The sequence below is a fragment of the Eumetopias jubatus genome, unplaced genomic scaffold (genome assembly GCF_037043125.1).
Source record: "Eumetopias jubatus isolate StellerSeaLion01/CBP00866 unplaced genomic scaffold, mEumJub1_p1.0 scaffold_12, whole genome shotgun sequence".
NCBI lineage: Eukaryota > Metazoa > Chordata > Mammalia > Carnivora > Otariidae > Eumetopias > Eumetopias jubatus.
Window position 1 is genome coordinate 105329581 of NW_028274818.1, and position 111156 is coordinate 105440736.

Sequence of the window (111156 nt, forward strand, 5' to 3'; positions counted from 1 at the left end):
CTTTTAGTTCTACCCTGCAACTCTGGGGGGAGGGGAAATATTAGCTTTAGTTAAACTGCAAATCTGGGAGGGTAAGTGCTAGCAGAAAGCGGGGAAACAAGGCCGTAAAGCTGCCTTTTTGTTGGTTTGAATTGTGTGCAGATTGGATAACAAACATCTACCTCTCAACTTTATCCCTCTCTACCAGCGTGTTTTACCTTGTCCATGTATGGCACTTCCAGCCATTCTGGCAACTCTGTCACGGGTCAATAGAGCGCACTAGTTGCACAGAACACACCTAGGGGACTTTGTGTCTTTGAGGTGTCTCCGTTGAAATTGCATTCTCTAAGAAAAAAAAAAAAGTGTTGCATGACTATTTGCGCAAGGTTCTTGGTGTGCAGTTACGGGCCTTATAACCTCTCTTCAATAGCTATCGGGGGCCCAGGGGCTTGAAAGAGACCTGGAAAATCAATTCCGTCCGCATCTGCAGACCCGTTCCCGTGGGGAATGTTAAGACCCAGGGCGACGGTTCGCGGGCCCAAACGGGGCCCCGCACGCTCGCTTCCCCTTCCGCGGGCCTCCAGGGCGTGCTCCGTTTCCAAGCCGGGATCTCCCGCGCCCGGCACCCGGCGGGAGGACGCGCGAAGCCCCGGCCACAGGTTCCAATCCCCGCGCGCCCCAACCCGGGCCGGCAACGTAGCCCCGCGGCGCGCCCCGCCCCGCCCCGCCCCGACGTGTCCGCGGGCGCGCGCACGCACGCAGGCGCGGGGGCGCACAGCGCGAGCACGCGCAGGGCCGGGCCGGCACGGCGGCGGGAGCGCGCGCGGCTCCGGGAGGCGGCGGCGGCGGCGGAAGCGGCGAGGGCGGCGGGCGTCCGGCTCTGAGGAGGTGGTGGTGGCGGCGACGGAGGAGGAGGCGGAGGCGGCGGCTCCGGACTGGGCTCGGCTGGGAGCGGGCAAGGGTCGGGGACGCCGGGTCGAGCGCCGATCCCCCGGGTCGACCATCCTCCCGCCGCCCGGACGCCTGGGCCGCGGAGTTTGTGTCCCGGCTCGGACCCCGGCGCCCAGCCCGGAGCCGTAACCTTGAGGCGGCGGCGGCGGCGGCGGGGCCGGGCCGGGCCGGGCCGGGGGGCGGCGGCGCTGGATCCGCGGCTGCCCGATCGTTGGCGGGAGATGTCGAACCCCGGGACGCGCAGGAACGGCTCCAGCATCAAGATCCGTCTGACAGGTACGGCCGGCGGGAGGCCCACCCGTCTCCCCCCAGGCGCCCCCCCCCCACGGCCCTGCGCCCGCTGGCGCCCCGCACGGCCCCCCAGCAGCCCCGGAATTTCCCGCAGAGCGCCCCGGTGGAGTGGCCCTCCCCCACGCCGGCCGTTGTCCCAGGACCTCGTCACCCCCCTCGGCGAGTGCCCCTCGCTCCTCGCTCCCGACCCCGCCCCCTCGCTGCTCCCGGCCCCGCCCCCTCGCTTCTCACCCCCACCCTACGGCCCTCTGGCTCCCCTCCTTCTCTCCCCACCTGACCCGTCGCGTCCCCCCTCCTGGCCCCCCTCCCGTTTTCACCCCCTCCGTCCTGGTCGCTCCCCTCCCTCTCCCCGCCTCGTCCCCTCGTTTCTCCCCTCGTGGCCCCGCCCCCCGCTGCTCAGCCCCCTTCCTCCCCGTCGCTTTCTTCCCTCTCCCCTCACCTGCCTCCTCGCTTTCCCTCCTGGCCCCGCCCCTTGGTCTTGGTCCCGCCCCTCGCTTCTCACCACCTTCCCACCCTCTCTCGCCTTCGGGTCTCTCCTCCGACGTGCCCCGCGCTTCTCCCTTCTGCCCCCCGTTTCTTACCCCCTCCCCCATACTCTCTCCCTTCCTCTCTCTACCCACCCCCAACTTGCCCCCTGGCTTCTCCCCTCCCGGCCCCGCCCCTTTATTCTCCCTTGGCCGCCCTCCCTCACTTTCCCCCTAAGCCCCGCCCCTCATTTTCCACCTAGTCCCGCCCTCGCTTATCTCGCAGCCCCGCCCCCTTGCTTCGGTCTCGCCGTCTCCACCCTTTCCTTCAGCCTCGAATTCCTCAGTCCTATCGTGTCGCTTCTCCCGGTCCTGTTCTCACTTCCCCGCTGGTCCAGACCTCTTCGGTCTAGTCCACTTCCTTTCTGACTCAGGCCAGGCCACTATCTACTCTTGACTGTGCTGCTTCGGTTCTTTTCTGCATTGCACTTTACCAGCCCCGCCCCCCCTCCCCGCAACATCCTTGAGTCCTAAGCAGGGCTTAGGGACCCCCGCCCCCCGCTGGAGGCTTTGGCAGCTGCACTAATGCAGGCTCCTCGATTCACTCGCACTGAGTCTTCAATGAAGTGCCCGTGTCCCCTAGGAGGCTGTGTAGTGCCACCTTCAAGGGGGAGCGCGCAGCTCTGCTGCGGGCCGGCGACGCGGTGGTTTGGGCGAGTGTGGGTGCCAGCTGTCTGCTGGAGGCGCCCCTCGCTAGCCGGCGCCGGAGATCTGCCCCTTCGCGGGCTCGCCTCCAGCTTGAATCATACCTGAGGCCCGATTGGAGGGCTGCAGATTCGGTCCTGCCGGGGGACTTTCCGACCTCGAGTATTTACAGCTCTGGAGGGGAAATAAAAAGTTCAGGCTGATTCCTGTCAGGGGGCTTTCCCTTGGATTTTTCTGTTCAGTGGCCAGTCGGGTGAGGACCCAAAGTCAGATCCTTTCAAAGAGCCAATGAGCATTGTGGACACTTGATGGCAGATGCATAGCCCTAATTCGTCGGTAAAATCCAGGAAAATAACAATAGGTGATTGCTTTCAAACTAAAGTTTCCTTTGAAAGTACGTAGTTGTTGCACGATTATGTTTTTCAAGAAAAGGGGCATATATATTTTTTTCTTTCTTTTTTTTCCTTTTTGGTATAAAGATGTCAGATTAGGTTGCGATAAGATAATATGATCAGATAATGATTTGGACCCAAATCCAGACCCTGGTTTTGTGAAGTAACCGCTATGTATCCCAGGGATCTTTGCTTCTGGCGGAACATAATCCTTTATTCCAGGGCTAGTAGGAAACGCTTCTCACTGTGTAGATACAGTGTATAACATTGTTATTTTTATGGTTACATGAAAGCCATGTTTTTGACTTTGTAATGCTTGTAAAACTTTAATTACTGACAACTTTAATTTGATTCTCATTTACAGTGTAATCTGTAATTGACATCAGATTGGTTTCATTTTTCTTGTTAAAAGCAGAAGTAACTGATTTCATGAGTTTTGGTAGAAATGTGATTAATGTTTCAGAAGGAATAGGTTCTAATTACAATGTTTGTGTCAGGTGTATATATATATTAATCAAACCTAGTTGGCAGGTCTGGGCTTTTCCCTTGTCAAAGGGAGGGCTTGGTCTGTCCTCCCAGATTATTTTTGGATTTAGAAATTTAGATGCCAAAGATATAGAAATGCTTTGAAGAGTTTTGGATGGCATTTGCTATTGAAGGATCAGGTGATGAGTGTTATTTCCAAAGCCCCTTTTCCCTTCACCCCTGTTGGTGTTAATGAGGGTCTGGGATGAGCTGTGAGTGTGGTCATCCCAGCAACAGGATTGAGTTTAGCGGTGATTGCAGACCCCTGTGACCCACGTGTGTTGTCTGTTGAATGTTAATTGATGTTGAGACGCTAGAACCAGATATTTTGTTGTAGATAGAGTAGGTTTTGGTCTCATCTTTGAGGTTGTCAGGAGTTTGAAATCTCTTCATTTCTGGTATGTTGGGTAGCCATCTTTCAAAAGTTGTATACTCTTGTTACAGGTTTCAGAATTTATTACTACAGGTGATATTTGAAAAAAAATTTTTTTTTTTAAACCAAGAGATTTTCTAACCAGTCAGTAGTATCACACAGGGCATAATTCAAGACAACATCTGAAGACATTGGAGTATAAAAGAGCCTTTAGAACTTTGGGGTCCACAGTTGTATTTGGTGGTGAGTAGAGCATTGGATTTAAAATTAAGAGACGTGATTTTGGTCAGACCTGCCATACTGCATGATATGGAACAAATTATGTAACCTTGCTGGGTCTCCGTTTCCTCGTATAAAATGAGATTTCAACTTTAGTGTAACATTCTTTGATTCTTTCTCATTTTGGCTACCTACTTATTCCAGATTTCGTTGGGTACTTATGCTTTCTGTTAATGAGTCTCAATGCTGATTTTCAGAAATTTGTGTTAAAACACAGCACTTGTGTTTGATTTATGCAAAGCGTTCATTTTGTGTATTGGTTGGGATATATTTTTTTCTTCCTGTGGAACCCTTTCTGTTTTTGGAAACTATTGGGTGGTATATGGAACTGCTTTGGAAGACTGGCCTGTGCAGTAAAATGAATATTTGAGTCTTTATATTTAAAAGAATTGAGCTTTAATGAATGTCTTTGTGGTATTTTAACAGGAAAATAGTTTTTAAATAGTTTCAGTAGGTTTGGGGCATAAAATGTGCAAAATCAGGCTTTAAAGAACATTATCTTGCAGACATTTAGAGTTCACTGGCAATCAAACACTTTGGAAACGTTTTTATTTTAAATTCAAGCAAGATTTGCAAAAACTTTGTTCTTATGTGGTACGCAAATGAATCCCAGATACATTATTTAGGCCACTTTGGGTAAAGAATGGGATTTTGAGCTCTAAGGGTTCCACAGTGCTCTTCAAGCAAATTAAATTTTATTCTCATGTTAACCAGTTAGTTGAAATGGCAAATGCCCATAAACTTTTTTTGTGTTTTTATGCCTTGAAATACTCTCAGACCTCCTTGTGTTTTTATAGCTTTTGGAGCGTGACTGCGTGTTGTGAAGAGAGAAACATTCTAATTCCAAGTAGAGGGGGGAAGAGACCTTCCTTGATAGCATGTGGAAATGGAGGCTATTTTTAAAGTTGTAGCACATGGGAAGTAAGGCAGACTTGGGGGGGTTTGGCCATCCAGATGATGCAACTTGGAGAGAAATAGTTGTATTAATAGCTGTTAATAACTCTAATTTATCAATAACAGGTGGCCTAATTGATTTGGGCTAGTTTGGTTTCTCTGAAAGGTTAAGAAAGCTGTTAAGAGTGTTGCCTTTGTCAGGTTATGCCAGCAGGGAACCTCGCTTACGTAAGGCAGGCAGAACTTTTGGTTTTAACAACTGTAACCGGGATAGGATGGAATAAGTCATTGGTGTTTAGCCATGAGCTGCTCCTGAGTTTCTGTAACATTTTCCTCAGGGTCAGCCTCAAGTTTCTGAAGGTACAGTCAAGGCATTTCTTCGAGCTGAATTAGCTAAGGGTGTGGGATGAGCTAAATCTAGTAACTGTTGAAATAAAAACTTCAGTTTTACTCTAAAAGAAATCACATTCTGCCAAACAGAGGTTGTATTACTGATTTTATTTGTGATTTGATCACATTAAGGTTGTCTTAAGGGACAACGTTTTTTCCCTCAAATCCATTTTTTAAAGCTTCTTGATCCACCTAACTGACCTGAGCAATGAAATACTTTATACACTTTGTTTTTTAAAGACTTTATTTATTTATTGACAGAGGGACACAGCAAGAGAGGGAACACAAGCAGGGGGCGTGGGAGAGGGAGAAGCAGGCTTCCCGCGGAGCAGGGCGTCCGATACGGGGCTCGATCCCAGGATCCTGGGATCATGACCTGAGCCAAAGGTAGACGCTTAACCACAGAGCCACCCAGGCGCCCCTATACACTTTATTTTTATCTGTATCTTTATAGCAGTTGTAGTGAAATCCAACTAGAATTTTTGCCTACAAGTTTAACCATTTGAGGTCAAAACTCTGGTTTTTGCAACCATGAAAGTGGTGTCTGAACTTTGAGTTGTTCCTTCTCATCTACAAATTTTCATTTTCTCTGTTTGGTCACGTTGTTGGGTCCTAGTGTGGAACGCTGGGTGTAAGGGGAGGTTCTGGGGGCTGAGTCACTTGGGAAGAAGTCTTTCCTCATGAATAAGAAAAGAAAGACTGACCCATAATATTTCAACATCAGCTCAGTGATCCACTTAACTAGACTGGCTGTTTTGTAACATGTTTGTGCGCACTGGTTAAAAGTTAAAATAGCTGAATTGTGCATTTTAATTGAGTGCCAAGAGCAAAAGGGAAGTTCAAGAACCTTCCGAAATAGATGAAATAATTTAGGATCTTGGCAATGCTCTGATTTTCTGGTTGAGAAACCCTAACTTTTAGAATTCTTATTTGGATCACATTTTTGTAATTTCAAAACTTTTAGAGGTTAAATATTTTTAAACAAATAGAGAATTAAAAGTATGTGGCTATTTTTGTCCCTGGACAACTTAAGTGACTGGTTTGCTTGTTGTTCTGTAAGTGAATTTTATTGAGAGAGCCCCTAATTTAAATTGGCTTGTCGTCCACTGCATGCTCATCCTAGCTGACCACAGTCCCTAAGGCATGCTACTTAGAGATGAGCTGGAGAGCTCTGTTGAAAAACAAAACAAAAGCACCTAGCCATGTGGATCAGGCATATCTTCTTTTTTAAAATGTTAGAATTTCTGTTGTGTCTACAGATGCAGTTTAATCCATTTGGATATTTAAACTAAGGGGAATGTTGTTTCCATACTTCTGGATTAAAGGGGAAAAAAACCCTTTTATTGTTTTAAAACAAGGCGTAAATAATGTACAATCAATGCGTCTGGCAATGCGCCCCACCTAATTCCAGCTGTGTTCACCTCCATCGCAGCTGAAAGGAATTCTAATTGGCTGAGGAATGTCGGCAACACTGTGTATCACTGAGCATGAACCTATTATGCTGGCTGCTGGGTGATGCATTTCAGATGTTTTAAGCTCCTGAGTCCAACTTGGAGGTTGGTTTCAGGAGTCTGGAAGAGAGAACGTTGTGAAGCTGCGGGTTGTAGACGGCAGCCTGCTTTTTTCTTCGTATGTTGGGCATTCGCTAAATTCTCTAAAGGCCATGGTGCTTTCTTGTGGCTTAAACCCTGGGTTGGGAGTCAGAAGGTCTGAATTTGACTTCTAGCTCACAGAAGTGCCACAATGGGGAAAGGGGGTGGGTGGAATTATAATCTTTTAGGGACTCGGTTTGCCTACCTGTGATGCGAGACACCTGCCTTTTCACGTCGCACAAGGACTAGATGTGGATTAAATATTTTGATGAGTAGTTATGAATTATTTATAGAGTAGCATGGTGTAAATACAGAGTCATAGGTTCCTGTTATTTCTTTTTTTTTAAGATTTTTTTTATTTATTTAATGAGAGAGAGAGAAAATGGTAGAGAGAGAGAGCATGAGAGGGAGGAAGGTCAGAGGGAGAAGCAGACTCCCCGCTGAGCAGGGAGCCCAATGCGGGACTCGATCCCGGGACTCCAGGATCATGACCTGAGCCGAAGGCAGTCGCTTTAACCAACTGAGCCACCCAGGCGCCCTGGTTCCTGTTATTTCTTATTCCTAAATAATTATGTAAATGCTAAAGCTAATGGTATACTTTGACACTGAAGAAAATCTATAAAACCTATTGATGAACATGAAAAATGTACTCAAGAACAAACTGTTAAATTCTCTATGCACTCAGAAAGTTCCTTAGAGAAATAGTGTTAGAAGCCAAAGCCAGCATCATCTTTAATTGTGAATCCTTGGAAGCATTCCCATTAAAATCAGGAACAATACAGGGATGTACACTGTCAAAATTGTTATTAATTAGAGAAGGACATCAGAAAGCAAAATTGCTATTTGCAAATGATAAAATTTTATAGTTTTAGAAATCTAAAAGAATCAGCTGATTAACAATTATAAACAATTTTAAAAAGTAGTTGGATAGGAAATTTCTCCATGGAAAAAGAAAATGGATAAAAATTAATATGCAAAGACAAACTAGGAAAGACAATTTGCAATCTATGTGAAAATGAAAGTCTAGCTTCCTTAATATATAAAGAGCTTTCAAAATCAATTAGGAGTAGGCCAATAACCTATTTGCAAAGAATACATTTCACAGAAAAGAAAAAAATGGATTTCAAACATGCGAAAGGATACTCAGCCCTACATAGCAAACAAAATACCAGTTAAAACCAGGAGTGCAACCGTTTTTTCATTTAGCAGACTGACAGAGACCAAAGAGTTTGAAAATATGTTAGGGATGACAAAGGTGTGGAAAAGCAGAAACTCTTTCACACTGTTGGCTGAGAAATGTTAAGTTGACACAATAGGGTAAGGATGGCGGTTTGGTACTATCAGATAATAAATGTATATGCCCTTTGATCAAACAATTCTGCCTCTAGGAATTTTTTTTTCCAGATCCATTCACACATTTGTGTAAAGTCTTACATGCTGCTGGTGCCTGCATGGCTAAGTCGGAAGAGCATGAGACTTTTGATCTTAGGGTTGTAAGTTTGAGCCCCACCCACAATTGGGTGGAGAGATTACTTAAAAATGAATAAGTAAATAAACTTAAAAGTCTTACATGCAAAATTATTGCAGCATTGTTGAGATTATGAAAGACTGAAAACAGCCTAAATGTGCATCAGTAGAGCACTAAAGAAATTATGTTATATCCCCAGGGATGTGTAGCTGCTTAACAGAATAAGACAGTGCTTTATATTCTTTAAAAAAATTTTTTTTTTCAAATTTATTTATTTGAGAGAGAGAGCATGACCAGAGCAGAGGGAGAGGGAGAAGCAGACTCTCCACTGAGCAGGGAACCTGACATGGGACTCAATTCCGGGACCTTGGGATCATGACCTGAGCCAAAGGCAGACGTTCAACTGACTGAGCCACCCAGGTGCCCCAATAGTGCTTTATATTCTGATATGGAACATTTTCTAAGATATATTGTTGAGTGGGGGGAAAAGATTCAAAAGAGTGAATATTTTACATACTGTGTGAGTAATAAAAAATAAAAGGGGATATTTATATAGATCTATTTGTATAGAACGTTACTACAGGGATACCTCTGAAAATACGGATTGTGATTTTCTCTGGGAAGGAGAACCAGGGCCTGAGGATCCAAGTGAGAGGGACATCTTTTCCCTGTATTCCTCTTTGTATTTTTTGATCTGTCTCCCTCTTCCTCCTTGAGAATAGATTGCTTTTCAACAATTACAAATGTTAAAAACTAAGAATCTACAGCTCTTAAGAATTTCTGAGGACAACAAGTACATTAATTGCCAATAGTAATTGTTATCATATGTAGGTGTTCTGAAAATTCATAATAATGGTGCCAAATATATTTTAAAAGGCTTAAATGGCATCTAAAGGCATATATCCATGTTTATGTGCATTTCTTCACAGGAAGATTCCTGGATTCTGGAGATTAAAAAATACTCTGCATACTTTGTAGATCTCAACAAACTTATTTTCCCAGAGAATATGTGTGTTCTGATACTTAGCTCCCCCCCCCCCCCCGCATCGTTCCAGCATTATACTAAGTAAGCCCAAATGATTCTTTCCACATTCAGAAATCAGGTCCTCCTGAAGCCTACTTTCTATAGTGAGTCCTTTGAAAGACTGGGGTGTCTTAATTCTGAATAATAGTACTGGTTTATATCCTTTATTTGGAATGTCATTTGGGGTTATCTCTGACGTAATTTTAGAAAATAACCTCATCTCTAAAGTGGGGGGTAAAAATGCTAACTTGCATAAGGCAGTAACAATAACTTGGTATATTCCCTAAGTATTTATAATCAGTATGTTTGCTTTAGACTTTTTAAAGGGCTACTTTATTAATTTCAGCTGTGCCTAAAAAAGAACTATCTGACTATAAAAGTAGAAAAAGTTGTAATCACCTGTAATTTATTGCCTTCTTGTTCTTCTAAATCTTTGGGATAAAAATTCTAAGTTCTACTGAATTGTGTTTCTGCGTATATTACCTACAAATGGTGGGTTTGAGGAGTGCTCAGTGTCTGCGCATACACCGCAGCGATACTAATGCCTTCTGTCTGTGTGTCCTTGTCCACCTGTCTGTCTCCTCGCTGGGGCCAAGCTCTCGAGCCAAGCTCCAAGAGGCTGGTGTGTTTTGTTTTGTTTTGTATGTGTTTTTATTTCTAGGTTAAAAAAAATAGCATGCAATTTGTTTTACTCTTTTTTTTTAAAGATTTTATTTATTTGAGAGAGAGAGAGAGAGAATGAGAGATAGCACATGAGGGGGGCTAGGGTCAGAGGGAGAAGCAGACCCCCCGCTGAGCAGGGAGCCTGATGGCGGGACGCGATCCCAGGACTCCAGGACCATGACCTGAGCCGAAGGCAGTCGCTTAACCAACTGAGCCACCCAGGCGCCCTCTTTTACTCTTTAAAGGCATATTTTACAGGACAGAAAAGGATAGTTTCTCTTGTCCTAAATGGATAATCATACCATGTGCAGTTACAGAAATACTCAGAAGCACACTTAATCCAACTATAATGAATTCATATGTTCACAATAATCAATAGTCATGTGTAGGAGAAGGCCCACATGTCCTCATGGGACATTGATTTAACTTTTCTTAGCCTTTTTTTCCTCCTTGATTGTGCGAGGTTGAAAAGTTGGCATTCCTCTTCCCAAACACGCCTAGTAGACACCTTAAGCTTAATGTGTCCCAGACAATCTTCCTGATTCCCTCCCCACTAGAAACCTTCCTCGCTTCATTAAGTCCACTCAGTTGCTCAAACCAAAAACCAAGACCTGTTGTCATTCTTCGTACCTGCTTCTAATCCTCCGGCCCTCTTGACTCTGCCGCCACAGTTCATCTGGAGCATGTCTGCTCTTCATGCTCGTTGCCTCCATCCTGGTTAAGCTGTGGCCATCTCTTGCTTGGACAGCTGCTTTGTGCCCTTTTTGATTTAAATGTCACTTGCAACCACAACCCTCCTGCTGCTACAGTATCAGTTATTTCTCTCTTTCAAAGATGCTAAAAGATTAATTCCGAAAGTCCTCATTCTGGCTTATTCTAAAGGGGGAGCTGGAAAGAGATTTGCTAGCATTGCCCTTTCTCCTGGCTAGTGCAGCTCCTTCACCCTCCACTTCTGTGTTCACTGCCTCTAGCTTCAGTTCCAGGAGTATTGGTGAGGATGGCCAGTTGTCTTTGTCAGGGTACGTGGAGCTTCTCATGGTCTGATGATTTAGGGACGGCTGATGACGAGTTTAATTGTGCGCAACCATGGAGGGAAGTCAGGAAGCCAAACTGAAGACTACTATTTGAAAGAGTTGAGAATGGGAAATACACAGTCTTCATGGTTCAGAACACCTTACATTCTCTTGTACAGGAACAACACAGTGGTTGCCTCTGGATAACTCCTGGTTTTTTATCCTCCTCACCCTCTACCTCCCCAGTCATTCCCCCAAGATGCTCTGATCCTTGTCTGCCCCATTTCAGTAAGTGACATCATCGACCAGGGAGGGTGTTCATTGAATTTTACCCTGCCTCCTTTCTTCAGCCAATTTCACATTTTTGCTTCCGTTTCGTATTTACAATACCATACTTCATGATACTGATTTTTTTTATTAGTTAAAAAAAAAAAAACCCAAACAAACCAGGATGTTTTCACGTGTAAGTAGCAGAAAACCTAGCTTAAATTGGTTCAATAGGAAGCATTTTATTCAGTAAGTTAACTGAAAAGTCCAGAAGTAGTTAATAGCATGACAAGGACCCAGTTTCTTTTTGGCACTCAGTGCTGTGACCTCAGAGCCATTCGGGGCTATCTCTTTTTTTCTTATGGTCAAAAGATGGCTATTAGAAGCTCCCATGGCTATTTGCTTCTAGCTTTAACCAGCAGAATGTTCAAAGTCCACTTTACCAACAGCTCATTGCTGGAGTAGAAGTCCTGCAGTTGAATCCTGTTGTTGGGTTGGCCGATTTGGATCATGTGTCCATCTCTGAACCAACCATTGTGGCAAGATGATGGGATGTGCTGGTTGGACAAGTAGGGTCCATCTTGGATCTAGTAACGCTGTTAGTCCCACCCAACACACACAACTGGGACATTTTGAGGGAACAGAAAAATGGATGCTAGGAGGGCAACCAACAAATAACTAGACAATACCATTAAAAAAATTTATAATGCTAGCTTTGTGTATGCTGAGTGTGAGGATGATAAAACTATCATTGACTGAACTTATGAAAAAGAAGTATGCCTTCTTTATAGTAGTGTGAAGCAAAAGATGTATTCTTATAAAGATGCCAAATGTTTTTCCTGAGAGTTGGGATTGGTAGCTTTATATGTAAACTTACCCCAACAGATATCATTGTTGATTTGTATTATAGAATGTTTCTGGATTGCTGTGTAGTGTTGTTTTATTTGGGACTATTTCAAGACTAAGATTTTAAACAAAATTCAGGTACAGATTCTAGAAATTCTTATGTCATTTCTCTAGAGATGGTAGGGTGTTTTTGAGAGGGGAAAAATGCATGTTAATTGTTTGTAAATTGAACTTAGGATGAATAGAAAGAAAAAAATTGGTTTTTATGAGAATGTATAATTTTTTTGATAAGATAGGTGATTACCAACTCTTCTTTATTAGTAAAAGCTTTGGATTAATACCCATTCTTGATACTTGGAGCTCTGTATTTTCTTTGCTATTTTCCTAAAAAAAAAAAAAAACCAAAAAACAAAAAACAGCGAGGGGGGCTTATAAGATGGTTGGCTGAGCTTTGAACCCATGTTCCAAAGAGAATGGTTAGTTCTCTCAGACCTCCAGGTTCTTGCGTCTGGAGTCAGGCAGGTGGGGTGGTTAGGAGCTGGGCTGGAGCCAGCCTGTGCCTTAAGACGAGTGACCTCACCTCTTAGTTTTCTCAGCCAAAAAAAAAAAAAGAAAGGAAAAAAAAGGGTGGGAACTAGTTGGAGCCACTTTAGAGTTTGTAGGTATTAAATAAAATAATCCACATGCAGTGTCTGGTCCATAGTAAGGGTTCAATATATGTTAGCTAATATTAACATTGTTATATTTCAGTGAATCTGAGATGACTTTGGTTGAAAGTCACACCATTGTTTTACGTACCACTAAAAAAGAAACACCAGTAATTACACTACAATGTGATTCATTTGAAGATTTCAGAGATGTTAAAATCAGAAAAAATGTCTTAGAATCAATGATACATGGTATTATGGCCGCCTTTGACTTGCAAGTCCTGGAAATTGTTTGCATACCCACAAATTAATGCCATCTGTCTTCAGTTTAAATATAATGCAGTGTGACCTGAAGTTTCTTTTCTTTCTTTCTTTTTTTTTGTCCTAAAAAAACACCACACCTACGTTGGTGTTGGCCTCCTGTATTGCAATATTGGCAATTTAATAATTGCTAGTTCATTCTGTAGGTTTAATAATACAAGACCCATGGTGGGCTTGGGAACTTTGATGATTTGCTTTTCTTCAGCGATTTAGAAAAAAAAAATTGAGACACATTTTTGGAGATCATTAATATCGGTTGGATAAAGCTATTTGAGATGAAGGGTAGGTGAAATGATAGCACCCAGAACCTTTTAGAACACCCGGGTTGTTGGCAGAAAGCCAGCTTAGGAAAACGCGTTTAATACACCCAAACACATTCAGTTTAGAAGGCATAATATTGATACTTGAAAGCAATACATGGTATTTGATTTTCCACTAAAATTTATTTATTTATTTATTTATTTATTTATTTATTTATTTATTTATTTATTTATCAGAGAGAGAGAGAGAGAGAGACAGACAGACAGAACATAAGCAGGGGGAGAGGCAGGCTCCCTGCCAAGCAAGGAGCCCGATGCGGTACTTGATCCCAGGGCCCTGGGATCATGACCTGAGCCGAAGGCAGCAACTTAACCGACTGAGTCACCCAGGCGCCCCTCCACTAAAACTTAAATGTGAAAGTATATTGTAGGGCTTGAGTGATAGTCACAGGCTACCTAGGTATACACTTAGTGCAGTGAAAAGTCGCCATGTAATATGCTAAGCTGGAATTTAGAGTAAAATCCATAAGGAATAGCACATAGCCTTGATAGCATTCTGTTTCTCTTGGAGCCTGGTATTTCAGGTGTTGTGATGGGAGTAGTATAAGCCTGCTTTGGCTCTTTTTTATTTTTTTTAGACCTGTTTTTGATATTAAGATTGAAATGAATTATGGAAGTCTTTGTGGAGACTTGACCTACCTGTTTACTTATTGCATTATTTATGGCTTGCTTCATCAGCTGAATGTCAGCGGGATTCCACTTTTGTTTAAGGCAACTACACAGGAGAGGAGCAGATGTGCCCTTGGGTTACCTTGTCATAAGCCCCAGAGGCTGTCCCCTGGCACATTTGGCACATACAGCATTTAAATATTATTTAAGGGTGTTGATTATGATTTTTTTTAAAGATTTATTTATTCATGAGAGACAGAGGAGGAGAGAGAGAGAGGGGGAGAGAGAGAGAGAGGGAGAAGCAGGCTCCCAAGGAGCAGGGAGCCCGATGCGGGACTTGATCCCAGAGCCCTGGGATCATGACCTGAGCCGAAGGCAGACGCTTAACCATCTGAGCCACCCAGGCGCCCTGATTATGATTTTTTGAAAAAGACTGTCTCTGTGCATTTCATATTTTAATGCATTCTGAGATAGCAGTGCTGTTTTCTTTTTGGAAACCCAGGTTTGGTTGCTGTATTTTGCATAAGGTTCAGCCTAGCAGTAGAAAAAAAAATACATTTTTATTTCAGAAAAGGAGTTTTACTTTAGGAAATGGTACCTATGTTGAAATAACAGAAATATTATTTCCAAAAGGAAACCGTTTATCAACATAAGCACTTTTCTTATCACTTGCACAGTAGCCCTGTTTATGTTTAGAATAGACAGAAGCCAGTCAAGATCTCTCAGCGAGGCTTTAGAAAAGGATACAATGATGTCAGTGTTACTCCAGGTGTTTAATTTCAGGCAGTATGAGTCAAGGATTTGGTGTTTCTTATATTAGAATAGATGGAACTTTATTCAGAAAAAACAACCCAACTCATTAATTTGAAGTGTATATATCACAGCCTAAAAATTTCAGTGAGAGTTTTTAAATAGATTATGTATGCATATGATATAAAAGGGTATTCATTAAAAATAAGTCTCCTACCCTCCCTGTCCCTTGTCAGCCAGCTTGCCTCTAGAGAAGTAACTATTATTATCATGGCATTGCTAGTTTCTCTTGTATTCTTCCAAAGGTTCTCTGTTCCCTTCCTTTTCTCCCTCTCTCTAATACAGAGGCTATGGGATAGGATATGGATATGCAGCATCTAGGATATGATGTGCGGCATCTTGCTTTTTCACATAATACAGGGATTGCTCCATTTTCATACACCCACAGCTGCCTCTGTAGCAGAAACTTCTCTGCTCTTCAGAAGCCTTGTGGTTAGGTGGGACCACGTGACTAGTTCTGGCTAGTGAACTGTTGAGAAGAGATTTGTCCTATGGTGGGGCTGAAGCAGTAAGAGCCTCCAGCTCTTCTGTGGAGCCCTGGGAACTGTGTGGCATATGGTGGAGGCTTTATCAGCCTGGGTCCCTGAATGATTGTGTGGAGCAGAGAGTCCCCTTCTGCCCTGGCCCACACACCACCCCCTACCACTGCCCTGATGATGACCCAGCCTATATGGTGGATATGTAGTGATAGCAGGGTAAAAACCTGTTATGTTGATTTGTTTCTGCATCATATCAGCATTTCCTGATTGATGTTGCCTATTTCTTTTTAATAGACACCAAATAAACCCAGTTCAGATTATCTGATAGCTTAAGGACAAAAGGGCATCTCACTAAAGAAGAATCATTTTAAAGAAATATCAGAGAAATACATTGTCCCCCAATGTGTTACTACTCAAGTGTAGCATATCTGTCTATTTCTTTAAAGGAATAGATATCTGTTGAAAAATATAAAGGAGAAATAAGCACTGTATTATTTTAGTGACACTTCATTCTTTAACATTATAGTTCATAATTTTTGCATTTGAATTTGATATTAATTTTCTAGTCAGATTATTTCTAAAGGAGAATAAGCACCAAAGTCAATACGCTGCCTTACTCAGGATTGAGCACAATACTTAAGTGTGTTAAGGATGAGAGGAATGTTACAAAAATAGTCTCTACAAGGAACTTAACAGTACAGTAGGGAGTGAGACTGTCACTAGAAACAGTTGAGCATTAAGAAAAAAATTTTTTTTTTTTTTAAAGGTGCCAGATTGAAAAGAGAACTCTTTGTGGGCTACAGAGGTCTAGCTGCTGGGGAGGCCTAATTTGAAGTAGCTCTGGAAAGATCTGCATGGGGAGAGGGACCATGGGGTAATAGCACGTGCAAATATGGAATGGGGCAAGAGTGTGGCCAGACAGGGGCAACAGAGGACCCAGGCTTCAGTGACAGGCTGAGGGGGCTGGGTCGCAGTAGAGACATTCAATAGGGAATTCTGATTTTAGAGGTCTGCCGTGTACGAAGGGGCTCTTTCGTGCCCAGAGGGCAGCACAGGATCCAGTAAATGGAGTTGTGTAGTGGCAAAGAGCCAGGTACGCTGCAGGCCTGTGTTCCACTTCTAGTTTTGCCACTTTCTAGCTGTGGAAAGTGCTAGAAAAAGGGTACACAGGGTAAGTGCTTTGAGGAGGTCAGTTGTGATGCCTCCGGGTCGTGGCTGCCAGGGGAGGGGAGCTTGGTAACAGCAAGAAAGAACTGTCTAACAAGGGACTAAATTTGGCCCCTTTACGAGGTAGTGTTGTGTGTGACTGTGCTTATGCAAAGGCTGGATGATCGACTTTCTAGGGGCTTTACAAGGAATCCTTTGTTGGGGCCAAGTTTAGACTAAATGGTCTACAAAGTTTCTTTTAACAAACATTGATTGAAAAACTACTAAGTGCTAGGTTGCCTATCAAGTAACATACTGGACATCAGGAAGGGGACAGAGATCAGATGAAGGAAAGTACTTGTTATTTACCCAGTCTGTGCATTGTTACAAAGTTAACATCACATTCCTTATTTGGCCCTAGAAAAACCCTTCCAACTAGAAGGGATAAGAAATGTCTGTAAAGCAAGTTAAGTGATGTCGGTACTAAATGGCATTGGACATCCTGAGAAAATGCCGCGGGAAAGCTGCCTTAGCCCTTCCTATGATGTACTCAAGTATCTTGCTGGTTTATTGCAACATGCTTTCTTAAGACCTTCTTAGAAGTTCTAAGTGGAGCCCAGCGATGGCTCCTCCAGTATGAATGATAAGTTGGTATTTGTGTAGTGATTTCCCCCCCCACCCCCACCCCTTTTCCTGGACACTGGGACTACTTCCATTAGTGTTGGGACGTTACTCTTTGGAGTGCCCCTTCTGCCCTTTGGCTCTTTTTATGGAAACTAGGTCAGGTGTACAAACTACATACTGTAGCATTCTGAGGTGAACTCTGTGGTTGACTGTGAGTTTTAGGACACACCTGACCTGGGTTTTCCTGTCCAGCTTTGCTGCTCAGGATTGGGGTCACTGCAGGCAATAATAATGAAGATATTTGTCAATTATCGAGGCTTTTATTACTCACCAGGCAGGCACTATGCTAGGCACCGTTTCATGAATTATCCTCTCAATAAACTTACAAAGTAGGTACTATTCTTGTCCCTGTTTTGGAGACCGTGGAGTCAGTCCACCCAGTTCCACCACATACCGGTGTCTGGGCAAATCACGCATTTTGACTTTAGGCCTCAGACAATACCTACCTCATAAGGTTATTGTCAGGACTAAATGGAGTAATTTGGCACCTATCTGTTTCCCAGCATTTGCTAGGGTGTACATTGCTGGAGGCTTCCCCGAGTATCTCTTGTAAGTGGATTAAAGTTAACCGCTTTTGAAGTTACTTTACTTTGCTTCTTACTTTATAAGTTGGTGTAAACATTGTTTCTGAATCTAGTTCTTTTTTTTTTGTCTCCAAATTAGAATTGTCATTAAACATCATTCAGTTAGGAGCTCTCTTTTTCGATTGACCTTTCCACTTCGAAGGTTGTTTATGGAGGGGGAAAATGGCACTAGCGTTATTGTGACAAAGATAAGTAACAATATAAAAAGGAAAGTGAATACTCTCAAATTTCCACCTCCTCTTACCAATTTAATATTTATTTTTTATTGCTATTTCTGACTTGGCCTACATTCCCATTGATTATTTACTAAAAATCAGAATAAACTGCCTTATTATGTATCACATATATATCACTGAAACATTACTCTGTAATTATAGTTCCACTAAAAAATAAATACAGTTGATCCTTGAACAACATGGGTTTAAACCGCATGGGTCCACTGACAGATTTTTTTTTAAATAAATGCAGTGCAGTACGGTAAATGTATTTTCTCTTATGATTTTAATTTTTCTCTAGCTTTATTGCAAGACTGTAGTATATAATACATAGAACATTACAAAATATGTGTTAATTGACAGTTTATGTTATCAGTAAGCCTTCCAGTCAATAGTGGGCTGTTAGTAGTTATGTTTTGGGGGGGAGTCAGAAGTTATACACAGATTTTCAACTGCACAGGGATGGAGGGGTCAGTGCCCCTACCCCCCAAGCTCCCTGTTGTTCAAGGGTCAACTGTAAAATTTTGGTGACTTCTGAAAATTTAAACTTTTTTTTTAATGAAGTATAATTGACACATAATATTACATTAGTTTCAGGTGGACAACAGTGATTCGACAGCTCTATCCATTATGCTCTGCTCCCCACAAGGGTAGCTACCATCTGTCACCATACAATGCTATCACAGTGACATCGACTATATTCCCTCGACTCCCCTTTTGTCCCCATGACTCACTCATTCCTGTACCTCCCACTCCCTTTCACCCATTTTCCCCCACCCTCACCCCCCTCCCTCTGGTACCCATCAGTTTGTAAAAGTTTGAACATTGTTTAGGCTATCCCTGTGATATTTTTCTATTTGGTTTGGTCCCCAGGCCTCCTCACCACCCACTCTCTGTGAAAGAATTTTATATTCTATTTAATAGTGTCATGAAGCTGGTTGTCACTTTGAGATAGAGCATTCTGTGGTTCCACTTAATCCAGCGTGTGAACTCATGAACCAGGTTGAGGAGAGAATTTGCTAGTATGGATAATTGTTGGGTCTTGGAGACATTTTGAACAGTACCCAACTATAACACCAGCGGTTGTCCTGAAGACTCAAGAGGAATGATCTGAAATTATGGTTATGTAAAAAGAAATACAGTTGCTATCTGTGTGACTGAGTCCTTCTTTTTGGTAGTGCAGGGCTAAGGACATTAACACTTCAAAAATACTAAAAAACGAGTCAATGCAGCTGTTTCTTTATGTCCTGACAGCATCAGGCAGCTACCAAGATGGCACCTCGTCGGAAACATGCTCAGTCAGTGGAGGCTGTTCTCCTGGCTCCCTGATCTCCACAGGGAGTAAGTGCTGTGGGGAGCCCACTGGAACAGTAGTTTCCCCTGAAGTCTGAGGAGCTTGTTCTTGGGTGTGGTGCTTCCCTCCACAACTGTTTAGTTGTCAGGATGCAATGATTTTATCTCTCAGCAATGTTCCAGGAGGTTTTAGTGAAAATATAAAACTGCCTGCCCGCCTCTCAAACAGAGTTTGAAAAGAGGTCTCTTGGGGGAGGACAGACCGAGTCTTCTAAGTGGTCTCTGATCCAAAGCATTTCCTGGGATACGTGTTTATCAAGGCTGAGTTTTACTTCCAAACTAAGCTTGAGAAGAATCTGGGAATGTTTCCCAGCTGATTGGGGGCGGGGAGAAGAGGAGGATGCAAGCCTGAAAGAACAGGGAAATTTCACTCTCGTTTTTATCTTTTTTACACAGTTATCTGCTGAAATCTGTCTACGGATATGGCTTGTAAAATAGGAACTTTCTGGAGTACGAAGTAGGATAGGATGTTGAATGTTAATTTTTATTTTATTTTATTTTAGAGAGAGAGAGAGAGAGAAAGAAAGGGGCAGAGGGAGAAGGAGAGAGAGAATCCTCAAGCGGACTCCCGGCTAAGTGTGGAGCCCGACACCGGGCTCGATCCCAGGACCCTGAGATCATGACCTGAGCGGAAATCAAGAGTCAGACGCTTAACTGACTAAGCCACCCACGTGCCCCTGTTAAATGTTAGTTTGAAAATTATATATAATATTTTTATTTGGGGAATGGAACACTGGGAAGATTAGCTTTTATTTATTTATTTTAAAAGATTTTTATTTATTTGTCAGAGAGAGAGAGAGAGCACAAGTTGGGGGAGAGTCAGAGGGAGAGGGAGAAGCTGACTCCCCAACAAAAAGTGTGCCCGATGCGGAGCTCGATCCCAGGACATAATCCCCGGGGATTATGATGTGAGCTAAAGACAGATGCTTAACCAACTGAGCCACCCAGGCGTCCTGGAAGATCAGCTTTTAAATGGATCAGACTTACTCTTCAAGGTGAAAAAAAAAATGCAGACAAAAGAGCATTATCTCCCTGTTAATTGCTGTTAATCTCGAGTCACCCCAGTGTTTTTGCTGTGACTCTTATCTCAGAGTTCAAGGTCTCAATTGACACATTTGGGAAGAGTGAGGTGTTGGGGAAATAGTGCTAAGTAGATGGTTTTTCCTTCCTGTCTGACTCAGTGTTAGAGAACTGTTTTTAGACAATATGTTGATTTTAATACTTCGATGCTGGGTTTATGTCATTACAGACATTCTGGTATATAGAGTATTTCTTTGCTCTCTTAGTAGAAATCTTCTAAAGAAAACGTGTCTCCCTTATGTCACTGTTTCTTTCCCTATAAGTTTTTGTAGTCACTACTCCTTTTTCGAGAATTCAGATGTTGGTGGTACCAGAAGAAAATTTCTTTGGCCTGAATAATGCCAGCTTCACTTCCCTCAGTGATGACACATTCACATGTATTTTAAATTTGTTGTTTTCCCCTCACTGAGCTGCTGTGTGTGTGGGTTCCCTAGCTGGAGAGTCTGGTATTGGTGGTGAAAGACTTCGATCTAAATTTAGATTCTTTTCAGAGGTTTCATAGAATACTTCCTTAAATTAAGTCACAGACCGCAAAAGCAGCTGCTGTGTGGGGCTTCCAGGTTTGGTGGTGTTTTGTTTTGTTTTGTTTTCCTGCTCTCTATATAAAGAAGATAGGGCAGGAAGGGACAGGCTGTCACTCCCAGCTGCCTGAGGCGGGGTGGGAGAGGTGGTCCTGCCATTGTAGCCAGAATCACTAGCAGCTTCTGGAAGGAATTGAAGGATCAGGGGACAAGGTTTGACGGGTAATCCGACAAAAATGGAAAACAGTCCCCAGTCCGAGGAAGTATGGTTAAAACAAGCACTTTGTTTTGGGTTGTATTGTAGGTGGTAGGTAGTAATGGGTAATGATAGGACTTCCTTTTGTCTGACACCTGTAAATTGACCTGGAAACTTAGAAGCCGTGAATTAAACCAGTACAGTTAATTTTTAGGGAGAGTGATACAGTTGGAAGATCTTCAGAGTCCAGAGAAAGGGTTGAAAGCGGGGTGTTGAGGACAGTCATGGTGTGTTACACAATCTCCCCCTCTATTCTGGAATACATGTTTTCACATCCTTTCAGTATGAACTCCCTTACCTGTCAGTGTCCACAGGCCCTAGACTAGAGAGCTAGATTCTCAAGTGGGAGGCAGGAGGGGCCGGGGAGACTGAGCACTGCCTGCTGGGCAACATATGCAGACAGCCTTCCAGTTTCTACTGTGGCAACGTCACACTATTCATATGCCCTTATATTTGCGAGTGGTGTGATTATATTCTAAAACAGTATTCCAGTACCTTTCATTGTTAAGACACATACATGTAGAATCTCATTCCCACCCAGAGTTTCTCCCCCGGCATGGATCAGCAATCTTCCCATGAGCATATTTTCATTATATAACCACCCCTTTATTTCAGTATTTCCTCTTTTACAAAGGTCAATTTGTTTTTTGTTTTTTGTTTTTTGTTTTTTTTTGGCGTGGGGGGTGGGGAGGTGGGGGTGGGGGAAAGTATCTGTACATGGTGTAACATGTAGACTGGGTAAGGTGACTTCTTTTAAAAAGGAAGTCTTTTCACACCTGCCCCTAGCCTTGAAATTCTCTTCCCCAGAGACATTCCGGTGGTAACACTTTCTTGTTTAGTTTTGCAAAGATGTGTTGGATAAAAATGCTTATATATTCTTCCTTTCCCTACCCCTCTTTTTGAAGGAAAACATAGACTCAGTTCTGTACCTTGCTTTTTTCACCCAATGATGTATCTTTGGAAAGCTTCCATATCTATCAGTATATATAGAATTGCCTCCTCTTTTTTCCCCTAAGATTTTATTTATTTAGAGAGAGCGAGTGTGCGCGCACAAGCAGGGGGTAGGGATGGGGGGAGCAGGGGCAGAGGGCAAGGGAGAGAGAGAATCCCAAGCAGACTCTGCGCTGAGCAAGGAGCTGGACGTGGGGCTCAGTCTCACGACGCTGAGATCATGACCTGAGCTGAAATCAAGAGTTGGGTGCTTAACCAACTGAGCCACCCAGGTGCCCCCTTCTTCTTCTCTTTTTAAAAATCGAGGTAGAAGTTGGAGCACCTGGTTGGTGCAGTCCGTTAAGCATCTGCCTTCGGCTCAGGTCATGATCCCGGGGTCCTGGGATCGAGCCCCATATAAGGCTCCCTGCTCAGCAGGGAGCCTGTTTCTCCCTCTCCCTCTGCTGCTCCCCCTGCTCTTGTGCTCTCGCTTTGGCGCTCTCTCTCTCTCAAATAAATAAATCTTAAAAAAAATAGAGGTAAAAGTTAACTGTGTATAATTCAGTGGCTTTATTATATTCCCAGTGTTGTGTAACCATCATCACTATTTAATTCCAGAATGTTTTCGTTATCCCAAAAAGAAATCCAATACCCACTCGGCCATCACTCTCCATCTCCCCAACCCTAGCCCTGGCAACCGTTAATCTGCTTTCCACTTCAATGAATTTGCCTCTTCTGGGCATTTCATAAAAATGCAACCCTACAATATGTGGCCCTTTTTGTCTGGCTTCTTTCACTTCACATAACGTTTTCAGGGTTCATTCATGTTGTAACATGTATCACTACTTCACTCCTTTTTATGGCTGAATAATACTCCATTGTGTGGATGGACCACATTTATCCAATCAGTTGATGGACACTTGGGTTTGTTCCCACTTTTTGGCTATTATGAATAATGCTGCTATGTGCAGATTTTTGTGTGAACGTGTTTTCAGTGCTCTTGGATATATACCTGAGAGGAGAAATGCTAGGTCATATGGAATTCTATGTTTAAATATTAAGGAACTGCTAAACTGTTTTTCATAGTGGCTGCACACTTTTACCATCCCACCAGCAGTGAAGGAGAGTTCCATTTTCTCCACATCCTAGCCAACGCTTATTTTTTTTCTTTCCTTTCCTTTCCTTTCTTTTTTAGAGTTACTGTTATAGCTGTCCTAATGGATATGAGGTGTTATCTTATTGTGGTTTTGATTTGTATTTCCCCAATGGCTAAAGATTGTTGAGGATCTTTTTGTGTGCTTATTGGCCATTTTTGTATCTACCTTAGAGAAATGTCTACCAATTGGGTTGTCTTTTTGTTTTGAATTCTAAGAGTTTTTATTTATTTTATTTTATTTTTTTAAAAGATTTTATTTATTCATTTGACAGAGACAGAGACACAGTGAGAGAGGGAACACAAGCAGGGGGAGTGGGAGAGGGAGAAGAGGCTTCCCGCGGAGCAGGGAGCCCGATGCGGGGCTCGATCCCAGGACCCTGGGATCATGACCCGAGCTGAAGGCAGACGCTTAACGACCTGAGCCACCCAGGCGCCCTAAGAGTTTTTAAAATACGTTCTGGATACTAGACCCTTATTAGGTATATGATTTCCAAGTATCTTCTTCCAGTCTATAGGTTGTCTTTTCACTCTCCTATAGTGTCGTTTGATGCACAATTTTTTTAAAATTTTGGTAAAGTCATTTATTTTTTATTTGTTATTTTATTGTATATTTATTTTATTGTTAGTGCTTTTGGTGTCATATTTAAGAAACCACTCTAATCCAAAGTAATGAAAAATTTACCCTTATGTTTTCTCAAGAGTTTTGTACTTTTTGCTCTTACAAATAGGTCCTTCATTCATTTTGAAATAATTTTTGTATTATGTTCTGAGATAGGGGTCCAAATGTATCCTTTGCAAGTGGATATCTAATTGTTCCAGCACCACTTGTTGAAAGGACTATTTGTTGAAAACCCCTATTGATTGGACTTGGCACCTTGTCAAAAATCATTTGACCATAAATATATTGCTTTATTTCTGGACTCTCAGTTGTATTCTGTTGATCTAGAATGTCTCTCTCTTTTTCTTTTAATATTTTATTTATTTTTTTAAAGATTTTATTTATTTGACAGGGAGAGACACAGCGAGAGAGGGAACACAAGCAGGGGAAGTGGGAGAGGGAGAAGCAAGCTTCCTGCAGAGCAGGGAGCCCGATGCGGGGCTCGATCCCAGGATCCTGGGATCATGACCTGAGGCGAAGGCAGACGCTTAGTGACTGAGCCACCCCGGTGCCCCTAGAATGTCTCTCTTAATGCCAGTTCCGCACTATATTGATAACTATTGCTGCATAGTACGTTGAAATCGGAAGTGTAAGTCTCTAACTTTGCTCTTCTTAAAATTTTTTTGAAATTTGGGGCGCCTGGGTGGCTCAGTCAGTTAAGCGGCTGCCTTCGGCTCAGGTCATGATCCTGGGGTCCTGGGATCAAGCCCCGCGTCAGGCTCCCTGCTCAGCAGAGAGCCTGCTTCTCCCTCTCTGCCTGCCTCTCTGCTTACTTATGCTCTCTCTCTGTCAAATAAATAAAATAAAATCTTAAAAAAATTTTTTTTGAAATTTTATTTTATTGTTAGTCACCATACATCATTAGTTTTTTAAATTTTTTATTGTTATGTTAATCACCATACATTACATCATTAGTTTTTGAATACATCATTAGTTTTTGATGTAGTGTTCCATGATTCATTGTTTGCGTATAACTCCCAGTGCTCCATTCAGTACGTGCCCTCCTTAATACCCATCACCCGGCTAACCCATCCCCCCACCCCTCTCCCCTCTAAAACTCTGTTTGTTTCTCAGAGTCCATAGTCTCTCATGGTTCGTCTCCCCCTCCGATTCCCCCCCTTCATTTTCAAGATTGTTTTGACTATTCAGCATTCCTTGCAATTCCATATGAATTTTAGGATGAGCTTGGTCATTTCTATAAAAAGGCACTTGGGGTTTTGATAGGAATTGCTTTGGGTCTGTAGATCAATTTGGGGATTGTTGCTATCTTAACGTTATTTAATATTACAATCCATGAACAGGGATAGCTATTTATTTAAGTCTTTTATAGTTTTTTGTAACAACATACTAATAGTTTTCAGTGTATAAGTCTTGTACTTCTTTGGTTAAATTTATTTGTAAGTATTTTGTTCTCTTTGATAGTGTAAAATGGAATTATCTCCTTAACTTTATTTTTGGATTGTTCGTTGCTAGTGTAGAGAAATACAACGATTTTAGTATGCTGATCTTGTATTCTGCAATTTGACAAAGCCCATTTATTAACTTCCATAGTTTTTGTGTGGATTCTTTAGGGGTTTTCTGTAGATAAGATTATGGGGTGTGTGTGTGTGTGTGTGTGTTTTCATTTCCAGTGTGGATGCTTTTTATCAGGCAAGAGCAGACATTCTAATCTTAGTCCTATTATTAGGGGGAAACCATTTAGTCTTTCATCAGTATGATGTTAGCTGTGGGTTTTTCACAGATGCCCTTTATCCAGTTGAAGGAGTTCCCTTCTGTTCCTAGTTTGTTGAGTGGTTTTTGTTTTTTGTTTACCATGAACCAGTATTGGAATTTGTCAAATGCTTTTTCTGCATTAATTCAAATGATATTCCAGTTTTAAGAATTCTATTAATATATTACATTACATGATTTTTTAAATTGTAGAGCTACCCTTGCATTTCTGGGATATAAAACCCACTTGGTCCTATATAGAATCCTTTTAATATGCTATTGTATTCAATTTGCTGGTATTTCATTGAGGATTATTTGCATTTATAGTCATAAGAGATACTGGTCTGTGGTGTCTTTGTCTGACTTTGGTATAAGGGTGATATAGGCCTCACAGAATGAGTTAGGAAGTAGTCCCCCCTCTTCTATTTTTGAAAGAATTTATGAAGGCTTGGGTTAATTTTTATTTAAATGTTTAGTGGAACTCACCAGTGAAGCCATCTGGTCCTGGGACTTTTCTTTTTGGGATGTGTTTTGATTACAGAATCTTTACATGTTTTAGGTTTATTCAGATTTGCTGTTTCTTTTCTAGTCCTCTTTAGTGGTTTCTGTGTTTTTAAGATTTTCTGCATTTCATCTAGGTTACCTAATTTGCTGGCGTACAACAGTTCATAGTGTTCTCTTATGCTTTTCATTTCTGAAGATCAGTAGGAATGACCTCACTTTAATTTCTTATTTTAATTATGAACAGTCTTCCCTTGGTCAGTCTGTCTAAACGTTTGTTGCTTTGTTGATCTCTTCAAAGAACCAACTTTTGGTTTTGAGGATTTTTTGTTTTCTTTTCTACTTCACTTATCTCTGCTCTGATCTTTATTGTTCCATTCTGCCTGCTTTGGGTTTAGTTTTCTCTTCTTTTTCTAGTTCCTTTAGATGGATGGTTAGGTTATTAATTTGAGATTCTCCTCTTTCAGTGTAGGCATTTACAGCTATCAATTTCCCCTCTTTGCACTGCTTTTGCTGCATCTCATACATTTTGATATGTGGTATTTTTATTTTCACTTACCTCAAAAGTATTTTCTATTTGTAATTTTTTTCTTGATCCCGTTTTTTTTTGTGTTTTTTTTTGTTTTTTTAGAGAGAGAGCGCGCACACGTGCGTGTGAGTGTAGAGTTGGGGAGGGGCAGAGGGAGAGAGAGAATCTCAAGAAGGCTCCATGCCCAGCATGGAGCCCCATTTGGGGCTTGAGCTCATGATCCTGAGATCCAGACCTGAGCCAAAATCGGATGCTTAACCGAATGAACCACCCAGGCGCCCCAATGACCCAGTAGTTTTTAAAAGTACATTGTTTAGCTTCAACCTATTTGTGAATTCTGGATTTCCTTCTGTTATTGATTTCCAATTTCATTCCACTGTGGTTGGAGGAGATACTTTGAATTATTGCAGTCTCTTAAAATTTATTAAGACTTTTTTATGGCCTAATGTATGGTTAATACTGGAGAACGTTTCACATGCACTCGGGAAGAATGTGTTTTCTGTTGTGATTGTTCTGAGTGTCTGTGAGGTCTAGTTGGTTTATAGTGTTAAGTCTTCTGTTTCCTTTTTAATCTTCTCGCTAATTGTTCTGTCCATTATTGAAAGTGGGGTGTTGATGCCTCCAACTATTGTTGTGGAACTTTCTATTTCTCCCTTCACTTTTGTCAATTTTTCCTTTATATATTTGGGGCTCCATTGTTAGGTGCATATATATTTATAATAGTTATAGCTTCCTTGTGAATTGACTCTTTTATCATGATATAAGGTCTGTCTTTGTCCCTTGTAACAATTTTTGCCCTAAAGTCTGCTTTGTCTCATGTCAATATAGCCACTTGACCTGTTGTCTTTGGTTGCTGTTAGTGTGGAGTATCTTTTTCTATCTGTTTATTTTCAACCTGTTTGTGTATTTGAATCTAAAATGAATCATTTATAGGCAGCATATAGTTGGATCATGTTTTGTTGTCCATTTTGTTCATCCCTACCTTTTAGTTGAAGAGTTTAACATTTAAATTTATGTATTTGTTGATAAAGACATCTGTCAATATTCCTGGAGCTTTTACATTTGTGTTACATAAGCATTTATACTAAGGAGTCTATAATTAGATGCGGCTTAGGTGCTATTGTTGGGTCCATTGTGAAGAAAATAAAATGCTAATTATTGTCACTAGCAGGAAAAAAAAAAGACTTCTGCCATTTTGATATTTGTTTTCTGTATGTCTTCTGTCCCTTTTTTGGTTACTGTGTTCCTTCATTATTCCTTATTTATATTAAATCACCTGGCCCTCTTTGATGGACATGTAGGGTGTCTATAGTCTTGCACTTTTACACATGATGCTGCAGTGAATATCCTTGAATGTGTGTCATTTTACACATCTGTAAGCGTGTCTGTGGATACATTTCTACATGGAAATTCAGCTGCTGCTGGAATGATGCTGACAGAAATTGGGAAACAGGCAAGAAGTCCCTTTTTCTTCCTCATCTCTCACCCTCTCTCTAGGACTTGCCATTGGCAGCTGTGAACAGGGAGCCAGCCGGCTTGGTGTCTGGGAGCCCTAGCCCCAGTGTCACAGGGTAGAGTATAGCAGAGTGGGGAAGAGGAGAGAGGATGGGCAAATAATTGCATATGAGAAATCATCATATTCTCTTAATATCTTATTTCCAAAAGTGCAGACTGAAGTGAAATTAACTTCTTAATATCAATTAGGAGAAATTAATCTCTTCACATCACAAATTTGTTAATCTTGTAGATTCTGAATTCCATCCATGGTTCTTACTAAGCCTCTCTCTTGACAAGCTGTGCATATTACTTTAGGCTTACAGCTGTGTCTTTAGTGACTGACTTGAAAAAATGGCTCTGCAAAGTGATACCCATCTAACGGACGATTCTGCTGTGTCCTTTTCAAATCTTGGATGAGCAGAAGTATTGTCCGTTTCTGCATTAGTTTATTGGACAGCGTATTTCAGGTCTTTGCCAAATCTTACCTTCCTTTTCCACATGGTTCCTATTGTTCTGCCGTTATCAAATAACATGCCTAAAAGGAGGTGACTAATTGCGTGTTTTGGCATCTATAGAACAGTAGAAATATCTCTTGGAAGTGGGAAAAAAAAGTTTCACTTGGTGGGCATAGTCTAGAGTGACCATATTTTTTGTTTCTGCTTGGAACAATTCTGTTTTAAACCTGTTGTCCTGGCGTAATCAATAATCATATCCTTTCTTTTTCTAAAACGTGCCCTGGTTTGGTTGATATGGTCACTGGATATGAAACTTACCCATCTGACTGATGTTTAAGCCATATTCTCCGGTCTAGTTCTATTCTGAGAAATTCTAAAACTTCTGAGATGTTAGCTGTGTCCCCTTGTGGGCAAGTCATACAGAGAGAGGCTAAAGTCTGGGGTTGAGGTTAACAGAAGGGCCTGTGACTGAAGGCATATGTAGCTCTGTAGGCATAACACGTGAGGATCTTCATTCAACATGTGTGCTGTCACGTGATGTGCATGCATCCTTCCAGATGTGTGTATGTCTCTAAAAAAGATATTTTTCTCTTTTAGGTGTTGTTATACTTTATTAAAGGAATGATTCTTTTCAAGATGAGAGATCCTATTAATCTTTTAAAAATTGAAAGTCTTGAGTGCAAGGGCGTAACAGGGAATGCCTGGTATGGACCAGTTGTTGAGACTCTACACAGCAACAATGGCCAAGTGTTTTTTAGTTTGCGACCAGGGTGAGTTTCACTGTAGTTTGCTTAACTCTGTTCTGTTAGTGCCTTTCACATACTTTAAAGGGATATTCTTAAAACTTTTGAGTTTGGAGATGTCTGTTATGAATGTTTTTTCTTTTTTTAAGAATGACTTTTGAAAGGGTTCTCAGATAGGCAAATTAGATTAATGACCTCACTTTTCCTCCTTGTCACATTTTTGGCATATTTGTCATGTATTTTCTGGGCCAGGTGTAGATAAGTGGAAATAAGTTTGCTGTTGAGGTGGACATTCAAATGTTTCACTACCCTGGTGTTGTTACTAATACTCAGAAGAACAAGTGAGATTTCGTTAAGAGTAACCTCTTCTCAGGAATGTTGAAAAAGAAAAGCAAAACTGGTGGCATCACAATTCCGGACTTCCAGCTCTATTACAAAGCTATAATCATCAAGACGATATGGTACTGGCACAAAAACAGACACATAGATCAATGGAACAGAATAGAGAACCCAGAAATGGACCCTCAACTCTATGGTCAACTAATCTTCGACAAAGCAGGAAAGAATGTCCAGTGGAAAAAAGACAGTCTCTTCAACAAATGGTGTTGGGAAAATTGGACAGCCACATGCAGAAGAATGAAACTGGACCATTTCCTTACACCACACGCAAAAATAGACTCCAAATGGTTGAAAGAACTAAATGTGAGACAGGAGTCCATCTAAATCCTAGAGGAGAACACAGGCAGCCTCTTCGACCTCAGCTGCAGCTACTTCTTTCTAGAAACATCGCCAAAGGCAAGGGAAGCAAGGGCAAAATGAACTATTGGGACCTCATCAAAATAAAAAGGTTTTGCACAGCAAAGGAAATAGTCAACAAAACCAAAAGACAGCCGACAGAATGGGAGAAGGTATTTGCAAATGATATATCAGATAAAGGGCTAGTATCCAAAATCTATAAAGAACTTAACAAACTCAACACCCAAAGAACAACTAATCCAATCAAGAAATGGGCAGAAGACATGAACAGACATTTTTCCAGAGAAGACATCCAAATGGCCAACAGACACGTGAAAAAGTGCTCCACATCGCTCGGCATCAGGGAAATCCAAATCAAAACCTCAATGAGATACCACCTCACACCCGTCAGAATGGCTAAAATTAACAAGTCAGGAAATGAGAGATGTTGGCGGGGATGCGGAGAAAGGGGAACCCTCCTACACTGTTGGTGGGGATGCAAGCTGGTGCAACCCCTCTGGAAAACAGTATGGAGGTTCCTCAAACAGTTGAAAATAGAGCTACCCTAGGATCCAGCAGTTGCACTACTGGGTATTTACCACAAAAATACAAATGTAGGGATCCGAAGGGGTACGTGTACCCCAATGTTTATAGCAGCAATGTCCACAATAGCCAAACTGTGGAAAGAGCCAAGATGCCCATCGACAGATGAATGGATAAAGATATAGATAAAGATACACACACACACACACACACACACACACACACACACACACACACAATGGATATATATATTTATGCAGCCATAAAAAAAAACTGAAATCTTGCCATTTGCAACGACGTGGATGGAACTGGAGGGTATTATGCTAAGCGAAATAAGTCAGAGAAAGACATGTATCGTATGACCTCACTGATATGAGGAATTCTTAATCTCAGGAAACAAACTGAGGGTTGCTGGCGTGGTGGGGGGTGGGAGGGATGGGGTGGCTGGGTGATGGACATTGGGGAGGGTATGTGCTATGGTGAGCGCTGTGAATTGTGCAAGACTGATGAATCACAGACCTGTACCTCTGAGACAATATAAAAAAAAAAAGTAGGAAGGGAAAAATGAAGGGGGGTGGAATCGGAGGGGGAAACGAACCATGAGAGACTATAGACTCTGAGAAATAAACTGAGTGTTCCAAAGGGGAGGGGGTTGGGGGGATGGGTTAGCCTGGTGATGGTTATTAAAGAGGGCACGTATTGAATGGAGCACTGGGTGTTATACACAATGAATCGTGGAGCACTACATCAAAAACTAATGATGTATGTTGATTAACATAACATAATAAAATAAAAGAGTAACCTCTTTTCTTTGGGACTACCATTTGGTGCCACTTTGGAATTGGCTTTGGGAAGGCTGGAACCAGCTTAATATTGCTTGCTTCCTATAACTGTGCTATTTGGCACAGGCAGCCCTGCAAATGGAACAGAAAGATCATTTCCAGTAGGGACTCTTGGAGGTCATGTGTACCCAGATTTCTCTGTATCCGAGAATAGTTGTTTTCCTGTTGTTGTGTTAGGTGCAAGGGATTTCCAGGAACTCTTAATGAGTGTGGATTATAAGGAATCAACCAAGCCCCATCAGAAAGATCTCAATGTAGGTTTTATATTTTTAAAAGCGAGGGGCTCCTGGCTGGCTCAGTCAGTAGAGCATGTGACTCTAGATCTCGGGGTTGTCAGTTTGAGCCCCACATTAGGTGGAGAGATTACTTAAAAATAAAATCTTAAAACAAAGGTAAGGCCTTAGTTTTCTGAAGAGAAAGCGTTCTTGAAGATGTTCCTGCTGGTGAGGGTTCCTCATGATGGCAGAGGAGTTACTGTATCAGGTGGTAAGGATGGATCTCAATTCTCTTCCTACAGATGGCACGGGAGAGCTCCTTCTGTGTTTGATCTGCAGGTGGTGTAGGCAGTGAGTTGCCTTTTTTGTCTTATTTCTTTTGGTGATGCAGGAATATACCTTTCCCCCAAACTTATCATAGAATCTACAGTTTATTAATTCCATTTGGTTAATAATTATAAGTATGCGGATTTCTTCCTACTGTTTTCCACACTTACTTATCCAATATAGGAAAAACACAAGGGGAATATTTCATCTTCACTGCAGCAATGAGCAGGTAACTCAAAAAATGCAAAGAGCTTCTTAGCTTTGATTTAGTCCATAAATCACTTGAGGAAAACCCATAGAAGGAAGACAAGAGCTGCAGAAGGCAATGGAATTCTTAGAGTGAGAGTTGGCCACCTCTCTGATTTACCTGCAGTTAGTCCCCTCACTCCTTGCTATAGGGGCGGCCAGAGTTTAGGCTTTTTCTTCGTGGTTTATGTGACCTTGTGTTCCCAGTATTTACCAAATATTTTAAATAGTTTTCCAAAAAATTTCCTTGTTCATTTCCACAGTGTGCACATTCAGACCATAAAAGGACCTATTGAGATGCATGTTTAAATTACACAAATGGGGGCGCCTGGATGGCTCGGTTGCTAATAAGCGTCTGCCTTTGGCTCAGGTCTTGATCCCGGGGTCCTGGGATCGAGCCCCGCATCGGGCTCCTTGATCGGTGGGGAGCCTGCTTCTCCCTCTCCCACTCCCCCTACTTGTGTTCCCTCTCTCGCTGTGTCTCTCTCTGTCAAATAAATAAATAAAATCTTTAAAAAAATAAAATTAAAATTCCACAAATGATAGTGTCTCTTAATGATAGGTTTTTAGATTTCGATTTACAGGGATTTAGAGTAATGATAGGTTAAATTTTTCTAGATCTTTGATATTTTCCAGTTTGCTTCCTCGGGATAGTCTATCTTGGTAGACTTCAACGCCCTGATTCCCTTCATCTCAGTAGTCATTAATGGAGCAACTAAACTACTTCTTGTGACAACTTTTTTTCTGTATGGTGGAGGATACTAAATAAAAGAAGGGAATTTATGAGATGTAGTCTCTGCTTTCTAGAATCTTACACTGGGAAGAGAAGGATTGGGAGGAAAACTAGCAGATTGCAATACATGCTCTACTGGAGGCAAACAGAATTACAGGAACATGGGGGCAGGCAGAGTCCGTCGTTCCATCTAGATGGGCCTGAGGAAAGTTTGTGGAGGATGTGGTATTTGAGCTTGCCATTGCATTAGTGGATGGAAATAGGCAGACGGGTGATGGGTTTGGAGGGCATTTTAAATAATGGAAATAGCTTGAGTGAAGGCTTAGGAGGGGAACAGCACATGGCATTTGTTGGAGGAGAAAGGGGGATGATACGGGGTTTTGGGTAATGGGATCATAGTCTTAGTGGGAGAAGCTATAGTAGAAGACGAAGTATTTATTGGAGCCCATCTGCTTGGTAAATATCCTCTTGCCATTTACGTATTAATTTTTATATCAATATCATAATGAAAATGTAATTAATATATGATCATAATTTAAAAATCTGTCATGAGACAAAAATCAAGAAGCAGTATATATGGTGGTTGAGAACATAGATTTTGATGTTGGATGGCCTGGGTTCAAATCCCTGAGTAGCTGTGTGATCTTGGGCAAGTTACTCAGTCTCTCTGATGCCTCACTTTCCTTGCATATCACGTGCAGATAACAATAGTACTTACACGTTTATTGCAATGATGAAATAGCTAATAGGTAAATTAGTGCCTGGCATATAGTAGCATGGTATATGAGTATTAGTAATTATTATTCGTAGTAATAACAGTATTAGTTAATACTGAGAAGGATTGGATCAGTGTTTCTGTAGATTATATTCTTGGTGTAATTTTGCATGGTTGAAATTGTAGCATCCCAGGCCTATAAATGCATACAGAGTCTCACAGCAGAATTTTCACTGGAATGAAAAATTCTTTTGGAGAACTTTTGTGCTTTGCGTTATAGCTGTCTGGTTTTACTGACAGCTTCCTGGGATATAGCTGACCTGGGAAGGTTGGTTGGCTGTGTACTTACGTGTGTGTGTGTGTGTGTGTGTGTAATGGAATATTATGGGAGAGAATGAGGTCTTCTAGGGCACCTGGTGGCTCAGTTGGTTAAGCGACTGCCTTCGGCTCAGGTCATGATCCTGGAGTCCCGGGATCGAGTCCTGCATCGGGCTCAGCGGGGAGTCTGCTTCTCCCTCTGACCCTCCCCCCTCTCATGCTCTCTCTATATCATTCTCTCTCTCAAATAAGTAAAATCTTTTTTATAAAAGAGGTCTTCTATATCAGTAAAGCATTTTGGTTACAAGCAACAGAAACGGACTTCAGCTAACATAAGCATAAGGGAATTTATGGAAGGTTGTTGGGAACTCGTAGAATGGCTAGAAGGTTGGGCACCAAACTTGAGAAAAGACAAAAACTAAGGTATCTTGGGTGGCCAGGAGGCACAACAGCCGTCTCCTAGGCTAGTGGCCTGGTCTTGGTGTATGTAGTGTTGTCGTCACTGAGATTTGGGACACCTGCCTCCCAGCCGTTCCTGGTCTCCTTGTGTAAATGCCCTGTTGGAATAGCAAAAAGATTGGCGATGGTTAAAGTGCCTGGCTGTAGGGATCAGAATGCCTTGTGGCACAGCTGAGTAATGAGATGCCTTGTGGCCCTTAAACATTTTATAGAAGGATGTTTAATGACATGGAAACCGTTCACACGTTTTATTAAGCGGAAAAAGGCAGGTAGCAAAACTGTGTGGGTTGGATCATTGTATTTAAGAATTGGATGAAGAGCTACAATTATTCCTCCTGGACAGACAAGCACAGAACTATTGCCTGCTTTGCCCACGGTCACTCAACCAGTAAGTAGAAGAGGCAGGACCTGAAGCTGCAAGTTAGGCTCTAGAAATGGGCCCTTCGCCACTTTGTGGCTCATTTTCTGACATACACAGAAAGGCTCTATATGAAAACAGTAGGAGAGATTATAGCTAGGTGGTGAGATTATGGGCGCTTCTAGTACTTACTCGGATAGCTCTGATGAGCATGTGTTGCTTCTATAGTGACCAAACTGATGAAGTTATTGTAAAAATGGAAAGGTTTGGAATACATTTCTTCCAATAGAAAAGTTGTGACCAGAGGTATTCACTGCAGATTTTTTTTATGTAATAAGAAATCCCAATAATCACCTCCATTAATAGATGAATTTCCTCTGAACTTGTACGTGTTATGCAGTGTATATTTACCATTAATTGGACAAGTGATTACCATCATCAAAACCAGAAAATGTTATGGGGATTTGAAACTGTGGTTGCTGCATTTTCAGGATTACATCAGAGCATTGATAGAAGAGTTTGTGTTTTAAATGGAAGATTTAAATCTGTGAAGCTTTTTAAGATTTGTGTTTGTCACGTCTTGGCATGAGTTTCTCGTTTGTAGTCTAGTTATGAAAAGATTCTGGTTTCCATATGTATACTTAAAATGCTCTGAGTCATGGATCCAGATGAGTAATAGACCTTATATCTGTATTAGATTTCTGCTTTGTCATACCTTCACATGAAGCCAGTGCATTTCTTTTAGTACCTGCAATGGCAAACACGTTGAATGGGCAAAATCGCATTCATTTTAGGTATTCTTCCCAGTGTTTTTTAATTAATTTTCAGAAATGACTGTATTGGAATGCAAATGTATGTTTGATTTCACAGGATGCTTAGGAAAAGGGTCCACATGTGTATGCACACGGGCATGCATGTATATATGGTGCTGTGAGTGGTGTGTGCACATTGATTGTGAGATGCACCGTTATGGGCACCCTTAGAAGAGACGAAATGCTGTAAATTAAACAATGACAGAGCTTTCTTTTTTTTTTTAATTTTTAAATATTTATTTATTTATTTATTTTAAAGATTTTATTTATTTATTTGACAGAGACATGGTGAGAGAGAGAAAACACAAGCAGGGGGAGTGGGAGAGGGAGAAGCAGGCTTTTCCCGCGCAGCAGGGAGCCCGATGCGGGGCTCGATCCCAGGACCCTGGGACCATTACCTGAGCCAAAGGCAGATGCTTAACGACTGAGGTGCCCCCCGCCCACTTTTTAAAAAAATTTTTTTAAGTAGGCTGCACGCCTAGCGTGGAGCCCAACACAGGGCTTGAACTCACAATCCTGAGATCAAGACCTGAATTGAAATCAAGAGTCAGATGCCTAACTGGCTGAGCCACCCAGGTGCCCTAGCAGAGCTTTCTTACTATCTTTCATTTTTATTTATACTCTTGCAAGGGTAACTTATTTAAGTATAGATTTTTATCATGTACTATTCTTGTGCATTATAATGAAAAAGTAAAAGCAAAACAGATGAAAGAATTCTTAAAATATCTTCATATTCAGTGCCCATCTCTCATGAATTAGCTATTTGACTAGAATCAAAAATATTTGTGTATTTCCACATACTGTGTCATAAATAATGTTGACAGTGCACCTTTTTTAGAAGAGTTCGCCATTCTTGGGGTGCCTGGGTGGCTCAGTCATTAAATGTCTGCCTTCGACTCAGGTCATGATCCCAGGGTCCTGGGATCGAGCCCCGCATCGGGCTCCCTGCTCAGCGGGACCGACTCCCCCTGCTTGAGCTCTCTCTTTTGCTGTGTCTCTCTCTGTCAAATAAATAAATAAATAAATAAATAAAATCTTAAAAAAAGAGTGGGCCATTCTTAGCTCTGTAAGTTTTTAAAAACCACTGTATTCAGATACAGTCTACACACCATGCAATTCACCCATTTAAGTGTAAAATTCAGTGGTTTTTTGGTATATTACATTATTAATTTTTAAAAATTGTAAAATATATAACAATTACCATTTTAATCATTTTTAAATATACAATTCAGTAGCATTAATTCTATTCATGATGCTCTTGTAAGTGTCACCACTCTGTATCTCCAAAATGTTTTTTTAATCACCCCAAGTTCTATAACCATTAAGTAATAACCATTAAGTAATAACTGCTCATTTCCCCCTTCCCCAGTCTCCTGGTAGCCTCTCATCTACTTTTTGAATGAATTTGCCTGGTTTAGATATTTCTTAAAAGTGGAATCATACGGTATCTGTCTTTTTGTGTCTGGCTTCTTTCAACTTAGCTTAATGTTTTCGAGGTTCGTTCATGTTGTGGCATGTGTCAGTTTCTTTCTATGTTATGACTGAATACTACTTCATTGCACGGATATACTATAATCTGTTTATCCATTAATCAGTTGACGGACACCTGGGCTCTTTCCACCTTCTGGCTATTATGAATAATGTTGCAATGACATGGCTGCACAAGTATGTATTTGAGCCCCCACTTTCAGTTCCTTTGGGTGTATACCTAGGAGTGGAATTGCTGGGTCATATGGTCATTCTGTGCTTACCTTTTGTTGTCTCTCTGTTTTAATGCTGTTACTTTTGATCTCCACACATGTACAGGCAATGACAGCTAAATCCCACCTGTCATTGGCTGATTGTAAGATGCGTCTTGATTTCAGAGAGGTTAAGACACAGGCCTTAGAATTGATTAAGTATTGTATTTTGGTATTTCATAAAGCTGGATACCTTTAAGGAAGTGGTGGGTCAGCATGCCTCTCTTAGAAGATTTTCAACTGAATATATTCTTAAAAATCATTTGTAAAAAATACAAGTTCTCTGTTATACAGGAATACATCTTGTTCGTATAGTATTTGGGGCAAAACCCATGAAAATATGAAGGAAAAAAATAACTTGCCCATTCTCTCTTTCTCTTAGAAATACTGCTATTAATCTTTACTCTGATTTTGTTTCTCAGTTAGTTTTCCAGGCATACGTGTTTTAGTTTAATTCTTCATCTTTAGGATCCCTGACAAAAGTCATATATATTCAATTTTGAAGTTACAGTAATATTTGCTGTAGAAAGCGAAAGCTGTCTGCTTGTTGCTCCCCCCCCCACCCGCCCCGTGCTCTTGCCCCATTAACCCATAAGGTAACTTGGTATATGAGTTAGAAATAGGAGCCTATAGATTTTGTTCTTTGCCTATATCAACATTTATTACTATCATTTTATTGTCATTATATTCCATTCTCATGGGGTCATACTAACATTTTCTAATTTGTTTTTCAAATTAGAAACAGATCTACTGTATACATAAAGAGAGCTAACGATGTCATTTTATTTTATCCTTAATTAAAATTTTTGTTCTTAAAAATTGAATACCTGCATATGGTAATAAATAAAATAATAAAGCAGTACAGAAGAGATTTGGTTGAAAAATTGACAATACCTTTTCCTGCCTTTCTTCAGGCCCCTGAGTTTCTATCTTTAGTTCCTTCGGTAACTCCAGATAATACAAATATGCTTCTCAGTGTTTACTTAATTTTGCAGAACAACGTGACCCTGCTGTGAGAACTTTCAGGTTTGCCTAGATTCTGTTAAAAGGTAGCTGGCACCTGAGTTCTTATTTTCCATCACTGTCCCCTACCCGCTTTGTTTATACATATCACATCTGCTCGTCAGACCAGCACATAGTCCCTGCTCCATTACTGAATTTCTGCCAGACCTGTTTTTCCCTGTTCCTTGGTTTCTTTCACCAGCGAATCCAGGAATTTACCCACCCTACCCCCTGCCACCATATAGCATGCCTTTGTTATAATATTGATATGGACCGTAGTAGGTAAATTCTCTTTCAAAACTCCTCTAAGAGACAGATGTGTGGGATGTTAGTACTCTGTACAAAGAATAGAAAAATATTGAGATGATTCCATTAAAATGTTAGTGCAATTTTAGAATAAGATCTAAAAATGTCAAGTTCCTGTTTATAGAAAATCATATTTTGCCTGTATTTTGTGCAGAGTATAGATTTAAATGGGATCAAAATTCATAATCCTAATATGTTCCTATAAAAGGAGCTAACTTATGATTCCCTGTCTTTATTTCAAGTACACACCATGAGATACGTAATTTTTATTCCCCTCCACCCTCCCCAGTATCATATTAAAATAGTCCTTAAGATTGTCTAGACATGGGAATGCAAACTAAGAAAAACGAAGTTACTGTATATTTTTGTATATATTATTTTCCCCCTTTAATGTGAGATCAAAATGTTTGGATCTTTAGATGTTGAATTCCCATTTGTATTACAAAAATTGATTGCACATCGTACAATAAATATATCTATTGTGGGGGCACCTGGGTGGCTCAGTCAGTTAAGCATCTGCCTTCGGCTCAGGTCATGATCCCAGGGTCCTGGGATGGAGCCCCACATCGGGCTTCCTGCTTAGCGGGCAGCCTGCTTCTCCCTCTCCCTCTCCCTGCCACTCTGCCTGCTTCTTCTCTCACTGTCTCTCTCTGTCAAATAAGTAAATAAAAATCTAAAAATAAATATATGTATCTATTGTGTTTCAGCTTGAGATTTAATTGTGCATGTCTCCTGTAGTGTATTCATTTGTATGTTTAAACCTCCACTCAAATATGAGCCAGGAACACCATATCTCAGCTTTTAAATTAGTGGAAACGGCATGTTAGCATTGCTGGAACATTCTTATCACTACTTCCCTCCCTGCCTCCTCGCCAGTTTCTTCAGGACATAATAATAGCATTGCTCCTTAGGCAGCTGACTCTTGATTTCAGCTCAGGTCATGATCTCAGGGTCCTGGGATCAAGCCCCATGTTGGGTTCCATGCTTAGTAGAGAGTCTGCTTGAGGATTCTCTCTCTCACCCCCACCCCCTTCCTCTACCCCTCCCCCTGCTCATGCTCACGCTCTCCTTCTCTCTCAAATAAATAAGTAAATCCTAAAAAAAAAAAAAAAAGAATCAGGTTCATAGGTAACTTCTCAGGAGATTGAACTGAGCTCTAAAATGAAAATAGATGGCAGGAAAATTTGAGCACGGTTAAAAATTGGATACCTCTTCATCTAATTATTAAAAAATAAAAAGGTCTAAAAAAATCACTTTTCTAAGTAAAGGGTTCTTTTGCCTGCCAGATTTATCTCGAGCCTTTGTTTCTTGGATTTGGGTTTAAGATTTGATGAGTATTATCTTGTATCTCTCTTTGAATATTCTTTTAAAAAATTTTTAAGATTTTATTTATTTGAGAGAAAGAGTGAGTGAGAGAGAGCACATGAGCAGGGGGAGAGGGAGAAGCAGGCTCCCCACTGAGCAGGGAGCCGGATGTGGGGCTAGATCCCAGGACCCTGAGATCATGATCTGAGCCGAAGGTAGACGCTTAACCGACTGAGCCACCCAGGCGCCCTGACTCTGGATATTCTTGTTGCTTTATGAGTCTATCTACATTTCTTCTCCACTCCACATCCTGTGGTCTTCCTTGTCTACGAGTTCAGTCTCAGTTTGATCATTGATAGAATGTGTCTGGTAGTAACTTATCAACTATTTCTGGGAGCTAATGATTGTCGTTCTAACAAAGATACAAACCTTATTCAAATAAATGTGCTGCTTTTCACACATCACCTGGGAAGGCTGGATATATATTTCTATAATGTTTGGCTCAGAACTTGCAACTGCATTTTTAAATTGAGGTGCTTATTGCTCTCTTCCTTTCTTACTAGATAAAGTACAACATCTTTCCAGCACTAAATTCATAGATATCCTGCCATCTGGCCTGTTGTTAACCTCACTGTTTCTAAGTGAACATTTGAGTACGTTAACCTTAAAAATAAAACAGTCATTTGTTTTACCAGCAAAAATAGTTTTATTTGGTAATAACAGAATTGCAGTTCAGGACAAGCAAGCAATGATAAAACCGTAGGCAAGTCCAACAAAGGACAAGAATGTTATTTTATGGAGAAGAATGAGGAAGTTGAGAGGGGTTGTTTTGGACAAAAGTCCAATGGAGAAAAGCAGGAGTTCAGAGTGATGACAGTTTCTCATTGGCTGAGTTGCCGGGAGGATCCATTTCTTGCAGGGGATGCAATGTTTACATTTCAGTGTCAGGGCCTGTAATTGAGGATTTTTTCCTGTTAAGGTTTCTTCTGTTAAGGGTCTGTAATTGACACTGAGTGGTATGTCTCCACCTTCGAGCCTCCCCTCCTGGCATCCTGAGTCCACTTTAGCCGTGTTTCCCTTTAGTAATTTTCACAAGTATTTATAAACTTCAGTTATTAATAATGATCCTAGACTAGTTGTTTAAAATACAAGGCAGAGACTCATTTAGTTTCAAGCATTGTTTACTTCAGTTCCTCAGAAACCATTCTGGTTCAGTTGTTAAAGCTCACGTTTTCACCATGTACTTTTCCCCCTTTGGTGTTAGCCCACATGCCCAAAGAGCTCTACACTTCATAAAAACAGAGTCTGTTGATCACATTGACGAGATTAACCTGACGGTTTTAAGATCAAAACGATCTTACTGTGTATATTTAGAAAGAGTATAACATGTTAGTATTATTTAAGGGTAAAAATCTTCATAGAGTGGTATCTCTATGCTGTTCATCCCACCCTTGTGACGATGTTTTGATTCAGTATTTTTCTGAATAATTTTTAAGCTGATTGTTAATAGAAGAAAAAATAACCTATGGATGCAGATGCCAATCAGATTGATAAACAGGTAGGTACAGTCTCAAACATATATACGGGTGTAACAGCTTTATTAATATACCACAAAGTTTACCCTGTAAAAGTATCCAATGCAGTGGCTTTTAGTGTATTCACAGTGTTGTGCAACCATCACCACTATCTTATTTTAGAACAACTCTTTCTTAAGTTTTTATTTTAATCACCCAGGGCTCGTCACGACAAGTGCGCTCCTTAATCCCCATCCCCTGTTTCACCCATCTCCCCACCCCCTCCCCTCTGGTAACCATCAGTTCTTTATAGTATAGAGTCTGTTTCTTGGTTTGTCTCTCCCCCCCCCGCCCCTTTGCTCGTTTCTTTCTTAAATTCCACGTATGAGTGAAATCATATGGTATTTGTCTTTCTCTAACTTACTTCACGGAGTGTTATACTCTCTAGGTCCATCCACGTTGTTGCAAATGGCAAGAAAAAAACAGAACGTTTCACAAATGTGCGTGTCATCCTTGTGCAGGGCCATTCCAGTTTCTTTCATTCATTCATTCATTCATTCATTCATTTTTTAGAGAGAGTGAAGGTGCATGGTGGGGGAGAGGGGGAGAGCGAATTTTAACCAGGCTCCACGCCCAGTGCGAGCCCCACTTGGGGCTTGATCTCACAACCCTGAGATCATGACCTGAGCCGAAATCAAGGGTTGGATGCTTAACTGATTGAGCCACCCAGGTACCCCAGTATCGTTCTGATTGTAGTATATATGCTGCTGAAGTAAGCCCGAACATTTTCATTACTCTGAAAAGAAACCCTGTACCCATTAGCAGGCATTCCCCATGCCCCTATCCTGAGCCCCTATAATCACTAATCTAATATTCTGTCTATATGGACATCATCTGTTCTGGACATTTCATAGTAATGGAATCATACAATATGTGGGTTTTTCTTTCACTTAGCATAGTGTTTTCAAGGGTCATCCGTGTTGTGGTATGTATTCGCACTCCATTCCTTTTTATTGCTGAATAATATTCCGTTGTATGGGTACACCCTATTTTGTTCTTTCATCAGTTGATGGACATTTGAATTGTTTCACTTTGGGGCTGTCGTAAATAATGCCACTGATAAAAATTCATGTATCAGTTTTTATGTAGACCTGTGTTTTCAAATCTCTTGGGAATATACCTAAGTGGGGGAATTGCTGGGTCATATGCTGCTCTGTCTTCAACATTTTGATGAACTGCCAAACTATTTTCCAAAGTGGCTGAACCATTTTATAGTCCTACCAGTAAAGCCTAAGTGTTCTGATTTCTCCACATCCTTACCAGTACTTGATATTGTCGTATTTATTTTAATCATCCTAATGGGTGAGAAGTAGCATCTAACTGTGGTTTTGATCTGCGTTTCTCTGATGACTAATGATGTTGAGCATCTTTTCATGTACTTCCCATTTGTATGTTTTCTCTTGAGAAAAATCTCTTCAAATCCTTTGCCCCTTTTTTAATTGATTGCCTTTTATTACTGACTTTTAGGAGTTTTAAAAACATTTTTATTGAAGTATACAATGTTATAGTAGTTTCCGGTGTACAGTAATTCAGTAATTCTGTACGTTACTCATTGCTCACCATGGTAAGTGTAGTCACCAGCTGTCACCAAACAACATTATTATAATATTATTGACTGTATTCTCTCCTGTACTTTAAATCTCTGTGACTTATTTTATAACTAGAAGTTCATACCTCATAATCCCCTTTATCTTTTTAAAAAATTCTTTTTTATTATAAATAAAGATATCTATATCTTGTATCTCTGTAGATAAAAGGGATTGTAGGACTTTTTAATATATTCTGTATACAAGTCCCTTATTAGATATTTTCCAATAATTTTTTTTAAAGATTTTATTTATTTATTTGGCAGAGAGAGACACAGCGAGAGAGGGAACACAAGCAGGGGGAGTGGGAGAGGGAGAAGCGGGCTTCCCGCCGAGCAGGGAGCCCGATGCGGGGCTCGATCCCAGGACCCTGGGATCATGACCTGAGCCGAAGGCAGACACTTAGCGACTGAGCCACCCAGGTGCCCCTATTTTCCAATAATTTTGAAGTATTCTCTAGATTCTTTTTACTTGATAGTATCCTCAGAAACACAAAACTTTTTAATTTTGATGAAGTACAGTTTATATATTCTTTTTTTGTCACTTAGACTTTTGGCATCATATCTAAGTAACCAGTACCAAACCCAAGATCAGAAAGACTCAGGCCTATATATTCTTTCTGTCAGAGTTCTATAGTTTTAACTCTTGCATTAACTTTGCATGATCTATTTTGAATTAACTATTATGTACAGTGTGAGGTAAGGCTCCAAGTTCATTCTTTTGCATGTGGACATTCAGTTGTCCCGGCACCATTTGTTGAACAGACTATTCTTTCATTAAATTATTGTGCACTCTTGTCCACAACCACGTGACACAAATGTAAGGGTTCATTTGTGGACTTCCAGTTGTATTTCATTGACTTACGGATGTCCAGCCTTATGCCAGTCCCACATCATCTTGATTACCTTAGCTTGGTTGTAAGTTTTGAAATTGTAAGTGTGAATCTCCATCTTTGTTCTTTTTCTCTCAAGATTGTTTTGGCTTCGGGGCGCCTGGGTGGCTCAGTCGGTTAAGCGGCTGCCTTCAGCTTAGGTCATGATCCCAGGGTCCTGGGATCGAGCCCCGCGTCGGGCTCCCTGCTCAGTGGAGAGTCTGCTTCTCCCTCTCCCTCTGCCTTCCTTTCTGCCTACTTGTGCTCTCTCTCTCTATCTCTCTGTCAAATAAATAAATAAAATCTTAAAAAAAAAAAAAGATTGTTTTGGCTTCTGGGTCCATTGAATTTCATACAAATTTTAGGATCAGCTTGTCAATTTGGGCAAAACAAAACAAAACAAAAACAACAAGCCCCCCACCCCACCAACAAAACCCCCCCAAAAAAACCCAAACCTGAAAAAAACCCCAAAACCCAGCTGGAACTTTGAAAGGGAATGCATTGGGTAGATGCCATCTTATTTTAAGTAGTCTACTAAGTCTTTACTATTGATTGCATTCAACTTCTGGAACAGGTTGCGGTTATTGGGAGTATGCGTTGAAGATTTTATCTTGGTGGATAAATCAGTGCACTTCCAAAATTAGATTATTTGGAGAAACACTGAACTGGCACAATCTATATATTGAAGCCCTTCCTTGGTTTCATTGTTAAAAAGGTATATGTGGCATCCTCTGGTCAGCATATTGGCTTTGCAGGTTTTTTCAGAACTCTTTCCACCAGTGTTTTGAGATGAGTGAAAATATGATAACATGAAGACAAGGAGAATCTGTGAGAACTCGGGTTCTTCAGGATCTTAGCTGTATATTAGAATGGTGTGAAAGGTACTGGTAGTTTTAGCAGAGGTAACTGGTGTTGTGGCCGCCACTGCCCCCGTCTTGAGGATGGAATTGTCTTCGAAAGCAGGAAAGCCCTTTGTAAGAAATTTAGGTGTTTTCCCGTCAGGTCAGTGCAACATTGTTCTATTGCTATGCATAAGGCACTGAGCTAGCTGCCATGGGGTCGGAAATTAGAATAAGACCTCCTTGGACTATTTCAGCAGCCTCCAGATAGATCAGTCTTCCTGCCTCCTTCCTGCCTCTTCCCATTCCTTCTCACTTTCTACTCCAGTGCCAGAGTTTATAGCTCCCTAAAAAAAGCCAATCTGATCCTGTTTGGCTCCTTATTGCCCACAGGGTAAAGTCCGAATTCCTGAGCAAATGCAGGTGAGACTTTTTCTAGTCTGGCCCTATCTCTTTCTCTTCCTCCTAAACCAAACATCCCGTAGGAGCACACTCTTGGCCCTGAATGCATCATGCCTCTCCAGCATGTCCTTGTCCACGTTCCTTGTCCACATGGAGTGACCTCCCCCAGAGCCTCCTGCTTGGCAGGGGCTAGTCCTCCTTTCTCATCTTCCTATATAGCAGGGTCCGCACAACCTTATTTGTATTCTACGCGTCCTTGTCTTTGCTGCTGCCGAAGGTGAGAGGCAGGGACTCAATCCCCTCTCTCTCTCCAGTGGCCCAGGGCCTGGCCAAAGCAATTCTTAAATGTTATTTTAAATGAATGAGGTAGAATAGCTGCTCAAAGGACCTGATAATCTAATGAGCTGGGAAGACGTTCAAGACTGAAAATCCCTCATACATGACTGGATGGAAAGCCGTGTATTACGCGGCTAAACTGCAGTTTCTCTGGACCGGGTATGGTACAAATAGAGATCTGCCCAGTGTTACTCAGCCACAGAGCTTAGTGTTCCGTGCACTTTCTAGGCACACTGTGTGTGTTTTCTGTGGCTATCCTTTGTTCAGTAAAGCTCCCAGCAGAGTATCTGTGCGACTAGGGGGCTGATGTGTGGTGACACAGGACAGAAATATGCATCAATTAGTGGTGAAAACAAGAAAGTAGACTGTTGTGTATTAGCGGCCCAGTCATGTCCTATCAGGTTTTTAGGAACTATTCCGTCTATGTTGTGAGACCACCCGGCACACCGTGTTTGCTTATTATCTAGTTTTGGTGCACATGTTTATAAACAGGGGGCCTTCTGATGCAGTTGCCCTTTGTAATGACCAAAAGATGTTCATTTGGGACTGAACTAGTATAGTTTCCCTGGCCCCACCTCAGTTTCTTTACCTTACTCAAAATAAGGTAATTATCTGTTACAGTTCAGATCTGAGGATCAGCTTTATCTCCTGAATAGAAGGGGAAGAGGGTAGATTCTTTTCTTTATTCTTATAGTAAATTTAGCTTTATTGTATAATGACTTTATAAAATTCACTGGTTGGAAACGTTTTTGTGTTTTAGTCTATGTATGTTTTAGATAGAGGCGTCTTGTGACGGTAACAATGAAAATTGTACTGGTGGCTAACTCAGGTCTTGTCTGAAGAGACCTTTACTCCATCTTTGTTCTTAAAGGGTACGTTTTGCTGGGTAGAGAGTTCTAGGTTAGCAGTTATTTTCTTGAAGATGTTCTGTTGTCTTCTGACTTCCCCCATTGCTTTTGAGAAGTCCATTGTCAGTGCTTGGAAATGAGTAATCATTCCTTTTTTGTAGCCCCGTGTAAGATTTTTCTTTTTGTTTATTATTTTCTGTGGTGTCACCGTGATATACCCCCATGTGTGTTCCTTTTATTTATTCTGCCTGGGCTTTCCGAATTTATGGGTTGATGTTTCTCATCACTTCTTGAAAATTTCCCAGCCAGAATCTCTCTCATTGCTGCCCTGGCCTCTCTCAACTCTCCTCTCTCTTAGACTCCAGGTAAACTTAACATGGAGTTTCTCACTGTAACTGTTTATTTTGCCCTTTTTCTAATTTCTTAAGGTATAAAGTTGGATTTTTCATGTGCATCTTTTCTAATAAAAATGTGTGTGTGTAACATTTTATGGATAACTATCGTGACCTCTGGTTATTTATTTTAAAAGGTGCAAATTTGTTTTTTGTGTATTTAATCACAAGAAGCTAGCTAATGGAGATTTTTTTTTTTTCAGAATTCCTATTTTATTCAGTCTGATTGGAAACATAGCCTATTAAATAGCTTAAGTTGAAAATTTCAAGCCAGATTGGTTGGGACACCCTTTGGACATTGAGACACACAACAGAAGATACTTCAAACATTCTGTTATAGTTTTTCTTAGTGACTTAGGTTTGTTAGTGATGTTTGAGAAATTGTAGAAGTGCAGCTTAAATTAGAGTTAGTGGGTATTGATTTCTTAATCTTAATGTGTTTACCTAGTGGTGGGTCCCCTGCCCACTTTTACAGTATGGGGTATCAAGTCCCAGAAAGTGACTAAATTTCAGTTTTCAGATATGACCCCACTGTGCCCTTTACTTTAGAAAAATAGAGAAAAAATTTCTAAATATCCTTCTAACTACTGCTTTAGCTGAATTCCACAGATTTTGATATGTTAATTTAAAATTTTTCTTTCAATTCTAAATGTTCTTTAATCTCCCTTAAGACGTTCCCTTTCACCCATGAATTATTTACAAGTGTGGTGTTTACTCTTCACGTGTTTAGCGATTTTCCTGTTGTCTTTTTGTATTGCTTTGTAGTTGAATTCCGTTATGATCAGAGAACATTACACAATTTCAATTCTTTTATATCTGTTATAATTTTTTTATGAAGGTTCCATGTGTGTTGAGAAGGATGAGTCTACTGCTGTGCTTGTGTGGAGTGTTGGAGAAATGTCAGTTTGATACAGTTAGTTGATGGCACTCGGTCCTTTCTGTCTACCAGTTCTGTCGATTACTGGGAGAAGTGCTGAAGTCTCCAGCTGTAATTTTGGATTTTTCTCTTTTTCTTTTCAATTCTGTCAGTTTTTGCTCCCATGTGTTTTTGAAGCTCTGTTGTGAGATGCATACATATTGAGGATTGTTATGTCTTCTTGGCAAATTAACCCTTTTATCATTCTGGAATGTCCCTTTTTATCCCCTCTGGTTTTCTTTGTTCTGAAGTCCACTTGTCGAATATTAATGGAGCCATGCCAGCTTTTTTATGATTGGTGTTTGCATGATGAGTGTTTGCGTGGTGTATCTATCTTTTCCCTCAGGTGAGTGGCAATTTTCTTCGTCCTTTGTATGCTGAGTAATTTTGGATTATATCCTGAACCTTTTGAATGTTCTATTATGAGGCTCTGCATCTTGTTCAAATCCTGTGGTGAGTGTTGATGTGTTTGTTTAGCAGGCATTGACCTAGTTGGGTTCAGGGTATATGTTCCAAACAGCCTTCTGTGGCTTGTGGTTTCAGTTGTCAGTTCTGTGTTCATAACCTTTGCAGTGTTGTCTCTGACTTGTGTGCCAGTGGTGGCCACCTGGAGCTTGGCCAGTGGTCTACTCCGTAGTTCAGGTGTACTGGACGTGTGTACTTCAAAGTTATCACTAGTGGTCCAGAATCAGGGCTTGATATTTTCTTGGTCACCCAGCTCATACAAAGCTGGACTCTGTCTCAATTCCTACCCCCAGCCTGCTGCCTTTTAAGGGCTAGCCCAAACTGAGATACCCTTCGCCAGGACCCTTGGTAGTTAATACCTATTAACTAGCCCTCATCCCCCACAGTCCTGAAAGGACACCTCTTAGCAAATGACTGCAGGGCAAAAAGCAGCTGGACTTCTTCCTTCTCTCTAGGGCAAGTACTGACTTGAATCTGGGTTCAGTACATACTCACTACCGTGTTAGCTATTTGGGGCTTTTAGGAAGACACTTTTCGTATTTCCCTCAGCTTTTATGGTTTCGAGCAAACCGACTGACCTCTTCGGCCGTTACCAGGGGCTGGAAATACAGTGTTTAGTATTCTCCACTTTGTGAATCAGAGGTTGTTATGGATTGGGTTTTTGACCCTCCTGTATTCATATGTGAAAGTCTCAGCGCCCCCTGTACCTCAGAACGTGGTTTCCCATTTAGAAATTGGGCCATTGCAGATGCAGTTAGTTGAGATGAAGTCATACTGGAGTAGGGTGGGCCCCTAATCCAGTTATGGCTGGTATCCTTATCAAATGGGGAAATTTGGATGCAGATGAGCAGAAAGGGAGGATGCCGTGTTTACATGAAGGTAGAGGTTACGAGATGCATTGGCAGTTCTCCAAGGACAGCGGAGAGTGCCAGCAAACCACCAGACGCTAGGAGAGATTCTCCTTCAGAGCCCTCAGAAGGAACCAACCTTGCCGGCTCCTTGATCTCGGATTTCTAGTCTCCAGAAACGTGAGACAAATTTTCTGTGGTTTAAGGCCACCCAGTACCTGGTACTTTGTTAGGGCAGCTCTAGCAAACTGATGAAGAGATGTTCGTTTCTCTTAAGTTGAGATCTTTAAGAAAATTAGGTCCTGAAGTTTAAGTACCTGGCCCATTGCCTGTACATAGTAGGTAGGCGCTTGAGAAATAGTTATCATTCTTTCTACTATAATGGAATATTTATGTTCCTGAAAAATCTTGCATTCTGCAAATCATGCACTAAAAATAGTGTCTTATAAGAAAAATAAGGTGGTGGGAGATCTCTCAAAATCTACACAGCTTGGTAGCTACTAGCAAAAGTAATAATTGGTACCTCAGGCGATTACCTGGACCACTTAGGTGAATATCTCAGTGTGGCTGGACATTGCTAAAATGGGTACTAAAAGGACAAGCACAGCAAAGTGGAAATTCTAGCAATGCTTGCATTGGTGCATGGATAGTGTTTTCAATGAGGAAAATGTCTTCAAGAGCAGCCCTTTATGTGAGGAGAAAAGAAAGCAAACTCTTTAGCTTGGCATGAAATGGTTTTTGCATGAGAATTTTAGGAATGAAATTGCAAAAACTCCTCAAAATTTGGGTCCCTTTTCTGCAGGGCTCTGGCGATTTGGTAATAATCTAATGTCATTATAGGCAGTTTGCTTTGTTGTATTTTACTGAATTTTGGAGAAGTAAATTCCAGGGCAGTCCTTGTTTTCAAAACACAATACATCTTTGTGGTGGTAGTACTGTCCGTATTCTCTCCTAATTGCTATAGCTAGAGCCGAAAACAGAAAGGAGGTTGGCTTGGCAAGGAGAGGAAAGGAAATTTGACAGTTATTGAGAATTCCAGGACTGAAGGCAGCTTTAAATTTGATTAATTCGTAATTCATTTTTGGAAATGTTTTCTGAGTATAGGGATTCCTAAGATTCCCAAAGCTTATAACTCTGGAAGTAGGAAGGAGCAGAGAGTAACAAGCTTGTTTTTAGTATGTAGCTTAGATTCCTTCACCTTTTCCAGCAGTAGGTTATTGGAACGCCATGTTTGGTCTAGCTTTTCTTCATTTCCTCTTGTTCTTTCCAATGCCAGTGGCCCCCCCCCCCCCCCAGCCTCCCACCAGTATGTCTGGTGGGCGGTGTGCTGGTGGCCATGGGAGTGAAACTGTCTGGGGAGGGTGTGTGGATAATTCCAGCCCTGACAGTAGGACAAGGCCTATACCGTTGATTCCTGTTATTCATGGTAGCTGCGTTCTGGGGAGTCTCCAGGAACACTGAGTTAGTGACCCCTGGTCCTTTGCTCCTAAGGAATACAGAATTTGGTTCCTGTGAACTTCCGGTCACATTTTCATCAACTGAGCCTGTTTCATGTGTGCTCCTGTTTAAAGACACTGTATTTAGTCTGTATTAATAATTAATAATAATGCTGATTCATTAGCATTTAACTTGTGGCTAACAGTGCTGTAAGTCATGCCTGATTGAAGCCAGTCTAATTACATGTATTTTTTTCTGCAAGGCACATCATAGCCTTCTTGAGCTTAGGAACACTAGGGGCTATTTTAAATAGCAAAATCACCAACAAAACACAAAAATGTGGAAAAGGAGTCCCTAAAATAGACTGCAAAAAGGATACTCATTTGTAGCATGAGCGTTGAAACAAGATGTTGCCTCGTTCAGCAGCTAGGAGTGTGTACATTGGGATACTCAAGTTTTTTGTTGCTTTGCACATGTCTGTGAATGACTGGGAAAGTGCCAGGAGTATTGATTTTAGGATTACAAATAAATTTTTAGAAAAGATTTTATTTAGTTATTTATTTGAGCACGAGAGAGGGAGTGAGCATGGCGGGGTGGGGGAGGGGTAGGAGCAGAGGCAGGAGGAGAGAGAATCTCAAGCAGACTCCATGCTTAGTGTGGAGCCTGACTTGGAGCTGGATGTTAGGACCCTGAGATCATGACCTGAGCCAGAAATCAAGGGTCAGACCCCCCAAACCGACGGAGCCACCCAGGTGCCCCACAAGTAAATTTTTTAAAAAGTAAACGCTACTCCCAACGTGGGGCTCGAACTCAGTGACCCTGAGATGGAGAGTCACGTCTCTACTGACTGAACCAGCCAGGCACCCTGGTAAATTTTACCAAGTAGGCAAATTCACAAATACAGAATTCGCGACTAATGAGGACCAACGGTTGGTTGGTCCTTGCACGACTGGGATTGGGTCCTGACCCCACCATGCAATACAAGTATTGTTATCTTAAGCAAGTTAACCTCTCTGTGTCTGTTTTCCTAGTTGTTAATTGGGGATAAATATTACCTATATCAGAAGTTAGTGAATTTAAATGAGTAAAGTTGCTCTCACATTGCCACATATACAGTTAAGTCCTTGATAATTAGTCGTGTTAGTAGTAATTAGTAAGTTAATACTGATAGCAACTATCTTTATTGAATACCTATTCTGATGCTCACGATGCTCACGATAACCCTAGAAAATAGGAAATATTATCTCTGTGGTACCGATGAGAAAAATGCGGGCCCAGAGAGGTTGAGTCGTTCGCTCCATGTTATCCATCTGCTAAGTGGTTGAGCTGCAGTTTGAGCCCAGAGCATGATCATTTTAAGTGAAGAAAGATTATATATGGCATCAGGTCCCTCGTGATCTAGCTGGGATCTGTACATCCGGGTGAAGGGCCGAGGCCATCAGGCAAAGAGGAGTGTGTGGGGAGGGCTGGGGCTCATGCTTCCTGCCCAGAGTGGGAGAGATCAGAGCAAGACAGCGCCTAGAGTGATCCACATAACAGGTCTTGGGCTGCAGAGGCGTGGAATTATAACATAGATTGGGGTGGAGGCCAAGGGACCTACCTTAGCTAGGGTTCAGCTGGCACGAGGACCTGGGCAGGGAACCCTTACAGCTGAGGGAGGTGATGAATTTGAGACTCTTTGGTCACCTTCGTAGCTGTCCAGAACTGGACTTGTAAAGAACAGCACTTACAGTTGCTTCTCTGTATGTCTTGCTGACCTTCCTAGGTCCTCATATCTATAGGAAAGTGAGCACTTGCGGAAAGTTCTTTGTTCCTTAAGTGCTCCAAATTACCGGCTTAAGAGGTGTTTTCCTCAGTCTTCCAGAGATGAGTCCTTTTTTTGGATGGTTCTGGAGAAGGGCTTCCCATATTCACACAGTTCGTGTTTGTAGGTGGAGTGAACTGGGAACCGTCCCAGTTCTCAGAGCCCTTAGGGTCTGGCGCTTTGGTAAGTAAAGGCCTCCCAAAAGCAGTTTCCACTCCCCCATCCGACAGTGACATAGAGATTTTTCTGAGCCAAGCCTCAGCAGAGTGTGGTGAATGCCCAGACTCTGAGAGACACATGGAAATTTTCTATCATTTTCTACTTGTAGTCTGCAAATGTTTTTCAGTAGACGACAACATGGCAATTTGAGAGGAATGCTTCATGGTGTTCTTGTGGGATGCTTATTTCTTACATCTGGTTCAAGTTCGGTGGATATGCATTGCATAAATTTCGAATTGTGTTTGTATTTAGCATCCATATAAATAAAGGAATAAGCCGTCAAAAGCCAGGGTGGTATTTTGGGGATATGTTTCTCTTCATGGATCCCCAAGAAACTTGGCCACTGAGGTTATTATGTATATAAAGTCAGTACTGTTATATATTTGGAGCAGGGGCCAGCAAGCTTCTTCCGAAAAGGCCCAGAGAGTAAATATTTTATGCTTTGTGGGCCATATGGTCTTTGTCACTACTCTTCAGCTCTGCCATTGTAGCCACACACACTGGGTGAACAGATAAGCATGGCTGTGTTCCATGTAAACTTTATTTACAAAAACAGGCAGGAGGCCCATTTACAAAATTTGGCCCACGGGCTATCGTTAGCCAGTCCCTGGTCCACAGCAAAGCTCTTACTTTAAGACCTTTGTAATTCCTTTGTAGGGTTAAACCCTAGCAGAATTTTATGTGTGCAGCATTTTATTTATCTATTTTTATTTTTATTTTATGTGTGTGCACAGCATTTTAAAATTTGCATTGTAACCTTGGGCAGTGAAAGTAACATTATATAGAAAACCTGTCATCGCTTATGAATTTTGCTCTAAGAAAAAGTTTGATCCCAGGATATTAAGTGTTTTTTTTTTTTTGTATTCTATTTTTCTTTTAATTTTATTTATTTCTGGAGAGAGAGAGTGAGAGAGTGAGAGTCCAAGCAGAGGGGAGCAGCAGGCTCCCCGCTGAGCAAGGTGTTTGATGCGGGACTCGATCCCAGGACGCAGGAATTATGACCTGAGCCAAAGGCAGATGCTGAAGTGACTGAGCCGCCCAGGTGCCCCTGTTGTTTTTTTTTAAGTAGGCTCCATATAGTGTGGAGCCCAATGCAGGGCTCGAACTCACAACTGTGAGATCAAGACCTGAGGTGATATCAGGAGTTGGACGCTTAATCCACTGGCGCCCCACCAAGATATTAGGTTTTTTTGTTTTTGTTAGGAAAGGAAAATTGAAATTAAATACCAGGAACTGTAACAGCTTACTCACATTTCACTAGTTTTTCTTCTGCTACAAATTGTGCATTTAATGATAAACTTTGAGGGTATTTAATATCTCAGGACAGAAGGCAGAGATTACTACTTAATTTTCCCCCTAAAATGCAGTGTATTCTCTCTCCCTTTTTCCATCTTTCCTTTCCTACCTGTCGCACATGTTGGGTTAGAGCAGCTGACTGTAGGAGGCTTGGATTTATGTGGGCAGACAAGATGGTGGGGGAGGGGGGTTGGTCCTGACAGCAAGCTGGGGTAGGTGGCTGTAAGCTGCAGGAAAGGGGGGCAAGCTGAGCGCTCTCAAGCCCTGAGCAACCTGTTTGACCCCGATGGTTGGTCCATCATGATGAGCGAGTAGAAGATCCATTTTGTAAGAGCTTTGTTTTAATGCCCCCTTCTCAAAACACGTGAGATTACACTCAGAACCCCGCACCACCTGCTCTTGGCCACAGAGGGTGACAAACATGTCACACAGTCACATGTTTGACTGCTGGGAAAAATAGTACACATTCGAGAAGCATCAACTATTATCCACCTGGTTTCTACCACCCCTTTCTAAACTGACTGTAATTTATGTTCACAAAAATCTTTTTTTATAGTTGCCAGTCTTCATAAATTCATGGGTTTTTTTTTTTTTCTTTTCAGGAAGTAAGCTCTTTTAAGAAGGCCAGTGTCCTTTAAGCATTTGTGATAATATAATATGAAGAATGAGCCCCTTCCTACCACACACACGTGATTTATTTGGAGATTTAAATTGGGCACAAAATAGTAATGTGATAAAAAAGGTCCATGTAGGTGGGTTTACAAAAAAGTTAACCCCAAATCTTATTACAGGTGAGTAACAGGCTGAAAACGTAGACCTCTCTGTCAGCGCAAGTGTTAAATTGTTCAGGAGATCAATGCTGGTTTACTTTCCGGTGTGATTTTCACGAATAGTGTAGAATTTTGGAAGGTTTTGAAGACAAAAAGCCCCAACGAATTGTATTTTAAAGATTCACTCTCTTATCAGTGTCTAGATCCTCCCTGCAAAATATGTTTGGCACATGGATCCTGGGATACGCCTCCCTCCCCCTGCCCGCCGCAACTGATTTCTGACACGACTTCCTCTTCATAAAGCAAAAGCCCACCCGCCCTTTGAAATTCAGCTTGTCTCACCCCCACAAAAACAAGCAAACACAGCCTAAGCCTCCCACAATAATATTGTTTCTCTGAATTCTGGTAATCTGTCTGTAGAGTTTGATTCCATTTGGCAGTGTTTGAGGAGCAAGATGTTAGTCCTAGATTTACCTCTGGCGTGGGTCTACTTTCCATGAGTTTAAAGTCTGTTTGAAGACTTATATAAGTAACTAATAAAAAATGTGACTTCAGGGGCGCCTGGGTGGCTCAGTCAGTTAAGCGTCTGCCTTTGGCTCAGGTCAAAGTCATGATCTCTGGGTCCTGGGATTGGCCCCTGCTCAGCAGGGAGTCTGCTTCTCCCTTCTCTGCACCATCTCCCACCCCCCCACTCTGCTCTCTCTCTCTGTCTCAAATAAATACGTTAAATAAAAAAAAACAAAACAAAACTGACTTCACAGGGCAGTACAGGATAGGGGATGGCTGATAGAGGAAGGGAGGCTTGAACTAGGCTGAGAAGCACAGATCTGGATGATGATGAGGAAGAGGCGGCGCTGGGGGGTGGGACCTCAGCAAAGGAGTTGGGGGGTGGGGTGGGAATGCGTGAGCCAAATCTAGGAGTGACCAGAGTGGAAGGGTTGGTGGTGATAAGACCAGAAAGTGAGTGGGACAGGATTCTGGAAAGTTTTAAGTGCTAGCTGCTAGGAGTTTATACTTTTTCTCCCTCTCTGTTTATTTTTGGGCAGAGTGGTGTGGGGCAGGGAGAAATTTATATTTCACTTTGGAAGTGGGATTAAGCTCAGAGGTTTATGTGTAGGGCGGTTTACATAATGAAGAGTGTTCTGTTCACTTATCCAACAAATAATTATTTCATGATTAAAATGAATTAGGGGAAAGAGATGCCAGAGCCTATTGTAATAATCTAGACATGAGACAAGAGTCTCCTGCATTTGAGCAGTGGTGCTGGGACTGCAAAGAATGGATTTAAGATACTACAAAAGACGAATTGATATGACTTGATGAGTAATTGAATGTGGGTTGGCAAAAGTGAGAGGCTTTGCACTATTGTTTGGTTTCTTGTTGATGCGTTTTGTTTCTGGAGTTAAACTATAAACTCTTTTGGAACAGACTCTACATCTTCTACTCTTTTTGTCATAGGTGGCCATTATCTTTTTATTCCTGTTAAAGAATTTATGTAACACGAATTATTCTCCACAGTATGCATGACATTTTAAACAATGGCCTGGAACTCACTAACAAGATAAAGCTAAGGCCAAAGGGTTTGCCTTATGAAAAAACCAGTATTGCTTAGTCTTCAAACTACTATTGTATTTTATGTTTTAATTGGGATATAATGATCATACCATAAATTTTACCCTTTAAAGTGTACAATTCAGTGTTTTTAGGATGCTCACAGAGTTGCATGATCATAACCAGCTAATTTCAGAGTATTTTCATCATCCCCAAAGCAAACCCCACGTACTTTGGCAATCAGGCCCTAATCACTTTACCCTCAGCCCCTTAGAGCCACTAAACACTTATTTTTTTTTTAAAAGATTTTATTTATTTATTTGACAGAGAGAGACAGAGCAGGAACACAAGCAGGGGGAGTGGGAGAGGGAGAAGCAGGCTTCCCGCCGAGCAGGGAGCCTGATGCGGGACTCCATCCCAAGACCCTAGGATCATGACCTGACCTGAAGGCAGACTCTTAACCAACAGAGCCACCCAGGCGCCCCAGCGAGTACTGACTGAGCACCGACTGTGTGCATGCACTATACTTGAGCCCACATCTAGCTCAGGAGACATTGGTTAGATATCATAGAGGACAGCATGCGGCATGAAGAAAGACCCAGAGGTAAAAAAAAAAATGCTATGTTGTCTAGAAACAGTTAAATGAACCATAGTTGGGTGGGAAAGTTGGCAAAGTAGATCAAGAGAAACTGTATCTTGTGTTTTGAACTCCAAAGAAAGCAGTTTGTAGGTGACATAGACCCTTCAGGCATTATCAAAAAGGATTCTGATAATGCTTTAGGAATAATTGGGCTTGAATCAACAGAGGAAGCAGGAATTTCAATAGAGAGGCTGTTCCAACAATTTTGACATAATCGTAGCAGTCATTAGGTGGTTTGCTTAATGGGCAGGTTACTTACTTGTCACTCTAAAATATACCTGATCAACATTAGAAAAGTAAACAGCAGAAGTTTTCTTTCCCCTTTCCCCTAGTTTAATATTATGGCCATCATGCTTTGTTTGAGACCGATTTCATAGGAGTTAATGTTTCCAAGCAAACCACCAGTGTGTTAACAATATCTTTGACATTGGCCTAGGGAAGTGGAGCATCTTTCCTTTTGATATAAATGGAAAAGTACAACATGCTAAGAATTTGTTCATCTACCTGGTAGGGTTTGTTCTCTCTCTCTCTCTCTCTCTCTCTCTCTCATCTTTATTGAGGTTTAATTCACATACTATAAAATCCACCCATTTAAGTATATCATTCAGTGGTTTTTAGTATATTCACAGAGTTGTGCAACCATCACAACAGTCCATTGTAGAACATTCTCCCCACCCCGAAAAGAAACCATCCCCACCTTTCCTATGCAACCACTAATCTACGGGAAAAGAAATTTAAAAACCGTTCCCTTTAAAGTAGCATAAACAATGAAGCAAGAAATTCAACAATAGAAGTGCAAGCCTTCTATGCTGAAAACTACAAGACATTGCTGAAAGGAACTGAAGAAGACCTAAGTAAATGGAAAGATGTCCTGTGTTTATAAACAAGAAGACCTAAGATGGCAGTGCTCCCCAGATTCCTCGACAGATGCCACGCAGGACCCGTCTTGCCAAATCCCAAGAGGCTGTATTTGCAGAATTTGACAAGCTGATTGTAAAATTCATATGGAAATGCAAGGGATCCGGAATAACCAAAACAGTCTTGAAAAACTAGGACAGAGTGGGAAACACCTCCCAACTTCAGAACGTTCTGCTGAGTGATGGTAATCAAGATTTTGGAATGTTACCCATGATAACGACAGATATATGTAGGTCAATGGAATGAGACTGAGTCTGGAAATCCACACATTTATAGTGAACTGATAATGACGGTGGTGTCAAGACCATTAGATGGGATGAAAGAAGGGTCTTTTCAGCAAATGGTGCTGGACAGATAATGAGAGCGATAAGGAGGTGGAGAAATCGGAACCTTCATGCACGGCTGGTGGGCATGTAAAATTGTGCGGCCACTTTGGGAGACAATTTGGCAGTTCCTCAAAACGTTGAACATAGAGTTACTCTGTGACCCCACAAGTCGCCCCCTATGTAGAGAGAGACCCAAGAAAATTGAACACGTAGGTCTGCATAAAACCTTGTTAGACGAATGTGCATTAGCAGCATTGTTCGCGGCAGCCCAAACAACTCCTGAAATGTGGTAATAACTGAAATGTTGGTTATCTGAGGACCAGATAAGCAGACGAGGCTATATCCATATAGCTGAATGTTACCTGACCACAAAAAGGAGTGAATTACTGATGCTTGCTGCAACATGAATGACCTTTCAGGATGAAACGTTGAACATTATGCTGAATGAAAGAAACCAGTCAGAAGATGTCACATATGGGGCTCCTGGGTGGCTCACTAGGGGGAGCATGCGACTCTTGATCTCAGGGTTGTGAGTTCGAGCCCCACGTTGAGTGTGGAGCCTACTTTAAAAAAAAATAAATGTTACATATGTATGACTCCATTTATACAACATGTCTGGCATAGGCAAATCCATAGAGACAGCAGATCAGTGGTTGCTGGTGGCTGGGGAAAAGGGGAATGGGAAGTGACCACTCATGGGTTGGGGGCTTCTTTGGGGGATGATTAAAATGTGAAATTAAATGGTCATGGCTGTACAACTGAATATACTAAAACCCACTGAATTGTAGTCATACTTTAAAAGTACGAGTTTCGTGGTTTGTGAAGTCTATCTTAACAGGATGGTGTGTATTTTAAAACGTGTGCTCAATGAGATACCACTACTTTACAATTTTTTTTCCATCCTCTAGTTAGAAGCAAGAGTTCCCTTTTTATTTTAAGTCATGTTTGTTTGCTTTTTTAAAAAATACAGGTTTCTCTAGAGTATTCTGGCTTCCTTGTGTTGTATGTCAATTTGTCACCATAATTATACCTTTTTAAAACAGGCTGTATTAGAGTCTGGTGCCATGTAGAGCTCGGCCTTCAAGGGCAGACAGACTCCAGATTTTCCTCCTACAGGCTCTGTGGTCTTGGGTAAATAACTGAAGCTCACCTAGCCTTGGTTTCCTTATCTTCTGTGAATACTAGGTAAAATATAATCTGTAAAGTGCTATTAAGAGTGTTTGGCACCGAGTAAGTTCTCTAAATATCAGAAATTGTTAGTTTTATAGTTAATAATTATTAAATCTACCCCTAGATGTGTGTCCACACCATGGTCATGGCTTCCTACAAAATCAAACCTAGAAATTTAAAAAATTTTTTTTAAACTTGGAAACTTTTTTAAAAAATTAATCTTATCATGTTTATTTCCCCCCCTGGTTTAAAAAGAAGATAAAGGGGGGGGGAGCACCAGTAATAGTTTAGATGGTCCCCTATCTGTTAAAAGGGTAGTCTCAAAAGTTCTTCTAATCCAAGATTCTACATACACTATGAGATTATTCTCCAGATGTTAAATGAATTTCTGGTCTCTTTCACATTTTCCTCCTTCCCTCTTCCATGTCTATTGTCTTTTCCTTTTTCTCTTTTTTTCTGGGACCTATGAGATTTATTTTTTTAAAAGCAATCTGTAAATAAATACATTCTTCTTCTGAAAGAACTCACATGGCAGGCTGAAGGCCCCCTAGTCGCCCTTTCCAAGCCTGGGGTTCTCCCTGTACCACCCTCAGGTCACCATGATTTACTTTTTGTTCATGTTCATTTTGAGTTGGTGGGGGCTGTCATCCACATGGTCAGTCAGCGATCCAGGCAGATGGGGGTTCTGCTGATCTGCTGTCTCATGGAGGCATGGAGATCTCTTAGCAGCTCTTCTCTACTTTGGCCCGGAAGTGACACTCACCACAGTCACATGGTCCCGGCCAACTCAAGGGAGCGGAGAAGTGTGCTCTTCCCTCTGTCATGAGGGAGAGGAGGACTAGATGTGATGAGCACTAGGGATGTCTAACACAGTCTGTCATTTTCTTTGCTCAGAGTTTCTGGTTTTGATGTCAGCCTCGTGAACTCAGTTGGAGTGGCTTCCCTTGTTATTATAAGGTGAGAATTAGCCGTACCTTGAAATCTTGATATAATTCTCCTGTAAAACCATCTGGGCTTGATGCCTTGTTGTATTTTTTTTTTTTAAGATTTTATTTATTTATTTGACAGAGAGAGACACAATGAGAGAGGGAACACAAGCAGGGGGAGTGGGAGAGGGAGAAGCAGGCTCCCTCCTGAGCAGGGAGCCCGATGTGGGGCTCGATCCCAGGACCCCGGGATCATGACCTGAGCCGAAGGCAGACACTTAACGACTGAGCCACCCAAGCGCCCCTTGATGCCTTGTTTTTGTGGGTAGATTTCTTTTTTCTTTTCTTTTTTTTTTTTTTTTAAGATTTTATTTATTTGAGAGAGAGAGAGAGAGAGAGAGGGTGAGCAAGCAGGAGCGGGGAGGGGGGAGGTTGGGGAAGGGCAGAGGCAGAGGGAGAAGCAGACTTCCCATTGAGCAGGGAGCCCCATGTGGGGCTCGATCCCAGAACCCTGGGATCATGACCTGAGCCCAAGGCAGTTGCTTAATGACTGAGCCACCCAGGCGCCCCTTGTGGGTAGATTTTCAATGACTGTTTCAACTAACTATGGTTAATGGTCAGGGTTTTACTACTTTGGGGCCCAATTTTGGCAACTTAAATGTTCCTAGAAAAGTTTTCATTTTAGCCATTGGTTTAAAGTTATTCCTGTGGTGTACCGTTGTGATTTGTAAGATTTATTCTCCTGGTTTTATCTCTTCCTTTTGTCTTTGCCAGGGTTATGTATGCCGCCTTTCTTTTTTCTTGAGCTTACTTAAAAAAGATTTGTTCATTAAAAAAAAAAAATTAGAAGAACTGGCTTCTGGTTTTTTGGCAGCTCTACTGTTTTCTTTTTTTATTAATGTGTGCTGTTATCTTTATTAATTTCTTCTTTTCGCTGCCTTTGGATTATTTATCTTTTTTGAGTTGAAGACTTAGTTCATATATTTTCCGTCTTTCTGGGTTTTTAGTGAATGAAGTTAAGCCTATGCGTTTTAATATATAGTATTTTTTGTTTTCGTTCAATTGTAAATAGGTTCTCATTTCCACTTTGACCACAAGGGCTATTTAAAAATAGGTTTTAAATTTTCCAAATGTGTAGGGCTACCTGGGTGGCTCAGTCAATTAAGCTTCTGCCTTTGGCTCAGGTCATGATCCTGGAGTCCCGGGATCGAGTCCCGCGTCGGGCTCCCTGCTCAGTGGGGACTCTGCTTCTCCCTCTGACCCTCCCGCCTCTCATGCTCTCTCTCTCATTCTCTCTCAAATAAATAAAATCTTTTAAAAAAATTTTCCAGATGTGCAGATTTGTTTAGGCTATATATGGTATGGATGTTTTATTACATTTAGTGAATGAATGTGGACTGTTTATCAACTTGAGAAATTTAAGTTTCCTTTGTAGCTTAGAACACAGTCTGCTTTTCTAAATTCCATGTGTGTTTGAAAAGAATGTGTTTTAGGGAAACAATTTTAGTGAGTTTATTTTCTCTTTCATGATGTGACTTCCTGTAAATGGTTAGTGATTCTTAGTTATATATTTTTGCAGCTGGGGTTTCCTGCCTCTCCGTCAAGGTGCGAGAGGGATGGAGGGATGAGGGGGAGATGAGCTGCAGGAGAGGCTGTTATTCTGTGCACTGGATGAGCTCTGAACTTGAGTCATCCGTTCCCTGCTGACACACTGTCCTGTGTCCCAGAGCCACGCGCTGCAGTCACTCTTGCAGCCGGAGGCAGAGCCTGGCCCTGGGTCACTGGCTCCCACTGGACGGTGTGCACGCCTGACGAGGAGCCCAGCTGCACCCACCGCAGTGGCTCCTCATGCCCCAGCTCCCACACTCGTGGCCTCACCTGAGATGCCACAGTGTTGGTGCCACCTTCTGCGGTCACAGTTACCTGCATGTGGCTGTGTCCTCTGTTGACAGCTAAGGTTTCCCTCTTTTTCTTGTTTGTTCTCCATCTTTTAGAGGTTCCTTTAATTTGTGAGCAGAGCTATGGGTATATGTGTCTTAACTATCTATTTCATCTTTCCTGTTGGTTTTGGAGGAAGGGGCAGACACATGTGTTCTGTTTGTCAGTCTGGAAACCTACATGACACTTTTTTTTTTATGAAGTATTTTTTTTTTTGAGAGAGAGAGTGAGAGAGAGAGAGCACAAGAGGGGGGAGGGTCAGAGGGCGAAGCGGACTCCCCGCCGAGCAGGGAGCCCGATGCGGGACTCGATCCCGGGACTCCAGGATCATGACCTGAGCCGAAGGCAGTCGCTTAACCAACTGAGCCACCCAGGCGCCCCAACATATCACTTTTATTCAAGTTAGAAGTGTGGTGGGATTCTTTCACTTTCTTTCTTTCTTTTTTTTTTTTTTTGAGCATTTTCTTACCTCTGTCACTACAAGATACCTTGTATATTATGTGTCCTGGTCCTAGAAGCATACATTTCTCCATGGAGCACTTTTTTCTTTTAATGGATGATGATACTAGAAATGTGACTTTTTTCCAATTAAATATTCTACTGATCATCTTCTCATGTCATTGTATATTCTTGTAGAGCACTATGACTTTTTTTTACTTTTTATATTTTATATTTCAATATTTTATATTGAAATATAATTTACCTATAATAAAATGCTCTCATTTTAAGTGTATAGTTCTGTAAGTTGTAACAAATGTATGGCGCTCATATAACCACCATGCAAGTCAGGATCTATAACCTTTCCATCATTCCAGAAAGTTCCTGATGACCTTTTGCAGCTAGTTTCCCTCTCTAGCTCCTGGACCCACCCACCCAGTGATTTGCTTTTTATATTGATTAATTTTGCCTATTCTAAAGTTTCATATACATGCAGTCATATAGCATGTACTCTTGTTTCCTTTTTTAAAGATTTTATTTATTTATTTGAGAGAGAGTGAGCAAGAGAGAGCACGAGCAGGAGCAGAGGGAGAGGGATTCAAGTGGGACTTGATCCCAGGAGCCTGGGATCGTGACCTGAGCCGAAGGCAGTCGCTTAACCAACTGAGCCACCCAGGCGCCTTACTCTTAAGTGTTTCTTTCTTTTTTTTTTTAATATATATATTTTTAAATGTTTTATTTATTTATTCATGAGAGTCAAGAGAGAGAGAGAGAAGCAGAGGCAGAGGGAGAAGCAGGCTCTCCGCCCAGCAGGGAGCCCGATGCAGGACTCGATCCCAGGACCCTGGGATCATGAGCTGAGCCGAAGGCAGACGCTTAACGACTGAGCCACCCAGGCGCCCCATTTTTAAGTGTTTCTTAATACTTCTAAGATTTATCCATGTTTTGCTTGTATCAGTAATTCGTTCTTTTTTATGAATATACCACCATTTGTCCATTCACTTGTTGATGGATGTTGGGTTATCATTTTTAGCTATTATGAATAAAGTTGTCAGCTTTCATGCACACATCTTTTTGTGGCTATCATGTTTTCCATTCAGATAAGAATCTAGGAGTGGAATTGCTAGGTCATAGGGTACATGTCTACTGAGCAGTTCTCCAAAGTGGCTGTTCTGATTTCTACTTCCGGCAGCAACATATGAGAGTTGTTTCTCCATGTCCTCACCAACACGTAGTATTGTCCATCTTTTTAATTTTAGCTGTTCTAGTGGGTGTGTAGTGACACCTTATTGTAGTTTTCATATGCGTTTCACTGATCATTAGTGATGTTGACCATGTTTCGTTGTGTTTACCGGCCATTTGGTATCTTCTTCAGTGAAGCGTCGTAGTTTTCTTTGCCCGGTTTTAAGTTGGGCTGTTTTTCTATTATGGCATTGTAAGAGTTCTTTATATATTCTGCATACAAATCTTTTGTCAGATATATATATTATGAAGATTTTTCCCTGACTGGGGGACAATGCCTTTTATTTTTTAATGCTACCTCATATTTAAGTCTGTGCTCCATTTCAAGTCAGTTTTTGTGTATAATGTGAGACAAGAGTTGAAGCTTGTTTATTTTTACCCTGAGGATATCCCATTATTCCAACTGGATATCCCATTTTCCAGGTGGGAAAAGACCACCCTTTCCCCCCGCCCCTTTATTCAATTATCTTGGCACCTTTGATGGAGATCAATTGATCTCATACCTATGGGTCTATATTTGGACTTTTTATTCTGTTCCATTGATTTTCATGATTGACTTATAAATATTTAAGTGTATAGCTCACTGAATTCTCACAAACCAAACACACAGGTGTCATCAGCACCCAGATCAGGAGACAGAGTCTGACCAGTTCCCCAGACGTCTTCCTCATAATCCCTTCCAGTCCCTACCTTGTCCCTGCTAAAGGTTAATCACACTTGACTTCAGTATACATTAGTCCTGTCTGGTTTTGTGCTTTGTATAAATGGCGTTGTATAACATATGTTATATATGTTATATAACATGTATTGTATCTTTCATTCAATATCATCTCTATGAGAGTCCTTCCTAATTTTGTGTGTAGTTGTGGTTCGTTTCTCTTACTGCTATACAATATTCCATTTTGTGAATACTACAACTTCTTTATTCGCTATACTGTTGATGGGTGTCTCATTGGTTCTCGGCCTTTGGCTATTGCTAACTGCAGCTATAACCAGTCTGTGTGGTGAACATACGTATATTTGTGCATTTCTGTTGATCATGTACCTAAGGGTGGACTTTCTGGGTCATGACTTTTTTTTTTTTTTTAAGAGCGGGGTCGGGGGAAGGGCAGAGGGAGAGAGAGAATCTTAAGCAGGTTCCATGCTCAGTGTGGAGCCTGACGTGGGGCTTGACTTCACAACCCTGAGATCATGACCTGAGCCAAAAGCAAGAGTCACTCACTTAACTGACTGAGCCACCCAGGTGTCCCTGGTTGTTGTTGTTGTTTTTAATTTAAATGATCTTATGAATCCAGTGTTGGCCACATTGATTTGAAATTTTTAATGTTGTAGCAGATTGTTTTCTTCTTCGCACTCAGTTATCTTAATGAAGGAGCATAATTCAGTGAACTATGTGGTTTTCATTCGTGACTGGCTCAAGTTCTTGTCTCCATCACTAACTTTGCTGGGTCACCTTGAGCAAGTTGCTCAATCTCCTGAGCTTTTATTTTTCTCAACTAAATTGAGCATAAAGATTTTGCCCTGACTTACGCTGTGATGTGAATAATGATTAGCTAAATAATTATAAAAGATTTTATGATAAAATCATGCAAAATGATACCTTTAAATGCTTCAGTGTTATAGAACTTGGTGCTGTAAAATGATAAATAGGAAAGAAATTATAAGGGACCTTGTTCTAGAAGATTATGGGTTTTTTATAACTAGGCATGGGGATATTTGCAATGTGTTACCTTGCTTACTTTTTGGTTTGCTGTTGACCTCTCTATCAAATTAATAAAGCCTCATTTGTCAGCTTAGTAACTGAAGGAGAGAAAATGCTCAGAGAACTTTCTCCTGCTATTATTTGTTAACACTTCCCCCCCCTTACCTGTTCGTTTTCTGTCTGGTCCAGTGATCAGGTTGTAGACTAATTTGCTTATTTCTGGCTTTCTTTCCCCTAAATCCCTCCATTTCCCTCACTCTCAGTGGTTATCACCTTGTTTAAAATGACTTCATCAGAAGGACACAGCTCAGGTAGGTGAGGATGTTTGGAACCGTGTGCGGTTCTCCTGCCCATTAGCCCTGGATTATCTCCTATTAACAGAGTTCATTCCTTTCCTTTGTCCTTAGGGTGACGATCAGATATAGTTTACTTAATGACAGGCTTTTGGGGGTTAAAATTCATTTCCTTCCTGACAAAGTTGAGTTTTATTTTATTTGTATAACCTTCGGAAGACAGTCCATGCTTGAGAAGTTGGTTTTAAGCAATTGCTATTTCAAAAAAAAAAAAAAAAGTTTATCTTAATTTACTTCTCTTAAACGTCAACCCCTGAGGAAGTAACCTGACGGCAAGCACTGGCGTTTTTTTCGTGCTTCATGGAATATTCTGGGTTAGAAGTGGGCTCCACCTGCTGTGGGTGATCACCAAACATTTGTTAAGAGGATAAATGGATTCCCTGCTCAGAAGCAGCAGCTTTTGTGTACTAGCCTGACGTGGGGGGTGGGGTGTGTGTGTGTGTGTGTGTGTGTGTGTGTGTGTGTGTGTGTGTGTGTGTGTGTGTAGAAGCAGCAGCTTTTGTGTACTAGCCTGACCTGGGGGTGGGGGGTGGGGGGTGGGGTGTGTGTGTGTGTGTGTGTGTGTCAAGTTATATGATCTTGTAAAGCCTTAGCTTTCTCATCAGGAAAATGAATATAATGACAGTAACTACCTCATGGAATTGTGGTGTTGAGTAAATGCAATCATGCATGTCAGATACTTAATATAGTGCCAGATTACCAGGTGAGCATTCTAAATTTTAGCTGCCGTCTTTACACTAAAGGGACTTAGACTGTATTTTTTTTTCCTTTAAGTTTTTTATTGTTATATTAATCACCATACATTACATCATTAGTTTGTGATGTAGTGTTCCATGATTCATTGTTTGTGTTAGACTGTATTTTTAAAGTTTCACAAAGTAATGACAAAGTTTCCAGATCTTCCAAACTGTCCCCCTTGATTCCATGGATAGGTTTCATCGGATGTTTTTGGTCAGATGGTTGCCTGGGAGATAGTCTGCCTGCCAGGGTGGTTTTGGAAGCTCACGTTGCAAAGTGCTCCTTAATTCCTGGTTGTTAAAACCACCACATGCTTTGCAGGAGCTGAGACACCAGACGCTGGGGGCTCAAGTGCTGGAGTTAATAAATGTCATTGCGTATGGCATTTGAAAGAGGACATTGGAAAGGAGAAACAAACATGTTTAGAGAGACAACATTGATAATTACCTGATCTAGGAACTGATTACTTTTGGAATAGAACCTTAAATATTGAGATAAAACTGTCTCTAAAAACAACCTGGGTTTTCCTGTGTTCTAAGGCAAGGGGATACGCTTCCACCTGTATAGTCACCCTGACCCTTGATGCCTTGGGTCCACTCTCATGGTTGAAAAACATTCCATTTGGTTGATTTTAAGACAGAAACACGATCTGGAAGTAAAAGAGACTTTAAATGAGATGCAGTTGCCTGGCCTATGATGATGCTTGAGAAGAACTCAAACAGAAGCCAGCAGCAGCTTTGGAAATGGCTTCCCGTGAGGCTGGCTAAGTTCATTCTTGCCACAGGAAGGGGTCGTCCTCCTGTCCATTCCACGGGGGCAAATCCACGGTGTCAAGAAAAGCAGCACTTTAAGATTAAAATTTAAAAATTAAATATGTTCTACATCTTCTTGGAATGCAGTGGCCTAATCAATCCCTGACAACCATCCCTTACTATGTAAAAATGACTTTGTTCGTTAATGAGGGCTTTGTTCAAATGAAATTTCCAGATGCCCTCTCGATTTTTATTACTGTTTTTTTTTTTTCCCCCTTCAGCAAGGGCTTTACTTGTCAGAAGGGCATTATCCTTGACCTCCAAATTTGGCTGACAATTTACTGATGAGATTCATAACCTTTGGCTTGCTCTGATATTTAGACATATTCGCTGGGTTTTGGGCCACATTCTGGAAGGCCACCGTAACTTCTGGATCCTGCATGGCTGTGAGAACCTCTGGATCACTAAGAATTTCATTGAGCCCAGGCATTGCTGCCGTTCCAGGCATCCCCCCTGCCAATCCAGGCATTCCTCCAGGAAAATTACCAGGCATTCCCCCAGGAAAGCCACCTGGGAAAGAGCCATACTGAGCTCCTGATTGTCCTCTGGCTTCTTCCTCCCTCTGGGCTCTCTCATGTTCTTCCCGAGCCTTCTTAACCCTTTCTGTTCTTTCTTTGATCTCTCGCTCTTCACGTTTTCGCTCATACTTTCTCTGATGTTCAGCAATTTTCTGGGCCCTCGGTTGAACTTGTTTCAGCATTACACTAGCATCTTCATCGTAATCCAGTTTACAAGCAAGGGCAAGATCATGTGCTGCTTCTTCCCAATGGCCCAGAAGCCTGTGTGCTTTCCCTTGCCACTTATAAGGCTGAGCTGGATCAGGATTTATTTCAATAGCTCTGTCACAGTCTCGAATGGCAGCATTTGGCTTCTGTAATTTGATGAAGACACTGGCTCTCTTGGCATACAGAATGGCCAAGCGAGGATTCAGTTTGATGGCATCTCTGAACAAGTCAATGGCTTTCTGTAGTTCACCATCATTTAGGGCATCGATGGCAGCCGCTTTTTTATCATTTGCCTGATCCATCATTTCCTCGGTTATCTCTACATTTTCATCTCCCATTTCTTGAGGGGCATCAGTATCTGGTTCAATCACACCTTCATTGTCAATCTCTAGATCACTTTCCTCACTTGATGGTTCGTCTGTCTTTATGTTTTCCTCCACCTTCTTACTATCTGTTTCTTCCTTGATATTGTCTTCTGATTTAGTTTTATGAGTGGCAGGTGGTATTTTACCCCCCATGCTCTCCACCCACTCCTGCAGGAAGCGCATTTCCTCGGTGTACAGAACACTCGGATCCTGCTTACACATTTTCACGAAGGCCCGAAGCTCGCTCACTTTGCGGGGGTCCATGGTCCAGAGGCGGTGGCAGGCGGCAGGCAGCAGGTGCGGCTGAGATTGCGGCCAGATTCCAGGCCTGGGTACTAGCTCCTTATTACTGTTTTTTTGACAAATACTTTATTTCTCCCTCACTGAAATATTACCTCTGACTTGAAACTGCAGGGGAACATTTTTTTCCCTTAGTGTCAATCAGATGTCCCTAATGATACCTTAAGAAATAGCATGGGGGTGCCTGGGTGGCTCTGTTGTTGGGCGTCTGCCTTCAGCTCAGGTCATGATCCCAGAGTCCTGGGATCGAGCCCCGCATCGGGCTCTCTGCTCCGCAGGAAGCCTGCTTCTCCCTCTCCCACTCCCCCTGCTTGTGTTCCCTCTCTCACTGTGTCTCTCTCTGTCAAATAAATAAAATCTTAAAAAAAAAAAAAAAAAAAAAGAAATAGCATGAACTTGTTCCAAAGAGCAGGACCTGCCGGGTGGCGGTGTGCACGCGAAGCTGCCGGGCATGGGGCTCCCGGGATAGCAGGCAGACACAGTGCAGCCGGGGTTCCGGCAAAATGATCTCCTTCGTTCATCTGTTCCTTCAAGCACGGACTCATTTATCTCAGCAAACATTTCCTGAGCATTTCACTTATGCCAGGCCCTGGGCTCCATGGCAGGAATGTATGTCATGGTTCAGGAGAATCGTCTGTGCCTTCTTGGTGTTTATGTTCTAGAGATTAGTTTAAAAAAAAAATAAAAGGTTATTACAAGGGGCGCTGGGGTGGTGCAGTCGGTTAAGCGTCTCTTGATTTCGGCTCATGTCATGGATCTCAGGGTTGTGAGATTGAGTCCCACATTGGGCTCAGTGTGGAGCCTGCCTAAGATTTTCTCCCTCCCTCCCTCTGTCCCTCCCCCTTACATTCTCTCTCTCAAAAAACAAAAAAAAAAAAGAAAAAGAAAAAGGTTATTACCCAATTCATTTATTCAGCAAACATTTTAAAAGTAACCTCTGTGTGCCAGGCTCCGTACCAAGCTCTGGAGACAGTGGTGAATATAAAAGACACAGTTCCTTGTTCCAGTGGACACTTTTGTAAGGGAGAAACAGAGACGAAGCAGAATACAAGTAGAGGATTTAATTTTAAAGTGGTAACGGCTATGGATGCCGCTGTGATAGCGTAATGTGGGATGGGCTAGAAGTGGAGGTGGCTACTGAATCTTTCTGAATCTTAATAATTTCACCACGAAAGTGGGAAAAAAATGACACCTGCCCTGTATATCTGCTTGCTGTATCCTGTAAGGAAGAGGTAGAGAATAGCAGAGCTTCTGAGCCTCTAAAGTCACAAGAATGGTGTTAGTGTTGCTGCTGGTGGGGACCCAGGGTGGCAGGCAGAGGAGGCAAATCCCCTAGTCCCTAGAGCCAAGCTCTGCTGGGGCTGTGTGTTGTGTGTGCGCATTTGGGGGGGGGGGCAGGTGGGCGGGTGTCGCACAGAGTTTCTGTCGTGGCAGCCCTGCCACACCCTTCAGGATTTGGGGGGTACAAGCCCAACTCTGCTACACTTCCGAGTTCAAATAGGTCACACAGTTTTGTCGTTTAGCTCTTAATTTAACACATTTGTAGAAGACGAAGCTGCAATGCTCAGATTTTAAGCAAGGAGGTGCTTGGAAAACCCATCTAAGGATTGTAGTTTACCAGAGTCACCCCGCCTCCAAAGCCAGTAGGGACGGCTGGTGGCTGCTAAAATGTATTTGGGTCACTTGGACAATTTTCCCTGCAAAGAAGAAATCATTTTATCATCTGATGGTGTGTGAATAGTGGAAACGTGTGTGTGTGTGTGTCTGTAAGCTTATTGAGAAGGATCGGAAAAAGTTGTTTATTCCATGAAGCAAATAATGGCACAGAGTTCAGTTCTATATGGATTTAAAGGTTTGGGCATTTTGAGTCTATTGATGTAACTGAAATGTGATTCCCGCCCCCCCCCCCCCATGCAAATTTGAAGATTTCTTAAACTGGTCTGAGAGTTGACAGGTGAGTGACTCTGGTTCAGGGCCTCCAAAGTGACCTGCTGGTGACACACTGACCAGGAAACCTTCTGCTTTGCCTTGAGCAGAGATTCTGTTTTTCTTCCTTTTTTGTAGCTTAAAGGATTTTCCCCTAAGTTGATAAGAAACCGTGCATTTTGGAGTTAGATGAGGTAGACCGCTGATGGTATACGTTACGTGCATATCATGTGTTAGCAGCTATCCCACGTGGCAAATGATATTTTCTAATAGATGAACATTTTACCTAGATGTTTTAAATTATTGAAATGCCTTAATCTACGTTTGTATCCCTGTTACTCTCGGGCCTTTTGTTTCTTGTTCATCAGGGTCTGTGTCGCGTGGCTGTCGAGGGGCCTGCTCCACACGAAACCCCTGTCTAAAGGGAACTTACTTCACTTACCTGGAGGGGCAAAGCCCACCTGTGTGAAAAGTAACAACTGCTCAGCCATTTGGTTCTTAAAGTAAATAGGAAAACAGGAGGGGAGAGATTGCTGGTGGCGAGAGCAGTGATGCTCAGATCAGTCAAAACATTTCTGTAAACATGGCCTTCAACACAAAATTTCCAGCTTTTTGTTTTGCCAAGTCATTGGTAAAACTATCAGTGTTTTACCTCGTTTCATTGTAGACAGGATATTGTAAAGTGAAAAAATATAGAAAAGGCCTAACACCAGGACAAAGGACAGGCATTTGAGATAATTTCGTTCCATTTTTACAAAATCCCCACCATTTTGGCCTCACTTTTCCCATCTTGGCATGAATGGAAATGTTATCATGGAATGATGTTCCAGAAACACTGGCCTGAATGGGGCCTCACTGAGAAAAGAGCCTTGGCCTGGACTGTGAAGATGGAACACAGCAAAAAGAGAGGACTGCTGAGTGGGTTGAGAAGCAAGAATAATTGCCTGGGGTGGGAGGAGAGGGTGACAAACCAAGCTGTGCTCTGAAGAATGGTGGGAAATAACGGGTGGTAGCAGGGGACGGCACACTTTAGAACGCAGGGAGAAATTCAGATTTGCAGTAAAACATAACACAGAGCTGTTGGTGGAGCCTTCTGGGCCTCAGAACATGAAAAGGGCGTTTCAGAAGATCTGGTGGCTGGACATCGTGTGGCCTGGGGAGGCTTGAGGGAGGGCGCCATTGCTCTTCAATTAAGCTGTGAGTCATTGAAGCTAAGAATGGGAGAATGGGTCCAAAAGGAGGGGGGAAAGGGCAAATTCAAGAGAAATTTATGAAGGAGGAAAAGGTAGGACTCAGTGACACATGTAAATATAGGCAGAGGGAGAGATCAAAGTGACAGAGGCTCTAGCCTTGGAGAACAGAAAAATAGTGGACGGAATGACACAAATTAGAACTTTTCTTCAGTTGATTATTATAATAAAGTACTAAATTTGTGCCATTGTGGCTTGTCCCGGGGGGTGGGGGAAACCACAAGTAGTGTTTTCGGGAAACTGCTTTTGTCGAGGACCTGGTAAAGAGGTTGTCTTACTAACAGAATCTATCTCAAGTTAGCGCTTCCCTCTCATGTATTTTCAGATGCAAAGTGAGCATTATGTAATTTGCTCTTACTTATCCCCAACATTAGGAAATTCTGGCATGTGATTAGGAAATCATGGGATGTAAGAGACATGATACGTCCAAAGTGGAGGGGCACCTGAGAGTTGGAGTCGAAGCAACCAGGCAGTGGTCTATGCTGAGAGAAGTAGGCTTCATTTTCTGTTAATTGTTGTATCCTCAGAAGCTCACTCAGAATTGGTGTCTCTGGATAGAGTGGGATTTTACCCTGTGATAAATTACAGTTTATCATTTTATCTCCTAGAGTGGACAAGATTACAAAATTATTCTAGTAGGAGAAATCATAATTCCCTTAACCAAACCAGATTCAGTACGGCCCTAAATGATCTTAGCACAAAATGGAGTCAAGTTTATCTTTGCTGACACTATTGATGTCCACTTTGTCCACTTTATGATGTAATCAAATTCCACTGGAATGAGCCTTAAATTAAAGCATCGTGTCTTGTAAATATAAACATAGATTCATCTTCTTGGGTGTGAGCAGAATTCTTTCAGTCAAAAGCAGCCCAGCACCAGCACCTTAGAAGAACGAGGGCCAGGAGCTAGTGGATAAGGTTTGAGGCTAAAGGTGAGGTAGGTCGGGGTTAGAGCATGACAGGGCTGGAGTTTTGCAGTGGGAAGCCAGTGTGGAAGGAGGCAGGAGATTTAAATTTTGAAAAGCTTACTAGGTGATGGCTGATGTTGGGGACTTGAACAAGGGTGGAGATTGGTGAGGAGTCAAGACGTTTGAGAGAGATTGAGAAGTAAAAGCATGACACATAGATTTCTGGCTTGTGCAACTGATGGGTGTAGCTGATGATCTCTGAAGTAATGGATCCTGGGAGAGGACCAGGTTTTTAGGCAGAGTGGGAAGATTTCAGCTTTAGTTTTGGACATTTGAGTTTGATGTGAGAGCCTTTGAGAAAATCAAACTGCGGGAAAGAAAAGGGAAGTTGAAGGAAACAACATCGCAGGTCCATTTGAAGAGAGTTGAAAAAGATGGCTGATTTTAAATTAATGTAAGAAAATTAATAGCTTTCCTATATCCAAATAACAGAAAATGCAGTGAAAGAACATTTCCATTCACAATATTACCAGAAATCACTTAAGCATAAACCCAGTTAAAATTGTGGGAAACTTTTATGAAATACTTTAAAAACCTCACTTAAGAGCATTAAAAAAGAATTGATGAACGAATACTCAGTATTGTAAAGAGATAAATTCCCTCAAATTTATTTATTAAGTAATTTTTTTAAACTTCTCAAAATGATTCTAAAGTTCAATGGGAATACTAAGCATGTGAAATAGCCGGGAGAATCCTAAGCAAAGAATTAATGATGAGATTTCAGGGTCATAAATTTTCTACTTACACATTTCCAAGTTTTCATTTTTTGTAAATATTACTTTTGTAATTACAGAAACAAAACAGTAGCAGGAGCTATAATAAATTATCCATGAAAGAGACTAAAGAGAAAGCGTGCGTGTGTGCGTGTGTGTGTGTGTGTCCATCCCTTGGGAAGGACATAAATATTATAATGAAGATATTACTACTGACTATATAGAAATAAAAAGGATTATCAGGGGATACTGTAAACACCTATATGCCAACAAACTGGTAACCGAAGTGAAATTGACAAGTTTCTAGAAAGACACAAACTACCAAAGGTGATTCAAGAAGAAATGAAAAATCTGAGTAGAAAGAGATTAGATTAGTAATTGAAAACACTTTCCACAAGGTAAAGCTCAGGCCTAGATGGCTTACTGGCAACTTCTACTAAATGTTAAAGAAAAATAAATACCATTTCTTCACTTAAAAAAAAAACAAGAGTGAACACTTCTCAACCCATTTTATGAAGTCAGTGTCACCCCTATTAAAAAAAAATCTATAGACCAATATCCATTATGAATATAGACAAAAATTTTTTGACAAATTACTAGCAAACTGAATACAGCAGGACATAAAAGGATTATGCACCATAACCAAGTAGAATTTATCTCAGAATGCAGGGTTGGTTTACCATCTGAAAATCAATGTACTATATCATACCAGTGGATACAGGACAAACACTAAGTGATCATCTTAGTAGGTGCAGAAAAAGTATTTGGCAGAATCTAACAGTGCTCATGATAAAAACACTCAAACTAGGAACAGAAGGAAACTTCCCAAGCCAAGTATAGGGCATCTACGAAACCCCCCCACCGCCCCCCAGCTAACATCATACTCAATGGTTGAAAGTCTGAGATCAGGACCAAGACAATTCTATTTGCAATAGCATCCAAAAGATTTAAAATACTTAGGGGGGCACCTGGGTGGCTCATTCGGTTAAGCATCTGCCTTCCACTCAGGTCATGATCTCAGGGTCCTGGGATCAAGCCCGACATCAGACTCCCTGCTCAGTGGGAAGTCTGCTTCCTCTCTCTCTGCCTCTTCCCCTCCCATCATGCTCTCTCTTTCTTTCTTTCTCAAATAAGTTAAAAATTTTTTAAAATGATTAAAATACTTAGAAATATGTTTAATAAAAGAAATACAGAACTTATATTCTGAAAATTACAAAACAAAGTTAAAGAAGACTTAAATGAATGGGGGGTGGCATCCCATGTTCATGGAGTAGAATATTTAAGATTGTTAGGATGACACTACTCTCCATGTTTCCTGCAGATTCAGTGAAATCCTTACTAAACTCCAGGCTGGCTCTCCCCTCCTCCCCTAAATTAACAAGCTGATCATAAAACTCATGACAATTTGACAGATCCAGAATAGCTAAAACAATCTTGAAAAAGAACAAAGTTGGAGGACTCATGCTTCCTAATTTCTAAATTTACTACAAAGCTATGGTAATTACTATGGTCTGAATTTTGTGCCCCTCCCCCCAAAAGGAGGCAGTATTAGTAGGTGGGGCCTTTGGGGGTACTTAAGTCTCGAGGTGGAACCTTAAAGAATGGGATTAGTATCTTATAATAGAGGTTCCAGAGAGATCCCTAGCCCCTTCTGCTGAGGATTTGTAAGAAGTCTGCATACCCACCAAACTGTGCTGGCATCCTGATCTCAGACTCAAAACTGTGAGAAGTAAATGTTTGCTGTTTATAAGCTACCTGATTATTGTATTTTGTTATAGTAGCCTGAACAGACTTAAGACAGTAATCAAGACAGTGTGATCATGGCATGAGGAGAGACACACAGATCAATGGAATAGATTGAAGGACCACAAATAAGCTCTCACATTTACAGGGAATTAATTTTCAGCAACGGTCTAGACAAGTCAATGGGGAAAGAATAGTCCTGTCAACAAATTGTGCTGGTACAACTGGATACCCACCTGCCAAGGAATGAACTTGGACCCCTTCTTCACATCACACTCAAAATAGATCATAGGCTAAATGTCTAGTTAAGAGTTAAAAGTGTAAAAAAGCTAAAAGTATTAAAACCATTAGAAGAAAATATAGGAGTAAGTCTCTAACACCATTGGTTAGGCAAAGCCTTCTTAAACATGACACCAAAAGCACAAGCAACCAAAGAAAATAGGTGCATTGAACTTTTCTCAAAATGAAAAACTTTGTTGCTTCAAAGAACACCATCAAGAAAGTGAAAACCCACAGAATGGGAGAATATTTGCAAATCCTGTATCTGATTAGAATATCTTATCTATAGATATCTATATATTTAGAATAAAGAATTCTCACAGAAAGGGGCAAATCACCCAATTAAAAAAAAGGGCAAAAAATTTTAAATAGAAATTTCTCCAAAGAAGATTTACCAATAGCTAATAAGTACATGAGAAGATGCTCCAAGTCATTAGTCATCAGAGAAATGCAAATTAAAACCCAGAGATGAAAAACCACACAGACAGACAATAACAAGTATTAGGGTGTGGAGAAATTGGAGCCCTCAGATGCTGCTGGTGGGAAAATGAAATAGTGCAGATGCTGTGGAAAACAGTCCAGCACTTGCTCAAAATGTTAGATGTAATGCCTCAGAGGTACCCAACAAGAGAAAGAAAATCTAGGTCTACACCACACCTTGTATGGCATTATTCATAATAGCCAAAATTGGCAACAATCCAGATGTCTCTGAGCTGATGCATGGATCAAGAAAATGTGGTTTATCCATACGGTGGGGTGTCAGTTACGAAAAGGAACGAGGTACTGATTCATGCTACAACATGGGTGGACTTTAAAAACATGCACAGCGGAAGAAACCAGTCACAAAATGCCACATACAGTATGATTCCATTGATATGAACTGTCCAGAAGGCAAATCCACAGAGACATAAAGTAGATTAGTGGTTGCCTAGGAGTAGGGTGAGGGGTAGTTGAGGAGTAACAGCTAATGGGTATGGAATCTCTTCTGGGGGATGAGGAAAATGATTTAAAATTGATTGCAGTGGCTGTGCAACCCTGTGAATATATTAAAAACCATTGAATTATATGCTCTAAATAGACAAATTGTATATGAATTATATCTGATAAGGCTGTTGTATAAAAATATACTGAGTGAAAAGTTTGCAGAACAATATATATGAATATACACATAAAATAACATGTTTGTCATAAAACACTGTAATCTTAAAAACTGGCAAAATTTGTGAAGCGCTGGAAAAGTGACATTGGTATAATTTCCCTTGCGATGGTAGCTTTAATCATGTAACAGAGCTGGTGACAAAATTTCTTCACAGTACCTGGTGCCACCTTGTTATTAAAATAATAACATTTATTATATTCTCTCTATATGCCAACATTGTGCTAAATTATTTTTTTTTTAGGATTTATTTATTTATTTTAGAGAGCAAGAGAGTATGAGCGGGAGGGGCAGAGGGAGAGGGAGAGAGAATCTCTACTCTTAGCATGGAGCCCAGCGATGGGCTCCATCTCATGACCTTGAGATCATGACCTGAGCTGAAACCAAGAGTCGGACGCTTAACCGACTGAGCCACACAGGTGCCCCTGTGCTAAATGCTTAATATGCGTTTTTTCATTTATGTTTCACAACACTGGATGATGGCCCCATACTTTCTATCATTCTCCCTTGCTTTCTGTTATCTAGCATTTGCAAAAGTGTGTTATTTATCTGAATGTCCAAAATGCAGTTCCTTTTGTTGCTGTTAGCAGTAGCTATAAAGTAAATATTGTAGGTCTTTTTTTTTTAAAAGATTTTATTTATTTATGTATTTGACAGAGAGAGACACAGCGAGAGAGGGAACACAAGCAGGGGGAGTAGGAGAGAGAGAAACAGGCTTCCCGTGGAGCAGGGAGCCCGATGTGGGGCCCCATCCCAGGACCCTGGGATCATGACCTGAGCCGAAGGCAGATGCCCCAAATATTGTAGGTCTTAATTTGAATTGGCATTCGTGTGATCCTGTGCAGTCGTAAGAGCATATTGATAAATTTATCTCTGTATGTTTAACATTTAAAGTTTAAATTAAAACATATTACAGTTGATTCCCAATTGGAGGAGAAAATACTTTCTACTTGTCAGGTTTTTTGTTTAGCATAGTACTAAACTTGAAAGATAATCATTGGCAAAGATAATTTCTAGATTTTTTTTTTCCCATTGCAAATATAGACTCGTGTCTCAGTCGTTTGTGCTGCTGTAACAAAATACCATAGGCTACATGGCTTAAAGAACCTCTATTTCTCACAGTTCTGGAGGCTGGAAAAGCCTAAGATCAAGGCACTGGCAGATGTGGGTCTTGGTGAGGGCCCTCTTGTGGCATAGAGATGGCCACCATCTTGCTGTGTCCTCTCATGGAGAGCAGAACGAAAGCAAGCTTTAGGGTCTCTTCTTGTCAGGGCACTAATCCCACCACGAGGGCCCCACCCTGATGACCTCATCTAAACCTGAGCACTTCCTAAAGGTCCCACCTCCAAATGCCATCACATTGGGGTTAGGGCTTTGACATTAACTCGGGGCCAGTTAGGGGAGGGGGCAACACAATCCAGTCCATAGCAACTAATTGTCCTGAACATCTTCTCCATAAATGCTAAACCTAGATTTCTGTTTGTTTTCAGTATTGTGTGCCAAGAACCTTGCAAAGAAAGACTTCTTCAGTAAGTACGCACCTGCTTTTGCTCTCTTACAATATTAATATTCCTCACATGTCTTTTGCAATGTAAACTTTTTAAAAAAATCCCTGGGTATATTCCCCGGAAGAGTTCTGCCCTTTGCCAAATAGATCCATGGTTTGACCAGCTTCATTTCCAAGTTGACTACAATGCAGAGGCTCCTTAGCTGCTAGGCATGGAGTTTATAACTCATACAAGAACACGGTCTCTCTCATTCCCTGTTCCGGCCGCACCCTGTTTTCTGTCTTTCCACCCATGAATACATTGCTTTCTGCTGGATGAAGTGCTCTCAGCTCAAATACACACGAGACTTTTTTTCTATAAAATAGCTGGGTTTGAGTCAAATTGTTAGTCAAATTTTAGAAATTAAATCACATTTTGAAAGCCTCATAATGAAAGGAAGTGTAAAAAAAATAAAAGTGGAAAACATAGAATGAGAGGATCCTTTTCTGCAGGAAGAAATCACCCCTTAACTTAAAAAAATTCACTTACTATAAAGTAGGTGCCTGTAGCATGAATTTTTCACTCTTTCTGATCCTCACAAGAGTGCTGCTCAGTTCTTAAGTGGTATTATTCACACTTTAAACTTAGGCTTACAGGCTTTATTCAAGTAGCTAGGAAGCTCGGGAGTAGTGGCCCCCATCCAGGTGTATCTTTAAAGCCCAAGGCTTATATATATCCGTGTGATTCATAACGCCAGCCTTCAGGAACCTACCTGATTAAGACTTGGTGAACACTCGTGTCCATAGATAAACTAGACAAAGATCAGTAAACAAGATTTCTAGGTATTATTTTTTTAGAAAGTTTAAATACAATTAATTATAGACCCCTTTTCTTCCATTTAATTAGCACACTTAGTGATCATCAGAAAGGAAATTTTGAACTTAAACCTATTTTTTATTGTTTTCTAGCCTCTAAAAATCTGTCATACTGGGTTGCCTCTCTTAGGAAGCTAACTAGCAATAACTTATTTTGCTGATCAAACTAACCCTAAATTAGAGAGTAAAATGCACCACGGTAATCTTCACTAAATTAGATGATCTTGAAGCTCTCTGTAGTCTGTAACACCATGTTCTGTGTCCCATGGATGGAGCTGTAGTCTCATCCAGGTGTGGCTGTCCCCTCTCCTCTAGGACTCCCTGATCCCTTTGCAAAGATTGTGGTGGACGGATCTGGGCAGTGCCACTCAACGGACACTGTGAAAAACACGTTGGACCCCAAATGGAACCAGCACTACGATCTGTGAGTCGAATATTCTATAAGCCATTTGGGGAGCCCCAGGAAAGTAGGTATCTAGCTTTTAAGAGAAGCATTTAATAATAAAGATAAAGATGATTTACTAATTTCTTATTGATAACAAAAGTGGATGGCCAAATGGGTACATACTGCCTAATTTTAGAATCCGTATACTTGGAAGTTCTTGTGTTTGACATTTTCATGGATTTTTATGGTTTGCTTCCATAACTGGGGTTTTCAAACTTTTCTATCTCCTGGCCATGCTAACAGGAAAAAAGGGGCCGTGGTTCAGGTCCTCTATATGCTACTCTTTTTTGTTTTTTGTCTTTTCCAGTGAAACTCCAAACCTGGTAGTAGAGCTTTACTTTATTATTATTTTTTTAAAGATTTTATTTATTTATTTGAGAGAGGGAGAATGAGAGAGATCGTGAGTGGGGGAAGAAGAGTAGAGGGAGAAGCAGGCTCCCGCTGAGCAGGGAGCCCGATGCGGGACTTGATCCCAGGACCCCGGGATCATGACCTGAGCTGAAGGCAGACATTAATTAATTAATTAATGCATTATTTTGGGGGCGTCTGACTGGCTCAGTCAGTGGAGCATGAGACTCTTGACCTTGGGGTTGTGAGTTCGAGCCCCATATTTGGTGTAGAGATTACTTACGAATAAAATCTTTTAAAAAATGCACTATTATTCATATCTATTAAGCAAATAATGTGGTCTATGTATTTCCATCTTTTAAAATCTCACTTTTTAGTACCAGTAGATCTTCTACAAGAGTAAATACAGTTTGGTGTGGTTGAATGTCTTTCAGCCTATGCGACCATCAGACAATTTCTTACCTTCATTCCTAAAATGGATTGCAGCTTGAAAACCACTGTTTTATATCCACCTACATTTCTGTGTCCCTGCTGAGAAATTTTCATTGAAGGAACCTAGAGTGATTCTTGGTTTTGTATGATACAGATTGCACTGAGTTTGGGTGGGATTTTTAGTAACTGGATTCCAAGACTCATTGCAGTTACACTCAAGAATCTCAAGTGACTTGGAAAGTGGTGGTCCCTCCTCATCCCGAAAGCTGCCCTCTGTGGTTGATTTGCATGGAGAGTAGGTGGGGGTGTGATGTCTGAGTTCGTGCTCTGTAGGGTGCTTCGGGTGGATCTGAGGGTTTCTAAGTAGCCCTTGGTGCAAATTGGTATTCTACGTTAAAGCCTGATGGGTGGGAATTTAGGAATCCTCTTATTGTTCTTTGGAACTACGCAAATATAGCAAATCTCTGTTCTCATATTATCATCACGATGTAGTTAGGTCCATTTGCTTCTTCAAAGTGAGTCAGTGTGTATTTACCGAGTGCCTGTTAGATGGGGACTAGAGAGCCCCCATCACGTGAGAAGGACTCTTGTACTAACAAGTCAGTCAGATTAAATCTCAGCGGGCTATCCTAATTCAGAAAGACAATTAAAAAGGAGTTTGCGTGCTTTCAGGTATGTTGGGAAAACGGATTCTATAACCATCAGCGTGTGGAACCACAAGAAGATCCACAAGAAGCAGGGGGCTGGCTTTCTGGGCTGCGTGAGGCTGCTCTCCAATGCCATCAGCAGATTAAAAGATACCGGATGTAAGAACCAAATGCTTTCCTGCCTCTCAATACAACTGAAGAAGGCTTATGAGGCATCTTCCCCCCCCCCCCCTTTGGAATACTGAAATACACAATTCCTGCCTTCCTCCCTAGCTACCATTTCCCTGGGTTAAGTTTTGAATTGTTTGTTTGCAGACCAGCGTTTGGATCTATGCAAACTAAATCCCTCAGATACTGATGCAGTTCGTGGCCAAATAGTGGGTAAGAATTTTCTCATCTGTATAAAGAGATGCTTTTACAGACTTTAACATTCAGCGCTTCATCGGCGAGAAAGCACACAGAGGCACTGACAGTGGTGACGGATTTCAAAGGACAAGCCACATCCGGGGCCATCTTTTCAGCACTAAAAATGCTCATCTTGTGTGGTTTTATTATTTTATCAAATTCCCTTCATCCCGTCATCCCAAGTTGAGTTACGATGACTAGGCTCCAAAAACATTTCGGGTTATAATTTCAAATATAATTTTAAGCACCTCATTCATGGACGATTAATTTGTCATTGTCTCCTCCAAGCGTTCATGGTAAGAGTGGTGGCCACACATGCGAGGGCTGAGAACTAGTTTCTCTGGGAAGACCTACCGTGTATGTACAAAGCAGGGATGACTTTGGAAGACTTCCACGTAATAGGGATTTTACAGAGTTAGGATTGAAGTATGGAGGAGGAGAAAAAATGTGCTAAAGTTACAAGCCTTGACTGGAGGTGTCCCATTGGAAGCGCTCTGTCTGTCAAGTGGCTTGTTCTGTTATCCGTCCCATCCTATTAGCATGTTAGGGTAATTCCAATGTTGACTATATGCATTGCAAGGAGGCGGAGAAAACCTAGGACTTCAGCAGCATACCAGAGTGAGTTAGGACCCCAGATCTTTTGGGCATTGTCTGGAAGAGACTTGACTCAAAATAAATGAACAGTGGGTATGCATCCTGAAAACCGTCATAATGAGAAAGTTCTCACTTAATGCTTTTCTGTTTGTGATTTCTTTTTCTCTGTGGAGTGGTGTGCCAGGGGGAAAACGAATAACTAGAAGCACCTTTATAAATGTCTTTGTTGTTCACAGTAGTGATAGAGGATAAATATTTAAATTCATCTAGACTTCCCAGATACTGGAAGTGCGCTCTGTGTCCTTATTAAAGATCTTCTTTAAAAATGAGGTAACTTAGAGGAAGCGACTATTTTGAATCTGTTATTTTTATGGGGTGGGTGAAAACACAGCACTCCCTTCTCCACATTTACCAGGAATGTTCCAAGCAGTATGCGGGGGCTTGCAGCTCATGGAGTAAATGCTTCATACTTGAGAGCCTAGGAGTAGATACGTTTCTGTATATGTATGTGCCTTGCTTTGTATAATAATATTATATGTAAGTTACACATTCGCAATGGCTCACTGTATGACAATTGTATGAAATGCCACTGGATTTTAATGCAAGACGTTCTTTTCTGTTTTAGTCAGTTTACAGACACGAGACAGGATAGGCACTGGAGGCTCTGTGGTAGACTGCAGAGGACTTTTAGAGAACGAAGGGTACGTATCCCCCTGGTGGTGCCCACTCACGTCTCTGCTGCCTTGGGCTCTTGTGCTTCCTGAAGTAGCCCTCACACCTTTGTGCTGACGCTTGACATGCAGGAAAGGACTTTGGGATACAGGCGGGGTCTGGTTTCCCTGTTTATAAAGGAGGCTGTACAGATTAGTGGGGTCGCGCCCACAAGACTCGGGATCCAATTGAAAGAGATTTTCACTGGTCAAAGAGTTTGAGCGTCGTTAAGAGTTATAACTACAATGGATGGAAGCACATCAGATATATCAAAAATTCTTGAGTTTATCATAACACTGAGCAAAAAAAAAAAAAAAGCCCGAAAACACTTAAAAGAAAAAAAAAAAAACTTAAGAACTCATTGGTCACGATCACAGTTTTGCGATCCCCATGCCTTAATGGAGCTGGGCAGTAATCATTAATAGTTGCTTAAAGACCACAAAAGAGAGGTAATCTGACATTAACACGCCTCTTGGAAATCCAGAGGATGGAGGAATGTGCTGCCCAGCCCCGCAGGAAGGCCCTAAGCAGCATTCAAAAGGGGGCACTCTATAGAGTATGGAAGACAGCTCCATCTTCGACAACTGAGAAATAAATCGCAAGAGAAATAAATAAAAAGGAAGGGAATCTACAAATTAATAATAAAAGAGACTTAAGAGAAATACCTACTAATTGCAGTGTGGGGACCTTGTTTAGATCCCGATAAATGAGACTACTGACTGGAGAAATTTGGACACTGGTATTTGATGATACTGAAAAAATCAATGTCCCTTTTTTTTAGTCGTGATTATGGAAAAGTCCTTATCTTCTCGAGATACATGCTGAAATATTTAAGGATGAAATCAATCACTCTGGGATTGGTTTCAAAATAATCCAGTGGAGGGGGGACCGTGGAGGAGTAGCTGGGAGCCGGTCATTGTTGGGGTGTGGTGGTTATGGAGATAGTCTCTCAATTTGTGTATGTTTGAAAGTTTTCAATGTAAGATGTTTTTAAAAAATACTTTGTGAGGGGAATAGCCTATTAAGGTAAATTGTCTTCAGAATTGTTCAGGAGGTAGAGACGTATGTTAGAGAGTACTTAAAGTCACTGCAGTACTTTATATAACCAGGAGTTCTATTACAGAGTAAAGTAACAAGGAAAATGGAGTATTTGGATTTGATTTTAAACAAGAAAAATGAAATCTCATTTCACGAGCTTCTTAGAGTGCAAGGTTGGGTTTTTCAGTCGTTCAGCTCTCCCCGAGGATGGCTTCCTACACGTGCCCTTGGTGGCACTTGACATATGGCTTCCTTTGGCTGCTTGTGCCTCATGAAGAAGTCTATCTGTTTGAATAAGACAGAACAAATTTTGTACAAGTAGGCACTGGGGGCATCCCGATTGAGGGAAAGCGCAGTAAGCGGGTGTGGGGGCGCCGCGATCGGTTTTTAGGCGCTTCTTGCGGGCTGGGGTCCCCATGTACACTGTGCTCCTCTCCTTTCCAGAACCGTGTATGAAGACTCAGGGCCTGGAAGGCCACTCAGCTGCTTCATGGAGGAGCCGGCCCCTTACACAGACAGTACTGGTGCTGCTGCGGGGGGAGGGGACTGCAGGTTCGTGGAGTCCCCAAGTCAAGATCAAAGACTCCAGGCGCAGCGACTCCGAAATCCCGAGGTCCGGGGGTCACTCCAGACGCCTCAGAACCGACCCCACGGCCACCAGTCACCAGAACTCCCCGAAGGCTATGGTGAGAGAATCTGCGCCGCCGTCCCGCGTGGTAACTGCCATGGCTCCCCGTTGAAGCCATTTTTAGGGACTTGTCCGTGCCCTAACTGCTGACGTTGGCAAAGCTGTGCCATAGGACGGCTGTGTCAGAATAAAGACAAGTAAAGAAGGTGGTGATACATCATGAATTTGTCAGCAATTGTTCCACTCTCCCAGTTTAGCAATCGTGTGAAAATTTTAGGCAAATGAAGACCAAAAAAAATGCAAGATGATGTGTGGGCTGGATGAGGGTACGTGTGGCGCTCTGTGATGTGAATGTGGGAATGACCACGCTGGGTACGAGGGAAACAGGAGCATCTGACTGCCCCCGAGAGGAGAACCCAGGGAAGGAGGAATGTAATGGAGAGGTGCAGATTATAGCAGACGTGAGAGCGGCCACAGGTGCCCGCGGTCAGGGGGAGGTCAGGACCCAGGTGGACACACATCCAGCGCCTCACGGGGTGTGGCCGGGGAAGGGGAGCACCGCTCTGCAGGGGTGAGCAGGGCGAGCCGCCCAAATACACGCACAGGGCTTGTGAAGTGAGACGGTCTGGCAGAAGCTCACCGCTGTCCTCTTGTCTCCGTGATTCAAAAGAAAACCGAGAGGAAGCTTAGGCTCTGTGCTGAGAAGATTCTTGGACAACTCTCCTTGGAATGGACTCTAACTAACCACCGCCTCTGGTTTCTCATGCAGAACAAAGAACAACGGTGCAGGGCCAAGTTTACTTTTTGCACACACAGACTGGAGTCAGCACTTGGCACGACCCCAGGATACCAAGGTGAGTTTTCTAGACTGGGTGCAGTCAGAGCCCTTTCTCCAGCAGTTTCGGGGGGACTTCCTCCCCCCACCCCTGCTGCCGCCCCCCCCCTGCTGATTGATAGCACCCCTTGGGCTGGAAGAAGCTTGGCAGCGCCGAGAGGATGAGTCACAGGGGCTTGGACTCAGGCTCTCTGGGTTGGAGTCCCAGCTCTGCTGCCCCCTTGAGACTCCTTTTGGTACCTGGGCACCTGCTGTTGGCACACAAGTGGGTCCTTGAGAGAGCAGGCCTGGATTGTGAAATCGGTTCACGTAACTGGAAAGACCCTTGTCCCTAGATGAAATCAGATGTGCTCTTGCTTGAAAAATCAGTGAGCCCTTCAAGGTGTGTTGCTGTCATTTTCATCTAAAAATAAGCAATGGATGAAATGATAGGATGGCTGGGGTTTGCTTTAAATAATCGGGGCTGGGGGTGGGAGCGAGTAGGGGCGTGTTTGAAATAGGCGGACGGTGAGTTGGTAATGGTCGAAGTGGGTTGTTCATTAATGGTCTCTCTCTGCTTTTGTATGTGCTGAAAATTTTCCATCAGAAAACGTTACAAAGGAAATATAAAGACTCCATTACCCTTTCTCTCTTCTACTTTACTGTCCCTATTGCCTCAGCCCCTTGGGGACCATTCCTGGGGGAGATGAAGCTTTTCTATACGAATTCCTTCTACAAGGCCATACATCTGAGCCCAGGTCAGAGAGACCCCCACCCCTCCCCCATCCCATAATGGAGTTGTTTCTTTTCTTTTTTCTTTGTTTTGCTTTCCTTTTCAAAATTTGTTTTGTTTTGTTTTAGAACAGCATTACTACCTAATAACGTTTTTAGTAATGCTCATTTCCTTTCTATTCATAATTTGTTTCATCTGAGAACAAGCTTCCTATCGCTGACTTTCCGAGTCTCTGTTGAATTTCAGATTCATTACCTACCTGCAAATGAATGAGGTGTCTCTTTAGTCCCCACTGTAAGAAATGTCAGTTTTTGTGCTAATTAGACAAGCGACCTGGTCGGTGATGTTGTGCTCCCACATGACTGGACTGTATTGAAATCACTAAGTGCGAGGGTAGGATCAGAAACACTTGTGGAACAGAGTCCCCTAAAGCATGAGAATGCCGCTTCCCGGCGCACCTGCTCGGAACGGAGAGATTTCGAAGGCATGTTATTATGTCCCCATGAGCTTTACTCTCGGGCTTCTGGGAGCTTTTCAGTGAGGACACCTCTGTGACCTTGGAGCATTTAATTTAGCTCGTAAATACAGAGAGTTTTCTGACAGCAGTCAGCTGCTTCCTGCTACTTGGCCCTCTTTGGTGTAAGAAATGCTCTTCCCTGGGTGGGCCAGGTTCACCATCACGGTTATAGGCTCTGAGGGCTCCGTTTTTCTCTCTCGGGTGTCGCTGCCACTTGTGGCACAGAGGGCTGGACTCGGTGGGAGTTTGGCGTAAGTAGCACCATGACTGTCCCTCTTAGTGAAACTGGGCTATGGCCACATTGATCAGGGATTCCTGTGGCTCCTCTCGCTGAAGTTTTGGTCTTGCCTCCACACGCAGATGGACAAACCTCTCTGTTATCTTCCATTTTGGTAGAGACCTTAACAGTGTGAATTGTGATGAACTTGGACCACTGCCACCAGGCTGGGAAGTCAGAAGTACAGTTTCGGGGAGAATATATTTTGTAGATCATAATAACCGAACCACCCAGTTTACAGACCCAAGATTACATCACATCATGAAGTAAGACTTTCATAAAATCTTTGTTGACCTCTTACATTTATAATGTAATGTTTTCTACTAATATTTCTCTTAATTTATCTACTGCCTTGTGTATTAGTGGAGAATAAGTGTAAGTAAAATATGATAAACAGTCGGTGGACAGGTGCATATCTCAAGCTCTCAAGTAAGCTGTGAGCTGTTCGGAGCTGTATTGTTGCCCCCTTTTCTTGCTTGCAGCCTCAGTGAAATTCACTCAGAGGGCAGTCTTAGCTCCATTCTCGAAGCTTCCACATGTGGCTCTCTGAGGAGTGCGTGGCCCTTAGAGTGAGGGGCAGTGAAATGAGGCTTTTTCTTAGTGTCTGTTCGTCACCACCCAGAAGGGCTGCCGCAGTCGGTAATGCTCCTCGCCGGAGCCTTTTCCTGTGCCCGTCATTCCCGGACAACTTGGACCTGGGAGTTACCTTGGATCCCACGTTCAGTGTCCCAGGTTTGTTGTGTTCTCTAGAACGTAAGAGCCCACGTAGCGCTTCTCATTGACAGCTGACCTTGGGGGCAGAACCTGAAAAAGATAAATGCCACTTCATCCCTCTGCTCCTCCTAGTCCTTGATTTTACTGGAATTTTGTGAGTGGGCTTAGAAATGTCTGGGTTGTGAAACTGAGGAATGGTTCCCAGTGGACTACTCTCGCGTTGTTTGCCCCCTTTACGATAATCAGCTTGCAGCTCCATGCAATTCTAGCCACCGAGGTGCATCTCCTAGTGCGTCGGTCAGTCTCTCAGAGACATACTAGATGCACGATAAATGATCGCAATTTCTGCTTTTATTCATAGCAGTGAGGATGTATGGGATAAGCAGTGGCTTGGAATTGGGGTATCTTCTTGACTTAGGACGTATCTAGACTTCTCTATTTAGGCCAGTGGTGGACACTGTCAGTGTTTACGTATCTTTGTACGTGGTTATGTCAGCAGAGAGAACATTTCTTCTTGAAGTTCTGTGTAACGAACTCTCAGTTGCTTGGTATGGGGGGGGCCCTTGCTTGCAGCTCCCTTGGCCGCTACTTTTGGAGTGACCTTGATGCTTGTCTTCTCCTCAAGTCACCAGTGCCAACTAAAGGAGCCCAGCCAACCGCTGCCATTGCCCAGTGAGGGCTCTGTGGAAGACGAGGAGCTTCCTGCCCAGAGATATGAAAGAGATTTAGTCCAGAAGCTGAAGGTCCTCAGACACGAACTTTCACTTCAGCAGCCCCAAGCCGGTCATTGCCGCATCGAAGTATCCAGAGAAGAAATATTTGAGGTATGGGATTCAGTGCAACCAGCAGTGAGGCATAGACGGTTCAACTCTGTTAACAGTGAGTTCTTTCTGTTTGGTGTTTCAGGTCTTGATTTTTTTGTTTTTTGAAAGATTTTATTTATTTGAGAGAGAGACAAAGACAGCGAGAGAGAGCAGAAGCGGGGAGGAAAGGGAGAAGCAGGCTCCGCACTGAGCAGGGAGCCCGGTGTGGGGCTTGATCCCAGGACCCTGGGATCATGACCTGAGCTAAAGGCAGACGCTTCACCGACTGAGCCACCCAGGCGCCCCTTCAGGTCTTGATTTTATTTACTCAGCAAATTGTAGGTCTTTTTCAGGACCAATGGCCACAGAGAGACTTTTCTCCTTTGGTAAGAGTTTAGAAGCTCAAGAACTTCTGAAGTGAAAATAAAGAGATTTATATGGAAACTAGTGCTAAATAATACTGTCAGTCCTCTTATCTGCTCTGTGCAGATTATATATTCCCGCTATCTTCATGGTTTCTTTAGAACCAGTCATTCCTTCTGTTGTCTTACACAGAGTTTCACCTAATGGCTTTGCCTCCTCAGAGAAGCTTAGTGGCCAGCTGGCCACCATATTTTTAATGTGTTTTCTGGAAATAGGACGATCAGGTGGTTCCTGAAAATCAGGGTTCCGTCCTTCATACAGCTCCCCGGTGGGATCAAGACCTCTAAACAGGCAGGCCCCTCTGATCAGAAGGTAAAATCTCAGTGATGTTTGGGCCATATCCTGCCTGCCTTTGTGGAACCACTGGCAGAAGTGATCAAAGGAGACTGGAGAAGAACTGAACTCAGATCCCCACTGGGCTGCAGCGGCTGCGAGAGGGGCACGGAGGGCGAGGCCGGGGGCTGTGGGGAGCCCAGTGAGGTCTTCCTGGTGATGGGCACTGAGGAAGTGCCCAGGGCCAGGCTCGACACCCGAGCTCAGCCAGTGTTGGGTGATATGGACAGATCAGCCAAAATGGCCATTGAGCAGTCTTCAGTGGTTGCCGGGGAGAGGAAAGTGCTGAATTACTGACATGTTGCTGCCAGATCATTTCCACTCAGCATCCTCTTTCAAGACTCTTGGGTTCTAAAGCTTGAATTACATTACATTTAAAGCATGGAAAGATTCTTAAGTGCCTTATCATTGAAAATATCTACAAACATTTAGTGAGTTCCACTCAAAAGACTGAACCCGGGGGAAGGCTGGGCTGGCCACCTGTTCTGTGTTTTGGGTAAGCTAGTAGTATGTCTTACTTAAACGCTTTTTTTTTTTTTTTTTGCTTTTTTGACTCCGTGCAAATCATGTGACTCTTCACCTCAGATATAAAAACAGGCTCAGAATTCTTTTACTGTTCAGATTCTCTAGGGATGTCTTCATTTTGGTTAAAATATGTAAGTTGGGATGCCTGGGTGGCTCAGTCGGTTGAGCGTCTGCCTTCGGCTCAGGTCATGATCTCAGGGTCCTGGGGTCGAGCCCCGCATTGGGGTCCCTGCCCAGCAGGGAGCTTCCCTCACTCTCTTCCTCTGCCTGCTGTCCCCCCTTGTACGTTCTCTCTCTCTGGCAAATAAATAAAATCTTAAGAAAAAATAAAATATATAAGCTGTTCTTAGTATGGCACATTAAAATTAAATTTTGTGGAGAACATGGGCTGTAGTGAGGATGGTTGCTGTTAAGCCTTTAGTGATCGTGCTGAAAATGCGGGTGTGTGTGTCCTTTCGGTGCGGTTTCGCCTGGCACGGGCTGCCTTGTCAATTCTGAGGGAGACTGGGGAGATCCGGCGACAAGCCGCCGCATACGGGACACCGAATCAACACTCTGAATGGGAACCAGATCAGACTCGGATTTAAATGAATGTGCATCCTGATTTGGGCTCCATCACCGACAACCTTTCACCTTTCTGTAACTCCAAGAATGCCACCTGTTCTTCTCTCTGACACTGTCATTTTGCCGAGCAGGAGTCTTACCGCCAGATCATGAAGATGCGGCCGAAGGATCTGAAGAAGCGGCTGATGGTGAAGTTCCGGGGAGAAGAAGGTTTGGATTATGGCGGAGTGGCGAGGTGAGGAGCTGGGGTGGCCCCACTTGCTACTGTGCTGGGCTCTGGGCCGCCGGGACGGGAGGTTTTTGAGGGCGCTTGTCCTGGGGCAGTCACGACCCCCGCATGGCCTTCAGTGCTCCTGGGAACGAAGCTGTGTCACATCCACCAGAAGGCACATCTCCTTCACCCTGAATTTACTTCTTGGAAAGATAGGTTTCAGCTTTTCTACCATCCTCCCCATCCCCCACTTCATCTGGCAGCTCTGAACCTGAAACACGAGGGACCTGCTCCTGAAATCAGTCTGGGAGTGAAGCAGCCTTGCTTTTCCCAGGAGAGGACTTCCGGGGCACTGGTGTCAAAGGAATTTTGCAAAGTGACTCGTTGGTCAAAATCATTCATGCAAATGATCTTAAAAATAGAAGAATGAAAAACTGTTATTTCCCATCTTACCTCTTTACACCTTTGAGACAACTGCCTTTTTTGCTCTTTTAACTCTCTCTTCTAATAGGTAACGTTATGTCACTAAATTGGCCAAGTTCAGACATTATGCGTTGACTTCAGGATGTATGGTCATAGACACAGACTTGGGTAATGCTTGTGGTGAGGATCTAATTTAATACTCTCACTTCCTAGTTTGGTGCTGTCGCCATTTGTAGATCTTCTTTCATTGTCTTTGTAACTACATACTGTGTTTTCACCATTATTTTTGGTTTGTCAACTAGAGACATGATCTCTTGACCCTCTTTTTCATAAGCAAAAAGGACATAAATCCTCCTGACTTCCCCTTCAGGAATCCTTCCCCCTTTGCCTCCTACATCCTGGCATCTGGCATACTTTTGCATCATCAAGGTTGAAGGTTCATAGTCTGTTCTGTAGCCTGTGCTTGTCTACCTATTATTTTTAAGAGTTGAAAATCAGTACATTGTTTATATTATCGTGACCATGTAAATATCGTTCACTGAGGTGTTAAGTGGTATTCTAGAGTTTATTTTAGCCTTTTGAACAAATTTTAATTTTTCCAAGAATTTCTTCATATTTGTCTTTAAAAAAAAAAACCAACCAGGCTTTGTCTTTATTGCCCCGTTAAGCTTCATCTTTTACCACCCACCCCCTTGCCCCCTTCTTCCATGTGTCTCCCCTGTGGAGACTGTCCAGTCCTGACTGGTGGTTCTCTGGGCCTTCTGCACCATCATCGTCATGGGCCTTTGCTGCTTTCCTAGGTCAGAGCATTGATTTGTGGATCCCACAGCTTCCTCTTCCTTGGTTTACTCCCTCATGTTACTGGAGTATATCCTGAAGTAGCTTTCTTAGAAAGGGCCTGTGGGAGGTGAATCTTCCAAGGTCTTATGGAAAATATCTGTTAATTTGCACTTTAATAGTTCGCTTTTTTTATAGACTTCTAGGGAGAAAGTAATTCTTTTTTTTAAAGATTTTGTTTATTTATTTGACAGAGAGACAGCAAGAGAGGGAACACAAGCAGCGGGGAGTGGGAGAGGGAGAAACAGGTGTCCCGCTGAGCAGGGAGCCTGGTGCAGGGCTCGATCCCAGGACCCTGGGATCGTGACCCGAGCCAAAGGCAGACGCTTAACGGCTGAGCCACCCAGGCGCCCCAAGAAAGTAATTTTCATTCAGACCTTTGAAAACATTGCTGTCCTGTCTTCCAGCACCCAGTGTCACAGAGCGGGTGGTCTGATGACAATCTGATTTTAGTCCTTCCTTCACCAGAAGTAATTTAGCCCCATCCAGGACCACCCATCATCCAGAGTCTACTGCCTTTTTTCTATTTTTCTCCCCCCTTCCCTTCCTTACTTCCTGCTGACATGTAATCCACCACCACCATCACTGCCTTGCTCCTCTTTCCATTTGTTGCACTTGTCCAGCAAAACCTCCAACAGTCCCATCCTGGGGCTGCCGGGCCTCGGCTGAGCAGCGGCGGGTAGCTGGAGGAAGATGCCCGCCACACTGCTGGCCTCTGTCCCCCTTAGGGACGCCAGCCTCCGGGAGGGCTCAGCGGCCTCTGCAGCCGTGCCGTGCTTCTGTCGATGCTTCTCTCGCCTCCCGCCTGTGCGTGTCCTCAGACCTCTCCCTCGCTCCCGCCCACCTTCGCTCTCAGCTGCTGACTCTGCTTCCCTTTAACTGAGGACACAGAAGCAAAGTAGAGAGTATTTCCTCACTGCCACCAAATATCCAGTCTGCCAGCATCTAGACCCATGGGGCCCCATATGCCCTGCGTGGCCCTCAATGGCCCAGGTGTGTTCCCATAGAAGAGCGGCCCTGCCCCTCGCACAACGCGGCCAGGTCCTCATGCTCCTACTGTTGTTCGCATCTATCTCATTTCCTCAGAATGTTCCTTTCTCTCGGGTCAGTCTCATCGCCGTACGCGTGTGCTACCACTACTCCCTTCTTAAATAAACATGCCCCCCCGACCTTCGCTGGACGCTGTATCCCCTCCCTGTGTACGCTTTAAGGAGGCCCTAAAGGCAAATAGAGCAAAGTAAAAAGAAAAGCAATGAGAAATTCCAAGGCAAACACAAATTTGTTAAAAACTACTCCCTCGGTCACTGACCTGTTTCTCTGTTCTCCTTGGAGCAGAATCCCTCGCCAGAGCTGTGCGCATCCCCAGCCCTGCTTCCACATCCCTCGCTTCTTCTCTACACCCCCTCCCCCGCTGTCCTCAGCAAACGTTTCTGGCCTCTGAAGCTCCCTGGTCGGGGATCCCCCCCAGCCTCCCTCTCCCCCGACCCCACGATGACTCTGTGGCCTTCATCTGTCCTGCTCTGTCAGCAGCATCTGACATCGTTGGTCACTCCCTATTCTCGAAGCACTTTTTCCACTCGATTCTGGGACGCCACCCTCTCTCTGTTTGCCTCCTGCCAGTGCCCTGTGCGGGTGCTCCTCACCCCGGAGCATCAGCAGCCCCTGGCTCAGTCCCAGGGTCGCCTGAGTGCGCCCTGGGTTCCGTCTCTGAGCCTGGACCCCGCCCCTCGCCCCCCTCAACCCCGCACCTGTTTGTCCTGGGCTCTTCTTAGGGATTTGTAAAGCCTCCTAAACCTAATGGTCCCGAATCTCTTATGGCCCCTCATACTAGCTTCTTGTTTCTCCTTCCTCGGTGCCCAGCCCGCCCTCACGCCCTCCCTTGTCACCTCCCAGAGCTCCACCCGTGGCCCTCGGCAGAGAGCCCTGTCCAGATCACCTGTGGCCCCTCTGCCCCCCCCCCCCGCCCCCCGCTGCCCCTCACTGCCCTGCACAGGCCGCCGCCAGCTTTCTGGAGACTCTGCCGGTCCTCCCCCGGCCCCAGGCTCCCAGCTAACACCCCACAGGTCGCCCCCAGGCCTGGCCCATGGCCTCTGCCCTCTGGCCTCTGCCCTCTGGCCGCTGCTCTCTTGCGGCGGCCTCCCTCGGCCCTTTGCCTTCGTGTCCCCTCGGCCTAGAGTGTCCCGAGATTGTCACGTAGCTTATTCCTTCTGTCCTCTGGGGTCTGCTCACACGGTCCCTCCCTGCCCCCGAGCTCCCCGCGTTCCCCCGGGGCCGCGGCCGGCGCCCGGGAGTGCTCCTGACCCCGCCGGGTCCCCAGGTCCCAGAAGAGCCCCTCCCGACAGGGGTCCGGGGTCCCCCGAAGCAGCGCCTTTTCCTGCTCACGGGACCTCCTGTCTTCCGCTTCCCTGCTTTGCTCTTGCTGAAGGGCCTGTTACCCCGACCTGGACTCCCTGGACGGACCCTTCCGGTCCCTCCTCTTTTCATTTCCCATCTTGGCTTGTTTTCCCCCTGCTTCTGGGAGATTCCAACTTCCAGTGCTGTTTTCTTCCAGCCTGTTTTCTTAACGTGAGCAGAAGCGGTGGTTCTGAGCAGTCTAGTTTATTTTCTCTTGCTCATCCCCGAGTTGTTGTTTTATTGCAGTATACTTGACATACAGTGTGACGTTAGTTTCAGGTGTGCAACACAGGGTTTCCTAAATGCTCTGCTCCCAGGTGTGGCCGCCACCTGTCACCGTCCAGCGAGCGCTGCCGCCCGGCCGCTGACCGTGACCCTATGCTGTGCCCTTTCTCCCCGTGATTCTGCCTCGTTCCCGCACCTCCCCCCCCTTCACCCATTTCGTGACCCCCTCCCCAGCCCCCTCACCTCCGGCAACCATCCGTTCTCTGTCTTTACGGGTCTGTTTCTGCTTTGTTCCTTTGCTTTGTTGTATTTTTTAGATTCCACATGTAAGTGAAATCATATGGTATTTGTGTTTCTCTGTCTGACTTAGTTCACTCAGCATCATACCCTCTGGGTCCATCCATGTGGTCACGAATGGCAAGCTCTCATCATCTTTTATGATTCACATTCCCTGGTGTGTGTACATCCATCCCATCCTTACCCGTTCGTCTGTCCGTGGACACTGAAGTTGCTTCCATATCTTGGCTGTTGTAAATAATGCTGCAGTAAGCACAGGAGCGCTTATGACTTTTTTGAATTAGTGTCTCCATTTTCTTTGGGTAAATACCCAGTAGTGGAATTACTGGATTACATGGTATTTCTATTTTTAATTCTTGGAGGAACCTCCATACTGTTGTCCACAGTGGTCGCATTGCTCCAGCACTTTTTTATCTTTTTATGTTATCATAACATACTCATGTATTGATTCCATGGTAACAAAATATAAAATGAGAAAAATTATCACCCATGACGGAGTCTTCACGTGACTGAATGTTCTTCAAGAACACCCCTATAATTTGTGTGCTCTTGTAAGAATTGTGTCTATTCATTAACCATTAAATGTCAAGACTCCACCATGTACAAGGCACTAGGGATACAATAATAAAGTTAACGTGTTCTCTGGCCCCTTCACCCCTCCAAAGTCTCCATCCAAAGGTGTTCTCAGTCTCATGAGGTACAGACATTAATGAAAGAATTACACAAGTAATTCTAAAACCCCAGCTCTGGTAGAGGCTACCAAGGAGGCCCCTGTGTCTTGGGAAGTCAGGGGGACAGAACAGTGTCACATGCTCTCCATTTACGGGCAAATTCTCAGCCCTACAGCAGCTACCCCAAGAAAAATTATGTTCTGACAAGCATTATAAGTGGCCCAATTATAACTGGTTTCTGGGTAGAGCTGGGATTTTTTTTTCAGCAGCCAAACGAAAAGAATTAAAAAGCAAGAAGTCACGATCTGCCCTTTGGCCCTGGATAGAATCATGCCTCCACCTTTTGCGCACTGCCTGTCTCTGCCCTCCTCCCGCCCTCCTGCCAAGTCCACCGGGGATAAAGGGTGCAGACAGGCATGCGTTTGCCTAGCAGTGAGCTCACATCAGCACCAGCTCTCCATGGGAAATATTTTTCCTTTCACGACTACCCCAAGGTTCTTCCTTGAAATTCTCAATCTTGATGCTAGCAACCATCTTTCTTTTGGCAAACGTAACGTCTGCTGGCCCTTGATAACACAAATTCTGTCCTGGGCAAGAGGTTTAGGTTTTCTGTCCCCCTTTGTAGCTGAGAATCTTCCTAGTTATATATTCATATTTGCCTCAACAGTTCAAGTCAGACCACTTGCATTTTCTCTTCTATGCTATTTCCTTTATAGTCTGAGAAATTCAGTATCCTGAACTGTTCCAACCTACTGTCGTTCCTTTGCATGGCTGGTATTACATATTCCGGCACGCATGTGAATAGCTTGGTTTCGTGTGGTAGGAGTTCTGTTCCTTCCACATAACCCGTTTTTTATCAAGTCTTCCACGTGGAGAGGTCTTTGGGGAGCTCCCTTGGTTGACGTGGTGCTCTAGTGGAAAGAGCTGTGACTGCTGGCTTTCCTGCCTCCAGCTGGGTCTTGCATTGTTTCACCCCTCAGATCCTTCCTCACGTCTACGGGGGATCAGACCTATCTCGGAGAGCCATGGAGAAATTTAAATCCCGTGTGTGTGTGCCTGCATTCATTATCTGGTCGATGAGAATCAGTCTACACTCACTTCCCCCGTGTTTGGTTCTGAACCATTTCCTGTGTTGTTAAAAAGCCATTTTGCCTGTGTAGTCAGCTCTCCCCCTTACCACTTCCTTAACATACCCAATACGCCTCCCTACCTCGTGCGTGACGCGGTCCGAATGTTTGCTTGTGTTTTAATCATTTCCTGTCTAGACAGTTGCAGGTCCTTGGCTTTTGAAAATGACTCTTCTCAAACGCAAACTCTAAAACTTGGGGATGAATCCAGGCCTTACAGTTGGGGAATTCTGCCTTTTTAGTAAAGAATTTTGTAACATTTGGAGTCTCATTGCTTCCAGCACGTCCTTTCTGTTTTGAGTTTGATACATAATTTTGTCGTGGTCTGATCTTTTTTTGTGTATTCTCACAGTGTTCTTGGATTATTTGCACGTGTGCTTATCCTTTCATAATGTTTCTCAATTCTCTGCCTTTTCTATTTGACAGAGTAAGAACTTCCAGAATAGAACTTGGGGCTGTTTATCTTAATGAAATGTATCCATTTGAAAGGAATTTTGAATAGAAAGAAGAAAAGAGTCTTTGTTAAAAGTGCCACAGGTGCTTCTGTATGGTCTTCCCCACATTTTCCCCACATTCCTGCAGATTCTATTGAGAATGCTTGTTTTGTTTGATGGTTTCTGATTTGGGGCTTTTTTTTTATAATGATTGGAATATACAGGAATTCTGAAAATAATTTATTCTTAGATCTCCCATCCAGATTTTAGAACCATTAGAATTAAAGTATTAAGCTTGTTTTTTAAATTATAAAAGCAATAAACGTTGGGGTGCCTGGGGGGCTCAGTCGGTTGAGCGTCTGACTCCTGATTTGGGCCCAGGTCACAGTCTCAGGGTGGTGAGATCGAGTCCCACGTTGGGCTGTCTGCTGGGCGTGGAGCCTGCTTAGGACTCTCTCTCCCCCTCTCCCTCTGCCCCTTCCCTGCTTCTGTGCTCTCTCTCTCAAAAGAAAAAAAAAAAGCAGTAAATGTTTATGGCAAAAGATAAGAATTCGACAAGATAGGAGATTATGAAGGGCAAAAGTCATTCTTAATCCATCTTCCCACAAATATCTTCTCCTCACGTAAGTGTTGATAACACGTTGCAATTGGAAATTTAAAAACTTTCTAGAAAGAAGCAAAAGAAAACTGCAAATGCCCCGGAATGCTAATTATCGTTAATTACTGTCAGTGTGTCCTGTACATCTTCCTCCACTTTCTTGCGTAGATATCCTTCCTGTTTTGTGTATATGTGCGCGCACTCGCACTCTTTCTAAAATAAAAGTAGGATCTCTCGTACTTTTGTCCGTTATTACCGCATCATGAACATCATCACCTGAGATGTGGACCTTTGCACAGTAGCAGAGAACATCTTTAGCTGAGGTGACACGGTAACTGTCGAGAACACTGCCCTTGGGAGGCGGTCCTGACTCTAGGCCGCCGTGGGTCTTCCTCAGCTTCAGAGCTGTGGGGGATCTGGGCCAGAAAAGCCATCTCTCATTCGACCAGAAGCAAGTTGTTACTTCCCAGTCTGCGCAAGTCACCTTCTCTCAGAGCAGGGTATCCTGCCGGTGGGGCCTTCCAGGGCTCAGGGAATCAGTCCTTTTGGTAAGACAGAAGACCGGACACTTCCGCACGTATAAAATGACTCATTGTTTTTTTTTTCCTAGGGAGTGGCTTTATTTATTGTGCCACGAAATGTTGAATCCGTACTATGGACTCTTCCAGTATTCTACGGACAACATTTACATGTTGCAGATCAACCCAGACTCTTCAATCAACCCCGTAAGTATTCACGAGTAAAGAGGGAGCAAATAGGAACATTTTTTAAAATGGATTTTCAGGTTTGGTCTCTATCCTTGGTTTACTCGTTGTAGACTTAAGAGTCTCTGGTAAATAGACACTGAGAAGGAGAGTGGGAACTGGAGTAACGTGGCTGATTTCTCTCCCGTGTGTTCTGTGCCTGGGAGCCCTGGGTATGTTATTGTCAGAGACAACAAGAGTGAAACCGAGCTGCTTCGAACACTCACAAGGCCTTTGTTGCCATTTGGGGGAACCGAGGTATGAGGACTGTATTTGTGGACCGTGTCATTCTGACACGTGGGCTATGACACCCCTCCTCCTCCCAGCCAGAAGTGGAATGTTCCATGATCGGCCTTCTTGGCCACGAGTGCTCGTGGAGGACTGTCCCCGTGGGGTGTCCCGTGGTCACCGCTGCCGGGCCCACGGCCCCTGAGGCAAAGTCTGGGGACCAGCTCTCTACAAGCGTTCAGATGTGACAGAGCAGAGTCTTTTACCAAGATGGCAGTGAGGTTTTGATGAATTCTGATTCTAATTCCGACTGAAAGCAGAGGTGTGTGTTTCCCCGTTAAAAACCAGTACAGCTCTGGTTTTTCTGCTTCATGTGCAGAGACTTTTCCTTTATGTTCCTTTTTTGTTTTTTCTTCCTTCTTTGGGTTTTTTTCTCTTCCGCTTTCCCCCAGGGACTCGGGAGGGATGGTAGAAGGCGGGGAATTGCCCTCTGCTCTCCTTCTCGGTAACGCAGTGCACTCGGGCGCCCTGCACTTAGAAGGGCCTCTGCTTGGTTTGAGTCTGCGGCTGCCCTTTGAATTCGTAATTTTTGAGTAAGGGGTGTTCTGCGTTTTCCTTTTACACTGAGTGCCACAAATGATGTAGCAATCCCGAGGAGGTGTTTGCACTCGGGGCCTATCAAATACTCAGATGATCTATAAAGACGTGCTCTGGGTTTTGACTACCTGACCAGCCTTCTTTCCTCCATCTGTGAGCACAACCTGTGAGTAACCAACCGAGTCAGATGGGACAGTTCGTTCTCCCAAGAAGCTTGGAGAAAGCACAAAGGTATCTACTTCGGCTCGGCCTTTTCCTACTGAATTCGTGTTCTCTGGTGCCCCCTACAGGACCATCTGTCTTATTTCCATTTTGTGGGCCGGATCATGGGTCTCGCCGTGTTTCACGGCCACTACATAAATGGGGGCTTCACGGTTCCCTTCTATAAGCAGCTACTGGGAAAACCCATCCAGCTCTCGGATTTGGAGTCGGTGGACCCAGAGTTACATAAGAGCTTAGTATGGATTCTGTAAGTACAGCCTCACTGTTCAGTGAATGCATTGCCACTGTCTCGTACACCGGATAGAATTGTTCTGTATGCGTGTGTGTGTGCGCATGTGAATGTTTTTTGAGGGGTGGGTGTGAAGTTGGAGAAGAGAAATAAAGAAAATGCTGTTTTACAACCAGAAACGTAAAAGTAGATTGAGTAAGAAATACTCAGTTGACTTAATGTTCTTCATGATGTTTGGCCAGTTTCACTTCATAGACTGATTTCTTTTGTTGTCCCCTCAAATTATTAAGGAAGGATCACAAGTGTTAGTCCCCCGAGCCTCATAGGTGGGTGGCTGGTTTGCTTTTGACTCTCTGGGGGGGGGGTCTCCAGTTAATCTCTGGAGGGAAAGTATCAAAAACAAAATTAGTATCGAAGTACCTTATGTCAAAACATTTGATACAAGAAGAGGATCAGGAAAAATTCTAGTCACCTTTGTTTTAGAATTCTCCTAAAACGCTCTTGAATGCAGCTGGCCCCCTTCCACGGTGACCGTGGGTGCTGCCGCAGGTCCTTGTCAGTGAGCTGATGCCACGGGAGCGAGAGACCCAGGCTCTGGCAGAGGGAGGACGTGCCGAGGACCTGAACTCAGTTGCGTCCTGCGCTCTGTTGGCCCGCGGCCCCTGCTGGGAACGGGCAGTCTGCGGGGGGTAGGGCCTCCAGCCCGTACGTAGGAGATCTTTCACTCTGTGTTTCAAGAAGTGCGGCAGGCGGAGGAGTCTGTTTGAACTCTCAAGGGCTACTCTGTGTGAATGGCTGCCTTACAAGGGGGGACCGTATCGTCTAGGTGTGTCTCCCTGCAGGTTGCTTTTCCTTTGACTCAGTTGACTCTTCATGAATCCCTCCCTCTGTTCAGAGACTCAGTTGACAAAGCAATCAGGTCACCGTGTCTTGTAAGATCACGGAATGATAGAGCTACCATCACCATCCTGCGAAGGGGGAAGCTGAGAGTCAAGGGCACATCTGGATGTGGAGCTGGGGTCCCCCGCCTCCTCCCAGGGCCTGCCCCCCTGCCCAGGCACGGGCTCTGTGTCTGCCCGAGGCTCCTCTCTCCTCCCTCCTGCAGCTCCGGGGTGTCAGTCAGTAAATGCCATCTGTCTGTCTGTGCCCCGGATTGTTCCCGCTCCTGTTCTCTTCCCTGCTGTATAAAAGCGGCAAAGATCTGACATCCGTCTTCTGTCCTAACTTTGACAGAGAGAACGATATCACCCCTGTGCTGGACCACACTTTCTGTGTGGAACACAATGCTTTCGGGAGGATTCTTCAGCACGAACTGAAACCCAATGGCCGAAACGTTCCTGTCACAGAGGAGAACAAGAAAGAATATGTCCGGTAATGTTCCAGGGAACCTTGGTGGCCGCTGGTGGGGCCTCCGGGTGCCCGGGACCGTCTTGGGCATGGCTGGGTCCACATTTAGATGGTCAAGGCTCCTTCGCTGTTAGAGGCTTCCCTGTCCCCGCCGGCATTTGTGGCCAGAATCACATAACTGTCGGGTTCAGCAGTGGGAGCTCTGCATGGAGGAGGCCCGATGCCACCAGGCTTGACCTGTTGAAGGGACAGTAATGACCCCCGAGCCCAAGTGGCGGAATGGATTGCCAAGTGGCCTCCTGATTCTGGGTGTGAAGGTGGTGAGCGCAGGAGAGAATGGAGCCTAGAAGTTTCCTTGAGCTCAGTCTCAAGGAAGTCTCCTCCATTGTGGTCCCACCTCTGACGGCAAAGAAATGACATGTCACTTACACTGGAAATCTGGAAGCATATGGGCGCGTTGGAGTGCTTGGGCGGCCAGACTGGTGTGTGGCTCTCACGGCATCCCCATATCTTATTTTTAAATCTACTTTTTTTTTATTTTTATTTTTTTTTTTAAGATTTTATTTATTCATTCATGAGAGACAGAGGGAGAGAGAGAGAGAGAAGCAGAGAGAGAAGCAGGCTCCCAAGGAGAAGGGAGCCCGATGCGGGACTCGATCCCAGGACCCTGGGATCATGACCTGAGCCGAAGGCAGACGCTTAACCATCTGAGCCACCCAGGCGCCCTAAATCTACTTTTTTTTTAAAGAATTTTATTTATTTATTTGACAGAGACACAGCGAGAGAGGGAACACAAGCAGGGGGAGTGGGAGAGGGAGAAGCAGGCTTCCTGCTGAGCAGGGAGCCCAATGTGGGGGCTCGATCCCAGGACCCTGGGACCATGACCTGAGCCAAAGGCAGACGCTTAACGACTGAGCCACCCAGGTGCCCCTAAGTCTACTTTTTAAAATGATGGCACTTGCTGTAACAGGTCAGGTCAATTCCTAGTCCTGTTTTTAGTAAAGCATCAGAATGTGTCAAGGCCTGTGCTGACTTATTTTTAACCCGATCTTAACAGCTGCTGGGGGTTTCATTCCCCCCCCATCGGCCCCACCCCCACCCCGGGAGGCCTGGCAGCAGGGCGTTAGGTTCAGCAGATGATGGCAGAACCCACTACAGAGGAAAAGTTGTTCTTGTGAACCGTTTGCATTGCCTCCAACTTGTGAATTTGTCCTTCAGGTTGTATGTAAACTGGAGGTTCATGAGAGGGATCGAAGCCCAGTTCTTAGCTCTTCAGAAAGGGTTTAATGAACTCATTCCTCAACACTTGCTGAAGCCTTTTGACCAGAAGGAACTAGAGGTACGTGCTCACTGGGCCAAGCCAAGTCCGCGTTCAAGGTTGTGAAAGTGGTCAGTGTTTTCTTGTTTTACACATGGCAGCAGAGTGAGGCTCACCTGTTCCCCAGCAAGGCCAGGGGTTTTTGGGGTTCCAGGATACCAGGGCTAGAGTGAGCGGGGCGTCGAGGGCATCTGAGCCTGTTTAGGATCAGGCCACGTGTCTCTCTGCTTGGCGGCAGCCAGCCCAGATCCTTCTCTGGACATTGTGCAGGGTGTTCTGTGGCTTATCCTATTTTTCAGGATCTCTAGCAGTGGAGGTTCCGAACCGCCTCCTGTGTACTCACCTTGGATCGAGGAAATTATCTCGTGTATAACCAGATTCTCCCAGCATGTCAGCTTTCTGTTTTTGTTCTGGCTATTATTAGCCTTGGAACAAAGTATTATTGTCTCCTGTAATCACACTTCATCTGCTTGAACATAGCGGTTCATTCATCTCTTACCCACCTCCGATGCCAAATGGCTCAGGGCTGTGAAATCCTTCTGTCTTTCTGTCCCCGGCGAGGCGCCTCCCACCGCGGGCAGACACGTGCACACGACTCCAGCCACGGTCCCTCCGCTCAGCCTTCGAGCTCTGCCTGTCCCAGCCCCCGAAGTCCCTGGGATGTGGCCCCATTTTACAGTCCGCCCCTTCGGTCTTGCCAGTTGGTTCTTTCGTACCGACTCCTTGCGCAACACCGCGAACGCAGACGTGGTTGTAACAAAACCCCCAGGCTGGGGGTGGGAAAGCAGCCTGGGGTGGCAGCATCGGGCACACTGCTGATCTCCCTGCTTGTCCAAGTCTGGGGCTTGTTTGTTCAGACACAATAAGTTCCCTCCTCTCATGTCCTGGGAACTGGGGTAGGGGGGGTGTCTTGACCCTGGTTCATACGTTTGAGGACTAACTTGCTGCCGAACGCCTTCCCAGCTGATCATCGGTGGCCTGGATAAAATCGACGTGAGCGACTGGAAGTCCAACACGCGGCTGAAGCACTGCGTGGCCGACAGCAACATCGTCCGGTGGTTCTGGCAGGCTGTGGAGACCTTCGACGAGGAGAGGAGGGCCAGGCTCCTGCAGTTCGTGACCGGGTCCACTCGGGTCCCTCTCCAAGGCTTCAAGGCTTTGCAAGGTGACTGGCCTGGAGGCGGGGCTCCTGGCCCCACGCATCTCCCCTAGGCACGTCCCTCTGGCGAGGCTTTGGGGAAAGAAATCAGAGTTTTTAAATGCACCGTGGATTCGTTTCTGAGTCTTCTGATAGCAGCTCTCTCACTGCAGTCCTGAGTGTGAGGGGGAGAGGCCTGGCCTGGGCATCAGGAGATGGAGTCTCTGGCTACCGTGTTGGTCATTAGTGCCAGGGGCCCTCCCTGGGCCTCAGTTTCGTCCTCTGTGCACATGCACTGCCTGATGGGCTCCACCGATGGGTATGCATCCTGTCTCTCGGCCCTTCTGACTGTGATAAAAAAAAAAAAAAGTGATATCCAGATTTTTGATAACCCTGAGAGCCAGAAGGAAAAAGTTGAATAATAATAGTATATTAAGACCTAGTAAATGGAATTTTGCGTATTAATAGTGATAGCAAATATATTTCACATGGGGAATGTTCCCGGTAGACTTTTCCATATTTCGAGGACTGCTCGGGGTGACAGAGGTTCCTTCCATCCCCTGGGCTCTCGTCCCAGGTGTCTGTGTCTTTTCTCTTCCCCTCCTACTTCTGCCTGCGGAGATTTCGTGGCCCCGTATCTTGCTTTTTGTTATAACTCTGCTGCCTCTGCCAGGAGTGGGCCTGCTTGCTGAAAATTTGTTAAAAACACAACAACCAAAAACACATCACTGGTAGTTTAAGGATTTTTCCCCTTCAGATACCCCCACTTGAGCGGGGAGGAGACAGGAGGAGCGTCCTCACCAGTCCTCGCTCTGCCCCTGTGGTTTTCTAGAACGTCTGGTACAGGTCCCTGGATGGCCACTGTCAGCATATGCGAAGCCAGGTGGAGGCTCACGCTACCTCGTGAAGTGTGCATGTGACCCTCCGGCAGGACGGCCCGCCTGGGCACGGGGCCGAGGGTGTGCTTGGCGGTGGGGCCCGGGCCCTGCCTCTGACGTGCATTAACTAGAATGTTTTCTCGTAAGGTTCTACAGGCGCGGCAGGGCCCCGGCTCTTCACCATCCACCTGATCGACGCCAACACAGACAACCTTCCGAAGGCCCACACCTGGTAAGGCCCTTCCCCTGGGAGCCCATCTCCACGGTGTGCCACCCTACGCATGACTTGTCTAAGCTCTTTTCTTCTGTGGAGCACTCTGCTCCCCTTATCAGCATCCCAGGACCCCTGGCGATGGCCCCGGTGTCAGATGGAACGAGCACTCGGCTGTGGGTCACAGGAGGGTTATCAGATGTCTCTGTTGTGAAACCAGTTGTGTTGCGAGATGGGATTCATGTTGGCTGGCGCTCCAGCAACTCCAGTCTTATCTTCACTGGGTCTTGCATGTGCGTGCGTGAGCACACGTCCCTCTCAGGAAAACTAGTTTTTTAATTATTTTATTTTATTTTTTAGACAGCGCATGTGTGTGTACGCACAAATGGTGGGGAGGGGCAGAGGGAGAGGGAGAATCTTAAGCAGGCTCCACGCTCAGTGTGACATGGGGCTCAGTCTCATGACCCTGAGATCGTGGCCTGAGCTGAAATCAAGAGTTGGATGCTCAACCAACCAAGCCACCCAGGCACCCCCAAAACTATAGTTTTTATTTATTGTATTTTAAAGACTTACTTAGAGCATGCGTGAGAGCAGGGGGAGGCACAGAGAAAGAGGGAGAGAGAAACCCAAGCGGACTCTGCAGTGAGCTCAGAGGCAGACACGGGGCTTGATCCCATGACCCTGAGATCATGACCTGAGTCAAAACCAAGAGTCAGACGCTTAACCAACTGAGCCACCCCAGGTGCCCCAAAACTGTAGGTTTTAATCTGGAGTTACTAGTTCACTTCCTAAGACCCCATTTTCCTTCTTGGAACTTAGTCTATGATGATGCATCTTGTGTACTGAAAAATATTTCTTCCCCAAATTTTAAATAATAACCATATCAGATTATTTGTGGTTTAAAAATCAAGTTATTTACATACACGTTGTCTCAGAAACCATGTATCGAAAAGACCAGCATGTCTAGTTCAGGAGAGCCAGGTCCCGGTCATCCAGATGCATCGGGGTGTAACAGAAGGTTCCTGAGTGGGAGCCCGGGGGTGTGGCTTCAAATGTTAGCACGGTCCCAAGGCCATGGGGAGGCTGCAGCGCCTCGCCCAGCATGGCCATCACAGAAACCACGCCGTGTTGATGCTTGGCAGCTGCTTTCCTCCCCGTAAGACTCTGTCCTTTCATAGTTCAGTGTCTAGAGTAAAACAGATGTGAGAGGTGTCTTCTGATGCTAAAGCCCGCCCCGCCCCCCAAGACTATCACACCATTCAGCCCAGTTCTTCCTTGAGTAAAACCATCCTTACTTGCCTAACCCCTTGTTAATTTAGTAACTCTATGGCCTCTCTGTCAGAATTCGTATTTTTTTGGTAGTAGAGAATATCCTTCTTAAAGGGTATTTTTTTTTTAATACAACAGAAATGAATTTCCCCAGGGAAATGTTGATTCATTTCATCACTCATTTCATCTATTGATTTCATCTCAATGTCAGGGATTTGATATTTTATTAAGTTTTGAGATACAGCTTGTTTTTGCAAGAAATAGTCCAGACTGCCCCGTTTGGTCTCAGATCAAGTCACGAGGATCAGCTAGACATGCCGTAAATTGTTCGTGGTGATCTGACTACCGGCCGGTCTGGATCACAGAGCTCTCTGCAAAGGTGGTATTCCTCGTACCGAGAAATAGTTTCTTCCAAAGACAACAAACAAAACCAGCTGAGAGCTTTGTCCTCATATAACCAGGAAATAGTAAATAGTTTAATTTTGGTTTTCAAGATCTTGGGGTCTATGTTGCTGTGTGTTCGATGAAAAAAATCTCTGCTTTCAAAGCAGAAAAGGACTGGTTGGGGGGGGGAGTAGAAAACTTGCCTCCACCTCTTTATCCCAACGAGGCGATGAGATGCTTCCCGTCTTGGCTCCGTCCTGCCTATCTACGTTCTCTCTCTCTCTCTCTCTGCCGGCTCGGGGCCACAAATGCACTGCTCCCGCCTGTCCTTGTCCTTGAAGCAGGTCCTACGTCCGGATCACCCCCAGCGGTGACTCTCTCGCTCTTTTGTCCTGTTCCAGCTTTAATCGGATTGACATTCCACCTTATGAATCGTATGAGAAGCTCTATGAGAAGCTGCTGACGGCCGTGGAGGAGACTTGTGGCTTTGCTGTGGAGTGAAGAGCAACCAAAGGCAACAGATTCTAGCTCATGACCACCAGACCAAAAGCAAGCTTTCTGTGTGCCTCCTACGCAGCTGGCTGAGGCCTGGGAACCCCAGATCACCGGAGGGGAAGAGTTGTCTCCCCTCCTTTTCGTTGGGGGAGCGAGGGGGGTGGGGGGACTTTGGTTGGTGGCTCCCACCCATACTTTCCTCCTTTATGACAGTACTCCCACCCCCTTCCATCACCCATCCAATAAAATGCAGCCAGGTTTAGCATTCGGCTTCGGTCACACAGGATATTCCGCTATGACTGGAACCCATATGGTGATCGGCTCACTGCCCTGTGGTCTTTATAGGAGGATCAGCCCAAAAGTTCTGGAACTGAGCTTGGCTTACTGAGGGTCCGTAACTGGTAGCTCGACTCGCTATGTGTCAAAACGGTCCCAAGGCCCGTTTTCAAGTTCAGCAGCTCAAATTCCAATCGCATCCTAGCAGCCTGCTCCAGGTAGCAGATGAATTTCTAACTGAAAAATAACCATATTGTCTAGGGGAAGTCTGCCGCAGCGGGAAGCCTGCATCAAAAGCATGCTTCCCTTTTCCCAGGGTGTTTCAGGGTATCCTGGCTGAAAAATTTGTTCTGCATAGAAAAAACTGATCTTTCCTTTTAAGAGTCCCTTTTGCCACATTATCTAATTCAAGATATTTTTTCCAGTGAAAATACCACATAACAGAGCTTATAAAAGAACAGACCAAACCAGCCTCAGATCCACGCAGCCAGTCCTGGGCTGGGGCTCCCGCACCACCTGTGTGTCGGCTGGGTCACTGAATACTAACAAAGTGTCGTGCGGAACTTGCTGAGAGCTGAACTAACAAAAAAAACGCCTGTTCTAGCTGCTGGCCTGGTGCAGACTCACCTCAAAGGGAGAGGGGGAGCGGATAACCTCATTGACTTAACCGCCCCCCACCCCCGTTACTGTTAAATGCAAACCTGACAGTGTGTGTGTTGGGGGGGGGGGCGGGGACACAGTTCCACTCTGGCTCATACCGGTCATCTTCCGAGTGTCAGAGGGCGACACTAACAGTCACCGCTCGATTCACTTGCCCAAACGTCTTCACATGCTGAGCAAGGCCAAAGCCGGCCTGGACCCCCAGTTTCTAACACCACTTTCCAATTTGCACACGACATTCAAGCAGTATTTTAACAAGGTGGTTTGAGTGGAGATCAACTTCTGTGAAGGGCGGCAGCGGCAAACTGTCCTGTTTGGTTTTTGTTGTTGTTTTTATTTTGGGGGGCAAGTGTGGGGTAATTCCTTAGCAAGACACTTCACTGTTGAAACTTTGCTGTTGGTTTTGGAGTTAGGTGTTGGCATCGAGCTGTGGGTCTGAGAGGGGTTTGGAAGGAGCTTTTTGGACGACTCTCTTTTTGCTACTAACACCTTTGGACTGTGGTGGGTTTGGAGGCCTGCTTACCCTTCTCATCTTGCTGTGGTTCTTCGGTCGGCCCCGAAGCAGTCTGTGGCTTACGTGAGCAGCTCCGGGACGTCTTGGGAGACAGGACCCGCCCCCCCCCCCCAACCGCCCTTTGGAACAAGAGGTCTGCCTGGTTTGGTGGGCCATGGGTTGCTGGCTGGGGGTTCCAAGAGTTGCGAGAGAGCGCACTTCTGGGCTACGTACGGAGGTTCCAGGGTAGAGAGGATGTCCGGTGCGACTCGCTGCAGAAGGAAAATTAAATCCATCCAGGAAGTCCAGGCCAGATTGTGGGCTTGGTCTTTCAGAAGTTCTGCCTTGCCCCAGTTGGGCTTATCTTGTTTCTCGTTTACCATGATCCTTGTGAGGGCGTTCTAGAAGCTGGCTCCCCCTGACTCTCTAGTCCTCCCTCGTAATCTTCCTCTGGCAGAGTGAGGAAATGTCAGCTACAGACCTGCCCCCAGATCGGCCTCCTCTCGGAGGTGAACCTCAATAGTGTGAGGAGGAGACCTCCACGGGAGAGCTGAAAACACCTCCAGGCTGAGGTGGGAAGGAGCACTTATTCTTCTGTGGGGTTGGCCAAAATCTGCAAGAGTTAGTGAGGAGACGAGGGTCTAGCGGGAAGGTTGAGTTTGGCTCCGTTGAGACGATCTTCCTGCTGTTGGGAGAAACAGGGGAACAGTCCTTAGAAAGCGTACCTGCCGGCCCCAGGCTGCTCGCGTGTGTCCGGAGTCAGCTCCGCAAGTGTTTCCTGTCTTGTGAGGCCGCGGTCTCTGCTTTTCTTCTCACACTTGCAACGTGGGCCCCCTCACAGCTGTGTGTCACAGTGGAGCCTGAAAGAGCAGGACGTTCCAGAGCCCTGGTTGACTCTCACCAAATGGGCCTGTCAGTGGCATTGCACTTCTAGAACCTTCACTATTAACAGTGGATTGGGCCACGCAAAGAGGAGTGTGGCCGACGGTTGGTAAAAGCTCCCGATCGCGCCACTTTGGGTCCGTGTGGACCCCGTTTCCCACGAGCTCTCGTTCGTCGCCCTCCGCGGTAGTCCCCGACCGCCCACCTGGCCCCCTCCCCTCCCCTCTTGGCCCAGAAGCTTCAGGGGCCCCACTTCCGGGCTTGCCCTCACCAGCGGTCATCAGCCGACCCTCAGGGATGTAGCAAACCACCACTCTGCCAATGCTGTAGGTAGGAAAAACAAAGGGGCTGCTCGGGGGACAGGAAGGAGAGCTCCCTTCCGAGGGGAGTCTGCCCCCCCCCCGGCGGGTTGTGCTCCCTCAGCTTGCTCGGCCGCGTGGTCCCAATTCAGGGGAGGTGGTCCTCAAACCTGAGCTGCCGGGAATGGCCTTCCGCAGAGAAAACACCCCGCCCCCAGCCCCGTCCGCAGCCAGGTGTGGGCCGCACCGCAGCCTTCCCGAAACATAGTATGAATTTTTAAAATTTGTTTATTTTTGTTTCTCAACCACTTTATAATGTATTTTTTAATTTATTTTGTAATGTCTTGTTTTTAAGTATTGCTGCTATCCTTGTTACTCCTCCCACTGTTTTTATTCCTGATTTATTTTGTGAAAATTGTACACTAATGTTCTGTTTTATGTCAAAATCAGAAGTATTTAAAGAAATACTAGTTCTATTTAATGTGGTTATGGAACCAGCTGGAAACACACAACAAACAGTGATTGTACAGCAGGCTGGACCCGGGAGGTCAGGTTCATTTTGTTACATATGCAATAAACTCACGACTTTACATTTTTTTGGTGTGGAAATGAGACTTTTTTTTTTTTTTTTTTAATCCCACAAAAAAAGAAAAGCCGTGGTTTGAAATACTGGCAAGGACCCTCTAAGGAAAAAGGACAAACTTTAGAATTGTAGAAGGGATTAATAAAAACATGGTAGTTGAAAGTGCTCTGTATCAAGCAAAAACTCGTGGGATTGAGAAAGTTTTGAATCTCTTATTTTTTCCTTTCTAATTTGGATGCCTTTTCTTTCTTTTTCTTGTATAATTGCTCCGGCTACGACCTTCAGTACTATGTTCAATATACGTAGTGAAGGGAGACATGCGGTCTCGTTCCTGACCTTCGAGGACAAACCGTCAGTCTTTCACCTTTGAGTATGATGTTAGTTGTGGGATATTTCATGTGTGCCTTGCACTGTGTTGAGGTATCTTCCTACTGTTGCTGGTTTGTTGAGTGTTTTTATCATGAAAAGGTATTGAATTTTGTCAAAATGATTTTGCTGTCAACTGAGATAATCATTTATTTTCCCTTTCATTCTGCTAATATGGCGTATTACATCGATTGATTTTTATGTCCTGAGTGATCCTTGCATTTCGGGAATCCAGCTTTGTCGTGATGTGTATAATCCTTTGTCTTACTGTGGTGTTGGGTTCAATTTGCTAATGTTTGTTGGAGGTTTTTGCATCAGTATTCCTGAGGGATACGGACTGATGGTTTTCTTGTAGTGTCTTTGTCTAGCTTTGGTATCAGGGTGGTGCTGGCCTAAGAATGAGTTAGGAAACATTCCTTCTTCTTTCTTCTGGAAGAGTCTGAGGAGGATTGATGTTAATTCTTTGAATGTTTGGTAGAATTCACTGATGAAGCCATTGCGTCCTGGGCTTTTCTTTGTTGGGAGGAATTTGATTCCTGATTCAATCTCCTTAGTAGTCACAGGTCCATCCAGACTTTGTTTCCTCATGATTCAGTCTTGGTAGGTTGTGTGTTTTAGAAATTTGTCCATTTCATCTAGGTTATCCATTTTGTTGGCCTACAAGTATTCATAGAACTCTTACAATCCTCCTTATTTTTGTATACTTGCAGTAAGGTGCCTGGCGTGGGTGGCTGAGTCCTTGGCCTCCTTCCCTGCCACAGGCATTCAGCTAAAGGTTTGCCGTTATGTTGAATTTTTTTTTTTTTTTTTTTTGGAAGGACCAACTCTTGACTTCATTGGCTTCCTCTGTTGTTTTCTGTTCTCTGTCTCTCTCTGCTGTGATATTGCTTCCTTCCTAAGCTAGCTTTCGGCTTAGTTTTTTCTTCTTTTCCTAGTTCCTTAAGGTATAAAGTAGGTTTTTGGTTTCAGACCTTTCTTCTTTTTTAACGTAAGCTTCTATAGCACCGAGTTTCCTTCTCAGCACTGCTTTTCAGTTTCAACGTGCCCTGTTTTCATGGTCGTTTTTCTCAAGAAAGGTTCTAATTTCCCTTGTGATACATTGCTTAACTTCTACATAGTTACGCGTTCTCCCTTCTGTTACTGATTTCTAGCTTCATTCCATTGTGGGAAGAGCAAATATTTTGTATGCTTTCAGTCTTTTTAAATTTTTTGAGACTTGATTCATGGCTTTACAGAACGTGGTCCATTATG

The 111156-nt window shown here is 43.4% G+C and overlaps 1 protein-coding gene and 1 pseudogene across 2 annotated transcripts; one reads left to right on the top strand and one right to left on the bottom strand.

The window, feature by feature from the left end:
* Positions 1–1083: 1083 nt before the first annotated feature.
* SMURF1 (SMAD specific E3 ubiquitin protein ligase 1) lies at positions 1084–109551 on the top strand. 2 transcript variants are annotated; one of them, XM_028088425.2, is made up of 18 exons: positions 1084–1206; positions 78248–78286; positions 79435–79543; positions 81017–81150; positions 81307–81372; positions 82616–82691; positions 84184–84425; positions 85137–85221; positions 86828–86974; positions 88048–88246; positions 90202–90305; positions 97898–98012; positions 99146–99324; positions 100540–100677; positions 101872–101992; positions 102935–103136; positions 104135–104219; positions 106253–109551. In XM_028088425.2, the coding sequence occupies exons 1-18, from the start codon at positions 1152–1154 to the stop codon at positions 106350–106352; spliced, it is 2196 nt and encodes a 731-aa protein (XP_027944226.1). In that variant the 5' UTR covers positions 1084–1151; the 3' UTR covers positions 106353–109551. The 2 variants fall into 2 exon arrangements, with proteins under 2 accessions (XP_027944226.1, XP_027944227.1); XM_028088426.2 differs by having other exon boundaries at positions 104144–104219.
* Positions 67580–68701, bottom strand: LOC114197427 (hsc70-interacting protein pseudogene; annotated as a pseudogene).
* Positions 109552–111156: the final 1605 nt, after the last annotated feature.

Bases quoted from the DNA above. Each gene is read 5' to 3' on its own strand.
- SMURF1 (XM_028088425.2), top strand. From the start codon at position 1,152: ATGTCGAACCCCGGGACGCGCAGGAACGGCTCCAGCATCAAGATCCGT. The intron at 81,151-81,306 runs GTAAGAACCAAA...GTTTGTTTGCAG, and splicing joins CAGATTAAAAGATACCGGAT to ACCAGCGTTTGGATCTATGC. The intron at 90,306-97,897 runs GTGAGGAGCTGG...TTTTTTTCCTAG, and splicing joins GATTATGGCGGAGTGGCGAG to GGAGTGGCTTTATTTATTGT.